Source organism: Pezoporus wallicus, unplaced genomic scaffold, assembly GCF_028554395.1.
Source record: "Pezoporus wallicus isolate ANWC-B61680 ecotype Strahan unplaced genomic scaffold, APGP_CSIRO_Pwel_v1 contig_787, whole genome shotgun sequence".
Taxonomy (NCBI): Eukaryota; Metazoa; Chordata; class Aves; order Psittaciformes; family Psittacidae; genus Pezoporus; species Pezoporus wallicus.
Genome location: NW_026641881.1, coordinates 1 through 122,085, shown reverse-complemented (window position 1 = coordinate 122,085; position 122,085 = coordinate 1). Strand labels below are relative to the sequence as shown.

The 122,085-nt window shown below is 41.1% G+C and overlaps 4 protein-coding genes across 10 annotated transcripts; 2 read left to right on the top strand and 2 right to left on the bottom strand.

Moving 5' to 3' along the window:
- The first annotated feature begins 3,005 nt into the window (after positions 1–3,005).
- Positions 3,006–22,130, top strand: PHF11 (PHD finger protein 11). 3 transcript variants are annotated; one of them, XR_008974442.1, is made up of 11 exons: positions 3,006–3,702; positions 4,748–4,883; positions 8,848–8,955; positions 9,699–9,832; positions 12,468–12,514; positions 15,256–15,314; positions 17,363–17,429; positions 18,428–18,550; positions 19,785–19,856; positions 20,111–20,331; positions 21,231–21,361. XR_008974442.1 is itself a non-coding variant. In XM_057425665.1 (10 exons), the coding sequence occupies exons 2-10, from the start codon at positions 4,776–4,778 to the stop codon at positions 21,368–21,370; spliced, it is 858 nt and encodes a 285-aa protein (XP_057281648.1). In that variant the 5' UTR covers positions 3,486–3,702; positions 4,748–4,775; the 3' UTR covers positions 21,371–22,130. The 3 variants fall into 3 exon arrangements, 2 of the variants coding, with proteins under 2 accessions (XP_057281648.1, XP_057281649.1); XM_057425665.1 differs by lacking the exon at positions 20,111–20,331 and having other exon boundaries at positions 3,486–3,702; positions 21,231–22,130; XM_057425666.1 differs by lacking the exon at positions 20,111–20,331 and having other exon boundaries at positions 3,590–3,707; positions 21,231–22,130.
- Positions 22,131–23,739: 1,609 nt separating this feature from the next.
- On the bottom strand, positions 23,740–49,472 carry LOC130608049 (RCC1 and BTB domain-containing protein 1). Of its 4 annotated transcripts, XM_057425656.1 has the most exons (12): positions 49,401–49,472; positions 43,649–43,819; positions 42,671–42,821; positions 42,026–42,192; positions 39,936–40,094; positions 38,871–38,978; positions 37,809–37,951; positions 31,682–31,872; positions 28,861–28,987; positions 28,224–28,375; positions 27,394–27,524; positions 23,740–24,683 (listed from the first exon to the last, which is right to left on the bottom strand). In XM_057425656.1, the coding sequence occupies exons 2-12, from the start codon at positions 43,790–43,792 to the stop codon at positions 24,543–24,545; spliced, it is 1,614 nt and encodes a 537-aa protein (XP_057281639.1). In that variant the 5' UTR covers positions 43,793–43,819; positions 49,401–49,472; the 3' UTR covers positions 23,740–24,542. The 4 variants fall into 4 exon arrangements, 2 of the variants coding, with proteins under 2 accessions (XP_057281639.1, XP_057281640.1); XR_008974441.1 differs by lacking the exon at positions 28,224–28,375 and having other exon boundaries at positions 24,546–24,683; XR_008974440.1 differs by lacking the exon at positions 23,740–24,683 and having other exon boundaries at positions 28,224–28,395.
- A 6,353-nt stretch (positions 49,473–55,825) lies between these two features.
- Positions 55,826–57,757, top strand: ARL11 (ADP ribosylation factor like GTPase 11). Its single transcript, XM_057425668.1, has one exon. The coding sequence runs from the start codon at positions 56,423–56,425 to the stop codon at positions 57,026–57,028; it is 606 nt and encodes a 201-aa protein (XP_057281651.1). The 5' UTR covers positions 55,826–56,422; the 3' UTR covers positions 57,029–57,757.
- A 10,929-nt stretch (positions 57,758–68,686) lies between these two features.
- Positions 68,687–122,079, bottom strand: KPNA3 (karyopherin subunit alpha 3). Of its 2 annotated transcripts, XM_057425658.1 has the most exons (17): positions 121,972–122,079; positions 102,263–102,307; positions 89,034–89,123; positions 88,496–88,525; positions 88,351–88,403; positions 88,166–88,261; positions 85,884–85,969; positions 82,953–83,039; positions 82,398–82,567; positions 81,261–81,305; positions 78,554–78,685; positions 77,140–77,268; positions 75,381–75,485; positions 75,174–75,245; positions 74,913–75,075; positions 73,922–74,016; positions 68,687–71,412 (listed from the first exon to the last, which is right to left on the bottom strand). In XM_057425658.1, the coding sequence occupies exons 1-17, from the start codon at positions 122,053–122,055 to the stop codon at positions 71,314–71,316; spliced, it is 1,581 nt and encodes a 526-aa protein (XP_057281641.1). In that variant the 5' UTR covers positions 122,056–122,079; the 3' UTR covers positions 68,687–71,313. The 2 variants fall into 2 exon arrangements, with proteins under 2 accessions (XP_057281641.1, XP_057281643.1); XM_057425660.1 differs by lacking the exon at positions 78,554–78,685.
- Between the last annotated feature and the right edge of the window lie 6 nt (positions 122,080–122,085).

Genomic DNA, 122,085 nt, shown 5'->3' with positions numbered 1-122,085 from the left:
TGCGCATGCTTGTCCCCGCCGTTCAGCACGCCCACTTCCGCGCGGCAGAGGGGCCGAGGTGGGGAAGCGATCTGGTGTGTGGAGGCCGGGCTGCGAGCTAGGAGCGGTGTGCATGGTTCTCGCCTCCCCGCGGTGAGTCTGCTGCGGGAGCGGGACGGGGGGACTGGAGAGCACGGTGGACGGTGCCCCCTCAGTGGCTTACCCATTTCCCGACGCGTGTCAGTGAATGGGCCCTGCTGGAGCTGGGGGAGAGCGGGACTGTGAGCGCGACCCCGGGTTTACCTCAGCGGCCGTGGATGTTGTCTTGGAGGTGCCCCACGCCTAGGCCTGGCCCGGCCCGGCCCGTCCATGAGTCTCCCGGGATGGGAAATATAATGAGCAGCAGCCCCGGGAGGCTCGGGCCCGGGGCAGGCCCGACTAGGTGACGCTGGAAGTGTTCAAGGCCAGGTTGGACGCGGCTTTTAGCAACCTGGTCTAGTAGGAGGTACCCCTGCCCGTGGCAGAGGGTTGGAACTGGATGAGCTTTAAGGTCTTTTCCAATCCAAGCCATGATTCTGTCATCTTGTGAAAAGGTAAGAGTTTGTATCTAATGAGGAACTCTTCAGTCACTCATCACTTGGATCAGATATGTTGACATATACCTTTCTGAAAAGTTATATATAATATTTAAAATACTTCCCCTTTAACAGGCAAAAGGCGATAACAAAGATTTCTTTGGTTTTGTTCTGACTAGTGACCATTGGCTATCTTGGTGTTGCAGCGAAGGTATAGTGTGACAAAAATACAGGAAGTTTTGTTATAGGTGCAACAGAAAGTCTGTAGGGCATGGGTTCCAGGATGTGGACCCCAGCCAAGGGAGTTTGCAGTCAGTGACAGGAACATCTGAATGCAATATGTTATACGAATAAGGAGTTTATGTGACTTCATTTCGAGACACAGCCATGTTATACTGTGGCTGATCGTGCCTCACTGATAGCTGAAACACTGTGAGACATGAAGGTTGTAGTGTGAGTGGGGGGTGTCTGGGGGTTATGGTGAGCACTTGAGAGGTGCCTACAGGGGGTTACAGTGAAGACCCCCTAACCGTCCCAGTTAAGGTGAAAATATATGGAAATGGGTAAGTGACTAGAATGACCGGTGAGTGACCACTAGTGACCGTTGGCTGTCTTGGTCTTGTAGTGACACTATAGTAAGTTCTGGAAGCCTTGCAAAACTGGGTGTGTTTGTGCTGCTAATCATTTAGGGAGAACAGGGAGAGGGCTTGTGTAGGTTATGACCTTCTGTGCTTCTGTTCCCACAAAATGCAAATGGAGAATGCAGTGAAGGTAAGGGGTGTGTGACTTCCTTTCTCCATACTCTGGTACATCAAATCCTCGACCACACTGGGGCGAAGAGGAGAGCAGAACAGGGCAGGAGATAGGGCAGTGGGTTTCAGTAGCATACTGGAAGCTGGAGGACGTGGGTTCTTTTCCTTACTCCAGGCATACTATGATATGCCAAGTGACATTCTGTGCCTTAGTTTCCTTCTGTGTAAAATGTATGTATTATGTACATAAATGCTTCCAGGATTGCTTCTGGAGCAGAAATACTTAGACAAACTGGTAATGTTTAGCAAGGTCTATTTGGAAGTGGCACAGTCCCTGCACACTTGGCAGTGATGGTTATGTCTCTTTTTACTTTCTGTTTCATTTCTTGTTCCATTTTGTCCTGGGTTCAAAGCAAAACCTAAACTCCTTCTAGGAAATGGCACAGTACCAGAGGAGCAGCCAGAAGCTGTGACTGGTTCTGTCCGTCAGCTGCTTCTCCTGTCTTCTGTTTTGCAGCTTCATTTGCTCGGTTGTTAGTGGGAGGTAGTGGAAGGGTCTCCACCTCTTGCATATGAATTAGTCTCCTTTGGTTCCCACAGTCTGCTTCTGTGTCAGTCAAAGCAGAAGCTGTTCTGAAGAGCTGCAGAAGGACTTTGTTACAGCCAGTGATTTGACTATTAAAATACCAGGTAATAATCCAGCACTGACAAGCGGAAAATGATGCAGGAGCAACAGTCATAACACTGGTGCCCTCCATACTATCTAATACCACTTAGGAAAGAGATCTGAAACGCTATATCTCTGCACAGAAAGAGATCTACACTGCTAAAGCATGAGCTCTGTGCTCAGAAACACAGTCTAAACTGTAAGAGAAAATGAAGATTTATTAAGAAGAGAATTGAAAAATACAGAATGCATTGTGACTTTATACTGCAAATGGTAGCCCACGATTTTTGAAGATTTTTTTTTTCCTCTTAGAGCATAGCAGGAGTAGAGAAGAGATTGGGAATGACAGGGGTGGAACCTCTTCTGTACAAGGAAAAACTAAGTAGTTTCAGATTCTTCAACTTGAAACAGAGACAGCAGGAGAAAGAATAAAAGAATAACAGATCTATGTTGTCACAAGCATTACTGGAGGAGCTCAATAAGGAACAGTTTCTCACCTTTTCAGACAGATCCTCAAATGAAAGGTCTCAAATAGAATTCAAGAGGAGACTTAAGACCTGCAAAAGAAGGGTGTTGTTTAGGCGAAATGTGGAGTGTGGAGCTGGAACCATGTGCTCTCCCTCCTCATTTGAGAGCAGCCAGCTGAATCCATTGCCCCATTTAGCTCCTGGTAACCTCTCCCTCTCTAGCAGAAAGCTGGGGAAGGGACAGGGCTAAAGCAGTGGTCCTGTGGGGGACATGACACTGAGCTCAGCAGGGCAGCATGTGAAGGCTGGCTGCTTCCTTAGTGAAGAATGGTCTTTCCACTGCCTCGGGATTCCTGCAGAGGTGATGGAGCCACCCCAAGGCTGACCTTGACTGAGCATGCTCTGTTCTGCAGCACCAGGATTTCTTCTGAGCCTGTGGGAGCACCAGAGACAGTAGACTCAACCTTCAGCCTCTTCTTCACGAAATTCCCGGTGCCTCTGGAGCTGGATCCTCTGACTGGGCCTGAGCAGGACCTATGTGTCTGCATGAATTTCAGGTATTAGCTTGCTTCAGAGAACAACTTCTGAGTTCTAGAGCATTCAAACTCTAGCTTGTTCCGCTTTCCAGTTTATTTCTGTCTTTGTTTTCTGTTCTGTTTCTAACATTTCTATACATTTCTGTTTATTTCTGTGGTATTTATTTTGTGCTTATGTTCTGAGACTGACGTGATGGGTATTGGAAATTGGCTGCTATCCTGCCTTGCATACAAAGGACAGGAGGACAAGGGAAAAAAAACAGATGTGTGTGGAGGCAAAGTCACTTGCTGTAACTTTAAGATTAAGCAAATTCTCGATGACAGAGTTAAAGGAAAAAACAAAACAAACCCAAACCCCCCCAAATAAATCCTCTTCTACTCTAATGTTCTTACTTGAGACTACCTTCTCTGTTTTATGGAAGGGAGATAGGAACTAATGAAAATAGTGGTTGGCTGTTAAAAGCCACAGAAAGGTTACGACATTTGTTGGACTTTGTCATTTCCTGCCTGTTTTGTACTTGGGCCTTGCTTCCTCTCTCACTAGAATAATTTAACTTCAAGTCTTCTTACTTTTTGAAAGTAAAAGCAAACTTTTCTTACGTTATCCTACAAGAGTTTGTGCTGTCAGAGGTGACGTCTCCAGCAAAGGGCAGGTTGGAGTATCGCACCTAGTAATAGTGGGAAGTTGTTGAAGATTTCTGCAGTGGACTTGCATAGAAACCACAGGTAAAGTAAAATTTTTGCTACTACTGAGTGACACTCAGCTTCTGGGGGAGGGGAGGGGGGAAGGAGTAAAGGCTTATTTAGAAGCAGTTAGGCTATTTTGTGAAATAAGTAGCTGGCCTTAACATTTTTCAGCAGCTGGTGGAAAAGAGAGGCTGTGTGAAGAAGAATTATTAAGATTTGGGTTGGTAGCGTTAAAGTCCAGGTTGGACAGAGCCTTGGGTGACATGGTCTAGAGTGAGGTGTCCCTGCCCATGGCAGGGGGGTTTGAACTAGATGATCTTAAGGTCCTTTTCAGCCTGAACTATTCTGTGATATGGCCAGGAAAAGAGAACAGATGTCCATGGGGGATATCCCAGCGCACAGAGAAAATGATGTGGCTCATGTGAGTCCTCATTGAGAGAGAATATTAAAATCTTCTGTTTCTGACTCTGTCTTCGGCCCTCTTTTACTTGCAAACCTCTCCATGCTTCTTTGCTACATCTATTTTTTCAGTAAGGAATTGGTGTTTACTTGTTTCCCTGGAGGACAGGAAGGAATTAGTGTTTCTTCCTTGTGAGTTCATGGAGGGCACTGGAGAAATTTGGGGACAGCTGTTTTTCTCTCCTCTGTTAACTTGCAGAGTCTCATGTAGCAGAACTAGCTTAAGGAAGACACTGCTATGAATGATTGTCCTCCCCCAAATAAAAAGGGTTTAACACGTAGGGTGTGACTTGCTGGCCCGCCCTTGAGCCTGTTGTTGGATCAGGTATTTGCTGAGCAACCTTGAAAATCCTTGTGTTACCCCTTATGACTTGTGTGTGGCTTTCCAAGAGGAAGTACGCTGGTTTTCCTCCTGCCTGTAACTGTTGAAGCTCCTGGGAGCTGGTTTCCATCCCACTGCTATTCCAAGAGCAGGCTTTGCCTTTTCTACTCATAGTTGTTGCTGGAGGAGCAAAGCACCAAGGTTCAGGGGATGCAGGTGAAGGAGCAGTTGGAGAACAAGTGCTAGCAAGCTCTGCTGTCCTCTGTCCTGCTTGGCCTCAGTTTGCTTTGTGTTTTGTCCCAGTTTTCCTGCTCCAGGTGTTTTGTGCATAATGGAGAAGATGGTGAGAAGAACATGTGCGTTTTGCTCAGATGGGGAGGCTGGTTCTGTGATGTATATTGCCAAAGAGCGAAATATTGCAGCTCATCAGGATTGTCTGGTGAGTGGCTTTGAGCTGGTTGGTACCTATGAGGAATGGAAAAGGACTAAAGTGGTAGTTTCCACTGCTTGTCCATTTTTAACTCTGCAGTGGTGTCTGAGTGAAAAAGTTGGTTATCCAAATCAGCAAGCTTGTATTAGATTGAAAGCAACAGGCTTGGCTGGAATGTTGGAGAGAGGGAGGACACTGCTGCATAGTGATTTGTGGCGTTTTCATGTGTGTCTGTTCCTGGTCAGTGTTTCTAGACACGCATCTAGTCTAGTGGTAGGAATAGGCCTTCTTGAGATACTTCTCAGCCCACAGAAAGTTGTGTGCTTACTTAAAGTCATGAGAAAGGGGAGATTTTCTCGATCCCTAGTGTTTGCTCTGTCAATCAGTGCTCCAGGAAAGCCAAGACCCTCATGCCCGACCAGTCTGTCAGCATCCCATTATAGTGACTCTTCACCTCTGATCCCGTCCTGCTGTGGATCAGAGGGTGATTCCACTGGCCTGTTGAGGACAATGCGCCAACAGCATCAGGGCAACCCCTCAGCGGGTCTGCCCATCTGAATGTGTTACCCACTGCCAGCGACTGCTGGCTCCCATGAAGGATTAACACTGACAATTTGCAAAATAACACTCTTGGTATCAAATCCTGACAAATTCAGGTTCATGGATTGCAGGTTATAATACCTGACTGCAAAAACAGATTTAAAGCATTACACAGACAAGCTCTAATCTCCAATAAAAGTGTTCAGTGGGCATGGAGTGTAAATCTTACCCAGTGGGTGTCCTTATGGGTGAGGAGATGGGTTCAGCCCATAGTCTCATCCCAGCAGTTATGTTGGAGTCTTCCCTGACTTTTCCTCCATCTTCAGCTTGCTTTTATATGATTTCTTTATGTTTAGATGTGATTCCAGTCATACATACTGTTGTTACCGATTGGTGTAAAATGCTTTTCACTTAAAGATACAGCCAATAAAAAATACAAAGCTCATGCTGAGTGAGGGGTGGTTGTACCTTGGAGGTGGGGAACTTTGGGATGGAAGTGTGCTTTGGTATTACAATGAGATATAATGAGCAAGATTTACCTAAGGCAAGTGATTTTTTTTTTTTTTTTTGCCACAGTTGCTGGCTCAGCAATGGACATCTCTGGTATTTCCCATTTGGCAGCTGCTATGCAGTTTATCATCTGTATGGTACCATCATGTTCCCAGTCCTGCTGGGAGCACAACAAAGCCTGGCCACAGTGTCTCCACTCCTCTCCACCCTCCCTTGCTCCTATAAGATAGCAGGTTGTGTTACCCAGGGAGCCATTGTGGAGCAGATTCCATGCATTACAACAGTCCTGAAAGTGGCAACTGTATTTTACACTAAAAAGTTTTCTGTATTACTGCAACTTCTGTTAGACCCCAGTTTTCTCTGTGTCCTGGGTTCAGCAGTAGTAGTCATTTTTCTCCTTCTTAGTAGCTGGTGCAGTGCTGTGTTTTTGACTTTCAGCCTGGGAACAGCACTGATAACACCGATGTTTTTAGTTGTTGCTCAGTAATGTTTAGTCTGACCAAGGACTTTCTGAGTCTCATGCTCTGCCAGGAAGGAGGGGAAGCTGGGAGGAAGCAGAGACAGGACACCCAGACTGGCCAAAGGGGTATTCCCTTCCACAGCACGTCATGCCCAGTATAGCAACCGGAGGCAGTTACCCAGAAGGCCTAGACTGCTGCTCGGGTTGTGCTAGGTATTGGTCGGTGAGTGGTGAGCGGTTGTGTTCTCTTCTCTTGTTATTTCCCTTATTATTATTGGTGGTAGCAGCAGTGATTTGTGTTATACCTTCGTTACTGGACTGCTCTTATCTCACCCGTGGGAATTATGTTCTTTCGATTCTCCTCCCCATGTCTCCAGGAGCAGGAGGAGGAAGAAGTGTGGGGAGTGAGCGAGCAGCTGCATGGTTCTGAGTTATCGGCTGGGCTTAAACCATGACACACTAGCTCCACCGCGTGCTCCACAAGTGATTTTCCCACACTTACACCTTTGCAGGAAAATACTCATATCACTTGATATACCTAGGTAAAAAACTTCCCAGTCTGTGCCTTATTTAAAATAAGGAATAAAAGTACCAGAAATTGATTGTATAAAAATAGCTGTCAAGCTCTAAGCATGCTGTGATCTGGAATGTGTTCATTCTTCTTGCAGCAAGTATGCCTCCCCTTTATTCCAGGGTCTCGGTGGGGCTGGTTCTTGTTGTGCAGAATCCGTTATAGATGCCATATTTTTCCTACTGTGGGAGCCACTCTGTGCAGGAGATGTGATTGCGGCTGCAACAGCTTTCTGGCTTTCCTCATTTTTCTACTACCCTTGTCTTGCTTTGGGTGTCTTTTTTTAGCAGAATGTTTTCGAACATTTGATACACTGTTTTACAGTGTTACTTGGATGTTTTCTTTGCAACAGGTTTAGTTAGGGCTATAATGTTGCTCCAGTATTGAAACATTTTCTTTCTGCCTTCTTCTCTTCCCCTCCCTCCCCCCACCCCAATTGTACCAATTTCTCTGCTTTAGGCTTCTCTGTGCTGTTTGGGATTTTGCAGTTAGCTATCACCTTCTGAGCAGACAGACTATGCCTGCCTGTTGATGTAAGGGCAGCTCAATTTTGTTTGGAATTAGCTCTACAATGCTAGAATACGTAAGGTATTGTCATGGTTTAAGCCCAGCTGGTAACTCTTGAGCCATGCGGCTGCTTGCTCACTGCCCCTTTTCTTCCCCCCCCGCTCCTGGAGGGATGGGGAGGAGAATTGAAAGAATGTAACTCCCAAAGTTGAGATAAGAACAGTCCAGTAACTAAGGTATAACACAAACCACTGCTGCTACCACCAATAATAATAATGATGAGGGATATAACAAGGGAAGAGAATACAACCGCTCACCACCTGCTGACCGATACCCAACCCAAGCAGCGATCTAGCCCTTCCAGGTAACTTCCTCCAGTTGCCATACTGGGCACAATGTGCTGTGACATGAAATATGTCTTTGGCTAGTTTGGTTCAGGTGTCCTGTCTCTGCTTCCTCCCAGCTTCCTGTGCCCCTCCTCCCTGGCAGAGCATGAGACTGAAAAATCCTTGGTCAGAGTAAACATTACTTAGCAACAACTATAAACATCAGTGTTATCAGCATTGTTCTCAGGCTAAAGTCAAAACCGCAGCACTGCGCCAGCTACAAAGAAGGAGAAAAATGACTGCTACAGCTGAAGCTGGGACAGATGTGTATATATATATATATATATCTCTCTATATATATCTCTCTCTCTCTATAATGGCGTAACGGTTGGACTTGATGACCTTAAAGGTCTTTTTCCAACCTAGCCTATTCTATGATTAGGAAAAACTTCCCTTGGAAAGGGAAAAGGAAAGGAAAATCTTGCTAAGAACTTTCCTTTCCTCTCTTACTGTCATGGCTCAGCACTTCTGTGGCAATGATAGTGGCCCAGATATACATGTATACATTTTCTGTGGGTTTCTCCCAGGCTTTATACAATGTTCCTAGGTTTCTCCTATAGTCAACTGTTGTCAGCATTGGACTGTATGAAAATCTTATTACAGAGCAATACTGCACCCAGCTGTAAGGTGAAGCAGCTGGGTAGACAACAAGATGTTCAAGGTGTGGAGGTCCGTCAGGTGACTAGCTTCTCCTTACTCTGGCCAGCCTGGACTTGCAGACTTCCTTCATTCACACTTTTTGCTAAGTTCACTTCCTCATCTTGTTATCTTTTCTTAGCTTGCTTTCAGTTCCTTTGAAATCTCCTATATGTACAGAAGAGCTACTTTTGACTAGTAAAAGGTTTAAGCACCTTGTTCAGTGTAGGTGAAGCCTTTTTAAACCAGAAAAATCAGCCTTGGTTAGGGCAAGTTCAAGAAGAAAAGATGTGCCCTTCCTCCCTTTTCTTCACTGGTGACTGAATCCCTCTTAAATTTTAATATAATCTCTTTTGTCTTTAGTTATTTTCTTCAGGATTTGTGGAATCTGAAGAATATAACCCAGATAACCTGGATCTAAGGTTTGATGTGGCATCAGTGTTGAAAGAACTCAAGAGAGGAAAGCGGCTGGTAAGGAGTTTCTCTCTACACTTAGTCCTGTCTCCAAGTACTGAAGGTTGTCTAGTCAGTTTATGTTTGAAAAAAAAAAAAATGCAGAAAAGTACTTACTTGGTCTACTAAAATTGGGGAAATCGCAGATTTAAGAGTTAGAAACATTGATTTGACATTGTATTTGGCAAAATTTAGTTAATTTTATATTAAATTTCTGTTGGATACCTGGCCTTCAAGTCCTTAGTCTAAGTTTCCTAAGAGATTTTGTAAAGGACTAAGGTAGTGCCTGAACTAAATTATGCAATCCATGAGTGTAAGGGGAAACACCTTCTGGTTTTAGCAGAAGGAAGGTTATTTATATGAGGTTTTCCTACTGGCTTTGTCTTCAGCTGTCCTCCTCCCTTACATCCTGGGTGGAAGTCTTTCCATTGCAAAGTTAGCCTGGAAAACATAAATACAGTAGCACACTGAAAGCACTAAAAACCTTGGGCAAGATTTAGGGGAAGGGGAAAATTGCCCAGTACAGTCACGTTTGCAGCGGTTTAGAAATTCATCAGTATGAAATAGAGATAAGATAGCAAAAAGGTGGTTGAAATAATGACCAGGATAGGAGGTTGCAGGAGTGAACTTGCATGAGTTACACAGAGGCGACTGCAATGAAAGATTTGATTTTTTTTCCCGCAGGATAGCATTTGCCTTGTGTGGCAAGATTATCAGGAGCTGTGTGCAATGCTTACCTGTGGAACCTCATCCTGTTCTAGGTGTGCAACTTCTGCCGCAAGAAAGGAGCCACTGTGGGCTGTGAGGAAAGAGCCTGTCGCAGAAGCTACCACTACTTCTGTGCACTCTGTGACGACGCAGCCATAGAAACAGATGAAGTAAATGGAGTCTACCGGTATTTAACCAAGTATTTTCTAACTAATGATTGTCAAGGGTTTGCTGGTGGTGTCAGGAGGAGAGACTTACAAATTGTGTTGTTTTAAAAGGAAATATGTTATCTTCCCTTGAAGTGATGCTTGATCCTCTGTTCACAAGCAATAGGGGAAATGTTTTCCTTTCAAAGGAAAACATCACAGTAGTGGGAGGGAATCTGTTCAGTGTTTGAGCCTGCAACACACCTGAATGATCAGTAGGCCAAAACTGAGGAAGGTCAGTCCTTACTGGCTAGCTAGCCAGTCTTCAAGGACCAAGATTTTTACTAATGTCACTCAAATTCTCAATTTCTGTTGGCTCAGAAGCTTAATTAAATGTGCTCTGAGCACAGAGCACTTCTTTGTTCACATTAGGAAAATTCTGATAGAGAATTTTGTATGCCCATCAAACACCACCTTCTGTTTCAAATACGTTGTTAGTATTAGCACAACTAATCAGACCTCGAGTAAATATTTTTATCCTGACCATGCGAGCCCTGGTCTCCGCTTCCCTTGCATTGCCTGTGTTGCTGTTAGATGGAACAAGTTGTTTGGAGGCTGTAGGTGAAGGGGTTGAGGAACCGGGACTTTGACTTTTTAAAGAGCTGAAGTTATAATAAAGTCTGAGGTAAAAAAACCAACACCCTAATGTCCGACTCTGTGCAAGGCAAGAGAGATCACAGGCCATGTTAGTCCTAGACTAATCTGGTAGACCATCTAATCAGTACTTGTTTCAGGAGGATGTGGACTAGTGCAGTCAGCAGCAGTGGAAGATGGGTCTTTTTGTGCTCCTGGCTGCTTCACTAGGGCTCTCAGTCCAAAATAAATAGGTCTTTCTGGTAAGCTGTAAGCCCAGCCTTAGAGAAGATTATATGGTTAGTTTATGCTTAAAGTCTTTGGGAGCCTGCAAAGCTCATGAAAGAGTATAGCTGGGGAGAGGGAAACTTCTGTGATCGCAAAGTAAATGCTGTCATCATGCAGCTTTAGAAAGGATGCCTCAGGCCAAAGAAGACTGAACTTCTTATGATGTTGAAAATGAATGGGGCTGATAACAGTCTAGATACTAACTGGTAAAGGAGTGGTTGAATACATGGTTTGGTCTGGTGGGTTTCTGAGCTGATAAAAAACATATCCAAAGAGAGAATTCCGTCGAGAGAGAGAGATGGTGGTTTTAAATTCTGAGTTGCTGTTGTTGTGATGAGCAGCAGTGATTATCAAAACCAGGAGGCATGCAGTGCTGTAGAAGTGGCTACTAAAACGAGAGGTGGGAAAGAACTGTAGTTTTTACTGCCATCCTGCAGAAATGGTAGTAGGGATGTGCTTCCAAGTAAAGTGGCCGGAGTACTAAAACATACTACCCTTCCAAAGATGTTCTTGTACTTAGGAAGACTGTTTTTAACTGAGAAGAATAGAGTTAAAGGGTGGGAGGAAAAAAAACAACCTCCAAAAGGCAATATTGGAAATTCAGCAATGTAAATAAGGCGTCTTCTATACTCAGCTCTCTGACTGAATTGTTAGGCATGCATAGATCTGGGCTTTTTTGTGCACCAGAATGAATTTAATGCCAAACAACTGGCCCCTCAAGGAATCAGGCTGCGTTTCTTAAGTCGCTGCTTCTGTTTTGTTAAAGGAATTACAATAATTAGAAATATCCTAGTAAAAGCAGTTTCCTTTAAAAACTGCTTCCAAGCACTTGAGCATTAGTCTGGGCAAATACATCTGTATTGAAGAGATCAGCTAAATCACACTATTGACAAAGCAGTTTTGCTTAAAAAATGATTTGGGATCCTTCTGTAAGAAAGGCATATTATAGAAGCTGGTTTATTATTGTATTCAGAAGATAAAGAATATTTCTAGCTGTATTTGTTGCATTTTGCCTCTTCAAAGGAGTTCACCTTGCTCTCCTAGAACCAGAAAAAAACATTCCCATCTCATATATTACCAAAGTCTTTAAGGAACAAATAGATTGATCAGTTTTAATCTACTGGATCTCAAACAGGGTGCCCTACTGCCTCAGGACTGGGGAGCACATCATAGGCAGGGGAAAGGGAATGGCACTGAGATCTCCAAGCGTGGCAGTGCCAGCATGTCATGCAGGGCTTACCAGTTCAAGCTGACTGGGAAGCAGATATATCTAAAGAGGTTCTGGACCTGGCCTGAGCCAGACAGGGCAAAGGGGCAGAACCGCAGTAGCTAAAATTGAGCAGTATCAGTACTATGGTATTTCATCTTGACAACATCCATCTCATTTTAATAAGGCATTTGAACAAGAGCACCTCAGACACATTTCACCTGGTGTGGCGATCGCTGTGGCAGACTCGGGATTGGAACACGGAGCAGGTCCACACAGAGTGGGATAATGGAACTGATGATTCAAAGCTTCAGTGCTCAGAGTCCACTGAGGTTCTAAAAGTACAAATACAAGCTTGTGCATGTGTGGGATTTCAAGGCAGGTGCTTTCCTAGGTGGGCAATGTGGAACAAAAATCCTGATCATTCTTTTTTAAGCATCTTTCAATGAAAAGAGGGGAAAATATCTGTTAAAATCAGTCAGCATGACTCTGTTTACATATTTATTAATACTTTTTCTCTTTTTCTTAAAATTAAACTTAAATTTTAGAGTGTTCTGCCCAAAACATGACCCAGGCAATAGGACCAATCACTATGGTGAGTTTCTTTAATGGCTTCATTGATTTAATTTGTTTTAAAAGTTTGCATCCTAAAGTCAATTACTTATTTGAACAAAATAAATGTTGTTCCACCTTTATATTGAATTATTCTGACTTGTTCGGGCAGGTAGGCTCAAGCAGCTTGTAAAATCCATGTGTGACATGAGAGTCACGCTGATGAATGATGCACAAGCTTGCACTTGATTAGCAAAGAGGGGCTGCTACAGGAGAGGTCACCTTGGGATTTTTAATGTGTATTTACATTCAGATATTCACATTTGCATCTTCTCTATTCACTGCAGTAGGTTTTTTAAATAGGGCCTTTCATTCTGAAGGATCCCAAACAGCTTTCTAAGTGTAACAAAAGGGTTATACAACCCCTGTTTAAGGATTGCTTCCTTTGCTACAGAAATGCCTCTGAATTGGGCAGTCCTGGTACTTGCTGATTCACAGGTAGTCGGGAATCTCAGTGAATTAACCAGCTGAAGTGGTGACTTTGTTAACTGAAAGCACACAGTCCTGCTCAAAATGGAGTGGGGTCCTAGCCTGGCCTTCACTTTGAAGATAAGCTCAGTCAAACTGGGAGCACCAATGCTAAGAGTGGGGTGCTCACACTGAAATGGAGCAGACTTTGGCTAATCATGATAAGACCTGGCTTCACCCTCATGCCACTCGGGGTGGGTTAGGTGATCGTCATTTAAACTTGTAGTCACAGGTCTGGGGCTGCTTTGCCAGCCATACAGTCCATTTAACACCTGACACTGCTGTGGCTCACTAACCAAATGCAGCTTTATTTCACTCAGTAGTTTTGCTTTTTATTTATCTGTAGTTCTGAGGCCTGACATTCCCTCCCTTTTTAAAATGAATTTGATTCCTTTGGGTTTAGGATTGTCACTCTGCTGGATCTGTCCAGGCTGGTCTCCTGCCTGACTACTGGACAGAGCCAGGATTGCTGCCTGTCCAGTGTAAGATGAGATCCAGGCATTAGGTCCAGCCCTGTTAGACCACCTCCTTCAGAAGGAAGGCATAAATCTCATGAAGTTGAAGGTCTTTGTGTCTGCAAGTGCCGTCTGTATAGTGCATGGGCTGTTCATTTGGAAGAGGGATCCTCTGGAGGAGATCTTCCAGAGGCACTTAATTTGGAGACCTTTTGTTTTATGAGGGGTAAATGGATTCTGCTGGTAGTAGCTGTCCTGGCTCATGTGTGAGCGCTGTGGCTCCATGATAGTGTATTGACTTTCAGGATCCAACTTGGGTGGAGCAGCTCAGACATTCCTCTGGGGGAGGGTTGTGTGGGAGCAGGAGCTGTACAAAAGGGCTGCCTCTCCAGGCTTGTTTTCCCTGGTAGCTTGGAGAAAATGGGGTGAGGGAACATCCCCTGGTTCTTGGTTCAGACACACATTTCTGTGCTGAAATGTTGAGGCGCTGCTGTGTAGTTGAAAGGGGACACGGTGCCTTAGTGGCTGAGAAGTTTCCTTGCATCTCTGTAGCAAGAATGGGAGGGCAATTTGGACTTTGAAACGGGCTCCAACTTCTGCTTAACTGGGAGTGTTGGATGTACCTAGAGTAAAGGCTGACAAAGGTGGAAGAGTGGAGAACACTGTGGGCATCAGGAGTTGGGCTGCTCTTTCGACTGTGCTCCTTTTGTTTTATAAGACATCCCTAAAGCAAACATCAGGAGAATCCTGCCACATGTCAACGATGTCATGCTATGCAGCAAGGAACACTTTGTGCCTGCACTAGCATCTCCTAGACCGCTCCAAAATAGTTCAGCTTTATTTTGGATGAAGCGAGAGGCAGATTTCCTTTCAGACCATGAAAAAAGCAAATGTACAGCACTAGTACCTAGAACCCAAACCTATTTCAACAGCCTTCCTGTACCAACTCCTCATGCCTCTTTTCCTGTTACAAATCAGGAACAGGAAAAAAAACCTAAGTGCTGCCCAAAGGATATAGTTAAATGGGAGAGGGGCATGTAAAACCTTCAAGTTTTGGTAGGTGGTTAAACCCTTCCTTCTTTGGCTTTCTCTGCTCCTGCCATATCTTCCTTGCAGTTACCTCTCTCTGCTTGTGATGCTGTAGCTGTTACTAGCAACTGCCAGCTAAGATGTTGGAGAGAGGCTGGTGCATGCTGACAGAAAGGGCAGAGTGAAAGCAGGTGGTTTTGCAGAGTTCTCATGCCACGTCACTGAAAACGCATTGTAGCATAAATACTACTAAACTGACAAGGCTTCTGGGAGAGTCATTATATCAGTGAGAAACTTAAGGCCATTTGCATGTCTTTGGGACACCTGAATTATTTATGTAGTCTCAGTTTTGAGGGTGTATAAACTTAAACAACAATTGACTGGGGAAAAAACGAGTAATCTTTAATAAATTTACCTGAAGTTTTTACCTCTTAGTGGTAGTGCTGCTGCGGCGTTCACTGTGCCACAATCGAAACTCGTATGTTAAAAACTGGGGTTTGCTTTATATTGAGTTTAAAAGGCAAAGTGATAACCTAATGCAACAGTACTGGCATTTCTCCTTAATGGTTCAGGCTTGTTATTTTTCTTACATAGAAATGATGTGAATTCCACTGAAAATGTTGGGTATTTGGGGAAGCTGAAGCATACTCTTGCCTTGCCACCTGAAGTGCCTGACTTCTGTAGCTTTTTGGGAAAAGAGAGAGTTTGAATGATGGGAAATCGTCAGTCTGAGGTTGACACGTTTGTTGCTTTGTTGTTTCTTGATTTCTAGATACAGCTAATAAGAGGAGAAGACATACACTGAAATCTTGCACCATGGCGGAACAAATGGTAATTCTGAATTTAAGTAGTTCTAAACCAGGAACCCGCTTTTGCTACAGCAAAGGGCTTCTTTAGTGAAGTGTTTTGACAGTGTGCTCAGAGACAGATGTCCTCACAGAAGCAGTAAATTTTCCTTTACAGCTGCCTTGTTCTCATGTTGTCATTCTGTCAAACAAACACATTTGCATTTTGAGCTGCTTCAGGCAGAGCCAGTGCTGCCCTCGGGTAACTTTGTGTAAATGCAGTAGAAGCCTCTGAACCAGGCTGGCTCTGTGGCTGTGGTCGTGAAGTGACTGGAGAGAGCTTCCCTTTGGGGGCTACTTTTCTTGGGAAGTACTGTGCCCCTCAGATGTGCTTAGAGCTTGACACAGTCTGCACGAACACCTGCATTTCATGAGACACTTGGCCTTTTGAACCAACATTTAGTGGTTTGTAAGCCTGTGCTCAGGGTAGCTAGAATGTTCTCAGTGCCCATCAGACTGTTCTCAGCTCTGCTGGTGAAGACAGCCCTCTATGGGTTCGGGAGCTGTGAAGCAGAGCATCTATCTGGTTGCAGGGATAGTTGTTTTAGAGGCTGTTGTTTGACCCGTCTCCACAGCAGTATGCATGGGGAACTCCATTGACTCTAGGGACTTTCTCCTTTCTAGAGGAATTGCTGTCAAGCTTTCCCTGGGGAAAAAAATGCCTTTCCCAGGGCTTGAGATTAAAGGGAGATTGTGTGAGGGGATGTGGGCAATCTTCACAACTTTTATATAGTACTCTCTTGAGGGTAGGTTATTTGTCTCCAAGAATTTCTCAGCTGTAAATCCACATACATTCCCAGTGGTATAACAGATCCATCTCACCAGTTGCCCACAGTAATGTGCTGTTTCTGCTGCTCTCCAGTGCTAGCAATCTCAGAAATCAATACAAACACTGCAAATAAGAAGCTTAGTGGCTTCAGGATTTATACCTGCAGGATATACTGTTTACCATTGTGTAAGCAGTGTATGTTTGCACTGGTGGAGTTCTGTGCAGAGCTTAAGGATTGTTTGTAGTCCTGCGATATGACATGAAACGACTGACAATGACTGCATCCTGTCCAAAAGAAGGAAAAATATTCCCCTTTTGTGAATTACAGAATCACAGACTGGTTTGAGTTGGAAGGGACCTTAAAAGATCATTTAGTTCCAACACCCCTGCCATGGCCAGGGACACCTTCCACTAGACCATGTTGCTGCCAAGCCCTGTCCAACCTGGCCTTGAACACTGCCAGGGATGGGCAGCCACAGCTTCTCTGGGCAACCTGTGCTAGGACTCCACCACCCTCACAGGGAAGAATTTTTTCTTAATATGTAATCTAAATCTCCCCTTTGTCAGTTTAAAGCCATTCCTCCTTGTCCTACTCTACATGACCTTCTAAGAAGTCCCTCTCCAGATATCTTGTAGGCCCTTTAGGCACTGGAAGCTGCTGTAACGTCTCTCCAGAGCCTTCCCTTCTCAGTGCTGAACAAGCACAACTCTCTCAGCCTATCTCGATAGGAGAGGTGCTCCAGCCCTCTCATCATCTTCATAGCCTCCTCTGGACTTGCTCCAACAGGTCCATGTCCCTCATATGTTGGGGGCCCCAGAGCTGAACACAGCACTGCAGGTGGGGGTCTCATGAGAGCAGAGGGGAAGAATCACCTTCTGACCTGCTGGTCATGCTGCTTTTGATGCAGCCCAGGGTATGGTTGCTGGTATTCCATTGGTTGAGGGAGCTAAACATTGTTTGCACCAGGAGGCAGCAGTAGGCATTTGCTCACGTCTGTGCTATTTGCCAATGCAATAATTCTGGGGACTGGTGTCCCAGGTGTTGGGCTTTTCTGAAAGAGATTTTGCTTTGAAGCAATTTTTGCTTTCCTTTTTAAAAACAATGTCTGGAGAGGAGTATCACCAGCTTTGCAGAGAAGCTGACTGCATTCACAGGTATATGGGCTGCTTTTTATCTCCCTGCCAATTGTAGAGGCAGGGTAATGAAAAACAAAGCAGTAAATGTCAGTATGATGTAAAAATATGTAATTTTGATTTTCTTGCAGAGCACACAAGAGACAGCAGAAGAAAACAGTTTACGAATACTAAAAAGAAAAAACAACAGGCATAAAGGTGTGACTTGCTTTATAGAACAACTTGGAGATACTGTGATGGGCTGTATTGTAGTTCAGAGCTTGGAGCTGGGTGATAGCAGCTATGCTGCAAAAGTATCTCCATTGCATGTTGGGATTATGCTGCTGGTTGGGAGGCTTCAGTGGAGATTGTTCACCTTCCCATGGCTGTGCTTAGTGCATGGGCATGTATTGGAACAGTACGTGCTGCCTCAGGTTTTGTTCTGAATCTTTATTACCCCCATAAAGAACAGGGAACATGTCAAGAATCCTGGAATACTTATGGGGCATCTGGTGTAAGTGAAATGATGTTTCTTTTCTCACAACAGTCTCCAATAAAATGTACCAGTCTAATAGAGACTGGCAGACTTCCCTGAGCTGTCCCACAGCACTTTCTGTTTGAACAGCCCATTGGATGGATCTTACCGAAACCTGTCCCTGACCTGCTGCTTTGAGATGAAGACAAAATAGGTGGTTATTTCCCTAACAATCCACATCTGACAAAGCAGGCCTCTAGAGTGGGCTGCGATAAATGAGTTTCATGCCTGGATCACCTGGAGTAGAAGTAGCCTCAATTTTCTTACCAAGTCTAAGACTGATTCACTTCTTGCATTGTTTTCTATCTATCTTTCAATCCACAGGGTGGTCCTGAGTGTTGGAAGGAAAAAAAAAAAGCAAGACAAATCACTTGGTTTCCTATACTGTGGATAGTGGGAAGCTTTGGGAATGGTGCCTGTAGGTCTGTGGAGATACTTGCTTTGGATGAACAAAGCTAAATCTGGTGCTTGCGAAATTTTACCTCCAGTGCAATGCTTGCATTTGTCTGACCGCATTTTTGTTCCCACTGGAAAAGGCTGAGTGGATAGATGAAGGAGCCAGAGATTTGCCAAAATGGTTGTTTCTGGGAGGGGGACTTTAGCCAAAGTTCTAGTTTCTGAAGTGAGCAAGTAAAAGCCACTATAGAGATCACTTCTGACGAGTGTTTTTGTGTTTCAACAGTGCGAATAGACTTTCTTAGGAAATGTAAGCAAGCTGGGCTCCTGGATGACATATTTGAAGAAATGCTGGACACACTTCACCTGGCACAGGAAAAACTGATGGATGACAACACTTCAGAAACAGGTATGGAGACCCAGGGGAGAATCTGCTCTCAGAGCAGAACTCCAGCCAGGCCCTGGGTCACCTTCCCAGGGATACTTCCACAGCATTAAATCATAATTCAGCATGCTCTAGCAAGGCCTTCCAACTTGAATTTTTGAAGCCACTTTTTGCCCATTGGCATAAGCATAGGGAGGTTTAGCCAGGCCACTTCTCCCAGGCACTTAGAAGTCCTGAGGAGAAACTGGAAGGTTTTCTTTGGGTTGTAAGTCTGTGTCGTTCTTACAGCTTCACGAGAGGCACCAGCTATCTGTTAATATCAGCACTTCCTTTTGAGAGAAAAATCCCCGAGTATGTACATTTTAAGTCTTTGAATGATTAGTTAGAACTTTATTGTCAACTCTTAATGTGTATTTCAGGGTTTCATCCTTTTAAGTATTAGCTGAATCCTCCAAGAACAATTAGCTCTTTGTTCTTGGAGGATTCCACTCCAGTGTTGCGCTGTCCACAACAGCTAAAAAGAACATTTGAAACCTTCCTTTCCTGTTGTCCTCCCAGCTTTACAAAGTTATGAATAATACCATTGGATAAAGAATGCTGATTAATGCAAAGTGCACGCATGTCTGAGCATTAGTCCTACCTGGCTAAATCTTCATCATGAGCAGCTTGTGTGTAACATGACAGCAGCTGCTGGAAGCAGCAGTGAGGTCCAGGACACGTTTAGGGGCTCACAGTCTTCACATTAAGAATGTCTTAATAGTCATGCAAACTCTGTAGGTGTTTTGTGTTGTGTTCTGATGAAAACCCCAGCTATGAAATGGAGGCATCATCCTGGGCTGTGTTTTAACACTGAGCAATGCTAGTGCTGTCCTGCATGTTGCACAGTCTGTCAGGAGGAGCTGGTGGGGGCAGCCCTGCGATTACTCATGCAGTCCTGAATGAAACATAACTGAAGTGTATACTTGTTGCTCATTTTTAAATGGACTGTTCAGATGGTGCAGACCCAAAAGGGAATTACAGGCAGGTCCCCTTTCCTATTCTCTGTATGGAAACTACACAAAAAAAGAAAAAAGAATTGACAAATTGATCCTTCTTTCTTAAGATGGATTATATGAGAAGGAAGAGATCTTAAAACCTTGAGCAGTCAGTATGAAGTAATTACTGTTTTGTGCTACACCTAACATAGGGCTCTGCATTAGCATGAGGGTTCTGTAAACCTTTACTTGATAATACTAAATCAAATTCTCTCTTTCCCTAGAGTATGAAGAGACAGTAATGTCACTCTTTGACTGTGGACTGTTTGAAAATATACTGACAAATATTCATTCGGGTACGTGAGCGCAGCTGTCAGAGCAGCACCAGTTGCTCTGGGGTTTGGCACTGAGGCTGGTTGTCTGGGTGTTTTGATAAAATGACCATTGAAAATGAAAATTCCAAGGAACTTTTTTCCGACATTTATCTAAACAACTGAAAAAAAGCCACTGGTACCGGAATCTTTAGAAGCAGTGCTAGAGGTGGCTGGCTGACCTGAAGGGGGAGGCAAGTCACAGTTCCAGAGCTCTCAAAGATCTCCCTCTCCTGCAGGGTGCTCACCCATCCTGCATCTACAGGTTATTGCCCTTCCTCCTCCACAGTTGTGTTAAACACAGTTCAGAGTGTTAAAACGCTTTGAGCAGAACTGATGTGGACCTGATGGCAGTTTTGACCGAGTGGTTGGAGTGAAATGAAAACAAGGGCAGGAGCAGTTGCTTGGGACCACCAGCGTAGAAGGGAACTCTGGGTTGTGGATTCTGCTCTCAGCTCTTGTAAGCACCAAGGTTAAAACTGTTTTTCAGATAGGCAAGTCAAGTCTCTTACTCAGTTTCCCTCTGACAGTTAGCAGCCTTCTTCTAACTTCTGCTTTAATTTATCTCTGTGAAAAGGGAAAGGGGCTTTAATGAGCTGAGGTTCAGTGCATGAAGGTGATGTTTGCAGTTTCACTTTCACTTGACTGGAAAAAGCCAGGCTCCTCTCTTGCCTCCTGTTCTCACATTTAAATTCCCCTTCTGGAAACAGGAGCAATCGGTGTTGCAGTTACTGGAGACAGAGTTCCACCAGTGCATCATCTGAGGGCATTAACACATCTCTGCTCAGAACTTCTTGTGTGATGCAGCTGTGGATGACATTTGGTTCTGTCACAGCTGCATCAATTATTTCATCCTTTTCTAAGCTTACAGGAGAAATTCTTGATATTGGCACCTACATACACACAACCCTGTGATTCTTGTGCATAAAAGTTGCCCCTCTCCAGTTCCCTGCTACATGAGTGGTTCAGTTCTTCCTGTACTTCACAATCTTCTTTTCTGATACTGCCAGCCTACTTTTAATTTGAAGGTCAAAAATGGAAACACACATCAAGTTGATTCCAAAACTGATCCAAGAAGAGCTCTTAAAATGAACCAGTGAGCTTACAGTATACGGGTGACAAAGTGGTGACTGTCCTGCTTTGTGTTTTCTTCTGACATACCGATACTTCAACTAGTCCTTGTGTACAGGACACAGTCCATCTTTTCGTGAAGAGACGAGGCATAGGGGGTGTTAGACTACAGCTTCTGCTGCAGAAAGACAGACTAAGCCTTTGAATGTTAATGCATATATAGCATGTATTTTGAATTAATAATAGTTACATACAAATGAAAGCTTTTAACACTCTTTTTTGTAATAGGAACAGAGGAAAAAATCCAGGAACTTCTGGAAAGCAGAAAAAAACTGGATACTAAGATTGAGCTACTGCAGGACTTGAAAGAAGTTGACCTTCTTACCCAAGAGAACACTGCGAGTACATCTAGTACAATGTCTGAATAACCCCCAAGTCTGTCTGTATTGGTGTTAATATTTAGGATTTTCTAATGGTAGAAACCATAGAGCCCATCTGGTCAGTGTCTGAGTAATTCCCTCTGGCCCTCACCCCTACCCCAAGATAGGGATACAGGCAAGAAGTGGGTGTTCTACTCATTTTTATACCTCATATAAATTTGCGGTAATTTTAAGTTGTCCCTTTCTTTAAATTTTCCCCTGCAGCAATGAGCATTACACACCAAATGTTAGCTTTTTCTAAAGCTCAGTGAAACCCTCCAGTGAAGACTTTGGTTTCCTCTCAGACAAGGGACCACCAGCTGCCACAGAACACTTGTTAAAAGTCACTTCAGCTGTGGGAGCCCTCTTCTGACTGTGCTGTAGCTGCTTCACTGTCTGCAGGACAGTGATGGTTTAAGGATCATGTTGCTGCTTCGGCTTTCCAAAGAAGATAAAATTAGCAGAACTTGCACTCAAAGAAGCCTTCTGAATTATAAACAGGAGTTTTTTTAATTCAGTGATTCTTGATTGACTGCTCAACATATAACCAGTTCTGTTGTAACAGTGTTTGCAAGCAGACCCAAAACAGTTGGGCATCATACTCTAAACAACATGTAAAATGGGTCAAGGAACAAACTGTGTCTTCCTTCCACTATTAAGAAAGGATACGACTTCCATCTGTTTTGTCTTTAAAAAAATGTTTTGAATACAAAAAAGCATTGTTTAGCTACAAAAGGGTAAGTTAACAAAATAAAATCTTTATAAGAAAGCTGTGTGTTTAGTCATACTCCCCTGCCCCACAGGACACACCAGAGGAAGGGGTGTGTTTTCTCACCATGGTTCAGCAGCACCTTGCCTCTCAGTCGCAGATCCAGAGTGAGCTGTTGGTTGTTAAACACTTATACTCTCTCTGTGACTGGTAAAAAGTCCTGCTCTGTATGAAGGTGGTGATGGAAAGTAACAACTTTCACAACTTAAGCTCCTGAAGTAGAACTATGAGGCCATGGCCCCAACAAAATACCAGTATTTTTACTTGCTTACACAGTCAGGCCTGCTGGCTGTGCAGGGCTAGAAATATAACCTTCTGCTTGCACCAAGGATTCACTAGCAACTCCCACCTACAGGAGTCTTATTAACATGGTGTCCTGAGTTCAGCAGTAGCAGTCGTTTTTCTTCTTAGTGGCTGGTGCAGTGCTGTGGTTTTGACTTTCAGCCTGGGAACAGTGCTGGTAACACCGATGTTTTTAGTTGTTGCTCAGTAATGTTTACTCTGACCAAGGACTTTGGGACTATCCGAATCTCATGCTCTGCCAGGGAGGAGGGGAAGCCTGGAGGAAGCAGAGTCAGGACACCTGACCCAAACTGACCAAAGAGGTATTCCATACCACAGCATGTCATGCCCACTATATAAATTGGGGGCAGTTACCCAGAAGGGTGAGTTCACTGCTCGGGTTGGGCTGGCTGTTGGTCGGCAGGTGGTGAGAGGTTGTATTCTCTTCCCTTGTTATTTCCCTTATCATTATTGGTGGTAACAGTAGCAGTTTGTGTTACTGGACTGTTCTTATCTCAACCTGTGGGAGTTAACATTCTTTCGACTCTCCTTCCTGTCCCTCCAGGAGTTGGTGGGGAGGACACAAGGGGAGTGAGAGAATGACTGCATGGTTCTGATTTATGGCTGGGCTTAAACCACAACACATGGAGCTTGGATTTATCTGCTGTTGGGGGGCAAAGATACAAATTTTTAGTAAAAGACTTAAAAGCTCACATGAGCTCTTTTTCACTATTTACTGATGAGCTTCTGAGCAGCTTAGAGGACAAGTCCTGGACTCTTGTGTTCCACCCCCTGCCAAGCTCAACCTTTAGCCTAGAATTTGCAATCCAAAACAAGTTGTTTATTGGAAACATTTCTGACACATTTTGAAGCATTCTGTCAGCCTGTCCTAGGCTGAACTCCATCATGCTGTAGAAGCTCCCTGGCCTCTCTCAACCACCCAAATTTCTAGGCTCTGCACAGTCACAACCCCAGACTTAGACCTGCAGTTAACCTCAACTTCAACTCTGACGTTCCAGATCCTCTGCTTTACTCTGTAGCACCTTAAAAGTATTCAGTAAAAATAGAAGGCTGTGTCCATACATATGTGCTGTAAGGTTGAAGTCACATATGGAAGAGCCATAGTTTGTCAGCACTGGTGTCTACAAATAAAGCTACCCTTTTCTGAAGTTGAGATTACAGGTATTTGTCAAGCACAGTGAAACTGGTAAGCCTCAGTCATTCATACCTAGGCTGTTCTTTCAGGTAAAGCAACTTCTATGCTGTAGGTAACACAAAAAGCTTGCCAGTTTCTTCAAAGGCTAAAGAAGTTCACGAGTGACAGGTATAAAAAAAAGTTAATTTTATTACATGTAGCTTACATTTAGACAACACTTAAATGCAAACCCCCTGCTTTCAGAAGATGCATCCCTTCCCTTTCAAGGGAACTGATGCAATCTGGAGTCATTCAAGAGGAAATTTTTTCCATTAGTCATTATAAATATTGCTTGAATGGATTATGTGAAGTATACATTGCAGCTTATATTAAGGTATACTCAAATACAGAGACTGACTTCTGATTAGATTTGCTAGTTACCCCTTTCTTCAAAGTCACTTGTGTAGGCTTTGCGGATGGATTATTTGTGCACACTTTTCTAAGCACCAGATGCTTGGTTAATTACACGCAGCAAATGGCAAAGTCATTCACAATCATGCAAATGCAGTACGAGATTTCCATGCCATTTGCTTCTCTATAATCCCAGGGAGTTAATTATTTAAGTGACAGTCAGACTAGTCTCCAACTCCCAAAGAAATTGGAAGTCTTGAGAGGCAGTGCTAGAACTCTTGATTTCCCAGGCTAAAGAGGCATCCTCAATGCTGGCTGGTAGCTTCTGCACACCACCATGTGTCCTCTCTCCAGCTGAAATCTTGAACTTGTTCCACTATCCAGGTTTGCTAAATGCAAGTGAATATTTTGCTTGACATTTTATAACAGTTCACTCTTGAGCATGGAAAATTTTTGTTTCCACTGTGGCTTTTCACATCTTCTGGTATGAGAGCCAGGCAACACTCAATTTTACCTGTACAGTTACAACATGCTGTTATAACTGCAGAAAATCCCTGCAAACAGCCATAACTTACAGCCTCATTTCAGTTCTTAAAGGCTCCACATTTACTGGCTTTAGCAATGAATTCCTTTAGCAGAGGACCATCCATTTGCCAAAACGCTGTGGTTTGTGTCACTTCTGTCAAGTGATTGACACAAAACTTAAAGCAGAATTCCTCTAAGTCCTAAGCAGAAAAAAGAAAAGAAGAAAAAAATCTCATTATCTTTACTTTCTCCAGCACAGAAAATGACATTTAGGCACAAACACCTGTATATGCTTTATTTTTACAGATGAGCCCAACACATTAACCCAGTGGCTCCCAATGCTTTTCCCCCAAACAGTCACTATGTAAATGCAACAGAAATAATAATTCTACCCATGTATCATGGTTACAAGGGGCACAGTAACCATAACTTGTTCTCACTATGTAGCTGCAGTCACAAAAATCAGCTGTTACGAGCAATATGTATTTTAAAAGTTTCCCCACTTTAAGAGTTTCACCTGCACTCACTGACATTTACTAAAACACAATACAAACAGGAGACCTCAGGGTAATGATATATAACCAAGACTGTGGATTTAGAAAATTCAGCTCTTTTGTTCCGTAACAAACTGAAATCTATCTATCTGTAAGGTTGCTTGGCTTCTTGCTTAGTTAAGGGCTTAACTAAAGCCTTGAAGTTACATGTCCCCCAGGATCACTGCAAGCATATACTAACTGGATAGTTTTAAAGCTAAGTTTAGGCAGAAGGCCTCTCTGTGCCTTAGAAACAGACTCTTGTTATAAGGAGAATTACAAAATAGCAACTCCCCACCCTGTTCTAATTCCTCTATTGTGTTTTAAGTTTGTAGAACTAGTACTTCACATGTGAGAACTCTCCCTTCCTCAGCTGCTCAGCACCTGGGGCGCTGCAGGAAGGCACAATACATTTGCAGAGCTCTTTAAGCCATTGATTAATATTCACAATACTGAACACTACAGCAACTGTGTGCCAGTGAGAGTTCTTGACACAACAACAATACAAAAATATATCCTGGCCTAAAACCAGGCATTCTGACGCTGCAGATCCTGGCTTGTGTGGCATCTGTGCAATGAAAAAAGACAAGCTTATTAGAACTGAACACCGATGGTTTTCTTGGTTTTAAAGAGCAGAATGAGCTAGCATTTGTAACAAAACTGCATCATACACATTACAATATTTTGCACTGCTTTATTTAAAAAAAATCATATTCCAAGTCAATGTAACAAAAGCATACAATAAACATATTGTAATAGTAGTAATTCTGGAATATTTAAAAGTTCTGTATTGAAAAAAAAGGCTGAATTTCATTTGCAGATGGATGCACTCCCAGCAAATTATCCTTGAAATATAGGCTTAAATGAGTAAAGGCACGAGGTACATCCAAGGATTATTTTAAGAGCTACTACAAACAGCCACACATGACGTAATTCTAGCCACTTCAACTCAGTCACCAAAAGAAAGTATAGGAGAGTTTTGTGTCATAGAGGTATTTCAAATTAGCAAAGCAGCTTCTTTTAACTGTGGTCTTCCAGATGCAGTTCCTTGAATGCACTACATCACCCAAGCAATTTCAAGCTCCCATCCAGCATTACTGCACGTAAAAACCACTTTTTGTTTAAAAAACAAACCCTAGGTGTCACCCATTCTCTCCTTGATGTACCATTTAAGCCTATGGTTCTAACTTCATTTTGCTAGTGAGGTACAGCCAAGGCACAGTAACTGGATTTCTCCTACACTTTAAAAGCAGAATCAATCACACACTGAACACCCATCCCTTAAACAATCTTTTGAGGCTAAAATGTGGAAATTTTCCTATTTTCCATGAAATCTCACCAAAGAAATTGTTATTCACAGTAGAACTGAAGCTACAATTCAGACACTAACACAGCCCTTTAGGTAAGGTGTTATCAAAAAAGCAACACACAAGGTTCTGAAATAAGTTAGGGCACTTTCACGCCAATCACTGGGTATTAAGTACAAGAAAACGCAATGAGCTGATACACTGAGTACCAAAACTGCTTTATAAGCATAAGTAGCAAGCCAACCAAAGTTGCAAACATGATGTACAGATACTACGCTGAACACAAATAACCACAGCAAGACCAGGAATACATCCTGGTTAGTCCACAAAGCAGCATGTTAGCGATGTAGTAATGAAGTCAGACATGGTGCAATAGAGAAGTTTCTCTAGCCTTCCCCCCTTTTCACACACTTGTTCTCTGTCCTCAACATTTATCAGGCCCACAAAGGAGTTCTTATCCTGCCATTTTGTCACACTGTGAAGACTGAAAGTGTATTTAATGGTAGCTAAAACAAAACAAGCCAACAAAAGAAACCTAAATGCACTCAGTCCCCAAACCCACCACCATATGGCAACACATACAACACATAACCTTACACCTTAGTAACTTCAGGCTTACAAGACTGCTTTTCTCAATGTTAGTGGTTTTGTTTTGTATTTAAACCCCTCCCCTGTTTCAGAGTTAGTGTTTCCGAATGTTTAGTGATCTTCATCTCCCCCCAAACAGTAATTCATGAAGTTTGGCACAGCATCATAACCCTTTACCATGAAATTACACAATGCAAACGTTTACAGATAATGAGTCTCAGCCTGGAACTTCAGTCATCTTTAGCTATCTGTGTACTAGTCCACCTTCTCAGTACTGGTTTATGGGGGTGGAGGAAGATACATCTCTCATGGCAAATACAGGGTTTTTTTAAGTTCAACATTCTCAAATTCTGACAATGGGAAACAGTATTATCTGAGATAGTAAAGGAACAAGCTTAATGAAAAAATAACTGGCAGCTTTTCTCCATAGTTTAAGTCAGAAAGCAGCCACCTATTTAAGAGACTGAAGTTTAGAAGTTTACCTCTGCATCATATCTGACAGCAGCAGAGAGCAACGAAAATGCATTTTCCACAGTAATTCCTCTCTTGATAATATGCTGACACAGTTTTTTCAGTCTATTTTCACAGTAAGAAGTAGCCAAATCCAAAAGCCCTGCAATTAAAACACCATTGTACATTAGTCCGTTGTAACGATCTCTGCTCTTTGAACAGCAGCTTATGTTCCTGGGCACAGACTGCATCTGCACTCTGTGTGCAATGTTCTATGGCTCTGAAAGATGCTTTTTGCAAGTGGGCCACTATCAGGAAAATGAATTTTACTGTTACACAAGAAGAAAGGCCTTTTATTCCCTCATGCCATAATCCTGTTAATCTCTCCAAATACACAAGCTGTTCTCCTGCTTTGCACACCTAACTGCTTATGAGAGTGGAAATATCACAGAACAAGCAGCACAACATGAGCAAAAAGCTACCATCACAAAAATCTGTGCCTGAATTACGGCTTGCTCTTTGCACTGCTGTCCAAGTTTCCTCTATGTTAGATCTACTGAGATTCTTTGATATTACCCTGAACAATAACTGACTCAATTTAGTAAAATATTCAAGTATTTTAACCCAAACAGTTTCTCTCCCAAATTTGAAAAAAATGCTCACAGATTATTTCTAAATATGCACCAGTTTTGCCACGGAACATTTGCTACAACAGTATTTTTAAGACAGGCTAATTAATCACCAGTAAAATGCATTATAGGCCAGACCAGACCAGAAGCTTGTATTAATATATATATACTGCATTCCCTGCCTCAGTTTTTCTGGATGCTGCTTTCTAACATAATTGGACCATAAGCAATACCTATTGCATCTTCAGGCGGAAGGTCCACACTGTCTGTATACAAGTACTCAAGAAAGGCACGATACACAGGATAAGAAAACTGGTCTATTTCTATCACTTCCTTCATATCCTCATTCCAGTATGACTGGAACATGGTTCTGAAGTGTTCACACCTAAGAGACAAAGACATAATCTGGAACACTATTACATGAACACATGAACATTACATTACAGTCCCCTGAAATACATATTTGGGGCACTCTGCAATATTCACAAATATTTTACCATACTCTATCACAGCCAGTGGTCCACATTTTGGTTCCTAATACTGTGGGCATTGTTATGCATCAAGATAAAACTCTTATTTGATTTATGATACAGAAATGTCTATGTATTCCTTGCAATGAGACCAACTTAACAGAATTCATTATCCTGGGAACAACAGATGGGCTTACTGAAAATTGACTATGGACCATTTTAAGACAAGAGTTTTGATTCAACTCTTTTCACAATCACTTCATTTAAAGTGATTATGAATACATAGATATTATATATTACAGGTTTAGGAGTCCCTCCCTATCCTTTACTTCCCCCCACCTTAGATGTGATACTAAGAGTTTATACAGAATAACCAAGAGCTGTGAAACATGACCACTACCTGATTTTCAGAACAGCTTTGTGGACATGGATGTACTTTCCATCCACACGGAACTTTAGGTCTGAGGTTTCTGGGCTGTCAAACTCTTTCTTCAGAGACTCTGCTACTGTTAAAAAGTCCTCATGCTCTACAGAAACAATTTGAAAACAAACAAAAACATGTTAAGCTTCTTAGAACATACACATCACTAACTAATGCTAGAAGCTCAACTAAGAGCATGTTAAGGAAAATAGGTCAGTATTAGAGCTCCACTGGCTTAAACGGTGAAATGGGAGGAATGAATTAATCCAGTACTATTTCCTGTTGGCAAGGGCTGCTACAAGCCAGCTACAGGCAGCAGGGGTCAGCAATTCCCGTTCCAGCTCATTGCACAGAGGTAGCAGAACACCATGGAAAGCACCTGGAGAACTTTCTCCTCCTGGGCACCACTCATGAGGTTGCCAGCCTCCTCACAGCGCACTGCTAGTGCTCATGCTAGTCAGCTCAGATCCACAACCTGCAAACTACCTCTGCAGTTGCACACTGCTCTTAATGGGAGTCTACAGCATCACCTGCAACTTGAGACACAGTGTACAGTACTTCTGCTGCATTGACATGGTGTGGCCTAAACAGTAAGAAAATGTGTTACCAGTTGCCACTTGTTTGTGCTGGCAGACCGGATATAGCCTGCAGGTTGTCTGTCAAGGTCTTTGCCAAGGCTCAAGAGCATGAATTATCACTGACACCATTATACTCAGGTTCTTAGTCAATTATGACAACACAAAACCTAACAGCAGTGCTGTTGAAGAAGAGTGACAGTAGATACTGTATGCTTGGTACAACCAAGGACATAGGACTTTGGCAATTTTGGAAGTGGATTAAAGCTCTCAGCTCTTTGACAGTCCTTCACATTAAGGCTCATGGCACTGGTCCCACAGGGGTCCCATTCTATGTCTCTAGAAATCATACAAGAGTTGCAGCATAAGATAGCTCAGACTTGTGGTTAAAACAAGATCTCTGAAGTTCTAGAAAAACTAATTTAAGCCACTATTTGAAGCTTACACTGATGCATCTTAAAAGTGTGTTTCAAAACATATGGCCTCTAAGAGGCAAAGTATGGAAAAGAAAAATAAGTGGATTTCCACTATAATGGGATGTGGTCTACCTCCTGTGTCCCACAGGACTGCAGATTATTCATCCATATACAATCCACAAATTACCTTTCACCATTCGGGACAGCTGAATTAGTTGTCATTTTGAAAGGAATACTGCTGTAACAAATTGCTGTAACAGACAAGTCATGTTTGTGCCACAAAGACCACACACTCCTACAATTTACATAGATCACCCACAGAACCTGCAGCTCACCAGGGCTAACTAAACCATGCTCCAATCCCTCTCCATTTGCTCATGTGATTTTTCTTCCCAGGTCATCAGCTTAGCTTAAGCTATGCAGCAGATCAACTTTCACTCCAAATATCTTAAGTTCATTCCTCAAAAAAGGCTGCAGATTTGTACTTCACCACAGCCAATCCTGAGTGACTGATTCATTTTTTTTGGCAGAGCAATCATAACTGGAAGCAGAACAACAACCTTTATGCAGAGTTAGCTCTCACTAACAAAAAACCCCCAAACATAGAAAGAAAAGAGGTTTTTTTTTAACTTGTATGAATAAAAAGGTGGGGAAGATGGAGATTAAAAATACACCCACAATTAATGCTTTTGGTTTAAATATTCAATAAGTAGGATTATCAGAATAAGAAGGGAATAACCCCCAACAGGCGAGAGGAGTTAAAAAGCAGACACAAAAGTTAAAACATGTTGTTATACTCAGTCTGGGAATACTTCATAAAAACCAAGAACTTGAAAGGTAGTGAAACTGGGGAGATTTATTCATTTAAACAGTCTTCACTATCAGCAACAGGCAACAGACTGGACAACCATCAGACCTCTACAGAGGACAAGACTAACACCTACCACAGAGGATTAGAAAATGAAGAAAGCAAGAGTAGGATAAAACAAGACTTGGATTTACCCAGAAGCAGATCACTCCAAGCTAATCTTTTCTCTCTAGTGAAACTATTCAGTTTTTCTCTATACACGAGATGCTGTTATCTGGACCTCTATGAATGTGATAACACGGCTAACTGAAAAGTTAGAAAAGGTAGAGAACCAGGGTTAGCACAAATCACATGCAAGGTTAAAGACTGAGACTGCAGAAAGGTCACTCAGGATGTGATCTGTCCACAAAAACAATTTTGTACAGGAACTAACAAAATTAGGATCTGTTGTCAATATGAAATCAGATTAGAGCTCCTAAATGATCTTAAGAACTGAAGCAGCAGGTCTAAAATGAAAACATCTTAACGTTTTGAGCATGAAGACGTCATGTTTTCAAGGAAGTGGAAAAACAAGCTAAGCACTTTATAGCATATTTGGGGTCAAAAAAGAATTAGCACAATGTGAATCAAAGATAATCAAGAAGAAAGGATTGGGCTTATCTGTTGGTCACAGAGACTGTATCCTAAAGTGCAATCCGAGGTAGCATAAAAAGAGAGTTCCGACAGAGGAAACTATTCGGGTCTTGTTTTAGAGGGACTTTTATTTATAAATCTGCCTGTCTTTGAATAAAAGTCAAATTAAACCATGTTGAGATAAATCATCTCAAAAAAAGAAAACCTGGAATTCTGTTACTTTACTTTCCTAACATGAAACATAAGAGAGAGATTCAATCCTTCATGGTGCCAGTTCTCCTTAAAACAGGAGTGGTATCCTGTACTAATCACTACTAATGTACACAAGAGATTACAGCACTGGCTGCCATGTTAGAGTTTATTCTCACCTACTGACAGAAGACGCCACATAACAGCCGGGGTAGCAAAGCAAGCAAACACATCATCAGTGCAGGCAAAGTGCGTGAGGTGGGGAAGGATCACGGACTGCCCACGGCACTGGCCCCACATGTACACTTGGCCACTCTGGGTCTTGGCAGCTGATGTGTGAGCAGAGTGGCAGGCAGCAATCTCCACAACCCTGTGAACAGAAGAACCCTTGTAAGATACTTACAGGTACAGAATCAAGTGACTTTCCAAATACCTCACCAAAATAACAGCCAACCAAACTATGCATCTAGACTCCTGTACTATCTCTTTCTTTGCCCTGCATGAATGTGATGATACTGTTAGAATAGATATTTTGAAACTGCAATGACATTTTCAGCTTGCTGGTAGATTTTACTATACTTATGTATTGCTTCAATGATGTCATTCTCATCATCTGACATTCCTCCTTTTCTTCCATAAAGATGGGAAAGAGACGAAAAAAAAACCAAGTTCTGGTTTCCCCTTTAAAACCAATGCACATCACTTTTTCTCAAAAAGAAATGCTTATGGAGCTGATGAAACTTCCAGTTCCGGAATAAGCAGAAAAGTTTTAGTACTAAGATTTTTACAGAACAATTTTCAGAACATCTCTCAAACAGATGTAAAAATCATCTCACATTAAGTTCTTTGGTGTTTTTCAATAAATGCTTTATTAAGAAACCCTTCTACCTCCCTCTTTTTAACCCCTCCCTTTTTTTTCTTTTTTTTTATTTAGACAGAGATGTGACCTACTGCTTGTATTTCTGCCTCCTTATTTTGCTGCTAGTTTCCTTTCCTCAACACTGAAGTTCAGCAGGGAACATGGACAATGCTTCATGTGAGGAGAGGTGAACACACACACACTTCATATTCTTGAGAGCTATGGCTGTTTTTCAAATGAAGTCTATATAGTATTTTCACCCACCTCACATAGTTCCTTAAAATAGTAGAGCTGCTGATGCACACTTATCTATTCTGTTCTCCCACTGCTCAGGCAATCCCTACCTTGCCATCTGAAACATTACAAGAACTGAGAAGAACCACACTTCCGTTAAAAAGGACTGCAAGGATGTTTCCAGTGTCTCTGTTTACACAACAAGCAAAAACCAGGGGAAGTTCCAGTGTTAGTTCAAAATAAAAGTTACACTTTCCTGGTTTTATTCCATGCTAAAACTGCATCAGAGGATTTCATGCTTTTGTGCCAGAAACAGATCAACTGGGACAAATAAATGTCTTTCCAAGCAATCTACGGATGTACATATCAAAATGTTTGTTCCTTTACAGAACAATAACATGGAGAGTTGGCTTTTTGGTGAAAAGGTTTTTTAGCACAAAGCCCTCATTTTAAGTGCAAAATCTTTTTCAAGATAAAACACAGGAAGAATCTCCAACAACTTTCAGTGTATGTATCAGTTATTTCTGGCAGATAACAGACTAACAGGTTATTTTAAACCATTATCAACTTCAGAACTTGTTTGCAACATTATGGTATTTCAGCATCTCTGCAAGAGACATCATAAAGCAATTATTTCAGGGACAACTTTTCATCTTAAGTGTCCACCTAAACTACTTCCTTCCCAAACTTTCTTCCCTTAGCAGAACAGATTCTTATTTCCAAGGCAAACTATGCTATACTTAAAAAGTATAGTAGAACATGTATTGTAACACATACATAGTACATGTACTGAATACTTACAGTACGTGCACAGGATAACATGTTAAGCAAACACTTCACATCAGAATTCAGGAAGCTGACCTTCATAACTGCTCCTCCAAGCTAACACAAAGTCTAAAAGTTCTTTACAAGCTATATGTGCAATATTCTTCGAGATAGCATCATATGCCACTTCCTAAGGAACTGTCACCAGCATTACATATAAATGACAAAAGAGTGCTATAAATGAAAAGACCAGGAGAAGCAGCAGTAACATGCTTCATGGGAAATGACAGCTCACCCACTTACAGCACTGTTTCCAAGGGAGCTGCATCAAGCAAGATGAGTAAGTTCAAGTGACTTACATCGCCCTTAGATGCCAAGCAGAAATTTTGTATTTTCTCCCTCCTTGAGTCCCTGAACAAATGCCAGCATTATTACAGTTCCATGCTTGAGTTCACATACACAACACTAAATGCAACAGTTCCCCTTAGTTCACTTGAGAAATAAACTGCCAAGAAAACAAAGCTGCTCTATTTGCAAACATACATATTTCTGTTTCAGTGCTTTTAAAAATAGTATTTCATTGGCTCCAGCCAATGAGCCGGCTTCATCTGGAGCTCGGCTCAGATGCCTCTATACAAACGCCCATAGCATGGGGAACAAAGAGGAATTAGAGATGTGTGCACATCTACGGAGGTATGATATAACAGGCATCACAGAAACATGGTGGGATGGCTCCTATGACTGGAGTGTTGGAATGGAAGGTTACAGGCTCTTTAGAAAAGACAGGCCTGGCAGGCGGGGAGGGGGAGTTGCCCTTTATGTTAGGGATAGGCTGGAGAGTATGGAACTCTGTCTGGGGACAGGTGAGCAGTCCACAGAGAGTTTGTGGGTCAGGGTTAAAGGGAATATAGCTATGGGAGACATTACTGTGGAGATCTGTTACAGACCACCTGATCAAGGAGAACCTGTGGATGAAGCACTCTATAGGCAGATAGGAAAAGCCTCACGCTCACAGGCCCTTGTTCTCATGGGTGACTTCAACCACCCTGACATCTGTTGGAAGGACGGTACAGACCAGCACAAGCAATCCAGGAAGTTCCTCAATTGTGTGGAAGACAACTTCCTTCTGCAAGTAACAGAGGAGCTGACAAGGAGAGGTGCCATGCTTGACCTCGTGCTCACCAACAGGGAAGGGCTGGTTGGAAATGTGACGCTCCAGGGCAGCCTTGGATGCAGCGATCATGAGATGCTCGAATTTGAGATCCTCAGGACAGTGAGAAGAGCATGGAGCAAGCTCACTGCCCTGGACTTCAAGAGAGCAGACTTTGGCCTCTTCAGGAACCTGCTTAGGAAGGTTCCATGGGATATAGCCCTAGAGGGCAGGGGGGCCCAAGACTGTTGGTTGATATTCAAGGATCACCTGCTGCAAGCTCAGGAGTGTTGCATCCCAACTAGAAGGAAGTGCAGCAGGAGGGCCAGGAGAACTCCTTGGACGGATAAGGAGCTCCTGAGGAAAATTCAAAGGAAAAAAGAGGCTTATAATAAGTGGAAGCAAGGACAGGCGGCCTGGGAAGAGTACAGGGATGTGGTCCGGGAAGCTAGGGACCAGGTTAGGAAAGCTAAGGCCCAGTCAGAATTAAACTTAGCTAGAGGTATTAAAGATAACAGGAAGGGATGCTACAGGTACATAGCAAATAAAAAACAGACTAGGGAGAACCCCTCAGGAAGCTCTCAGGAGAACTGGCTACCCAGGATTTGGAGAAGACTGAGGTTCTGAATGACTTCTTTGCCTCAGTCTTCACTGGCAAAGGCTCTGACCACACCACCCAAGTCTTGGAAGGCAGATGCAGGGACTGTGAGAATGAAGACCTTGGGCCCACTGTAGGAGAGGAACTGGATCAAGACCATCTTAAAAACCTCAACATGCACAAGTCCATGGGTCCTGATGAAATCCATCCGCGGGTCCTGAAGGAGCTGGCAAATGAAGTTGCTAAGCCACTGTCCATCTTATTTGAAAAATCATGGCAGTCAGGTGAAGTTCCCGACGACTGGAAAAAGGGAAATATAACCCCCATTTTCAAGAAGGGGAAAATGGATGACCTGGGGAATTACAGACCAGTCAGTCTCACCTCTGTGCCTGGCAAAATCTTGGAGCAGATTCTCCTGGAAGGCATGCTAAGGCACATGAAAATCAACAAGGTGCTTGGTGACAGCCAGCATGGCTTCACTAAGGGGAAATCCTCCCTGACCAATTTGGTGGCCTTCTATGATGGGCTACAGAACTGATGGACAGGGGTAGAGCAGTTGATGTCATCTACCTGGACTTGTGCAAAGCGTTTGACACTGTCCCACATGACATCCTTGTCTCTAAATTGGAGAGACATCAATTTGATGGATGGACCACTCGGTGGATAAAGAACTGGCTGGATGGCTGCACACAAAGAGTTGTGGTCAATGGCTCAATGTCCAGCTGGAGACCAGTAACGAGTGGTGTTCCTCAGGGATTGGTGTTGGGACTGGTCTTGTTTAACATCTTCGTCACTGACATGGACAGTGGGATTGAGTGCGCCCTCAGCAAGTTTGCCGATGACACCAAGCTGTGTGGTTCGGTTGATACGCTGGAGGGAAGGAATGCCATCCAGAGGGACCTTGACACGCTTGTGAGGTGGGCTGATGCCAACCTCATGAAGTTTAACCATGCCAAGTGCAAGGTCCTACACCTGGGTGGGAGCAATCCCAGGCACAGCTACAGGTTGGGCAGAGAAGAGATTCAGAACAGCCCTGTGGAGAAGGACTTGGGGGTGTTGGTTGATGAGAAAATGAACATGAGCCGGCTTCAGTGTGTGCTCGCAGCCCAGAAAGCCAACCGTATCCTGGGCTGCATCAAAAGGAGCATGACCAGCAGGTCAAAGGAGGTGATCCTGCCCCTCTACTCTGCTCTCGTGAGACCTCACCTGGAGTATTGTGTGCAGTTCTGGTGTCCTCAACATAAAAAGGACATGGAACTGTTGGAACAAGTCCAGAGGAGGGCCACGAGGATGATCAGGGGACTGGAGTACCTCCTGTATGAAGATAGGCTGAGAAAGTTGGGGCTGTTCAGCCTGGAGAAGAGAAGGCTGCGTGAAGACCTCATAGCAGCCTTCCAGTATCTGAATGGGACCTATAGGGATGCTGGGGAGGGAATCTTCATTAGGGACTGTAGTGATAGGAGAAGGGGTAACAGGTTAAAATTTAAACAGGGGAAGTTTAGATTGGATATAAGGAGGAAATTCTTTCCTGTGAGTTTGGTGAGGCACTGGAATGGGTTGCCCAGGGAGGTTGTGAATGCTCCATCCCTGGCAGTGTTCAAGACCAGGTTGGACGAGGCCTTGCGTGATATGATTTAGCGTAAGGTGTCCCTGCCCACGGCAGGGGGGTTGGAACTTGATGATCTTAAGGTTCCTTTCCAACCCTAATTATTCTATGATTCTATGATTCTATTTTGCTATGCTAGTGTCAGTTCCTTCACAGACAAGCCAGCCTAACGTCAGTAGTTTCTATTGCAATGGTTCCTTTCTTCTTTCTCACCTCCACCCCTTTTTAAGCTCTTAAACAATCTCAGTTCTGTGCAGCTTTTAATTTAAGTGTGAGAAACAGGAAAAATAGGAATGACTTCCCAGAAGGACAGTTCAGAAATGGAGGACAAAAACCAACCACAAATGCTTCTTAGTTAAGTGGAGATTACAAGTTAAGAGATTTACAGGTTAAGGAATTTATGGATTAAGAAGTTTCCAAATTGAGGTACATTAATCTATAGGTATACACATGGGCCCAGAGAATGGGATTGAGGTCCAAGCTTGTAGTGAACAAAAGCCATCCTAAATATGAGGATGACAAGGGTGCTGGAAGAAGGGGTACAAGGGTAAGGGCAATTCTTTTATGAGTCTAGAAAACTAAGAAACTATAAACTACTAACTGGTACCACTGATAAAAGTATTGTTATCAGTCCTTGGCTCTAGCAACCTTGCAAATTGAGTTGTGTTTACATGGTTTGTCAGCCTTTCAGAAAACTGTTTTTTCCTCATGTCACTTCTTACAAAGACAGTGCTTCTCCCCCCCCCCCCTTTTTATTTGTTAAACATAGGCCTCAATACAGCTTAAAAGCTTGGCTTGTTGATTTCATAACTGCATATTTTTAACCAAAGCAACCATATTTAGAATAGCCTAACAGTCATCCATTATCTTTCAGTATGAGGTAAATAAAAAGCATGTTTACTTTCAATAATCATTACAGATAGTAAAAAGCTTTCAGTCTATAGTAAACAACAAATTACCATTCTTTCCTATGCTTTTAACATTTGCCATAGAAAAACAATCAACCATGCCCTACACTAGCATGCTTCAAGTGCTAGAGTCTGCATAACACATGCTCAGATTTACCAATCCAGAAACAGCATCAGCAAGATTACCTTTCTTTTTCCATCATGATCTGCACCGGGCTTAGCTGGTTACTTTTATTGCCAGTTCCCAGCTGCCCATAAGTGTTAGCTCCCCAGGCATAGAGCAAGCCCTCATCTGTTAGTGCTAGTGTGTGCGCATAGCCACAGGCAATCTGTAAGTAAATATATAAGCATTACTACTAAAAAAAAAAAAAAAAAAATCAGAAATGAGAAATACAATTATAGCAAGCACTGCCTTTGTCTAGCTGATGTTAAATTTCTCAGGCATTCTTCATTTAGCGCTACTATGCATTATTTCTCGGTATTTAAAGCTAACAAAATACATTAACTGTAAATACCAGAAAAGTCCCAAATTCATTAATGCTCATTGGTTACTCATAAATTATTTACTACACTTTTGCAAAGTCTCCCTTTTACTTGCTTTTAGTTGCTTTCAGTTGCAGAATCGTCACACAAATGGTGAACTCTATCATTATGTCTTGTAACTCTGAAATATATTCAGAATTTGATATTTTTAATACAGTACAAACTATGAGAACTGCAGGTCAACAGCCAACAACCATTCAACCCAAGTTATCACAGGAGGCTCCACAGAACCTTACTAAAACCCTGGGAAGTCCCAAATTTTAGTTTAATTCTTTAGCTGGGGAAAACAAAAACAACTCACCGACAAACAACCAAACCCACACCACAACTCATTTTCCTTTTCCCTCTCACTTCTGAAGGACTAATTAGACTATTCATGTAGAATATAATTTGAATACCTTGCTCCCCTTCTTTTCTTGTCTTTGCCTAGTGCATTTTGTTCAGGTTTATAACAAAAATGCAATATATATCCATAGCATAATTTACTCATAGTTACACTAGCTAACTTTAAATCATTCAGAACACTTACAAAAGCAAGTATTTTACAGCTTACTTGCACTTTTCATAAGCCTAAAAAAATTCACAGGAGATAAAAAAAATCAGTATTTGAACTGTGATATCTAGAAGCAGGCATATGATTCCAAAAATACTGTTTTAGCAGATGCTAGTAACATGAATGCATTTTCATTCCCACATTAGACATACCTGGAGTATACATACACCATGTAACGCTGCCACTCTGCATGGTGTTAGTTGATTGCCGTTGTTTCCAAGACCTAGCTGACCATTACCATTGTAACCCCAGCCATACACCTGGTTGCAAAAGGAAAATGAAAAAATTAAATAAAGCCACTCCTCAGCAGAAGTACAGAACATTTAAGACTTAGTATCAAACACAAGTCAGAAAAGTACATCTTAGGAAAAAAAACACTGTACATTATTTCAAGAGCAGTATTGAGAAGGCTGAAAGACATTAAATATACTACGATTGACTGCACTCAACTTTTCCATCCTGTGTTTAAAATATATTTGTCATTAAAGCACTAGAAATTTTGCAGTACACCAAAGTCTCTGCCATAGCGTCAACATTTCAGTGGACTTCTACACCTTCCTTTCTCATTATTACTTTCTTTTTTAAATAAGAAAAGAAATTAGTTACTCTGATCAGCTGGTTAGCTACTGGATTAGTTTAAACTGAAGTTCCCAGCTTGGCTCTGTTTTTTACTTAGTTTTGTTACAGTGGACATATCAAGACAAAAATATGTACAATGAAAGCTTATCTCAACCACAGGACTTTTACAGTCCCTCCAGCCATAAAGAAATGCTACACTCCAAGTTTGATGAAATGTAGTAAGATTGAGGTTACAGTTCATACCTAGAAGCAAGATAGTGCCATAAACCTTTGTGAAACAGAACAGTTGCAGAATACTAGGGCAATGTGCAAACGCTGGGTTCAGTTTTATTGCTGGCAGTCAAGCCATGTGCTTAAGAATCAGGATATATCAATGTATTCTTGTAGCAAGATTAACTATTTAACTCTGCACACTTTCAAAAATCAACGTAATTAAGACATCTGTTAAAGAATCTGTTGAAGACAGTATTTCCAGTTAATAGCAGAATTTTCCTTAAATTTATCTCACAGAAGTTATCAATATAACTCTATCAATACAACTCTGTAACTTCAGCACTCCATGTCAGCATCTCTCCATGTTCAAAGGTTAACCTTGTAAGTTCAGGTAACAGAGACCATGAGAACACAGCAATGCTTACCTCGCCATTGTTTACTATAGCCATGGAGGAGGTCTGACCACAAGCAATGCCAACTATCACTTTACCCTGTAAACAGTTTGAAACTCTACGAGGAGTTGGCTGATTTGCTGTAGATCCAGATCCAACTTGACCACAGTTATTATAGCCCCAAGCATACAGCTGTCCATAAAAAACAAACAAAAAATGCAATTTAAGCCGTAATGATAGTAATAAATTATAATCTTACTGTAGTTATTATCAGACAGAGTAAATTATCCTACTGAACAAGCTAAAATGCTTAAAATCAAATTTCAACAGCTGAAAATTATAAACAGCAATATGACTGAGCTAGCAAATATGAACATAGGACTTTTTTCAGCTTCTTGCTACAGAACTGGAGTATCTGACTACAACAGGAAAACAAAGGAACATATTTCTGTATTAAACATATGTCAGATTACAAGACAGAGAACATAGTTAGTGGACTGTCCCCATAACAGCTACTATGAACAAGGAAGCATAAGGAAGACATTCTTTACTGTAGACACTGGAACAGGTTGCCCAAAGAAGAGATAAATGCTCCATCCCTGGCAGTGTTCAAGGCCAGGCTGGACAGAGCCTTCAGTGACACAGTCTAGGGTGAGGTGCTCTTGCCCATGGCAGAGGAGTTGGTACTAAATGATTTGAAGGTCCTTTCCAACCCTAACCATTCTATGATTCTATAATAAAAAATTAATTCCATCCCAGTCAAAACCAGCACATTATGACAAGTATTCCCATGAATACTTACAACTTCAATGACCCTCCAGATGTACCAAGACACAAGGGCTTCTGCAGCCAAATCTTTCTATAAGTAAAACTCTACTTAACATATTTTGCTGCTTTCTGTACAATCAGTTCTGGTAGAGATTAAACCTCAGAGCACAAACAAACTAAACTACTGCAAGGTATGCTAAGGACAGTTTTATAGCACATTAGCTAGCCACAATGGCAAGCAAGCTGTAAATCCCAACTCCATGGTAAATACAAAGAAACTTCCCCGCTTCCACAGACATTTCAAGCATCTGACATTCATTACAAGAGACAGCATGGCCACCACAGCAGCCACTTACAGTAGCTGGCACCACTAGTTTAATTAATGCATGAACACCCTCTCCCTCTTGCACACACACCAGATTTTATGGTTTAACCAAGTTAAACGTGATGGCATGAAGATCTCCCCTAAGAATAGGCTCTCCTTCCAAATACAACACTTAAATTAACTCAACACATCTTTCCTACCCTCAAATACTGATTTGCTACTTTGTATTACTGTTACATTATGACTCTACTGAACCATAATAGAGGCATGCTCAGATTACCAGGATGAAAAAAACTTGTAGTTTACATTTTCATTTTTAGGAAGATTTTAAAATTAGAACTCTTCTTTTGCTAAAGCAGAGCTGAAACGAGGCTTTCCGCTGTGCAGTAACATGCAACTCAAATCAGATATGCACAGATTGCTCAAATCTGACTAACTGGAAACTAATTTTATGTGTTTCCTGTGACATCTAGCCTTAAGCCATGTAAACGAATAGAACAAAGCAAACCTGGTTATAAACCAGGTTCTCTTTCATTAGCTACACACAAAGGTATTCAGAGGTGTGTAGCACAATATTCTTTCACAGTAAAAACCTGGAAATCATGAAGACTACAAGAAACAGACCAAAGTAAGCAGTGAATACAAACAACACAATAATACCTCTTAAACAACAGAACAGCAAGTAAATCAGTGTTACATTATGCACTTTATAAACTATTATTTCACCTGTGACACAGCTTTCTGGTCTTGTCCCTGTAGGACACACCACAAATGCAAGACACAATAGTTTATTAAGCTTTTATCCCATTTTTTTTTGTGGTTGGACAGGTTTTTTTTGTTGGGGTTTGTGGGTGGGTGTTTCTTTGAGTTGTTTTCAAATCTGGTCTGAAGAGAAGGACACCCTAGTTTAAGACAGTAGAAAAAAAAGTTATGTTGTAACTACACTACAGAGAAAATGTCAGACTGCAAGGTCCCTTGCACTACTCACATCAAGAAGGAGATTAAGAGATTTGAACAGGTTTCAACTTACATCCCCATCAAATGACAGAGCCATGGAATGATGAGAGCCACAAGCTACTTCCACCACTTTCTTTACTAACAGATTTGTGCAAACTTGAACAGGAGTAATGCCCTGATTAGTTGTGCCATTCCCGAGTTGGCTGTAACCATTATGTCCCCAAGCATATACTTCACCATCTGCAAAAATATTGACATTTATGATAAAAACCACCAAAAATTCCAAGGAAATTGAGATAGACAGAATTCTAAGAGATTAAAAACATCAACAAGAAAGTGAAAGGGTATTAACAAAGAGCAAAGCTATTGCAAAAATCATCTTTATACTAAAAAACTATATACTTCATATGCAACTATTTTATACACATATCACAAAATAAACCTCTAGGTTTATTGTGGAAACACATGGAAGTGCACAGGTAAGACTAAGTACGTCATAAATGATAAGAGTAAAGCTTTATAGTTGCAACATAATGGAAATGGAAACTTGCTTTACCTATTCCTGAGTACCTTTAGCTCCACTTAAGAACAATAAGAAACCCTTAGTGTGCATTACCTAATTAACAAAATACAATTACACGTTAACCCACTCTTGTTAAATGCAAGTGGAACTTAAAATCCATAACTGATGTTTCAATACTAAATGTTAATTTTCTACCTTCAGTGCAAAGTACAACATGGGGTCCACTTCCATAACTGAGACTGGAAATCTTCTTTCCACATAAGGCTTCTAATTTCTTTGGTACTATTGTGCTCTGATTATCTCCAGTTCCCAAACAATTACTGCAATTCAGTCCAAAAACAAATACCTGAAAAAAAACAGAGGAATACTGATTTCAAGTGATTTATACTCAGGTATGGACAGATGTGGCAATCTCCAGTTCTTCATGAAACTATGGACTCTCGAGGGCTAGAGACTTCACTCACGGAAGTTAACAAGCTCAAGAGCCAGCATGGAGACACTTTGGAAGTTAAATGATGAAATTAAATTCTTCACATCCATGAAGGCCTCTCATCTGTGGGAACTGTACTATAAGAAGTATTACACTGTGAAAGTGGAAGACAGACCCTTCTTTTAAAAGCAATTTGCAAAGAGCAGCCACAGTTGTACTGTGAGAGGCTCATCCTTCAGGCAGCTTTGACAGGACTTAGGGGAAAAAAAAATGAAGTCCTACTCTACCCAGTCTTACAAGAAACCTTCCCATTAATACACCCCAAAACACCTGGCTTGTTCTCTTTCAGCAGCACAATGCTAACTCGCATTGTTTCAGAATCATTAAAATCCACAGATAATCTTCTGCTGTACTGTTATTTAGCAAGCCATAACCTAATTACGTATCTTCATACCTGGAGCGCTTGCACTTAATTTCAAGCTACAACAACTTCTTTTGAATTCTGACTGTCTTCAAAAGTGCACGTAATCCATCCTGGCCTTTGCCATTTGCAAGTTTTCTAAATACTCCATCTATATTGTCCCCATACAGGACTAAAAAAGAAATTAAAAGTTACATCCAACATATTTTGAAATACACAATTTTCACACAATGCTTTTGATAAGCTATTAATTTACAAGTATTCAGTGGACTATGAAAACAACTAATTGTAGGGTATATGTTCCAGTCTATCACAGCCTTACCTCATCATTGTGCGTTACGTATATAGCTTCATTGGCTGATGTACCAAATACACACGCTTTCCGAATAGATGCTATTTCTTGAGGTGACAGTAAGGTAAATATTGGCCACTTGCTTACATCCACCATGATGCTGCTGTGTGTCATAATGTTTCTACAAGTAAGATGACACTGCTGTAATAAAAACAGAAACTTATTAGAAAGTGTATTCTGCGCTTCAATCAGCAGGCAGTAAGAAAACTTCCTTTAAGTGGGAGAAAACACGTGTTGCAGCTTTGAAAGTATAACATTCTGTTCTGCAAGAAATAGGTAATCATGTATGAATGAAGGTGGACAAATAGCAAGTCACTGGTAGGATGCTGGAAGAACAGGCCTTTTCTTAACAGAATAAGTAAATTGTAATTGATACAACTGAACATCTGCTGTTCTACAATCAAACATACAAACTTTGTGACACCCCCTGTGGCAGAGGGGACTTCTGAGGGAATTTTCAGAGAGCATTTCAGCTGGGATTCCTATTTATAAAATTTTCACTCACGAATTTTATTGTAGTCTTACAACTTATATATGCCATATAAGCGAGCTGTTGATGTGTATGTCAAATCTGCAAATAAAAATAAAGCAGCTGTTGAGCACATGACATAAATCTGCCATCTCTTGCATAATCAAAATCTTTTCTTATGATCAAAAACTATTTGTGAGAGCACAAAAGCATGAGATAAACTCACAAGTTTGTACAATTAAGCAGTGACAGAGAGAACTGATCAAGTAAAATTGTCATAATCTGTTAAAAACAGACTGACAACATGAAAAGCTGGAAATATGAACTGGGTATAGACATTATCTGTCAATGAACACAGACTACACAAACCATCCTTCCACAATGCTCCATCTTCCCAGTCTCCCTAGGACAATTGCACCAGGTCAAGAACAAAGCTGACAGTCAACACAAGCACACAGAGCTTATCTAGGTTTTCAATCCTGCACATAAAAACTGTAACATTGCTCATAACCTGAAGGGATTCTGCCACTGCCAACCTATGATCCATGCTCAAGAGTATCAGCAAATTTTGTGAGATCTTAAAAGCACTAGATAGAGAATGCCACAGAATGTCAGTGACATGAAAGAAATTACAGTAAATCATAAAAAAAAAAGATAAATCATTTGGTTCTGATGATTTTCAAAACTGCTGAAACCAAGACACGGCTTCAGAAAGCTATTCAAAACCAGCAGTCAATCCCAAAGCACAGGTCTTTCAGTGCAGATGTTTAGTGGAAGGAGGGGGCTTGTTATATTTTTAAGAAGTTTGAGAAACACTGGGGTCACATTGGAAATTTGTATGCAAAAAGAAACCAACACAAACAAAACCCAGACTTGTCTCCTGATTAGGTTTTGTAACCTTGCTCCAACAAACCCAGCTCTACTCTACAGGCACTTCTCCCACTAAGAGCCTGCCTTCATGCTACATTTCAGATTTGAAGCAGGTCTTGAAAACACCTGAAGTCTCCAGATGGCACATTCATACTAATTATATTTGTAGAACAGCTTTTAAAAGTCTATGTGATATCGAGACCACAGCACGTTCTGCGCAGCTAAACAGATCTCAATGCGCTTAAGCCTTCTTAATTTCTAGTCACGTTACAAACTCAGGCCGCCAGGTGCCAAGATCTGTTACCTTGCTTTGGCAAATCTCTTAACATGACACTGTCAATCAGTTAAAAGGAGACAGTGCTGACTTGCTCATTTGCGCAGACCAAGTAATTGTTCCTTCTGACTTTCCCTATTTATTTTGCCTTGTATAATGTACAATTAGCAATGCACAAGACTGTTATAAATTGGATATTACAAAACACTATTTTCTTCACAGAAGTTCTTTTCAACATATCCTATCAATTTAAGATACGAAGACAAAAATCTTATTTTGATGGAGAATGTCCTAGTAAATTAACAACTTCTAAAGCACCCTGAGAATATATTCTATCCTTAATATCCAGTTTAAAATGTGCTCCTCTTAATGATCTCTGCACTAGGTCTTTAATCGGCTTGGCTTATTTTCCACTACTGTACGACTCAGTTAATCACTCCTCTTCAACAAAACATTTCCAAGCACTTCTCAAACCTGTCCAAGTCACACTGCATTTTTTATGCCTCAAAGCTGAACTGGGTATCTTGTCAGACAAATTAATACCCGTAGATAAAAGAAAAGCTTTCAAGCACACAAGAATTTCCAGATTGAAGACATGAGCAATGAACTCCATCCACAGATGTTCATCCACAGAAGTTCATTCTGACTTATGTAATACTGCTTTATCTAAAACAGTGCTGTATATTTCCAATTTCAACTATTACTACAACCCTACAAAGTTATTTCAAAGGTTTTCCTTAAAAGGCTTTTAATGGCAACTCATCTGTCACTGCCAAGCTAGTTTCTTTAATAGATCTCAAGCCTAAAACCTCTCCAACTTTAGCACAAAAATCTTTAAACAAACAGAAGACATCTCTTGGTTTTTATATAATACGCACTGTTTCTCCTAAACACAGACCCTTTTCCCTTCCTCTACAACTATTAAATGTTGCCCTTACATGCTGCCATTTGTTGGAGTACCTGTCATTATTCAGTTGCAACATTTTTACACTAGGAACAGCAGCTATTTTTGTTCCTGCTTATATCTAAATGAGTGAAATTACACATAAACCTGAAAGTTCTGGGACTTACTGTTCCTGAGCTTTAACTCTGCATGGAATACTGCTTTAACTACTTATTCTCCATTTCCACAAAAAGTAAGTGCCCAACCTAGGCATAAGCACCACCAAAACAGAAATCTAATTAATTGTAGCATCCTCTAAGACATACTGCATGCTTTCTAAAAGGGCAGACACTCTGCAATACAGTGATTAACTTCTCACACCAATCACACTCAAACTCCACCCTTGCACAACGTTTGCCTAGATACAAGGGGAAAGGTGTGTGCAGAGTTTCTTCTGGGCAAACGTTTGCTATGAAGGGCTGATCTAGGAGACTTCAGTCAGGTCATTGCAAGCAGTGGCACAAAGAAACACAGCATCCTTCACTCACCATTTGTGTACTGCATCAGTAAGAGAGCTAAGGTTATTATTTACGTCTCCTGATAATCACATAGAGGCCTGGACCCTGCCACATTACATATAATGCACTGTCTGCATCCTAACTGAAAGTTTGTATGTGCAAATGTAGTAGCAAATGCACTAGATTTAGTCCAAAGTAATGGTTATTTTAAACTGTAAGCAAATAGCTGTTTCAATGTATTAACTCTCAAGCTATTGTTCAGATTCCATATGCAACACGGCAGCAGCAGCAGCTCTGAGGCATACCTGTCACACATCAACATCTAGATTTTAAGTTAACTGCAGTTGAAAGCCTTATGAGTATAAAACTCAAAAGCTTAAATTTGGTGCTCTGGTAGTTAGCTGCTTTCAGAAATACTGTATGTCACTGCCTTTAACTGTCTTTTCATTTCTACTGCATGATCCAGTGATAAACAACTATACACCATGTACCTTTACTCTAATGCAGAGCTAACCAGCAGAGGGCACTTATATCAGCAATCCCTCTTCTAACTACTTTGACATCTTTAAAATTATCCAACAATCTTGGTATACAAACAGGAACAGAAACAAAGATGATTGTTTGAATTTCAGTGAGGCTAAAAAAAAAGCAAGAAAGGATGACTTGTTGAGAAGGAAACTGAACTGGCTGTACAGTGGGATAAAAAGAAATTGAACTCAGAGCAGTCAACAAGGTTAGGGAAAAAAAAAATCTAGATTTGCTCGAGATTTAAAAAACCCACATGGTTTCAGACACATAAGCCCTTCAAAAATTTGGTATTAAATTGCTTCCTATGCATTCAACTTCTCACTAGTTTGCCTTTTAAAGAAAAGGCATTCAGGCTGATTCTCAACAATACATTCAGGCAAACATGCATCCCTGCCTTAAAGAAAAAAAAAAAAACAACACGAAACAAAACTAGAAAACCCACCAGTAGTTACAAAATGTTTTGTTAAATGATTTTACACGAAGTTTTATAGAGTTTATATTCAGCTACACAAATCCACGCTGAAGATAACAACAGCCTACCACAATATCCTACTAGGAAAACAGTACCCATTGTCATTGCAACAAAAAAAACTATAATTAACTCCTCAAAGATTATCCCCTAATTTGTAAAGACTATTTCAACACAATTGCATGTTTGTTTGCCTCACTCTTTCCTCAGCCCCTCCAGTGCTGCAGTTTATTCTGGCTGGGCAGATTCTCTCCAGTACAGAAAGAAACTGCAGGGTCAGGCCTTCATTTCTCCTAATTGTCTACAGGAATTATAAACAGAAGTGAGAACACAAAAGCTGGGATATCTGGCTTTAGATCAACACGAAAGAACTGGCACACTTGACCTTTTTAAGTACACATCAACCAAGAAAGAGTAAAATCCTAGATGTAACACTAATCTTCTCCATGTTTTCTCCAGTTTATGTCTGGTGTTTTAATCTCATATTTCAGTATTGAGACAGAATTTGGAAAGAATACATACGACTGACATTAATTAGATGTGTGACCCAAGTCATATTATTGAGGTTTTCTCCCTACTGACACAAGGATATTGCACTCCCTGAAATCACATGCCTCAGCTTACTTTCCTTAGACCTTACATAAGGCAAGATTTCTATGACAAAATCTGTGTGTTCAAACCTCTGCACGATTTATTTTTGGATGCCTCTTATGAGCAAGCAAGGGAACGAAAAACCTTCTGATCTGACAAGTAAACCTCCTATTTGTTTTGAGTAACCATCTGAAAGAGATACAAGTAAAAAACACTATGCAAATAAATACTACTGAACATAAGACTGTTCTAGCCATAGGAAAAAACCCTTAGTAAGATAGCAATCATCCACACACCATAAAAAAACTGTAGTTACAATCACAATGTGCCTTCTTTTCATTTTTTTTTTTTTTTTAAGCTGAGCCATCACTGCAACTTACTGAACTATTCACTCAGGACAAGACATCTTCTAAAGCAATACCTGTATTCCGAACCAATGCATAGAGAGAGCATTCAAAGGAAAACATTCACATTAAGGCTCTAAAGAACTACTTCATCTTCCAAACGCTGTTTTTCCTAAAAACCTTCGTGTTTCAAACACATTTCCATTTATTTTTCTCATAAGCCCACCCCTAGTTTAAATGACTCAATACGATTTTACCTTTCATCAGTAGATGACAACATGCTTTCCGAAAGAGGTCAGTTAAACTTTGTACATCAGAACTCGGAATGTTCCTTTTATAAAGTAAATATTAATTCAATATTAAATTTAGAAGAACCGTATTAATAACTGAAGAAACACTATTCGTGTTTTTTCACGAGCCCAGCGAGGGGGAGAAGATGTTGAGCCTTCAGGAAGCAGACAACAAAGGGAAGGATAAACTGAAACACCACGAAACAGAAAAAAACAAAACAAAACAAACCAAAACATACTGTGAGCACATATTGTGAGCTATGTCAAGCAGGAAGAGAGCCTTTCAGACGGCTGTGCGGGAGAAGTCACAGGCGGACCGAGGGCAAGCTTCGCCAAGTCACTCGCATGATGACCCCCAACCGAGTCCTGTTTACGTAAGCGGGACCCTTTCCTCCTCCAGACGGGTTCCACGGGCCCTGCCGCCCCTCACCGAGGACCCACCGCGCCCGCCCAGCCGCGGCCCTCACAGCGCCCAGCGCTTCTCACCCGGTCCCTGCGGCATTCCCCGGCGGGCTCCCCGCGGCCGCTCCCGCTGCCTCTGAGGCGCCCCCGCCAGAACCGCTGTGCTACCGGCCGTTGGAACCGTTACGGCCGTTCGGCGCCAGCCCCAGCGCGAGCTAAGCGGGCACGACTGGGGGCGCAGCGTGGGAGCCTGCACCGCGCACGTGACAGCGGCGGGGCGGGCTGGGGCCGAGTGCGACTGGGGGGCGTGTCACGTGACGGCAAGCCTCGGGAGGGACCCCTCCCGCTTGACCGTTCGCGCTCGCCGTCACGTGTCCGACGATGAGCAGTTCCTCCCTCCTCTCACCGCCTATTGGACGCGGTAAGCGCGACCACGTGACGTCTCCGCTCAACCTCCGCGGGTTTGGCTGTCACTGTTCGGGGCCTGCCCCTGGCTGTCCCGTCCTGTCCTCTCGGTACCTCAGCTGTGGCTCCTGGCCTGGCCTGGCCGGTATCCCCCCCTGCGCAGGCATCGCTCTGAGGGCGCCCATGAGGGCCCAGGAGCTTGTCTTTGCTCTCGGTAGCTGGGTCCGCGGCAGGGGCAGGCCGGCGGGCACGACCACCGCTCCCTTTAGCGGTAAGGCTGAATGGCATCTTTCTGCCTCCACACCTTCACTGGCGTGAGGGTGAGGAGAGAATGAGATGAAGTCGCAAGCAGCCCAGGCCTCCTTCCGCGGACAGAGCCGAGCAGGGCTGTGATGGGGTATGTGCTGGTTCTGCTGCAGGTCTGTAGTGTCTGAAACCAGCTGCATCCCATAGACTGTGTTGACTGTCTTCTGACCCAGGCACTTAAAGGCTTGTCTCCATTCAAAGATACTTAGCCAGTACATAAGTGCCTGTTACAACTTAGCATTGACATAAAACAAGGGGTAATGGGTTAAAGCTTAAATAGGAGAGATTCAGGTTAGATGTAAGGAAGAAGCTATTTTCAGTGAGTGTTGGTGAGACACTGGCACTGGTTGCCCAGAGAAGCTATGGATGCTTCATCCCTGGAAGTGTTCAAGGCCAGGTTGGATGGGGCTTGGAGCAACCTGGTGTAGTGGAAGGTGTCCTTGCCCATGGCAGAGGGGTTGGAACTAGATGATCTCGAGGTCCTTTCCAACCCTGACTATTCTATGATTCTGTAATTTTGTCTTGTTACAGTTCTGTGTCTACACCTGTGGATCAAGTAGGAGACAAAGCTGGGGGAGTATCCAGGAAAGGGAAGATTGGAGACTAGCCATCCCAAGAAAGCTCTTTTGCTACACAAAGTTGTTACCAGGAAATGCCTTCCACTTTTCTCAAGATTTCTTTATTTTCCTGACAGTGCACAGGGTCAGGAGGCAGCTGGAGTTTGCAGCAGGAGAGGAACTGATCAGTCTGAAACATAAAGCAGTAGGGCAGGGCCCACTGGAAGTATCAGTTTAGGGCTGGTCAGATTAGGAGGAAACTGTTTAAAGAAGAAATTATGATTTAAAAAGGGGAAAAGAAAAATCAAGTTCACTACCCAGGAATCAAGTTTGGATGGATCCCTCTGAGAGGAAGTCAGTGATGCTGAGGAAATTCTGCCCTGGAATATGAAGCGAGGAAAGCACAGCAGTAGGTCTGGGGCAAAAAGAGATGTTCCCTGCTAAGTTCCTGCTTGCTGTGCTCTTGTGTGACCTTAGCTGGCATCAGCAAAGCAGTGCTGAATTGGCTGTGCAAATTCTGGAGCAACAGAAAGAGAAGGCATAAATAAGGAGATATGTTGAAAAGTGTCATCAGAGCCTCCACAGGAAGCCCTAGAAGAGCCAGAATGGGAACATACACAATGCTTATTTTCAGCTTGTGTTTGTAGCTCCACAGAGGAATCATCGATCAAGAACAGCTGCCTTTCCTGACAGTGCTAGGGAGTGGTGTTGTAGGTGGAGCTCTGTAAACAGAACTTTGATCCTATTTAGTACCTGTAGAACAGACCTGCTTAGTTACGATACACAAGAAACCTGGTTGTTCTAGCAAGTACTGGAACACAAACCTCCAGTCAGGTTTTTTTATTCATGTGGGTTTAAGTTTGTTGTTATTAATTATCACTAGTCAGTTTTTACTCTGTGCAGTAGGTCCTTAAACAGTGATTGTTGACAGTTTATACTGTGCCAGAACTTTACAATTGGCTGAAACAGCTAAAAAAATTGCTCTGTATGGAGCAGAAGTAATTTTATAATCTCTCAAATAACTAGTTTCAGTTCTTTGTCTTTCAGTTTGGCTTTTTTTAAAAGCCAATGATAACAAAAAGCAACCATCCCCCAACCATTTTTTCTTAAAGGAAAGGGATATGAAACCTTATATCCGTCTTGGAAAAGTTATGACAAACTGGAAATGTTATGAAAGCATTAAATACGCCAACTAGACAAAACCATGATATTCAGAGACAAGTTTTGTGGAATAAAAGGAAATATTGCTAAAGACAGTATACAGACAATGTGTGTAACTCTTGCTGACTTTGGTGGGTCAGCTGAGACGCTGGCCTTACCCTCTCTCTTATATTGATAGTCTCAGCTAACATCTCCCTTGGTAACAGTAGCAGGTGACTTTGATGTGCTTTTCTCAAGTGACCAAACTGGGAACACTGGAGATTGAAAATGGACAATAGCACAGCATGGAATTACACCCCAAACCTTAATGCACCTTAAATCAGTAGTTTCATTCCTAACTATCCATTGTCCAGACTGAATATCACAAAAGTGTGTGTAGTCATAGATAAATCCAAGTTTAGGAGGATTTATAATCTTGTCAGTTGTAGATTAAAAGCTCTGCTCTGTATCTGCAGCTCTATAAGTGACCACAATGAAGAGTGATGATGGCAACTGTCAGTGATCCGTTGAAGGATATTGGAAGAAGAACATTATTCAAAGTGTTTCTCTCATTCAGCATTATTTTTTCCACCAGTTGATTAACTGTTTTCACTCAAACTGCAGAGCCCTAGGGTATGGTGCCAGCTAAATCTCATATATAAGCTATCTGGAGCTAAATGTCACCTGCATGGAGCTGGCATCTTAATCCAACTCTGTTCTGCAGTCCTCACCATCAACTTTCTGTGGTTGTGTAAGAACAGGTACCCAAGCTACCCGAACAGGTACCCAAGCTACCCAAACAGCTGTTATTCAGCAAAACCTCTTTCAAAGTGATACTGCTGCAAAACGGTGCCAAAGGCGTCAGGGCTCTTAAGTTCTCCCCTAATCAAAAGAGGGACTCTGGCATCTGCCATTTGGGAGGAGTTGATTCCACTGATAGGCTCTCCATTGAGAAATGTGTGGGGTAACATTGACACTCTGTGGCCAGCCAGATAAAATGCAGTCTCTGGATTTTCACAGGTTTTTTTTGCTTTCATCCATTTCACCATGTAGTAAAAATCAGTTTGTAGCTTTCATTCTTGTTGATAATTTCCAGTATCTTTTCAATAACTTTCCTTTATTATTATAAAAATGTCCTAAACATGTAAGCTAAGATAAAAACTAGAAACAAATGATTAAACCTTGTATCCGGAATCCCTGAGTCTGAGGAGCACTCAGTGAGACTCCACTGTTGTTTTGGAACTTAGCAAGTTGTAGGAAGTACATTTTCAGGTCCATGCTTACATCACTGTCATTTTAATCACATATTTTGTTTTCCTGTGGAACTGGAATGAAGGAAGGCCCCTTAAGGGGAGCTGGATTTGTATATTGCAATTTCCTCCTGTCTAATCTGGAGAGGGGAGCTTTGTCAGTATACCTCCAAGCTATAATTTTTACTTCCCGTAGAAGTAACAGATATTACCTGTATTATACATAGTGCAGGTAGGCAGTGTGGTTAAGCACCATTCAATAGCCCCTGTAGGTGTTCTTCTTGATTGCAACTGAAGGAATAGTAAAAGAAAATGAAAAAAAAAAAAAACAGTCGTTGGTTCATAGCTCTTACATTCAACAGGTGGAGGAGCGAATACTAAGATATGTGAGAGGATGGTTTTGGCACACATAACTTTTGTAGATGTACCCATTTTTTGCTCTTATTTTGCTTTTCAACTAGAAACATTAAGAATAATGGTAGAATTGTAATTAAGGCATTTCAAGCTAGTCAGAGCTGTATCTTAACTAGTTTATAATGTGAAAACAGCATGTATGCAGTATTGAGCATAGTTCCAACCCCCTGCCACGGGCAGGGACACCTCCCACTAGACCAGGTTGCTCAAAGCCCCATCCAACCTGGCCTTGAACACTGCCAGGGATGGGACAGCCACAGCTTCTGTGGGCAACCTGTGCCAGGGCCTCACCGTCTTCATAATAAAACATGTCTTCTTTATATCCAGTAGAAACTTCTCACAGTTTAAAGTCTCTTCCTTTCTCCCGTCTGTGCCTCTGGTGTGAGGGCAGAGTGCTTTGACAATGAATATAGTGATCAAGACAAAATTCCAGTTACTGGAATAATTAGGGCATGAGGAGGAGGGGGATTCAGTACTAGTCCTGGTTATTGCTGTTTGTGATGAGTATCGAGGATACAGGGGGATGCATGCCTAACAAACAGAAACAAATAAATTGCCTGTAATTCTATGAAACTGTGAACGTTAGCGACCACTGGCTTTGCTCCTGTAAATTCAGAGACATGAAACATGAGGCAAGAACATTAGTTCCACCCATGTAAGACATTGCTAGGGTAGGGGCTGTCCTCGTCTCTGAACACAGTTTCTGAATTATTTAGCATATGGTCTTTCTGCTCCAGCAAGAGACTCACTCAGAGCTCATCTTGGCTGCTTTTAGTTTCTTTTCTTTTGTTCTTTCTTAAACAGACTTGTAATTGCTCCTGTGTATTATTTACTGGAAGTACTATACTTTTATAACATAGCTGTGAGTGGAGCAGAGTCTATAGGCACAAATTGCACCCGATATTCAGGATAATTTTCAGGAAGAAAGAAAATAGGCTGCAATTCAACACATGGAGTATGAGAATGTAAAAAAACTCAAAGACTATAGAGTTGCCTCTATTTTCCCATGAATTTCTCTATTCCGTGCCATAGAAAACCTAAAAGCAAATTTCAGTAAAACTGTACCCTGGTTGCAATCTTTATTCTGTCTTTATTTCTTCTTTATATTTTATATCTTTTTAACAGAAGCAGCATGCTTCTGTAGCCTGTTAGAGAATGATGCAATAAAGACTCCATCACATCATATTTCAAATACTCAATTATTCATCACATGGTAGAATCTCCAACCTTGCTTCCTGTATCTATGTTTTAGTTTACATAAAAGAAATTACGGTGCTAAGAATGTTGGGTCAGGTGTAACACTGGTTACACAGCCACCTGTCAAGCCTCAGAGAAGATGAGAAGTAGCAAAGGCAGGAGAAACATGAAAAGATCAAGAGACAATTCACTTGGCCTATTGGTACATAAAAAATACTAACTGTGTTAACCTTATAGTACAATGCAGTATGGGCAGGCAGGTTTTCCCAGAATGGAGAACAAGCAGGTTAAGGAGCCAGACAATGTAACTTAATGTAAAAAATGAAGAACACGGACAAGTGGGTAACCCTTGAGCAGAAGCACACACTTCAGAATATACAAGGAGTCCTCTGAAGGGCTACGATGTGCTATGTGCTGCAGTTATTGTTTTTTACTCCTATTTAGAGAGTCTCCTGCCCTTTTTGCACTTATAGACTGGTTTTAGAAAAAATCACACGCAGACGAACAGTGCGTGATGTATCACATGTGTGGTGGTGCATTTATGCTGTTAGCTTACTTTGCAACAACTGCTGTAAATAAACATTAGCTTTTGAACTAACCAAAAGCCTGACAATGGGAACATAAGTGATGTGAGTGATAGGATCAAATGAACCCTGATGAAGTTTGCCAGTGATCACAAGACCATGTTGGATGGGGCTTTGAGCAATCTGGTGTAGTGGAAGTGTCTCTGCCTGTGGCAGAGGGGTTTGAACTATGTGAGCTTTAAGTTCCCTTTCAGCTGAATCCATTCTAACTCGAGGTCCTTTCAAAGGAGGCTGGAGAACAGCTCTGTGTTAACGCTATGACATGAGATCTGCAGCTGCTTTCAGTTCTGCATGACTCTGAGCAGCCTTTTAGGAACAAACCCCAACCAATAGAGAAGGTAAATACCAGCTTTGCTGGGACTCTGCCTGGTGCTGCTCTTGCAGAAGTGACTCTGGGAGCCGTTTCAGCAGCACATTTTTGCTTCTGGCATGTAAAGTTCAAGTGTGCTGCCTTGTTAAAACATTTTTTCCTTATTTTAAAGAATTCTTTTACCCCCTCAGCCACTGACTGACATGGCTTCACTTACAAAAGTTAAAATGTAGTAAAAACCTTGTAGATTTTCACCTCAAGGAAGGCGTTTTTACTGGTTGTATTTCAATGAGACGTTAAAAAACATGCTTGTGTGCATTTTTTAAATTGCTGTCATTTCTCTCTGCACAACAGGCAGCAAAAGCTGATGCTGCAGAGGTTGATATTGTACTTTTTAACACGAGACTGACAGAAAAATGGTAAGTTCTCTTGTTGCTCATGTTTAAATCCACACCCATAAGCTGTGATTCAGCAAATTCCCAGAGTAACACTGGTTTGAAACCCGGGTTCCTCCTTGTCCTGTCCTGCCGGGGGTGGATTTCCTCTTGAGAAGCCAATGAACAAAAGCTTATTTATTTCTGGACGTGGTGAAGGGGAAACTTGCTCCAGCATCTCTCCACCTCTTCCTGCAGAGTGCTAGCTCTCTTTTGCACTGATCAGGTCATGAATGAAAATGGAAGTGAGTAGCAGCAGAGCTGGGGTATAAAAACTGTTTCAAACGGTGCTCCCTGGCTCTGTTCTACACTTCATAAATAATAGCTCTCACCTCATTTTAGCTACGAAGACAAGCAAAAGCAAGCTGCCTGTGTCTTTCTTCAGCAAACCTAAGTGCTCTCTCAGAGAGGCAGGACTGAGCACTCTTATTAACTGACATTATCGAGGAAATTCGCTTGCTTGCTTCTTTTGGCTGCAATTTTTGTGCTACAGTTGTGGCAGCATCTTGATGGGGAAGCTGATCTCTAAAGACCGGCGCAAAAGAGATGCTCGAGTTGTCATGCTGGGGCTCGACTTGGCTGGCAAATCCACCCTTCTGTACAAACTCAAGAGCGGCCAGGCTGTGGAGACCTGCCCAACGGTTGGCTTCAACGTGGAGTCTCTGCAGACACCCTGTGGTGTATCCTTCACCCTCTGGGACATTGGCGGACAAGACAGCCTGCGGGCAAGCTGGCCTGACTACCTGGAGGACACCAACACCCTCATCTTCGTGCTCGACAGCACAGACACAGCGCGGCTGCCTGAGGCGGCGGCAGCGCTGGAGGATGCCCTGAGCCACCCCAGCATGGCTGGCATCCCCGTCCTCCTGCTGGCCAACAAGCAGGATGTGCCGGGAGTGCTGGCTCCGGCCGAGCTGGAGGAGAAGCTGTGCTGGGGGCAGCTGGCCAGGCGCCGCTGGGTGCTCCAGGGATGCAGTGCCCACACTGGGCAGGGCCTGCAGGAAGTCCTGACCATCCTGGGATTGCTGCTGCGGGGTCTGGAGCAGAGCTTACCGTCCCAAGAGCAGCCCTTCACAGGGCCAGTGGGGAGCAGGCAAGCTCCAGAGCAAATCTGAACCTCGGAACCATCTTTCCCAATCATGGAGGATCCCAGCCGCTGGATACCCCCTAACCTGAGCAGATCTGCAGCTGGTACACACCATGGAACGCCCAGCCACTCACCACTGAAACCCACCAAGACAACCTCTGAGCAGAACTCCCATCATGGAGCATTCTTGGCCCCGTCGCTTGGACTCTCATCACCGGCTGCAGTTTGTCTGCTTTTGCCAGGCTCTGTTCATCCACTGTGTGCATGTCCAGTGCTTCAGTGGGGATGCTTTTTGTCAGATTGATATAAACTATAACAGAGATGTGCACAACAGACAGAAGAAGTTTTATTCTTTCTGTGGCTCCCAGCCCAGATGCAGATATCCTGATGGGGTGATCCCCACAGGGGGGTGTTTGAATGTGTCCCACGCTGCTTCTGTCTTTGCTTGAATCACATGTTCATTGGCTGGAAAAGCAAACAGCCTCTAAAAGACATGGCTAAATGGGAGCAGCAGAAGTGCAGGACTTGAAATGTTAAGCTAATTGATGTTAGTGCAGCATCTGCAGGTATAAACTTCAAGGCATGGAAGCAAGTAAGGATTTGATGGTGTAATGCAGTTTGAGGATGTGTATGTAATTTCTGCGTTTCTTGTTCTGGGTCTTTCTTTTCTACTCGCTACTTTTATCCAAACCGATTTAATGAAAATGGTACCTCATCTTCCTTGTATTTTATTTAAATATGAAGAAATTAAACCTGACTTCCAGATGTTGGAAACACATCTGCATGGCCCATCAACCTTTAAATATCCTCATGGTGGTCTGAACAGCCAAGATGAAATCCCATCTCTCAGACTTTTTGAACTGGACAAGACCACTCTACATGCAATGACTGATAACCATGGGCATTTATGGGCACAGGCAGGTTGGCAACCAAAGGGACCTCCACACGCAGCTGCATCAGGGTAGCTGAAATGCCCCTGGCAGCTCACAGTGGGGCTAGGTGGGTCCCTTACTGCAGTAGTGGTCTTTGTCCAACCCTGCTCAGCCTGCATAGAATACGCGCCTGAGGCCTCCCTGTACCCAAAATGCTGGTTTTCATTTTTTAATTAAGAAATGTCACAGTATTCCCTACTTCATTATGAAATGAATGGAAGGGGGGGGGGGGGGAAGACGAGAAAGGACACAACGTTTTCAGACAGCAGAAGTCATCTTCTTTCAAGGAAGAACATATTCAACCTAGAAACACCAAGGAGAAATACACACAAAATCTTCTGTTCTTACCAGAGCATTCTACAGTTGTTAAGGAGTTAATCACCCAGCTGTTACTGCTGCTGTTATTAGCCTCATTTTGTAGAAGGCAGCAGCTGGAATAAGAGAGCTTAAATGGTCATGAAGAAATAGAATCTGACATTTATAGGATGATCTCAATAAAAGTAATCCTTTCCAATGGAAAAAGTCTTGGGTTTTTTTTTAACTGTATTAATGTAGAACTAGTATATGCTATAAAATAGTGCTCCTATATTGATCTGGCCAAAGTGATCATGGTTATGAGTATACTTAGCACTGAATCATATAATTCATTATATGACAAACCTGTGTGCATGCTAAGGACAAAATCACGTCTTTAAATCTTTGCAGTTAACATCAGCAGGTTGATCTGCCTTTGGCTTGCTGGAGGTGCTCATTTGTAACGCACAAGTCTCCAACGCACATGTTGAGCATTTGACTGTCAGAGCCAGACCAAGCAGTTTTTGTGAGACAAACCAAGTGGTAATACCTATACATAGATGAACAAACTCAGGTCATCTGTGCAGCCTGGTTGCTGGTACATGAAAAAGCCACATCTTCTTGGTGGCCCATCTGGCTATTTTGAACACCAGTCCCAGAGGCACAAGCCAAAATACTCTTTGTGTTGCATTGCCATGCCAAAAAGAAATCTTGCTGAATTCATGGTATTTTGGTCTTGTGTCTCACTGGTACAAGGCAGAGTATTGTGCATTAGCATGGGGGATCAGCAATAGTTTAAACTCAGACTGAGTTGTCCTGATGATGTTTTACTCTTAATGAGGTTTGACCATTTGACTCTACAGGACTGTCTGATGGTGATTTAAAAAGGCACTGAAGCCTTCCCATTATCCCATGAGTGTTTTTTAAGCCCTTTAAAGAGAAAAAATAGGGCCTTCTAGCAGCTAATAGAGGTAACCACCAGTCTTTGGTAGACACCACCAATTAAAAATCAAAATAACAAGGTAGGAGGTGGGGAAGAAGGGGTTGTTCTTGGCACTGGAACCCTGAATGCCTGAAACTGATGAAGGAACATCCTGGTTACTGAAAATGGTCACTTCCCCTGAAACAGTAATTTGGCAAAATATGCCATCTCATGGGGCGTCATGTGATTTACCATCCTTGTTTTCTGGAATGAGGCTTTTCTGGACACCCGGTCTCATTACTCAGTTCATTTATGCCATTGTTGGAGACTGTCAAAACGATGATGGGTCATAATATCTGAAACAGCAACGCAGAGTTTATTTCTAATTATTTTCTTTTTTCTCCTGCGTTGAAAGCATGTTAAAACAAGTCAATCTAATGAGCCCTGCACTGCTCTAATCAACAGCTTGTGGGACGCTCTGCAGCAGTACTTAAATGCTTCAGTTTCAAATACCGCTGCCTGGTTCAAAGGGAGCAGCATGGAGATTTGCAGGAAGAAGCCATCTCTGGGGAGGGACGTTTGTTACCCCTTTTTCCTGGTAATTCTGCAGGAGAACCTCTGCCACACAGAGCAGTATTAATCCCTTAAACATCTGTGCTTACAGACCCCAGCCAGGAGGGCACCCTTAGACTTACAGTCTCCATCTTCCATGTGATAGATGTCATAGCTTCTGCGCTAGTTTCCAAAATAACACAGTTTCTCTCTTAGTAGCAGGAAAAGAAAAATCCTTCAGAGACTTCCTTGTTTCAGGTTCCACACAAATTTGAAGCATCCTTTGGGTTATTGGCCCCAGAACCCACTCTGGTTGCTCAGGATCTCCCTTTAGTGGCTTTTCTGGATGCTAACTACATCCACTTGCTATCCCTGATGTTGGCTGTTTCAAAGCCAAAGGGAGACATTTAGAAAAGCAGCCTGCTTCTCTTTTATTTCCTTCTATTTTTCCTTCTGTTTTTTGTTCTTTTGGCCCCACCACCCCAGCAACAAGTATTTGCTTGGGAATAGTTTCACTGCTGTTTCCCCCCCACCCCCTTGTTGTAACTGACATCCCACCTCCAGACTCTGCTAGTAGCTTCCTACAGCTGCATCAGCTCTCTTTAATGGAGCTGGTCAGTTTTTAGTGTTAATGTGGTCTGCTTTTCTGTGATCATGAACCTGGTGGCTATGAGCTAAATGTATTGGCAAAATGGCCAGCTCCCAAGATAGCAAGGTCTGGAAAAAACATCTGGTCCAAAGCCCTGCTTAAATCAGGTTACCTGATTTAAGTGCCTGGTGCAGTGGTCTTCAATGTCTCCAAGGACAGAGGCTCAACAACCCAACACTTTCAGAGGCACTTTGGTATATATTAACCTTTACAGTAACATAACTGGAATCCATAACTGCATTACTCTTTCCAGCCATCACTCCACTGAGAAGAGCCATACTGGAAAGTATCTGCCTTTCTTTGGAGCTCTCAGAGCAGTCTCCATTGCCCAGGCCCATCAGCTCCTCTAGTCCTGGGACCTCCCATCCTTCTTCTGTGTTGTGGGGATCACTGCAGTGGGAGCTGCCGTTGTGTCCTGCTGCCTCTTTGAAGGAAGACACTTCAGCCATCTTTCACACTGTTTATGGACACATACAACCCCAGACTGGCTTGGGTTGGGAGGCACCTTAAAGCTCATCCAGTTCTCAACCCCCTGCCATGGGCAGGGACACCACACACTAGACCAGGTTGCTCCAAGCCCTGTCCAGCTCGGCCTCGAACATTGCCAGGAACGGGGCAGCTGCAGCTTCTCCTGTGAAAGGGCATAGCTAATTACCCACTGATTTACTAGCCTTTCTGAGGAGCTGCTTTTCAAAGCAGCTTCAACAAACCCTTGTCATGACTATAAAGCCAGCACAGATTTCTGTTTGAATTTTTGGCAAGAAGTTTTCCATTTGCTCCCAGAGAGAAGGAGACAGCAAGCTGGAAAAAAACCCAACAAAACAACAACCAGTGTTAAAACCAGCACAGGAAGGACAATTCACCTCTTCCCCTTCCCTTCACCAGTACAGGAAGGATGATTCACCTTTCCCCTCTTCACAACTTCCGTGTTTTAGCTATTCTATGACACGAAGCGGTTTCTTTTTGCACATTAGCTGATTTCTGCTCTTGGCACCATTTCTTTGTTCGTGGATGGACCTACCTGCCACCTGACCTTCACTTACTGATGGAGCTTCTCTGATGGGTTTCACCGTGGTCTTGCAGAGGGGTCTGAGATCAGAGGGGAGCCACTTGATGCCAGGGCTGCAGGGCGAAGGCACAAATGGGTGACAGTGAGCTCTTTAAAGAGGGAACAGGCAGTGAGAGTGAGCTGTGACCTGCTGTAATGCTGGGAAAAGAGTGCTAGGGCAGCAGACAGAGACCTGGGAAACAGCTGTGGAAGAAAGGGCAATAAGAACTTAAAGAAAAACCCTAAGAAGTGCTCTCTTTTCAAACACAACATGAAAAAGATTGAAAATACAAACCTTTAGTTAGGGGTCAGGCTGTACAATGCAGTGGAATGTCTTAATTATCGCTTTAGTGCACCTAACAGCTGTAAATTAATTTCCTCCTCTTAGAGAAACCCTGAAATACCACCTATAACATGTAACTCACTAAGAAAAAACAAGGAGCAAAGCCACATGTGACACCACATCTTAAATAACATTATTAGTGTTGTCAAATGGTATTAAAAACCAGTCATGTGATTATGACTATGACAAATGATGAACTGTTTGAGACACTGCACCCTTCCAAAGGTCAATTAACCGGCCTTCATCTAAACTTTCCAACACTTGATTTTCTCATGGTGCACTTGCTTGACTTACGCCCCGGAAGTATTGTTAAAAACACCAGGTGAAGGCTGATGTCTGGGCGAGGACCTCAGCGATGTGTGTGTGGCTGGGAGCATGTCATCCCCACACCTCGTACTTCACACAAAAGGGAAGAAGAAAGCTAAATCAGCCAACTGCTGTGAAAGGTGACGCCAGCCTGATGGTTCGTTGGAACCATCTCTAAGGTCCCAGCTAACCCAAACCATTCTGTGGTTCTATGATATCAGCCTAAATTTAACAGAAGAAAGATTTGCCTTAAAGATAGGAGAGAAATTTGAAAATGTGAATCCTACAGGTTTAGAAATGGAAGTTTGTTAAACTCTATGATTCTTCTTGATGGAACCTGGGGACTGCTTCTCATGTTACAGGTGTTCCTCAGAGCCCTTGAGCCTATCAGTTTTTGGCTCTTAACCTCAACCCCAATCACCTAAACAAGGAGAAACGCTGTAAGCATCGAAGTGTTAACACTGAGGACTTGGGGGCTCTTTTATTCTCCCCTCTCAGAAACCATCAGAAGAACCGGTTGCTGTACTGCATCAATGTCAGTGGTCCTTCCAAGCTAAGTTTGTGTGAGAGCTAAGCATGGCTGCAGAGAGGCAAAAGTTCCTCGCTGGGCAGGTTTCACTGCCAGCTGCATTGGGCTGACATCCCAGGTCAGGCTATTCACCTCTGTTACACCCGAGAAACTTAGTGTGTGCGTAACTTCCTCCTGACTTACTCAGAGTGTGGTTGCTCGGGGTTGTGAAGTGGGTGGCTGCATGGAGCACTGATCGTTTCCATTACTGGGAAAATCTTTGTCCTGAAGCTACAGCGTGGAACATGTACTGCTATATTGGCTGCAGCTTATTTCCAAGCACTGTATGTGCTGGGTTCAGTTGCTGAATACAGAGATGTGCAGTGCTGGGAATGCATAATGCTAGTTATACTAAGTATAAATAAACCTAAATCCAGGCAGGACATGATGAAACCAAACAGTCTGACACCAACTTCCTCTTTTTCTTGAGTCAGTAGTTGATGACTTGAATGAGGAAGCCTGATTTGGGTCTAGCTTTAATTTTAAGCTGAAACTTCCTGCACTGCCCTTGGTTTATGTGGTCTGGAGGGGTTGCTTGGCTGGGCTTTTTTTTTTTTTTTTTTTACAGGTGTGTTATTTGCATTGCTCTTTACTTTTTTCCCCCTTTTTAAAAGGTTGACATGACTTTCAGTGCAGGGCTTGTACCAGCAGCATGGGTACAACGTGCTGATGTGAAATTCACAGTAAGTTATGTTCTCAAAAGCTCCTTCCTTGTGCCTGTTTTCTTTCCTGGGGGACGTCACCTTCAAGAAAATGGCAAGAAGCTCCATTACGTTCCAGCACCAAAATGAACCTCCCATGAGGAAGACGACAGGGGCTGTGTGGAACACTGGTGGCCATGAACTGGGTGGCAGGAGGACCCAATCTCACAGACTGCTGCTCGCTGGTGATGAGATCAAAGTGACAGGCAGAAGCAAGGCAAGCCAGAGCAGCCCTGAGGACACATAGGGTGTAGCCTGCCATAAGCCAATCTGTGGCATTTTTGGCTTGTCCCTCTGGCCAAGGCCCTGATCTTTCCCAAAGAGTTAAGACTCTAAGGTCCTGTTCCTCAACAATTTTCCTGCATTAGTATTTTCTTGTCAGCAGCAGCACATGAGCTGCCATGCAGTGGTAGAGGTGCCTAATGGGATCTTAAGCTCTGCAAGGGGAGGGAACAGCAAGGTCATTTGTTACTTCTGCTGATGGTGCTGGGGGGATAAATAGCAATGCGAGGCATTTTTTTTTTACTGTGGGATGAAGGTAGAGCACAGAAAAGAGCAACAAAAACATTGAGGCTGTTTTCTATATTGAAGACAGAGCAGCATCTGATAGAAGGGAGTCACAAGTGCTTCATCCAGGGTGAAGATTCAGGAGAATAAAGGTCTCTCTAAGGGGGAAAGCTCAGAAGAAAACAAAGGACTGAAACAGCACCCTCCTGCCAGGCTGTGGTGCCTGTATTGCCCAAAGCCCTAGTGTTGCATGCAGCCATCTCCACCAGTTCATGTCCCCAACCCTCCCAGTCATTCCCATGCGCAGTCTTTGAAGAGATTTTTCCTCAGGGGCAGAGTGGATATTGTTCCCATCCCTCCTTGGGCAGCTCTGGAGGCTCAGGACCACTTTCCTGCTCTTCTCTGCTGAGCTTCCCTTGCTTTGCCAGTGACAGGTCCATGCTATCTTGCAAAAATAATGCAGCATCCTTGAGAATGCTCTGTCATATTTTGCCTTGGTATTGACCTTCCCCCAGGGAGAGGGGGAAGCTACTTTTGCATCCTTGTGAAAGCTCCACCCTGAGGTGTGCCATGCAGGTACCTTACAGCTGGTGCAGTGCTGGACTCCTGCTCCATCCCTGTACTAACCCAAACCTCTGGAACTACTGCCTGTGTTGGGGGATGGACTTTTAGCATTGGTCTTCATTTACACTGTTACCAAAGAAAATGACTACTGTTAAGTACTGTCAAAAGCCAGAAAATAATGAGGTGTAAAGTGCGTGTCCTTACAAGGAGAATAGACCCTCTCCTGATCCTATGTCCCTGGAAAATGAGGGCCCCAGCTCTGCTCTCAGCTGGTATTTTTGTTAATGAGGAAACCTCCAGTTTGTTCTTTCCAAGTCTTTTCCCTCCATTTTCAAACCTCACATGGGTCTGTATGAGCTTGTCCGCTCACTGCAGAACCCAGTGGTTTGGTTAAGCAGCACACATTGCTCCTACTTCCAAGGCAAAGAAGTGGAGCATTACTGCAGAGGCGCCAACTGCCAAGCGGTTTTTGTCTGTGTAAGTGGTTGTGGCCTATTGAAAACAGCTATATTGCCACATCCAAATGTGGTTAGCCAGCACAGGCAAAAAAAATAAGTAATGAAAATCCAAGGCCTAAGGGGAAATGTAAGAACACTTCATCCACTCTGGGAGCGATTGTTCCTCACGGCAACAAGTAGACAGGACATTGATGCTACCAGACTGATTTAAAGCATTAGAGCTTTGGAGGTGACAAGTGTCAGACTGGGTTGGAGCAGAGATTTATGCTTCTGGTCCAACTATAGAAAGGCAGGCAGGGGTGCAGGCAGAGGAGAATATGCCGGTCAGGTCTGGAGGTTCACCTTCCACTAGACCAGGTTGCTTAAAGCCCCGTCCAACCTGGCCTTGAACGCTGCCAAGGATGAGGCAGCCACAGCTTCTCTCGGCAACCTGTGCCAGTGCCGCCACACCCTCACAGTGAAGAATTTTTTCTCAATATCTAACCTAAATCTACCCTGTTTCAGTCTAAAGCCAATACTCTTTGTCCTGTTACTACATGCCCTTGTCCCTCTACAGCTTTTTTAGTAGGCTTCCTTCAGGTATTGGATGACTGTTCTAAGGTCTCCCCAGAGCCTCTTCTTGTGACAATCTTCCAATATCTACAGGAGGCTTACAAGAGATCTACAAATATACAGAAATACATATAGGATAAATATATATATATTTATAAATATGCAACTGCTTCAGTCAGGAAAACTCCTAAGAGCTCAGATGTTAACTAAAATACCAAATACAGAAAAAACAGTGACTATTACAAGCAGTGATTTCCCCCCTTTCCATCAGTTTTTAGTATTTCAAGCACAGATCTCTGACTGAGCTCCCCTAAGCCACCTCCCTGGATAGCAATAGCCATGCAGAGCTCAGTGCAGACACTTGGCTCTGTGCTGCTGACAGGGAGGTCAGGTTTAAAACCCCAGCAGTTTGATCTACAGGGTGGCCAGGAACATGCCCCTGCTGCAGAAGCAAGATGCCACCTCACTACATACTCCCCTTGGACTGTGTCCTTTTCTCAGCAAAGGGTTAAACATTTCAGCACAGAGCCCTGAAACGCTGAGATTACAGAGCTGGAAGTGAGTGTTATTGCTACGTGTCCAACCATGTCTGCACATCCAGCTTCTTGTAAGTGTTCACAAACGAGCTCTTTGGACAGAAATTATTCCATGTGAGACGCAGGCATCAGCTTGTGTTTTAGCAGCAGTTGAAACCATTTTTGTTTGCTTCCAAACATGCAGAAAAAAGATAGGTTTCTAACCTCTTATTTTTGAATATTTATTCTAAAGCAGTAAAGGCAACGGCTCAGAGGTGTGGAACATGACAGAGATTGAGGGATGCAAAAACCTTTCTTGATGAAACTACACGCTTTTTGGGAATTTTGTATATATTTTATTTAAACATGAGAATTTGACAAGTCCAAAGACAACTCCTGCCCACATTTCATCCACATATTTCCTGCGTGCTGCTGGGCTTACAGTGACAAAGCCTGAGACCATGCAAACCATTCCCAGAGAGCTAATGTCAAATACTCTCACAATTACAGGAATGGGGCCTGACCTCACTGCAGTCCTTCCCTTGTAACCTAAGGTCACCATGGCAAGGAGAACAGAAGGACTTTATCTCTTAGTTTCAATGTAGGCAGTATATTATTTAACCCTAATCCTAGGGCAAGAGGTACCAGCTTCCGTAAGTATTTCCCTGCACAAACCTAGAACTGAACTTGCTGAAGCCACTGGCAAATATTTCAATTTCACCCTCCCTTTTCCTGTACAGAATCTGTGTGAGGGATCATGTATCTTCATGAGGTAGGGTTAAAAAAAAACACCAAAAGGGAAAAAAAAAACCCACTGCAGGTGATCACCTTGCAAATAACCAAGATGCAGGCATGAGCTCCTCATGCTCCATTTCTGCACATTACAAAAACCCAACATCAGTTTTCCTCAGGACTCCATCTAGCAAAGAGGACAGCTAATTCATCCTCTGCATCTTCATGCATCCTTAGCCCTGATTAATGCACATAGAGCAGACTGAAGGCTAACCTCCTCCTCCTGCAGCTTCCTTGCTGTGTCCAGGGTAGAGCCTTCCTACAGGGTGTCTTAATCCTCCATGAATCTTGCCGTTTCTCCTGAGCTTGCATAGTGACATTGACCCTATTTTACTGCTGCAGGTGAAGGCAGAGAGCCGTGAAGACTTTAGCCTTCATTTTAAAACATAAGAATCATGGGGTTAGTATTTTTAGGTGTAATACACAAGGCTGTAATGTCCCCAACACGTATTTTAAAAACTGAGAAAAGTAACTCCTATGCTCCTTTATAAAATTGATGCTGCTCAAGCAAGCTGTATCATGAATGCGTTAAAAAAGGAAGCTGCTGGTGCTGCAACAACAGCTGGACACCTCTGGGTCGAGGCCAGCAGCATGGATCATTATCTGCCCATTACTGCTTCTGCAGCACAAAGCACAATCAGGGCAGTGCAAAGCTGCTCTAGTTTGTAACCCACATCTTAACACGAGGTAGTTTTCCTGAGCAGTCTGAACTAACGCACCACCCAAAGCAGACCTGGGCAGCTCAGGCAGTCCCAGCTCAACCCTACCCATGCTGCTGTCGAGTTGATGGTGGCAATCGTCACAAATCCCTGCAGCAAAATCTCCCAAGGCTTTGCCTGCTGGAGCCCAGAGTTTTCTATTCTTTTTCCTTTTCATCATGAAAAGTGCTTTCTAACAGCTTGGCATAATTTGTTGTCCTATATATGCTTGAAGCATAATTATGACACAAAAGGGAGTACTTTTTACACCGTAAAGTAGACGTTTGAACACAAGGCAACTAGGCTGCTTTGGTAGAAATAACTGGTTTGAAACACCCTCAGAATCTAGAGGGAGTAATGGTTCAGATTAGAGTGACAAAATGGGCCTGAACTATCATTCAGTCCACTGATAATTTTAAAGGTTTTTAAACAATACGCCTATCAGTGGACATGAGATGTCTCTTAAAATTCTTTATTCCAAGGTAGTGCCTGTCAAGCCATCTAGGTGGATTAACTGGATGATTAACAGGTTGCCAAAAACCATGACCATTCATTTTGTCAGCTGAAAGCTGATGGAAAATGGAAGAGATTGAACTGCTTTTGGAAATGGGAGTTGGGTTCTTCTGAAATCTTTATCCTTTATACACCCCTGGAAGACCATTTGCAAAGATTTAAATACAGCCCTGGAAGCTCATCTCCACCATCAACGTACCCATGGAGAGAGGGTGATTCACACGACTGACACACAGCAAGGATGGCAAAGCCATAGCTGCAGAATCACAGGCACCCACCTTCAAGCAGTTCAAGAGGTTTTCTTCCAGTGCAGCTCTCATATAATTAAAGCAGTACTAATTAGGGGGCTGCTGGACAGTGCAAGGCTGAAACCTCTGATCTGTCTCTGAGCATCCCCCTTTATGGGGTCACTCATGCCTGAGGTGAGGGATGTTGTCCATCCCTTCCAGCTATGGAGTACCATGGAAGACCAGTCTCCTGCCTAAGGCTGTTCTTGATGCACACCTCCCAATGCACGCTGAGCAGGAGTTGGGCTTGCTTGTACACCATCCTGAGCTTAAAATCAGTGTTGAATCAGCACTGGGAGCCTGGAAAGGACATTTCTGGAGGTAGAAAAGGACTGTGAAAGCTTTAAAGTGAAGTTGCTATTTAATAGTTACACGAATCAGCTGCAGCCCACTTACCACAGCCTTGTATATGTGATTGGGAAACGTCTCCTTAAAAAGTATGAAACTCCATACTGGAACAGTATCCAAAGTTTCAGAGATGACTACATTAGTGTACTTTATTCATTCTTGTATAACATACTTCAAACTTTGATGCGGAGTTCTGCTAACTAATATCTAGTCAAAGACAAAAACTCCTAAGTCAATCTGTGAAGACTACGCAGTTTCAGAATCTTCAAAATAAGTTCTTGAATTTTTTATAGTATTTGATAGCAGCTTTTTATTGGTTACAAAACCTAAGCCCATATACAAAATTAGGAACACATTTAGATGCCTCTTTGAAAGAACGTTTTAGTCTATTTTAACTGATAGTTTAAAAAAATAATAAAAACAATGCAATTTTAAACACTGTTCTGAAAACGTAAAAGTGCAGCAATATACTTTGTTTCCTTTATTAACTATGAAATGGTGCAATCCCAATCAAAAGCTGATAAGGTCACAACAGAAAGAACTGAGCAAATGCTTTGTCCTGCCTTACCCAGTTCTCTGATGTTCACTTTTAATGTAATGCATTGAGTGCAAGAAAAGGATCAAATCTTCACAGTAGTGGAAAACTGTTGTTTCAGTATCAATTTGTATGTCATCTCCAGGATAATAAGCTAGTGCAGGCGGAACAGGGTATCCGTCAGTCTATATGGCATACAGGGAGACTAAATTGAATTAGAAGGGGGGAAATATTTGTTCATGTTAACAACTGCTGGAACTCTAATTTCACAAAAACTTTGTGACCTTACCTAACTTTGACTTTTTATTGTTTAGTTTTTTAGCGAACACCACACAGTTTCAAGATTTTTAGACTATAGTGTGTGAATAGGATGCAGTTACCATATGAAGCTTCAACTCAACTTTTGGGAAAAGAAAAAAGGCACAATGAACTTCAACTCAATTTTATGTGCACAAGAGTTGAAAAATCTGAGCCACCTTAAAGAGAAATTGATTCTAAAATTTATAAAACCTATAAATAATCAGAGGCCAAACCACTATATTAAAACAGATTATCTAGCAAGTAAAAATCTTGCAGTTTAAACATACGCTTGTATCCAGTTGAGATACAAGACAACTCACTCTTTAAAGTGGCTCCACCTTGGCAGATATATATTTAATGAATGCACACCTGCTATGCGTTGTTCATCAGTGGAAAAACAGCTGATCCACAAAGCTCTGATGGCATCTGTCCTTATCTTCATCACAGTAAATACAACCCACATCCAATAACTAAATTAGTTTAGATTTTTCTATCCCTTCACATCAATGCATTGGGAAATTACACCCAGTAAACAACAGCAACAAAACCAGTTTGTGTGACAGCTTACAGAATTTCAAAGTTATCAATCTTCACCCCAGCAATACCAAAATCCCTTTGAAAATGACTGGGTCAGACAATTTTCCAAAAGCAATGACCTTACATACCTTATGTAAAGTTATTTAATGTGCGCTGCACATCAGGTTGATGCTGAATAGCGGCAGCTTCCATACAGCCTCACACGTCAACCAGTTTGTATCTTTTTCTAATCATGTGAATAAGATTTGAGACTAACTTCTGAATTACTCTTCCAATACTCCAAGAATGAAGCTTTTATGACGCTTCTAAGTAGTTGCTGGTTTGTTGCCAACCACATCATCATAAGCACTGATTACTAAGTAAAAAATAGTTTAAGACTAAATTACAGTAAACATGAAAGCTCCACAGTTTAAACCCAATAAAAATCAACCATATCCAATTATCAATTTAAAACAAAATATACTGACTACTGAAAGTTGAAAGCAAGATTCTTTTTAACTAATACATTTTTGGACAGTATTTTTTTCTTTTTCTACAGTCTGGGACTCTTGCTTTCAGCTTAAACAGAAGTTCAAGTCCATAACAGGTTGTAACTCAGGTAAAATACCATGCACAGCATTTGATTACTTCAAAACAGCAGGAACACACAGGCTGAAGTGAGTGGTCAAATAGGGCTCGCTGTTCTCAAAAATTAGGTATAATGGCAAAAGCTTTACCAGTCCAAATCTACAGTTCATTCTCCAACCCTGGTTTCTGAGGCAGTTAATGAACACACATCAATTACTGATAGCTGAAGTAGTTTTTTTGTTTTAAACTTAAGTGTTTAATCAATTGCCAAGTGTTTGTTTTTGTTTAAGTTACTTTTATTTCAGTTTCACCAATGAAATTCATTTGGCTTGCATTTTTGAATCTATTCTTCCACATAAAGTATATGAAAATATGTTTGTGGAGGACAATGATGGAGGCTCAGAGAAACTGGGCCCCTGTAAAGTCTTCCAAAATGTATGCATCATACCAAAGTGTCTTGATCCACAGCGCACCGTTTTCCAAAGAAGCTACTTTTCCGTGGAAAGCCAATGTGCCACCACTATGGAATATTCTTAACAAAACTGCAGATTGCGGTTTTCAGCATGTGGCACCAGGAGAAAGGCAAAAAAAGGTGGTTGGGACTGTTAAAAAGAATTCTGGAACAGTTTAAGAGATCATGCATATGCATTTACAGTCCACGTGATAGTGATGTTTGGCAACTGCAAAGTGACCGATACATGGCTTGCTTTAGAAGCATCAAAACGAAGAGGCATGTGTGTCTTGGAGCCTTTTGTTTCTTCACTTGGTAGCCATCTGGTGGTGCTTCATTCTGGTGTGGGACAGAGAAGCTGCACTTTTTTCGACTTAAAAATTAAATTCTTTTGTTTGAAGGTTGGCTGTTGGGTCAAAGTTGTAAGTACCTCCTTGAGTGGCTTCAGGAATGAGACTCGGATCTTCGTCGATCTATAAAATACAACAACAAAAACACATGAGAGGCCAATTCCCTGCACAGTTCAGTACGTGTAGAAGAGATTCACAAATGCCAAACTTTTTTTTTCTTTTTTTAATATTATTGCAATAAAATTAGATCAGTTTTTCAAATCCCATTTCTCAGGTATGTTGAAAAAGAACAACACATCAAATCTGTTCTAATATTATTAGGGAAACAAAAAATTGTAATGGTTAGAGACTAGGTTGCTGCTTGGTCAAAACAGTTACTATTTTAGCTGTGAGAGTCAATTTTCAATGCCAATTTTTAGTACTTCTGGAGTTGGCTGATCACTGGTTGTGAATTCCAAAATCGGTTTTGTACCTTCTCCCGTTATTTTTTTTTCAACATGAAGATAATCTCTATCAGCACCTGACAGAAATACTTGCATAAAGCTTAAAAGAGTACTCAGTATCTCCTGTAAGAATCTGATGGATTCTTACACATTTCAGAGAAGTTTTATATAGCCAATCTGATTTTTTTAGAATCCAAAAGTACATCATTACTCTATGCATACAGAATGAAAGGCATCAGTATCCAACTTCACCCAACTTCCTCAGAGCTGTTAGAATGCAGGTATTTACCACCTCTAGAACAGCAAATAACATGATCAGTATTATCAATATGCAGGACTTAAAACGCTACCCATCCTCCTCCAATCACCAGCTGCATCTACCCTCCAAACATGCCACCTCTACAAACCAGGCTGCAGGAACCACTTGTGTATCATTCTGAAGAAGGTTAAGAGCCTTTTTGTGGGGGGGGCCACACTTTCTGAGATCTGACCTTGTAGCAGTCCAGAGTCAGAAACGACTCATCTAAAATCTTTGTTTCTCTTTATTTTGGGAGACAATACCTAAATTGGAGAGTGAAATTAAGGCCTTTGGTGACAGCAACAATCTGCATGAGCAAGGGTGGGGCATGTCATGCCCAAAGGAAGATCAAATCTGGTTTCAGAATGCTTTGCAAAATGTTTGCCAGTTGATAAACCAGCACTTCTGCCTTCTGCAGGAGTACTACAAAATAACCTAAATTCACAGGCCTTTAACACAATAAACTGAAGTCAGGAAGCCATTATTGCTGGTCCTTTAAGAAGCTGTGCACTTTACAGGGCTCAGCAAAGGAGCAGATGAGATTAAAAGTGAAGGGATATCGAGTAGCCAGCAAAATCTCATGAGAATACAGAAGATCCCGAAGTGACAGAAGGCAGGAATTCTCATGGGCAGTCAATCTTGACACTGTCAAGCAGGATAACATAACCAGGCTCTTACCACCAATTTGGATTTTCTTTTTTTTTTCCCTTGTCTTTTCACTAATCCTCAAATGAGATGGGTTATTTTCCTACTTGTAATTACCACCTGAAAATTTGTCTGGTTTTATGTTTGAACTCCTATCTTCCAGTCATGGAATTTCTACCATTTTAAGTTTTAAAAGCCAACACGGTAGAAGTATAAGCAATAATCTGAAGTAAAGTCCTGCTCCTGAGTAAAGGAGCTAAATTCAGCAGATCAAGCACAAACTAAATTGCATTTAAGTAAGAAGGAAATGCACAAAAGGGAGCACTAACTCCCTTTAGTGTTTAAAAGAGATATTTTTTGACCCTCCCCACTAGACTCTTTGGTTTTAGCTACAGAAGTCTTGGAGTTATTCTGGAGACTATTAGACACTGCTCACAGAATCATTACAAGCATAGGGAGCTTTTCGCATATCTCAGCTTCTGGTGACTAACTTTGCAATCCCATGGTGGGCCCAAGAATTGAAAATTAACAAGTCCTAAAGTTAGAGCTGGTATCTGGAGAGTTCAATTTAAGAGGAACTGAAGGCATAGCTCTGCTAGGCTGCAGAACAACAGACACCCTGGAAGGCCTTTATAATTATTATCTGTCTTCAAATTGCTTGTTGAAATGCTTCTGAGGCACTCACAGACAGCCAGTGGCAGAGAGAGCTAGAACCCAAAGCCTCAAAATACCTAACCAGGGTGCAACAAAATATCAGATGGTCTAGATCAATCAGTTGCAGAAAGTGTTAACAGTTTTGTTAACAGTTTTGATGACTCTTTTCAATGCAGAAACCAGACTGAACAATTACAGACATGAAATACACTAATCTACCTGAAACTGAGGATCTGCCCCTCCCTCCAGACTGATGTATGAGAAAGTAAAAAAGAGAGCCAAAGAACTGTTTAGATTCTAATCTCAAGAAATTACATGTAAATTTATATGTCAGTGTGACAAAATTAGGACAGTGTCAATCGATTTATTAGGCAAAACCAGAGCAGTCATCTTGATGTTGTTAAAGAAAATTCTTGGTATCGAGAAACTTCAAAGACTTGCAATTAAGGGAAGCTGTACTGAAAAAGGAGCAGGAAAACTGACTTCCCAGACGTTCCCTATGTTCACAGCAATCGGAACTGAGGAACAATGACAATGTACTTACTAAGCTAACAGCACAGCGCATAAACTCGTCAGTCTTTAGCATACTTACATCATCACCAGAGAAATACTGATCTATGATTTCAAATGCTAGTTTATAAATGTCTTCATTCTCATGCTGTTGCAAGGCTTCGATTTTCTCTAACCCTGAATAAAAAGAAAATGGAAAAGAGTTTTATAAGTTTAAACTGGAGTTACTGACTACTTTGAAAAAAAATAAGAAAAATAATAAAACATTACTACTGAAACATACTAGAAAATATGTAGGTCAGTTTGCAAATACTATCTACAAAGTAGCTATCTTTACCTCTTAAGAGAAAAGAGAAGTAGTTTGGGAACTTTTGTATACCATGGAATATCCCATTTTATGAAGAAGGGATAATGGAATCTTCTCTCTTGTCAGGTAAAACTCTCCGTATTTAAGACTCATGCATACTACATAGCTTTTGTTTCAGTCATTGTGCTTTCTGTATACCATCAAAAGAAAATGGCTACTTTTGTGTGTTGCATAAGAGTTTAAAGCAGCAAGGTAACAAAACCCCAAACTAAGAGCAAATTAAAACACTAGTCCCATTCTCAAACAGGATATGGAACAATACAAGGGAAAAACTTCCAGTGCAGAAAGTTCTTCAATATCCCTTTACTGTTATCTTACTGTAATACATTAATTATCATGTGCTAAAACCTGGATTGCAGTATCTAGATGACTCCTCATCCTGATTTGGTTTGTAATAAAATGATCCTAACAACAGCTTCCAAGGCAGTGAACTAGAGAGAGAATTGTGTTTTACCACAGGACAAAAGTATACGCAATAATCAAATTAAAAGAAGTACAATTCTCATTTAAACCTAAAGAATACTCAAGCTACAGAAAGCTCCTTCAACAATTCTTCCAACATGATCGTCTCTAAACCAAACCAGCCTCACTTACTTGTTCAAATAGCCATGGTAAAAAAATGCTGCAGTAAACGTGACCAGCAGCAAAGGGAAGACAGAATAACATCCACCAAATTAAATTTTTTGAAAGCCTAATAAGTACTAACCTCCACACTCTTCTATAATTTCAGCTATTGTGCTGGCCTCATCACCAGCCATTATCAGGATGTTTTTCAGACCATCCAGCACCACCTGTACCACTTGAGAATCCTTTACTGAGAGTAGATTGCAGAATGGTGGGATTACATTTTGCTGTACAAGGTATTCAACCTAAATAATAAACAAAAAAGTACTTTCAACATTGTGTTTCTTACAAATGGCTGCATGTGCAATGTTTTAGTGACAATTCGGAATCCTACTACACATACCTGATCTTTTCTCCCACTTATTGTCAAATTGCTAATTGCCCAAGCAGCCTCCTTTTGTGTTCCAAAGTCCCCCTGAAAAATAAAATTAATAGCTCATTAAAATCAGCATGGAAACATCTGTCAAGTTTATTATTAAAAACCACAGACTCCTCGTGTCAGATTTATAAAAAGAGGATGACAACTTGCATAGCTGATAGTTTGACTGACCTTAGCCAGCTGGTGTATGATCATAGGGATTAGCCCAGCATCTATTACAGCCTGAACTTGTTGCTGGTTTCCTGCTGTGATATTGGAAAGGAACCAAACTGCTTCCTACAATTGGGCAAAACAAAAAACAAAACACTTTTAGAAACTAGTCAACAGATTAAAAAAAAAAAAACAACATACCAAAAAGCCCAAACCCAACCAAACTATACAAAACAACCTTAAAACCTAAAACCATACCATGACCAATCACTGAACTGAACCTACAGGTTTCCTCCTCAAATAGCATTTCTAGCACACAAACTTTTATTGCACTGTGAAAACCAAACATGCAGAGGATTAATCTAAAATAGACATGATTAATTTATGGGGCCAGATTATTACTTACAAGGAGTGCCTTCATACATCAAAAGCAATACTGACTTCAGCCTTACATCCACTTTGCACTGCTGGAGTCACAGCCATGTTTTAAACTTTCGGTCAGTTTTGCAAAGGAAGCAGGAAAACTGGTAAAACCTCACATAAAAAGGTCAGTAGTAACAGCTCAGTAGTAACTTTCTGTGCTGATACAAAGACCACCAAATCCAACTACCATTTTCTTCCTGAAACACAAAGGGGAGCTCACAAAGCTCATTCAAGTATCAGAGAGGACGCTCAGTCCTGAGACTTCACCCAGCAGTTATCTCCTTCAGGTGGTTCATCAATAATGCTAGTATCTATCTAACAGCAGCTCCAAACTCCTGGCTACAAAGGGGGATACCTGTCAAAACAATCCAGAACATCTTAAAAAGGCTCCAATCTTAAATAAAAAACAACCAGACATGGCAAATAGCCAATTATGAAAAAAACATAATGGGTTCCAATTTTTAGGGATGTGCATCCTGCTTTTATTTGTATTTGCACCTCACAACAAACTTAAAATTTCTAGACTCCCCTTATACAAAAGTAATTCTTTGGCACTCAAAAGAGTTCTTCATCCTTCTTTTGTGAGAGCTACAAGGGCAGGCAGAAACAAATCACAGCAGTTTGAACTTTCAAAGATAAATTCTTTAGGTCTCCTGACACTTGACAGGGCCTGAAGAAACGAATTCCTTACAAACAGATTTACCCTCAATGGTACCCTAAGCGGAGGAATCAACATGAGCTAAACAAAACCAGCCTCCTCCTCAGCCAGCCCCATCTGTGCAGTGGAAGATGGCACAATGAAAAATAAACAAATGCAAGTAACACAAACTACAGCTCTGGAAAAGAGGGCACTCATCATTTTCTTTCCTCAAATTCCCCCTATTCCATCCAGTCCCTGCACAGCAGTGAAGTTACCTCCGCCAAAAGGAAGGAAAGGAAATGCAGGGAGAGCTTCAGAAAAGCACACCCTACTTCCTTGAATGTGAACATGGACAAGAGAACAAACTCCACTATGAAATGGTAGTGGAAAACCTGGATCGGTCTTATTAAACTGGATTCAACCAAAAGTAACACATTTAGTTATGAAAAACTATGATGCAACTATAATACAAAAAAAGTATCACACTTCAAAGCAAAAAAACATCAGTCCTCTCAGAAAGCATTAGGCATCAACACTAATGCATGGATGCTCACTATGGCTGTTTGGCTTTAGTCCTAATGAAGCACCTGGCTCAAAGGCTGTGCCTTTACACAAAATAGTTCACTGCTGGAAATAACAGCTGTAAGAAATCCTTCTGTAATTCTACAGTTTTATTTCTTAAACAGAAAGATCAAGGTAGGAAGAAACAAATCATACCTTGTTTATCTTCTCTTTTGGATGCGTCAGGAGATTTGGGAAATAAGACAAAACATCACAATTGAGAACAACTTGTGTCTGTTCATCAGTACCAGTTACTATGTTGCCTACTGCTCTCAGTGCTGCTGTCTGAATATCCAAAGTGGGAAGGAAAAAAAATTGCATGTTAAAGACATTGCTGTTAACTTATGCCAAAACAAAGATCATTTGAAGACGTCTCTATAAAAACACTTTGCAAGATACAATTTAGCACTTCGTCCTCTGAGCTACATCCCCAAAATGAGTACTGTTTCATCAAAACAGAAGTACACAGTATAGCACTTTACTGAATAGATGCACTGCAGCTCAACTCAACAAGTGTAAACATTATAAATTAAAAGGATATTAAACCATTAGGAAAGTTAATTCATCATGTATTTGATCTGATTTACAATTACATGAACTGCTTCTATGCTTTGACTATGTCTGCTAAGGTTGCTTACTTCTCCACTCAGCTCTCCACTACAAATGAAAAACCCCACAACTACTTTTCTTCTTATTGACTCTCAGCTGTCTTTCAGAAATGGACTGTATATAGAATCACAGAACAGTTAGGGTTGGAAAGGACCTTAAGATCACCTAGTTCCAACACCTCACACTAGGTCACGCTGCCCAAAGCTCTGTCCAACCTTGCCTTGAACACTGCCAGGGAAATGCTTTACACGTGACAGAATAGTGGAGAGACTCCTTTTCATTGAGTGAACTCTGGTCTGACATATTTCAAGACAGCTAAGTCTCATCCAGAGTGCAAACTAAACAAATGTGACAAATGCACAGATACATACCCCCCCCCAATTGCAACTGTTCATTTATAAAAAGCAAGCACACATTTTTTGTTTCCCTTTGTCTTTGAAATCAATCAAATGAGCTCAGTTAAGCTACCTTTTACAGCTAATTAGAAATTTACCTTACTAAAAGGACTCAGCACCTGCCAACATTCCACAGGTCCCAAAATACTGATTTCTATGAGCTCTTCAGACAAGAGTATGCACAACCATGTGTGCAGCAACAGAAAAGAGCACATGTGACTTAATTCTGGAAAATGCAAAATCTGTTGTTGCTAAATATCTCAGGACTAAAAAAGCAAGGCACCCTTGATAGTCACACACTGCAAGTTAATGTTTAACTTGTCACTTCACTAAAATGAGACTATGTTATTAAAATACTCACTATATTAGAACTGTTTTGCTCAAGTTGTCTTTCATTTTAATAATGTTTTTTCCCTAGTGTAGGTAACTCTTTTTGTTCAGTTTTACCTGTAACAGATATAGCTATAAATGTTCATCTCAGTACTTCACTAACAGATACTTTAAGGCACGCTTTCTTAGAAAATACCTTACAGAAGACTACTGAATAGCAACTGAACCAGACTTACTTGAACTTTAACCTCCTGATGACTCAGAAGAGGAACTAGAAAAGGTACAACTCCTGAATCAATCACCATTTGTATCTGTTCATTTCCACCATCTGTTAAGTAGGACAAAGCCCAAACAGTGTCCACAAGAATCTACAGATTGGAAAGACCATGGTTTGTTTACACATTGAACAGTAAAATCCACATAATGAAGGCTTAATTCAGTGACAAACATTCTACATGGGGGGGGGGGGGGGGGGAGGGGGAAGAGCATGCAATTTATTTACAGCAAAACCTCAAACATGATTACGATGAGACCTAACTTGTAAAATGTTAGATTATGTACCATTATGAAAACAGGGGCCATTTGTTCCATAATTTATATATGTCCTCCCAATTTTTTTTAATTCAGTACCACATTTTGGTGCATAAAGTGACAGCATACATCATCTCACAAAGGTAAACTGTTGGGCTTGATTTGCATTCCAAAGATAGACAGCCAGCTCAGGTAAGCAGTCATGCTAGTAACTTTCTGAAGAAAATACTAACCCAGCCTCTTAGCATTACTATAATTTGTTACTGTGTGCTTTTGATTACAGAATACCTAAATACTCTTAGTCCTTAATCCATCTATCTACACGTTAGTATTTCTGATCCATAGTGCAGCTCTGCAGGGAAACTGCAAACTGTTCTGGATGCATGCCTTTTCCTGCCTTCGTACTAACATTAAAATCCACAGCAAAGGAAAAGAGCTCTTATCTCAGCTAAAAGACTAGCAGCTACTGTAAGGTGACAACTGTTCAAGCAAAGCAAAAACCCACAGAGAAATGACTATCATGCAGGGCAATCTTGGTATATAAAAAAAAAAAAAAAAGACTAAGTCACTGATGGCTTGATAAGGATGATTTGAGAGCCCTCAAAAAGAAGAAAGGTACAAAAGGTGCAGTAACTGAAAGGTAGTCTCAGATGCAGAAACAAAGCCAGCAGAAAGAGAGATATCAAATCACTTAGAGATGATGTTAGGAACTGCAGGAAGAGAAATCTGAACCCCACTGAGGACATCACCTGTTGAGGTACCTAGATCTACTCTACTTTTAAAACAAGACACCCATTTAAAATTCCCAGCTATTAAGACAGCTAAATACCATAGTGCTGAAATGCAGGAAGGACTTTCAAGTCCTGACCCACAGGCTGCTTCCACCCAGCTCATTGGACCAGACTGTACAGACCTAATGCTTTCTTAACACAGCCTGCTGCTGCCCTCACCTGCTAATGCCACAGGAACAGCAGAATGTGCTGCAGTGGAGCCAGTATCACAGCAGAAGCAGTGAGAGATGGTGCCTCACCAATTTGCTGCCCCACAGCCCTGCTGGTGACAAGAGCAGCAGCCGCAAGAAGCACTCACAGGACTGTTGGCTGACCTACCTGCATCACTGACTCATCTCCAAAGATAGGTTTGCTGCTCCAGTACAGAGAGGCTGGGACCAGACTGGTACCTCCAAACTAGCACCTGACTCTCAGGATCAGAAAGATGGGCACCCTAATTGAGATTAGTCAAAACCTGGCATCACATGGTCTCTTATCTACTTCAAAAAGTTCTCATACAATCATTGCTTGCAAAAGCTTTCAAATTTGGCCGGGAAAAAAAGCATATAGGTTAGATGTATGTTTGGTTTTGCTATGAATTTCCATTCAAGTTTGTCCAAATTATGAATTGGAAAGTCACCATTTGCTATCTCCCACTCGCATTACACTGGGAAAACCCTGGCAAAATTCCAGATTAAACTGTTTGCAAATATTTTGTGGAGCCAAGCCCACTTCAGCATTAAAAGAGCAGCAGAAACACCACTACCACAGCATGGAAGTAACGAAAGACCTTTCCACCAATCTTATGCTTTATCCCCAGACCTGCCACAAGGATTCAATCCTGCTTCTCTAAGTTGAAGGATCATTATCAGGAGCAAGAGTCAAAGACATTACAAAGTCCTGACAGGAGGAGGATGACGAGAAGAGCAGCTCAGTATCCCTTATTTACACAGATCTTTGCTCCTGAACTCCCAATATAAGACTTTCGGAGGTAAGTCCACCCCTCTAGGACTTTACTCAGAAAATGTATGTAAACTCATGGATCAGAAATGTAGGAAGTAGTGAAGGTTTAGTATTAAAACCCTGAAAAGTTGTCAAAGGTGCCAAAACCAACAGTTTATTGCTGTTTATTGAAGTATATTTTCCTATGCGATTTCCTTAGCCAAACAGGTTGCAAAGTCAGGCACCCAACAGGTTACAAAAGTCAGATTTATCTGTATGATCACAATGTTTGATTGGACTGTTAAATGGAATAATATATATTCTTTTCTACACATGCATTACATACTGTCTACGTAAAATTATAAAATGGGTCAGAACTGAAGTGAAGCTGATGGTAAAGCTGGCACTTTAAATTTTTTGTGCTCAATTCCACAAAACAGGGGCTCTTAAAATGTAGTTGCTAGTGTAAAGGATAAAAAAAAACACTTTTAGAAAAGATGTTTCAGAAATTATATTTGCATTTTCCTTTTCATGCTCTGAATGACTACAATTATATTATTCTTCATATTAAATTGTGCATTTACTACTTAATTATACATTAACACAAAAACCCAAGTTTGCCACTTAAACGCAATCTTGCAGAATTCTCTCTCTAGAGAAATGAAGAATCTAGATAGCTAAAACTTTGAAAATTACTTACATTTATATCTGTATGGTAAATGAGAACACACAATGCTGGCAAAATCTGAAAAGAAGTTCATCAGTCATTATAGTAGAATAAAACTGGCTGTACAATCATACATGCGAGTACTGCAGTCACAAAGCTTAGCTTGAGACTGCATTACCATACTGCATTCACAAACTTTCAGCAGGTCATTTCATTTCCTCAAAGTATGTATAAAAATATACATATATATAATACTTAAAATTTGTAAAAATACAATACAGTATTGTATTTCATAGACACAGAGGGAAAAGAAACAAAGAATAGAGATAAGACATCCCCTGCTATTTTAAAAGCTTTGTTACCATAGAATATAATGAAAATCATTACCCTTATATCAATAAATAAGACCCTCTTGGACTAAAGTAAAATTTTATTTTTGTATTCATGTTTGGAGAAAACATAAAACTGAGACATGGTAAGACTGCTTAGAACAGGGGTTTCTATTTGGTGAAACTTGTAAAAGTTTCCCTGCTTAATTTCTAAAAATTCATTGAATTTTAGTTGCTAACAATAGTATAGTTCACATGGCTTCATGAACTGTACCTACACATTGGAATTTATCTGAAAAAGAAGAACTTCATGTACATTACAACTCTAGTTCTAGTCGAATAGCATCACTTTACTAGCTGTGTCTGCTCTATAAACACTGCATTTGCTCTGTTCACCAGTTTAAAAGAACTTTCAGATGCTTCTCTTCTCAACTGGGGACTTGACACTGGCTGCACGTTCACAGCTAGTCAAAACACAAACTGTACACTACATTCACTAATTTATTTTCAGTAAGAATATTTCTATGAACAGAATCACATGTAGCCTTTTTATGATAAAAACATGAAATGCTGAGTAACACGCTTTCTAGTGTGTTAATTTTTTTGTTGTGTCCATTTTAATATATGGCTTATCAGTCTTTAGTCTTACTGTTTCAGATGTTACAAATACCTTTGTTACAGCCTTAGTAAAAAGCATTAAATTGGTCAGATTACTTCCTTTAACAATTGGTAAATGGCACAAAACACTTGAAAAAAACATGCATAAATTTACAGTATGACAATGTAAAACATTTGCCTCTAGTCCAGAGTATAAAAAATTATCTGTCCCATAATTCTTTACCTCCTGAACTGTCTCCATAGGCGGTGGGGGGTCCTTATTTCTGCAGAGATTTACAATGACCCATGTGACGTTCCGAAGGAAGGTGATGGGAATGGAGGGATTGATGAAGGACAGAAGAGGTTTGACAACTCCCAGTGATATGACATAATCTCTACACTGAGGACCATCACCTACAGAAATGAAAATTGTTGTAAAATAAATTACATTAAAAATGGAAAATCTTGAAATGTATGCAATGACATGTTGGGATACTGAAATTCTATGTTTCCTCACCAGTCGTCTACTACTAAAAGGTCATGTTCAATTACATATACATAGGTATAGATACGTATGTATATTTTACAAGATATAAACTTTATTCTGTTAATATTTGTGTAGCAAGTGATATTCTTTAGAAAAATACATGTACATGAGTAATTCTCGCCACATGAAAGATTATATTAAGCCACAGAATTTAGAGGAAACATAGTCTCATATGATAATGCCCATGTTCAAAAGTCAAATTATGAAAAGAAACGCTCCCTGAATTCAAATCACTATAATGACAAAAGTTACCTATAATATTTCCAAGAGCCCAGACAGCTTGCTCGCAAACATTCTGGTGTGGTGAATGAAGTAGTCTCAAGAAGAGGGGTACTGCGTCTGCAGAATGCAAAGATTGGATTTGTTTTTACTGCAACATGGTATATGCGCAATACTTTCACTGATTAACAAAAACCACTTTCCTTACCATGCTTTATACATGTTTCTATTATGAAGAGCATACAAAACCTCAGTTAAACATTTCTATCAGATCTATAGAGAGGGAAAAAAAGACTTGAGAACAAGCCACTATTAAACAATGCTCTCCACATTTAAAGATTTTCACATATTTCTCAGTGATAGGCAAGAGCCTCAGGGATGTAGGTGATAGGTTTCATGTCCTGGTAATTCAGATTTCCTAGTTAACCTGATATCACAATACATACGTAAAAGAATGACAGGCCTGCTTGTGCAAATGTGCTTGACTTTTAGAAAATAGCTTCCTCCCAGGAGGTGGCTATAGTTAGTTTCCATATGCAGTGAAGATTTACATCCATCTGCCAGTCCTAAGACAAGTTTTAATTTGCTCTTATATAATGCAGGCAACATACCAGATTAAGGAAGTGTTACTGATTTTAAATATCAGCCTCTGCTAAATTAAATACATTTAATAGAGCTAAGAAACCATCCCGCTACTATTCCCATTGACTACTTCCCTTCAAACAAGCCATACTGCTTGCAAGACACCCATTCTTGCAGCAATTTTTAAACTTTATTTATGATCATACTTGTCCTATAGTCTTTCTGAGTGAAGTAAACAGATCAATTTATATACTACTGAATGGAAATAAGTTCTTCTTGTACGAAGAGCTTCACAAGTTTTAAGAAACTGTAACACAATTTGTGAGCAACTGTGAATCAATATCCTGTTGGAAATGTAAGTGAAAATAAGCCAAAAACTCCTCATGTATTTTCCTGAAAAACAGAGTAATGAATAAAGGTAACCTGAAATTCCTCCCTTAGCCTAGATAAGTAATTCAGCTATTGCCTGTAACTGACAAGTTAGGAGGGACAGCAGCACACTGTTGCTCAAGAACACTCTCTGTTCTTTCAACAATCATCCTGCTTCCATTAGCTCAAGTGGAATATTCCAGCTTCTTTTTTAGTGATTATCAAGATTATACTTCAGTCATATGTGCATTCAACATATTTCAGAGAAGAGGGTCAAGTATGTAGCTTTTATTAGATTGCAAACCTGGTATGCTTTCAAAAGCAGGAATGAAATTATTTCATATCAGCACTCAGGCAGGAGGGCAGTCTGAGAAAGCAGGAGCTGCAGGTTATCTGATCTACTGCTCTCTTAAAATTAATTACTTCTGCTCCAAACTGTCTTCTGATGAGATCTATTCTGTGTACACAGTATTTTTCTTTTGCTGGGCCTTCCAACTGCCATCTGTCCCTCTTGATTGCACGAGGGCACCTTCTTTTGTATTTAGGCTGCACTAGCCTCTTCTATAGCTGCAAGGGTCTATTGCTTTGTTTCATCAATCCATCCCTTACCTAATGGCAGCTGGAAAGGCTGTTTCCCTTAGTAATCTCCTAGCCAAAGCAGCAACTTTTAGACTAAACTTCTTCCATTTTCTCTTCAGAAGTAAAGCTGGCAAAATACTTTTTGCTTCTTTAAAGTCATTTTATCCATTTTCTTATTTTCAAGCACTAGCTAAACAGAATTTGGGAGAGAGCTGTCTCAGCCTGAACTTTAAGCAATTGTTCAGGTGACAGCAATGCTCTTTTTCATTCTAATTTGAGTTTTTACTATTTTTTCTAGATTTTTTTCTGCAAAGCTAAGCCTCTAAACAGCCTTTTCATTAGATTCATTCATTTAAATATAATAACATTGGAAGGAAACAATGAACAGGTAGGGAAGGATGAAAAAATTTGGGATTAGATTTTCAAAGACATTTAGATGCCAGAAAAGCAATCTAAAACCAGGTGCGCAAATCACATCAGGACTTTTTAAAATAAATTTTAGATGTTATTTTTTTTTAAAGGCTTTGGATTTTAACCAAAGTGCATTTTGATAAGCATTCTTATTGCTCCAATAGCTTAACTATACAGAATCTTAAAATTAGTGAGATATTAGCAATTAAAATATAGAAAACAGCATTTTGATTTGAAACACAAGTTCATATACCTAAAAAAAAGTACAATAATCAAGTCACCATTTTCCTATATAAAACCACCAAATATTAATGAGCCAAGACAATTAATATATTTGCTTATCTATTGTGTCACTGTTTAATGACAAAACGTTGTATTTAGCATATAGGTGACTGTTTTAAGATTAGGATGCTGATACATAAAAGCTACATACATAATCCTGAAAAATTAATCTGAGTAATTTATCTTTCATTAACTTCAGAATTTCTTTCTTATCTCTTTTCATAATGGAAGTCTCACTGGCTGGTTAAACAAGAAACAAAGACAGCGCAACAAACTCAGTGTGTACAAGAGATACTAATCATATGGTCAAGCACAGGATGGAAATTTTAACTTACATAATCTTACATAACGATACGTGTTTAACATCTTCATTAAGGTTTACGAATATATCTTTGAGGTAGAAAGCATTACTTTGCAGCATAATCCCATAGGGGATTTAACGGTACACGATTTCAGAAATCAACACAAGAATTAGAAAGGACTGTCGTTTTTTGTCATAATACAATATAACCTGTCATTCTCTATTTTCTTTATTGGAAAATGAGGTCTGGGACCCTTACTATTAACTGTAAGTGACAAACAGATTAATCTTTAAAAGCAAATGCAGAAATTTTTTGAGAAAGAGGACAGACATGCATTTATTATTTTAATGATTAACAAATGGCATTTGTTATCCAACTATCCCATTCCCCCTTTTCTCCACAACATCCACCACCCCTCAAAACAAACTGTAATACTTACTAGACTGTACAACAGCTTGAGTCTGCGCAGAAGTGCCTGATGCTATGTTAGTCAATGCCCATGCAGCTTCAAATTGTAATGAAGGACTGTAATGAAACAATTTTATAGTAATAAATTGAAACACGATCTGCAAATTATTTCATGGTTCATTTCAGATTACTAGCTGTATCCACTCTGAGACAGACACTCTACAGTTAAGCAGTGCCACTGGGCTAAAAGTTAAAGAAAAATCTAAACCTGGATATTGCAGGGAAAAAGCTGTAAGAATAAAAAGCCAACCAATTATCTCCTGTATGAAAGGTTTTTAGCACCCCTCATCATAAAATTTATTTATGCCTCTCTATTGGGTAACAGAGCTCTTCACATCCAACTGATCCAAACAACATTCATATTTAGTGAAGTGCAACTGCCTTGCTGCCATTAGTTCTCAATACATTAACCATGCCTGACCACAACTAATAAAAACTTGGCCCTTCTAACATTACAACCCAGATCAAGTGTAAGCTGGTATACTGGGATAAAGACATTTTCCTGCTCCATCACAGACAGGGGAAAGATCTAGTATCAGTATCAAATGACAGCATCATACCTGTATTAGAACTGACTTATTAAATGCAGATAAAATTAGTTGCTAGTATTATGAAAGCTGGGGGAACATCTCTTCTAAGACGTCCATTAGCTGTTGTTTACGCAAACAGCAGTTTAGTAAAACAGTTTGCATGAAAACTGTTGTTCAAGCAAATGTTAATGGTTCAGGGTTCTAGAAGCTATAAAAGAATTTACAACTTACGGTGGTTAACATAACAGTAAAGTGGCTTTGGGAGGAGCAGAGAATATTTACTGGTTGATGACTTTTTCATTTCCATGCTTTCCTGGGTCTCTTATCAATTATGTTTTATATAGTGTCATAGCACCTGCTTCCTTTTAGTTTTTTCTGTGTATTTTAAGGTTTTATTAGGGATGGGATTGGGAAAGAATTTGATAGGAGGGCCCAAGATGTGTAAATACAATGTGTAAAAACATAGTACCAGTCAGCAGCTATCTATAAACCTTTACATTCTAGGATCAAACACATTGAAATTCTAGTTTTAGGTCAGTCCTACTTTTCTTCCCCTTCTGATAAGCATTCAGGTATAACATGAACAATAGCTTTAACAATCTGTTATAGAAAGTCTTTGCAGCGTTTACCTCTGCTAAATATTATATAATAATCACAATTAAAAGAACTGATTAAGAAAATATTTGAGTTCAATTCTGAAAGGCCTATTAAACATTTACAAAGATACATCACACAAAAACTAGACAAAATATTAAAATTAGAAGAAATTTCACAGCACTAAACATCCTATGTCTAGAGCAGACAGGCATTCATGATCCATTTTAAAATGCTATCTGGTTTGAACATCATTGCCAGTTGCCTTCTAAGCAACTGCTTTATTAGACAAGCTAGAAACAAAGATACTCATGCTTCATTTTTTTGCAACCACCAAATTATACCCAATATGCCAATTTGCAATTTTGAAGCTTCCAGCCTTTGTGGCTGCAGAAATAACCTTGAAAACTAAATACTGCAAATATATTTATAGCTGGCTGAGACCAAAGATAGGCTAAAACATTTACTTCAAATGTGCTAATCCCCATTTATCTGAAGAAGAGGCTCATGGACTGTAGAACATGGCATTTTTACTACATGCCATTAAATCCGTGCAACTACATGCTCAATGTTCTCTACCTCCTTTACTAAAGCTCTTGTTTTCCAACAAAGAATCATAACAGACAGCATTCTCATTTCTACCATCACATGAGGGAGCACAGAGCCAGATGGAAACCCAATTTGCAGTGAGCACAAAAGAAGCTGGAAACTTAAGCTAATGACCTTAATGAAAAAGATTACACGTGCATTCTGGCAAAGAGAAGAGCTCTCTTCACAACCAGGCATATTCTCAGCCTTCACACAAATACACACAATATGTCTGAGACAAGTTTCTTAAAAACAGTTAACAAGAAAGTCCAAAATATTAAAAACAAATGAGAAATGTAATAAATAGAAATCTAGTTATTTCCCCATTAGTTGGATATGCTCATGCAAGCTCTAAAAATTAAACTGACATTTCAGTGGCAGAATAAACACTCCTGGACAATTTATGGTTTATCATCATGGAATGTGACTGACTATGTCAGATTACATGGTGCTATGAACCCACAGTTTAATTTGAAGTAATGAGATGTGGTTTTGGATGTAAATTTTTGGTAAAGGTGAGCGTTTGTAAAAGTATACTTACTTATCATCCCTTTCTAGGCATTTTACCAGGATTGGTAAAATTCCTGATTTTATTAAGTCATCGATAGGTGGATTTCTGTCACTGGATAGGAGTTTTCTGTGAAATTAGATGTAAAAGTAAAGTAAGTAACTTTCATCATGAGAAGTGCATGGGAAATACATTTCTGTGCCTTTATTTATTTTTACCTTGCAGCTTGGACAGCACTCAGTTGGATCACTGGGTTGTCACTTGTGGCGTTCTGGAAAAAAACACCACAGTAAACCCAAAAAATGCACTGAACATGCACTTCTAATCCAAAAAAAAGGAAAAAAAAGGTTAAAGGTAACATACCTGCAGGATAGCTTCTAGTGTTACATTTTGCTTGAAAAGAAAAAAAAAAGAAAAGTTTTAGCAATTTTGTTGCTATAGTCTTTTTAAACATTGAATCCAATCAAACTAATTTTAACAATGTATAAATTCCTAACCTTGTATAGCAGCCTTCCAGTATCTGAAGGGGGCCTACAAGGACGCTGGAGAGGGACTCTTCACTAGGGACTGCAGTGATAGGACAAGGGGTAACAGGTTAAAACTTAAACAGGGGAAGTTCTTTACTGTAAGGGTGTTGAGGCACTGGAATGGGTTGCCCAGGGAAGTTGTGAATGCTCCATCCCTGGTGGTGTTCAAGGCCAGGTGGGTGCCATGGTTTAGTGGGAGGTGTCCCTGCCCATGGCAGGGGGGGTTGGAACTTGATAATCTTAAGATCCTTTCCAACCCTAACTATTCTATGATTCTATAACTGCAAGAATTTCAGTGTTAAAGTAAAACCAGAACACACTGTTCTGAGACACCACCAAAGTTTTTAAAATAAGTCAAGAATCAAAGAACTTACTGCTTTGAAGTCAGCATCAACATCAGAATCTTCTAAACTTTCTTCTTGGGGAACATTTCTTTTTTTCAAAAGATGCTCATCTCTTTTGTTCTGGAAAGGCATAACAAAAGATAAAGATACTTAACGCTTATTCGTACAGGATGATGGTATAATGGCCCCTTTCTAAATAACAGTTTATATAAAATTGCTTTTTTTTTTTTTTAAGGCATTTGTAAATGCAAATAGAATTTGCAGTATTTCACAGCTGTAAAAAATTAACAGCTTGCTAATCATAGACAGAACTATGACAATCCATGACATCTGAATGAATTAAAACTTGCAGTTTGGGGATCAATTTTCTAACAGACATTTACATTACACAAAGATCTTTCTTGACATTAACATTTACTCATACATAACAAATTATTTTCCAGTGTAAAGTTAGTTTTCAGCTAAACCTGCTTCAAAGTTACCCAGTTACATGTATTTTCATCTTGTGTGTAAAGCAGCATGCTCCATGCACACACAGACATGGAGTATTTCCCACTCACACTGTGAGCCTTAGCCTAATTTCAGAATAAAAACAAAGCAACCTCCAGCCCTAGCTCCTTTAAGGAATACCTTTTCACTGGCAAAATACCTATTTAACATTTCTAGCTTGATAATTAGAACATTCGAACATCCAAAGCCCTAATTTAGAAAGAAAGGAATAAAATCGTCAATTGTAACCGTACCCAGATGCATCTTTTGACAAATTTAAATTCTAAAAGCCACTAAAAGTATTCCAAAAATATTAAATGGTCTTTTCTAAATTTTAGACTATCTTTTGTTTGGTATGTCTAGAGGTACAACAAAAAGCAGTAAGGGCAATGAAACATGATGATGCAGCATACATAGCTGAAGAACTTCCTGTGTTTTTTGTCTGATTGGTTATTTTTGTTTGTTTTAATAAGCACATTAAGATTTCAATAGTTAATGAAGCAAAACACTGAAAAGATGTAACAAACAGCTACACCACCTAAAATAAATCTATTACACAACCAAGGAAAGGCAGGCTTTTCAGTCTTCAAACAATTATCTGATAACCAAGCATTACTGACTACAGAGATTGTGTTATATCATGCCCTGCTTACAATATACAAAAAAGCCTCTAAACAGAATCAAATTTTGAAGAAGTCCCCAATATTTCATGTTAGAAAAAACAGAAACCTCAGCTCCAAAATTTCTGGGACTTCCATATGTTCCTTAGACATTTTAAAAAGAATTCAAAACACCTTTTCCAGTTTGAAAGGCTCCCAAGCAATATGTTATTTTTTTTTCCAGATAAGAGGATGCTAAACAATATAAAAGCACCAAAATAACCCTTTGTTGTGGTTTAAGCCCAGCTGGTAGCTCAGAACCATGGAGCCGCTCGATCACCCCCTCACTTCTTCCTCTCCCCACTCCCAGAGGGATGGGGAGGAGAACTGAAAGAATGTAACTCCCATGGGTTGAGATAAGAGCAGTCCAGTAACTAAGGTATAACACAAACCGCTACTGCTACCATTAATAATAATAATGGTAAGAGAAATAACAAGGGAAGAGAATACAACCGCTCACCACCTGCTGACTGATACCCAGCCCGACCCGAACAGCGATTCAGCCCTTCCACGTAACTGCCCCCAGTTTATACACTGGGCATGACGTGCTGTGGTATGGAATACCCCTTTGGCTAGTTTGGGTCAGGTGTCCTGTCTCTGCTTCCTCCTAGCTTCCCCTCCTTCCTGGCAGAGCATGAGACTCAGAAAGTCCTTGGTCAGACTAAACATTACTGAGCAATAACTAAAAACATCGGTGTTATCAGATTTGTTCCCAGGTTGAAAGTCAAAAACACAGCACTGCACCAGCTACTAAGTAGGAGAAAAATGATTGCTACTGCTGAACCCAGGACACCCTTGAATGCAGAAGATGACATTCCACAAACAGCATAGTTTAATTTTTGTCAAGTCTTAAGTACAGAAACTAAATCCTCAAAGAGTGCCCAAGATCACCTGGATCAGCTATGGCAGCCTTTCCTGAGCTGTGCAGTAATAGCAGCATACTCAGAGCACATCATACAGACAAGCGCTAAAGAGGTATTTTGTTGTCAAGTGTTTTGGAGATAAGGAAGACAGAAATGAGCAGGCAGTTAAGCACTGAGAAATTAGTGTTATGCAGACAAATTGGATCAGGCAGGTACATTCTGACAGCTGGGTTCACTGTACAGACCTATGTAATGTATTTCCCTTATTTTTCCACACCATGTCCTTGGCACTAAGCAAAGAACAAAAAACATCCAACCCCAGTCAATCTGGTTTTGCTCAAGTACAATTCCTTTTCCTACTGTTTGTCTAAACCATAGCCTGTATTTTGGCAACTGTAGGGACTGGACCCAGTTTCCAGAGGGACCCTCTCCATGATTACGTTGGCTTTTCTCCCTAGTGAAGCTACTACACACATCCATCTGCAGAGGAAGCAGTTCCTTCCTGCCTTGGATGAACGGCTCCTCTGGATCAGTTGAGCTGTTATGGTAAAAGCCAATACTGGGAGAAGGAACTGAAGATGGAGGAAGGTCCTGATGTCCTCAGCACACCGTCCTCCTCCTACCCTGAGGTGTCATCACAGAGCATGGTTATGAGCAAGTCATATGCATGTACAGGGAGACATATTCAGTTATAAGGGCAGCAGACACTGGTCCAGCAGATATTCCCTGACTTCAGACAAGATGCACCCTGAAGGAATCAGGGTCTTTGTGCAGAACTGTTGCCACTGTCTGCTGAAGCAAGTTAAATGTTTCAAATCAAATCATTTACTGGGAAGAGTAAAGTTTCCTTGTCACTAGTGGCAAACTACTGTGCTACAAGGCAAGGTTTTTCCAATTCTGTTCCTTCTAAAGTATCTGGTTGGATTTTCTACCATGCTCAGAAAATTCAGGGAGTTTTTTTCTAAAACATCTTTGATGGAAGAATTGTTGTCCACACCAATCCACCTGGTGATATCTACTTGTTTTTCAAAAAAGTGATTCAGTATCAGTGGCATTCAAGTATGTGTTCTGCAACATCCTGCAATAAGGACAGGTGATCTTTACTTATAAATTTAGGTAAAAATGCTTTTTAGATGCAGGCCTCTTGCAGATCCTTTGATTTAAAAAAAAGATGAAATACCTAGAATAGTCAAGAATCTAGCAAACAAACAATTTTTATTGCACTTACTGAAAAGAAAATTCTAGTTAGGAAATGTCACATTACCTCACTTGTTATTTTTGAAGTTTCTTCTGACAGTAAAAATGATAACGCTTTTTAAGAGCTCAAACAGTAGATTCTCCCATTTAAGTGATTCACACCCCTGTACTAGCAGATTCCCCCACCATTGAATCCTCTGACCTTTAAGAACTAGCCTGGTATTTCGGAAGAGAAACTGGTACACTGCCAGTCCTCACTGCTCCCCACTATGGGCTATGGTATCCAATTATTCTTGAAAGCAAGAATTAAGATGTATCTTGAGATCCTCTATCAAACCTCCTGAAACATCAGCATGGCAGAGGCTGGAATACAGCAGCGAATCACAGAATAGTCTGATCTGGAAATGATCTTTAAAGTTCATCTAGTCTAACCCCCCAGTACAATGCAGAATATGTAGCTGGAACAAAGCAAGGGTCCCACAGTGGGTGACTGAACAGCATAATCACAGAATGACAGGAATGAGCTGCACAGCCTTCAGCAGGCGAACAGCTGGAAGAATCACCTTCCACAAACACCAGGCAGTAAGTCTAGAGCATGCCAGTGGACAAAGCACTGGATTATTCCATGCCGCTTCACCCGAAGAACGTTACAAAGACTACCTGCCTGTAACCCTTATTCAATTCACACTTCATGGTGAGTGCGCTTCTATAAAAGTACCATTAGCTGAAATAATTTGCTTGAATAGTATTTAGAGGAGCATGCACAAATTCTCTCTGCTTGTGGTCACAGAATTGATGATGAACACTTTTAAGTTCTTCTAATTCCCCATAAATACTGCTGGGACTTGGCCAAAAAGGAAAGGAGGGCAGGTGGTATATAAACACATAGTTAGAAAGAACAGTAACAAAGCAGTGATTTGTTTCTCTCCTAAAGCAATTGTCCATGCATACATCAATGCAGTGGGTACCTCCAAAAACTCCATTTACCTGGAGAAGAGTCCCATGAATCCCTAGATGAACAGACACAGAAGGACTGTTCTAATGCTGACAGCATGCCCAGAGGTAAAATTAAATATAACTCCAACTAACTGTACTGCAGCTACCAGGAGTGGAGATATCCCACTGGGAGGCCACTGATGGAGAAGATGGTTACAAAAGAACATCCTTTCAAGTTCTAGCTCATCATACATACATAATCTAGGTTTAAGTTCAACTGTAGGACAGGGTCTCTTGACAGAAGCAAAACTAAATCAGACTAATTAGAAATCTTAGTATGGTAAGACTGAGAAACAATGAAAAGCCTTCCACTTGTAGCTACGTGTTAAAGAAGGCCACAATATACACCACAATTAAGCTAACCAAGAGCCTAGTTCTCTCCCATTCCAGCATGCAAGTTAATAGCTCCTTAGAGAGCTTTTTATACCTGCACATAACTATGCAATTCCTTCAGCAACATGAATATGCCTAAGAGAATGCTTCCTAACGTTACAGTTAACCAAAATAAGTATGAGTAAGCTTGTATACATTAATGCTGAGAAATTCTACCTTCCTTAAGACAGAGAGCTGAACTTCATAGGTCATAACTGACCGCAGGCTGATGCTACAGTTTTCTGCGAATGCTGAAATTGCTCCAGTCATATGGTGCAAGAGGCTCCAGGGAAAATTACCTTAGCCAGGAAAAGTAAGAGAAAGCAAGAATGCTCCTGTAGCTACTCACTGTTTACAGATGGTTGGGCTGAAAAACTGTTAAGAACATATACAGAGGAGCTTCCACAGCAGCCTGAAGCAGAGAGGCTAATACTGAGAAGCACTAACAATTTCTTAGTAAGGAAAAGCTATTCTTACTAGCATTTCTTATGAAGTCAAAAGTGTTTACGAAACCTTCCAGTCCTAAAAAATGGCTCTAAGACTATTTGAAACAGCTCTGTCCATTGGCAAAAGCTTCTAATTCCTAGACAGCTAAACCACTGTAAACAGTAATTTGATAGACCAATAACTCTCTGCATAAGGTAAAAAGAACATGATTTGCAGCTTGGCATGACCTTAAAATGTCTGCATTTTGTCCTACTGTGACAAACTGAAAAGTTTTTGCCTAAATCGTAGCACCAGCCTCTTCTGCAAGCTCCTGTGGTGAAAATGAAGAAAAATAAGCATACCTGTATACAGCTATCCTGTTCAAAGCTTGGTGGAGTGCCCTTTCAAAGGCTGGAATCCCTGATGAAAGGTAAGACCTTGCCACCAACGAAACTAAGCACATCTTCAAAAGGGAGGATCCTTAACCACTGCCTGAACCATGTGTACTATGTACAGTAAGGCCTGATAGTTTATAAACAGCAGCTATCCACTGGTTTCAAGCATGTCAACATTCTGACAGGGATCCCACTATAACCGATGCCCATTGTTTGCTTCACTGACAGAGGGAAGGTCAGACTGCATGAACAGTAAATATGCAAATCCTGCAGATCCTGGTCATTCTTGGTTACCTTCTTAGAAGATAGCCACAGGATTAAAAAAAAAAAAAAAAAAAAAAAGGAAAAACTATCAATGCAAACAAGTTCCAAAGACAGCATGACAGACAGCAGAAGAATTCTTGTGGGCAAAGAGGATGTCCCTAACACTCTGTGCTGCATTACACCTAGTACTATATGACATGGCCAATAGGATACTCCAATGGAGCTGTGAAAGGTGCTGAATATAAATTCATACATGCTTCTCAGCATTTGACACACGGGAGAATTCTGTGAAAACTCTCAACTCTGTTGGGAAGCTTCAAGGTCAACAGGGAAAAGAAATAAACAAGAAAATCTTTGCCCTCAGGTAACAAACATCATTATGAACTGTTTCTTCAGGTTAGGGAAAGTTTTAGGAACTCAGCAGCTAGTAGAAATAAGTTCTTTTGGCATGAAAGTTAAGATATTTATGTTTGAGTCCTCTGGGGACAGAGAGCAGAATGTCAAGAACATCTCAACATTAGGAACTGGAGTGGTGGCTGGCATTAGCTATACTCACACAACAACATCAGCTTTCCTCTGCTCTTATATCCTACAAAAGACTAACGGGTCAGGCCAGTGTTGGAGACAGATTCAGGTCACTTGGATGTCCCTTTTAAGATACCACTGCTGTAACAGACTGAGCTGAACTTCTAGGTTTCACTTACATGTAATCTCCAATTTTGGTTTTGGGGGGTGAAGGCACCTGCCACAGTCCATCATGAAGAAAATGTCTACCACTCCAACCTCATCATGTTCAAGGGAACCTCTGAAAACCTCTACTTAATATCCTCTTAATGGAAGTTTCCTTAAGAGGACTACCTAGCCTGAATGGATTTCTAATAACAGCTCTTAAATATGAACCTGGGAAAGATTTAATTTCTTTAATGGTTGAGAAAGGACTATTAGTTGGCTCTACTCACTGTCTCAGAACTCACTAACACCTAGACAGATTTAAGGAAAACTCCTGTAAACATGTAAAAAGGTTGAACAGGTCAACTGATGATCCTGCAATTACAGATATCAAAATTATATCCTACAAGCTTAGTGAACTAGGTCTCCTGCACCCAAAGGCAGTCAAACAGATTCCAAGGCTGTTCTTCAGATATACAGCATAGCTAAATATGCAGTTAGAAGACAAACTTTTCTGCCTTTGAGTTGCGCTAACTCACCTTTCTAACAACAAGCAGCAGTGTGCCAGCTGCACACATCCTGATGGGAGGACCACCGAGCCCCCATTCTTGATAATAAATACATCTGCTGACTCTGGTCTCTGAAGAAATATAAAAATACATCTGCTAGGTCTAACAGATATCTGCTGACTTTGGTCTGGCTCAGGTAACCACAAAATCTGCTGATTTTGGTCACAACAGGGTTGCACAACTTGCTATTCCTAGACCCACACTTTGGTCAAACGCCAAGAACCCTCAGACCATATTTCTGATCACAGATCAGATTTGACCAGAATATAAATGGGGTCCTGCCAAAGGGCAAGAGCTTGGGTCAGTCCTCCTCAGAGGAGCAGGTCTGCAACCAAGGACTCTTGAGTTGGGATACTGTCCGAGGTAATTCCTCGAGGCCAGGAGCCCTCATCGGGACTGGGAAACCATTTTGGGTTGCCTCTGAAATTTAAGCTTAAGTTGGTTGTGTAGTATTTGATTCTGCCTGGTATCTAGAAACTGTACTTTTCTGACGTTATCAGAGTATTAAATGATTTTTTATTAAATAGATTTCCTCTGGGGCTTGTAACCTACCTAAGTCAGTTTTGTGGGCCTTTGCAATAGCGATTAAATAGCATGCTAAACTCTGAGATCTTGACTAAGTGATATAAAAGTCTGATTGTGCATATATATGTATGCCTATAGACAAAAATTTTTAACTGAATCTGGGACTAGGAGTAGATACAGTAACACCTAAACTCCCCTCTGAGAAGGAGTTTAGAAAGCAAGGGGGTCCTCTCTGAATCTCATGACTCAACTGGAGGGTCTACCTGACACTTCTATCTAACCTTGTCCTCTATGCAGTAAAAAAAAAAAAAAGTGAACGTTGCCAACAAATCACATTAAGCCACTGCCACATTTACCACTGAATTTTGTTGTATCCATTTATTGTTGCTTCTGTCTCACAAGCAAAGTGCCTGACTCCTCTGCCACATGCAATCACAATGTTCCCGTTTGGTTAGTGCACATCTTTTTCAGAAGATGAGCAAGCTGACTGAAAAATAAGTAGACATGTACGTGTACACCAAGTGAGTGGCCCAACAGCCCCAAGCACAGAGTGCAAAGACTGAGGCCTGTTAAGTTAGGCTCTTAGTAATATGGATTCAAGCAAGCCTCCAAGGAATTTCTTCATAGCCCTTTTCATCTAGGTTGCCAGAAGAATACATTAGGAATACAATTTTCCTCCTAGAATGCGTTGGGTTTTTTTTTGTTTGATCCATCAAAAAAAGATGGATCTGTCAAGACAGTAAAATGCAAGTTCTGTCCCAAAAATCTGCACTACTAACACTGGATTGGGAAGCCTCTGGAAGAACATGCTAATGGTGCCTTCAGTCTCCCTGTGGTTGTAGCTACTTCTTGGAAGCTGGTAGATTTACGCATGAGAAATAAACTTCAGAGTGAATGAAAAGCTATACAATAACACTGAACTTGGAAACATGTGAAACGGTAAGCGAGTTTATGTGGATTTTTTTTGTTGTTTTCTTTTGCATTCTCAGACTTCTTGAGAATCAGAAAAAGGTTCTTCCCCACTTTAGCTCTCCCAGCAACATAAACACAGACTCCTTTCTTCAAGACTCACTACTTTATTTAGGAGCTATTATGAGCATAAGCAATCTTATTTAAGAAAGATCAGAGTAAGGACAGGTACAGTATGCCAGAGAAACAGGTAAAAAAGATATATGCCCATGGCTTTTGAATCCACTACTTGTTTTGCTCTGCCTGGCATCAAACTTAATTGGCAATTAGAGCTTTCATGAGCTCTCAGAGGCAGCTGAGTTTGCCAAGGAAGTCAAAAATAAACCCTGTGAGAAATCCTGGAAGTTCTTAGGATTCCAGTTAGTTATCAGGCTTTAAAGGTGGACAGAATCTTCCGTTTCTGCTGGGGTCAGGAGTATGAAAGCTTCCTTTGAAGGGTGACATCTAACTCAATGACCATAGCACTGACCTGGCAAAGGACTACCTTTCTTAAAGCAGAAGCTTCACTCTGATATGAAACCTTAAACTGAATCCTAACCATTACCCATCCACCTCACTACCCTTTAAAGCAAGATTTATCAGCCAAATTAGCCAGTTAATTCCAGGGTCCCTATTGCTAACACATCAGACTTTGGGTTTCTGTGATGCTGAAATTTAGTGATAAACGTTCTAAACCAGGCTTTGTCAAGATACTACATCAAGACCTTTAAATTCTAAATCCTAAGTCTCCATCACCAAAAATTGCATTATCTTGTCTCTCTAGAACGAAAGATGCCTACTTTTTAAGCTCTTAGAACCTCTGCTGTACTAACAATACAGCCAGAGACAAAGACCATCTTCCAGAAATGTAGTAGGTCCTTTCCCAAAACACATAAAACACATGTTCAGCAAGGCCAATATGGAATCAGAAAAGGGCACCTGACCATCAGGAATGTCATCTGACTGGCTCACAGTGCCAACCCATGTCTCAGCCAGAATTATGCCAGATGACTGCTACCCTTTTATGTCACAGATAGCTTTATTAGCTCAAATGCTAAACAAGTAAGTGATTGGGAAAAGAAAAGGGGGGGGGGGGGGGGGGGTGTCAGTAAAGAAGTAAATTTTTCTCTGAGTAAAAGATGCGATGTGAAGACAGTGAATCTTCACATCACAGTGAAGATGCGAAAATAAAAAGAAATAAAAATATTTCTATTGCAAATAAAAGAATATTTGCAATACATTTTTGAAACACGGAATGTGTTGCAAATGCACCTTGATGTCTAATCTCAAAGGAATAAACACCTCACACTAATGCATGCGGAAATTGTTTACTACTGTTCAAAGCCGCGATTTTATTTATTCCATCTTGCAAAAGAGATGTAAGCAACTTCATCAGATCCATTCATTTAATATTTATACACATGATGATTCAAAAGACAATCCCATGACTATGTAGTGCTTCAACTGTACAGATCAAAAATATGCTCAATTTGCTCATTTTCTTCAAAAGCCAGGTGTACACTTAGCCTGTAAATAGCTGGGAAAAGGGGAAGATACCCCTACCCCTTTGTTTTGAAGAGGCACTGGTGGATTACTGGGGTCATGCCACACATATTTCCTGAATTTGGCATACTCATGCTAGAATAGCAGTGTTAGCTACAGAGATGAAGACAGAAGCAATGATACTACAGCTTACCCTTTCCACTGCTGGAGCTTAGTAAAATATATCCCTTTATATTTCAGTCCCAATTCCATACCAGAAGCAATGGTCTCACAGCTGCCACAGAGTTCTCACAGCAAACCAGCTGCCTACCAGCATCAGTTCAGTTGCTGCAAACCACCAACTCAGACACATGCTGAATCTCTCATTATAGCAGGTTTCTTCTGGTCTCTGCAGTAGACAGTGTTCGGCAAATGCTCCAGAAGAACACAACTTCCGGCACTTAAGAGTTCTGCAGCTGCTGATCACTCTTGATCCAGAGCTCAGGCTCCTCTAAATATGTAACTGACCTTTGCATGTGCAGTTTTCAGTGAAAAGTCAACTAGGAGCTCACAGGCTTCCTCTTCCTCATTTTCACCCATGCATTACTGGCACATATAAGATTCCTTCCACACTGAACAATCCATTGCCTTATGTGTATGACCCACTGCCCACCATGCTTCTTTAATAAAATGGCCTTGAAACTGTGACCTGTTATAGAATCATATTAAGATCATCAAGTTCCAACCCCCCTGCCAGGATGCCAGGATGCCTGCCAGGATGTGGGAAGGGATGCCTCACACTAGGCATGTCACCCAAGGCTCTGTCCAACCTGGCCTTGAACACTGCCAGGGATGGAGCATTTACCACGTCTTTGGGTAACCTGTTCCAATGCCTCACTACTCTCACAGTAAAGAACTTCTTCCTTATATCTAACCTGAATCTCCCCTGTTTTAGTTTAAACCCACCCTATTACTACAGTTCCTGCTGAAGAGTCCCTCTCCAGCATCCTTGTAGGCCTCCCTTCAGATAATGGAAGGCTGCTGTAAAGTCTCCATGCAGCCTTCTCTTTGAAAGGCTGAACAGGCCCAACTTTTTCAGCCTGTCTTCATATAGGAGGTGCTCCAGCCCTTGACTATCCTCAATGATAAAAAAAATAAAAAATGGCCTTTATAAAAATTATATGGCCTTTACAAAACCCAATTAAATTGAGAATTAAAGTTAAAATCTTCACTTTGCACTGCAAAACTCTCTCCAAAGACTGCACTGGAATGCTCGTGTGTGTTTTCAATTTAATTAGATGAATGAGGATATGCTGCATTAGCTAAGCCATATTTTACAGCATTGCTTTGCTAGCTGGCATAGCCTAAGTGTTATGAATGACTCTTCCCAGGACAGATTTCAGTTACATAGAGTTTTACAGAGTCAACACACTAGTTCTGAACAGAAAGGGCCTCTAACATGTCAGCATTATCTTCAACTGCTGATAATTCAGTTATCAAAATTCATTACCTGAATCTCATTTTAAGCAAAAACTGGCCAATTTCATTTTTCACTTGGTACCTGTCACTGTATGCAAAAGTAGGTTTCTCCACACCCCAGGCATCTGCCAGTACTGATGAGGCCATAACCAACTTAACCTACTCAACACATTCAGACATCTTCAGCTAGTTTGATTAGGAAAATATGAAAGCATTGAACAATTTTTAGGTGACACATCATGCTCATGTAAGAACTAAGATATTTTTTTTTTTCAGTCATCTGGGTCCAATTAGGTTTCTTTAACCAATTCTTACAGTCTCAGGATGAAGCTTACTAATACTTATTTTTTATATTGTAATGAGTTAACTGAAGTTTTTCTGGAAGAACTGGGAAAAAAATCCCAAAACCAACACAAAACCGAAAAAGTCTCTTTTTTAAAGAACAGAAGGATCCCTGGAAAATACTAGCACAAGATTTTTGGTAGCTCCTACACATTCATGTGATAAGTGCAGACAACATTTCTCAAAGTCAAGTTGAGCTAATTTCTATCAACATAACTTGTATTTACAATCCTTCACCTTGATTTTAGCAAGGCTTCTGTCTTCTCTCTGTTTACAAATAATGGAAAAAAAAATGAGATGAAATTGGGTGGGTATGCATTTCTAAGCAAGAACCACTCAGACTGTCCATGATCCAACTGGCAAACTGGAAATGTGCATCAAATAGGAGACCCAAAGGAGGCTGGCCTATATCTAGAATGTCAAAAGCAAGCACTTCCATTCAGTCATTAATGAAAATATTAAAAAACATGGGTGATACCAAGCTGAGGAGCCCTTGAAGCATACTGGGGAACATAATGGGAATTCAACTTAGGAAAGCTTGGGAAAAGCAGATGCAATTTAAAAGACAAGAAGCAATCATGTTTAAAACTTCTGCATTTATTTAACTATGCAAATGGAGAACATAAACAACTACCATTGCTTTGTGGTACTGTGGGAAGTATCCAAACGATATAACAGGATAGAATGTTGTTGTGTCTGTTAATGTACTCAATATAAATAGGAATACTGTGTTAAGAACTGGTTTTCACTGTCCCACTTAAACCTCAGCTGTGGCCTGCATCCTTCCAGACTTTCATGCTTCCAGAAAGATACAGGCAATTTGGATCCGAGGAGAAGCAACAAATCTAATTTAGGAAAACAGAATGTTCAAGGAAAGGATAAAGAACTGTATTTGTCTCAATGTGATAAAACTGAAGGGGCCAGTATCAGTTCTCAAATATAATGAAGATACCCAAAGGCAGATAAAAGTTTACTCCTCTTCACATAAACCGCCAAGAGTAGTTTAGCTTGTGAACATGTCCTCCAACAGCAAGCCTTTAAGGTGCCTAGAAAGGCTGTTGGAAAAGTTATGAATGATGAGGGTGCAACAAATGCTGTATTTAGGTGGAGCACTGAACTAGATCACCTCTCATGCTCATGATCTTCCCAGCTATACTGGTATTTACCCAATATAACCAAAATCCGACCCTAAAATTAACTCCCTCTATAGCACAGAAGGAGTAATTTCCAGAAAACAAAAGAACATCCACTTTTTCTAAATGCTAAGCCCCCCCCCTTTTTCCCATTTGGAGACTTTAAACATTTGAACAGCTGACAGCTCCACTGTAATAATATGAGAATTGGTACAGAAACTGAATATGGATTATTTCCAAGAGATTCACTGGAGTAAAGCAGTACTGTTCTGCTGTACTGAGCTTAATGAGTTGGAGATTAAAACTAACATTAGAATCCACAATTAGCAATCTGCAAATTTACAACTTTTCTGTGTAAGTTTGGGGCCATAAGGCTTATGGCAAAAGATTTTGCTAATAATCCCTGGTGTCTTAGCTAAGTAACACAGCTGATAAATAAAAGCAGACTCACCTTCCGCAATTCAATTGTAACTTCATTTCTGTGTCTTCTCATAGTCTGTAAATAAAAAATAAAAATTACTTGTATGTAATGAAAGTACTATTTTGTTTTGGAATCAGTTGTTTCTAGGTCAAAAGTGCAGTTATTCATCAAAAGATAAGAAAAGATAAGGAAAACTGTGCATAATTTATAACTCAATCTTTCCTGGCTAGATGCACAAGTTGGGTTTTTGTAGGTTGGTTGTTTTTTGTCGGTTTGGTTGTTGTTTTGGTTTTTTTTTTTTGAAGACTGTCTATTTTACAAAAAGCTTTGTTATAACCACAGTAAGTATCCCAAAGGCAGAAAACATTGACTTCCACATGGAGTTTCACCGGAATGACTCTCCAGCTGTTGATACGTGCACATCAAAAGAAGCAGTAAATAGAGGTTAGATAGTCTCATATTCACATATGATCATATTCATAACCTAAACATATAACCTATGCCAGTTATCTGGCCAAAATCAACCACGAGTGACAGAAGATGACTGAGCTGAATGCAAACAAGATCAGGCTTGTGGCAAAAGGAAACAGAGTAGTAGAGTGGCACCGAGTCTATTTAGGACCTACAGCCTGAACATTGTAAAGGAAAATCAGCCCATAAACACCTCAGCTCCTTAAAGATACAGGGCACTCAGGACACATTCCCTACAATGCTGCTATGCCTCTTAGTTAAGAGAGGTTTCAAGGTTTAACACAGAACAATTTTAGCCTACTGAAGGCAATCTTCCTTGGTTCATTTTACAGTCAGTGGAAAAGACATGCACCATCAGAATGCAATTCAGAGGAAATCAGGACTGGATGACCACTGGCAGCCTAGAAAGGTCACCCACACCAACTAAAATTAGCCTTTTAAAATACTTTCTATGTCCTATCCTTGCTACCAACCTATCATGTTCCTTCTGAGTTCGGGCAAATAACATCCCTGAGCTAAAAAGTATCAGTGAAGACCAGCGGTACACAGAAAACACCAGCACTCCCCATAAGCCATCAAAGGAAATACTGAACATGCTGAAGCTCAAACACAGGTAAATGAAATGAGCAGACTTCACACCATGAATCTATAGAGAGGGCACAGTTCCAGTGCTTAGAACATTACCTTAGCTTCACTGTTCTCAACCAGTTTGCTTAGCAGTATTTATTTAATTACCTTAGGTTGATTTGAGAGTAAGGAAGGCTTGGTTCACCATCCACTGCTTGATTAACCAATTCACTCAAGTAAGCAGAGACACAAATATCCTCCTTTTATTTCTACGAGCACGAGATACTCTACCTTAAACAAAGCAAGTCCTCATCACAGCAAGAGGACACTAGCACCACAGCATCTACCAGAACTACACTTCTTCCCCCAGTTCCATTATTTTGCTAAATCATTTGGTTCTTGTGTCCTTCTGAGCCTGCTGCAAAAGCTCAGTATGACAGGACTGGATTGCTGGGGAATGGGAAGGCACTGGGTAGGCAGGGAATGAACAGATGAAGAACCTGAGCAGACACTGCAACTAACAAGACCAGTCATTCAAGCTTTCCATTCTATTAGAATTTAATATTTTAATAATCTTAACAGTGTCAAATTTAAGGGCACTAAATATGCCCTTAAATAGGCTAAAAATGTTTTTCAATACTTCCTCCCTATAATAACTGCATTTCAATGGAAGAAAGACAAGGCTGCCTTACATTTCTGCTGTAATACCTCCTTTTCTTGATCATTCTGAATGGGCTAGACACTGATGTTCTTTACAGGACCTTCCACTAGTAACACCACCCCCTTAAATTTAATCTTTTATCCTACTTATCTTTAATCCTACTTATCTTAAACTTTAAGAGGTACTCCATTGCGTTACAAAGCAGTTAACCCAAGTGTCCATTAGCGTTTTCTCCTTAACATCCAGTATAGTACATGCCAGATTTGGCATCCCAGTGACTTAATTGATGCAAAGCATAACTTACTTTTAAATTTACTCTCTAGTTACAATATACCCCTATGTTTTTTCATTTATTGATGTGATGGGACTCTAGGATATTTTCTGTTGAGCAGAAACATCACACTGTATGTGGAGCTTCTTGGGGGTCAACCATAACATTCGCCACCTAGTATTCTTCTGGAAGCAAGGCAGATTAAAGTATGACCATATTTTGTGTTCAACAGTTCAAAAGTTTAGTATTTTTGGCTTAGGAAAAAAACAAATACAGTTCAGTCCCAGGCAAGACATTACTATTCTTTTCATCAATTCACTCTAAAACCTTCTCTAACAATGCTTTGACTAAAGACAGTTACTCAGAGACATCCATCTATAAGGGGTCTACTGGGAAGACTAAGCTTCTTTCTTAAGGCTAACAATTCATTCAGGTTTTCAACTAGGAGTTTATCTTTGTTTCATACTTCCATTATTTCAGCCCCACTGAACCTACCCTATTACAGTTCTGTCTCAATATTTTTTTTACTAGTTTTTCTGCTTTTATCAAGCTGATCTTCAAAATACGACTACTCCATTATGGTTTTACATTTGATGTATAAGAACCTTCCCCTCCTTTAGAGAGCTACCACTCTTTGGAGGTTGTCAAAAAAGGTTGTCAACTACATGGACATTTTTGCTGACTTGTAGCAAACATTTTCTGAACTTTAATACTCTTAAGGCATCCTCCGTACTACCTGGGGTTTACCCTTTCAGCTGTTCTTTTAGATTTTCTTTTAAACTTAATATATGTAGTTTCTCTTTCAAGACAACTGTGGTACATTTTCTTTTTCCTTCCTCCTTCAAAAGGCAGAATAGGCAGTACTCACCACTAAGTCCAGAGCTGCTTCTCCATTCACAGACCAAGTAGATTGACAACTAGGGATATCATTTAGCCTTCACAGAACTGATGAGTGTTATCTGGCCACCACTGAACTAAGGGCTCAGAGTCTTGCAGAGTCTCCTGCTGACACAGCATCTTTAAAAATTCAGCCTATGCTGGTGTCACCAGGATCATCCAAGAATCAGTAATAGTTAGAACTAGAATCTTCCTACAAGTATATGGGACTGAAGTTCCCAAAAGAGCCTATGGTGCATTCTGGCAGTTAAACTTGGTTGCCATGGTCTCATAACGACCAGTGCTCTTAGCTAGACGTATGCTAACGTTATTTCTAACCTGACACTTTATGCCCCCAATATGAGAGGATACATTTACAGCTTATGTTTCAGATGAAACATTTTAGAAATATAGCAGATTATCAGTGCCTTCCTAAAGCTTCAGAAGCAGTAAACATATTATAAGCCAAAAGCATTTAAAAGAAGCAGTTTATGTATCACTACAAGCCTTCCTTTAAGGAAACATTGTAAGCAGAATACCACGCTTCTAAACTACCTGTAAGCCCCAGCCTGCAGGGAATCAATAGGCATTTACAAGAGATTTATACAATAGTAGAAAGGTTGAACATTTTTCCCAGTTAATATAGGTCAGCTAAAACAGAGAGAAAAGACAAAATTTTTCTGCAATTTAACCCCACAGATTCATTACCAGCTTTCAAGCTGGGAGGACAACCACCTGCTAAAGTCTGCATCCGCAACAACAGTTGAAGCCTGGTGAGATGTTACCAATGGATCTAGTACACTGTTTTACACCTACAGCATTTGACTGGTCACTTCTTATCTTAATGTACTCAAGCTTAAGTAACTTCATAACATACTGAAACAGCTCATCTCAAAACCACCCCTAACACAAATTTGAACTGTTTCACTGAATTAAAAAAAAAAAAAAATCATTCCCAATCTCTGAAAAGGAAAACTCGGCATAGGCAAAATCCTATAAATGATGGCAACTTATTTCTGCAGAACCTGAACTGTGAGGCTTCTCATAAACATAAAGGTAGGAAGTAAAAAAGAGTAACAGTCAGCATGTACTATTATGACACAAGAACACAGAACACTTACGAAGTTCTGCTACAACACTACATCTCAATTGTTACACAATACTCCAGTCGAACTCAGGTTCCCAAGGCTTTTGTAACAAGGCATTTCTTCTCCCTCATTCACCATCTCTGAAGAACAATTACTTAACAGTGTGTTTGACAGGCTGTGCATAACCACAGTAATGCACCACATACATTAAGTTGTTACAATTTAAAAGTAGATGTTCAGAAGTATGTCTAAGTTCAAGTTCCTCAGCATTTCGTTATTTTAGAAAATAAACCAGGAAAGAAACCCAAAAGATCTACGAGATGCTGTTAAATAAACTAGTGTTCTCACTTCTACCCTGAATTTCTGAATCCTTTTCCAAAGCCAGTTACAAAGTGTTACATGCCAAGAACCTCTCCCTAACACCCTTCACTTGAAAGAAAAATACTCCCAAGTTCCCTCAAAGTTAAACACCAAAATTAATTTCAAATGCCAATAAAGAAGATCATCACACACATTAGGGCTGTCATGCTACCAGCACCAAAGGAACCTTCTTTCCTGGTGATACACACAAATGTAAACACGCAAATGCTAATTTTACAGAAGACGGTATTTAAGAGACACCAGACCTTGAAAACAAAGCAAAGCCCCAAGTTAATGCCCAAAGTAAGGCTTCAAAAATGCCACAGTCCCTAAAAATGCATTTGACACATGCAATGGACAGATGCAACATGGAATACAGCCATCCTCATCAGATCAGTGTTTCTGGCACTTCTGGCACCTCTCTTTCAACAAGAAGTTGACAAGAAACTTAAAGATAAGTTCAGAGCCACCTGTGGAAAGGGAAATGCTTTCCTGATTTCTCAGTTCGTATTTGGTATATGACAAAGCACAAAAATGTACACAAACCTCTTGATATCAAACAGCAAAGGCTAAAGATAACCCCGTGAAATTCTTAATTATCAGCATAACAGTAGCCACCAGCTACTTAAAGAACTATTTTAAGTGACTTGACATTTGGGACCCTCTGGCTCAACCACACATACTTCACAAGAACCATTTGTGAAATCCTGTACAAAGGCACACAAAATGCTCGCTACATGTTAAAGAGCGAGTATCACTGCTTTAACACTACCACCTGATGTCTTAAGACAGCCCATGTGCACCTTCCTGGCAAACAAACAACAACAAAAGATTACCTTGAAGTTTTGAATAGCACTGAGATTCTAAGGAGAGAGTTAAGCCTAGCAAGTTTCTCTGGCTCTTGAGCCTTTAACATAAGAAGACCCATTTAACTGCATAATACATTAAACTACCTGAAAAGGCAACTCATATAGCTTCTGTAAAAGAAAAATAAATAAATAAATTTCAAAGAATCCCAAACCCAATCATATCTAATGTACATAAGAACAAGACAACACTTTCCAAAATCCTCTGTAACAAATACAGAATATAGTGTTTTTTTGCCGGGATGAAGAAAACCAAACCAAACCAACCAACCAAACCCATCAAAACCTTACCAAAGTTTATACAAGACTACAACAAGAAAATTCAGGCTAACTGAAAAGGACAAAACCAAATCTGAAACAAAGTGTTCAAAATAGTCCTTCTGTCTACGAAAGAAAGATCTAAACATTGGTACCACCTGATGCAAATCAGATCTCATTCACAATGAAATAGCAGAACTAGTCTTAAGGTTTCTATTAATTTGAAATTTTTACTCCGTATCTAAAAATCAATCTTAATGGATTATAAGCAATTTAAACTCCCTTAAGTGTATCACTTTCAGAGGCAAGAAATTCTGGATACTTGATAAGATTACTTCATTCCCAGTTACAGTACAAATCAGAAACCACAAACTATCTAAATGTGTGAATGATACAACTAGTGAGAAGCTCAAGTTATTCCATTCAATTTGTTATGCTAGGATAAAATCTTCTTAAATGAAATTAAAAACTAAGTTTCACGTACAAGGTGTTTAATAATGTACATTCTCTGTACAGAAAAAAATAGTCAAATATTGCAAGAGTAAGTGGTATTAATCTTAACCATTTTTAGCTATAGCAACCCTGTCAGAGGGAAGATTAAAGCATAATCATCATTTAACAACTAAAATTCCATTTATTCTAACAACAGGATCTGGATCTCAGTGTGGTGCTCACCCAGACTAGCCACCTCATTAAGTGCGATACCTGAAGAGTGTCATCTCCTAATCAACACATTTACACCACTTCCACTGCAACAGGAGCAAGTCCAGAAAACATCACAGATAGAGAAGCAGGAAACAGATGTGTTTATGCCAGCCAGCATATCGACACTGCCAGCATGGCTGGCCTGCCAGCTGCTCCAAAAGCAGCTAGCTGGCTGCCCCTGCTCTCCTGCAGCCAACCAGCATCCATCAGTCTCCAGCTAGCCCACTGAAGTGGAGAAGCCAGGCTCACCTCGACAAGATGAACACCACACACCAATGCCAGTTTTGGCTATTCTGTGGATATAAAAAGATACATTTTCAGGAACTTTAGTATGATGTGCATTTAGTTGCTTTTGAAAATCCAGCTATTAAAGGAAAAGACAGAACAAGTTCACTGATTCTAACTTCTCTGCATCTACAAAACTTTATTAATAACTGTCATTTAAATTCTTTATTTCTGCCCTTGTGTCTCAACACTACAGGAACCAGTCTGAGAAAACCAGAAGACATATGCTTACAGGAAAAGAGCTACCCTGAATACATAGCTGGTATAGCAAAGTAGTTTGATTAAACATAAAGAGTACCTGAAGAGCTTTGGCATTTGCAATCCAATTCCAGACTATTTCCACCTGCCTAACTGAAAGAAAAAAAAAATCTGGCCCAGTTCCAACAGCTGGACTGGATTTAAATAATACTTCCTCTCTTGTATATGAACATACTCAAGAGTACAGTTTAAATAATTTACAACATAGGCATAGGTATAGTACAGTGAAAGAAGAAGGTGCTTGCACTGGTGAAGTAAATGCTTCTCTTCCTTAGAAACCACTTTACTGGGCTTTTTTCCTTATTCTTTCTCTGACAACTTTTAAAAAACATGAAACACTGCAATGCACAGGAAAACGCTGAAGCCTCGGGAACTGGGCTGGTTGTGGGCAGAAAAAGTACTTGTTTGTATACAATAATAGAGATTATTAAGGTCATCAGCTGCCCATCTTTGGTTGACATTCAAAGTTGAATATTCCATATTTGCACAGGAATATAATTTGTTAGTATATATAAAGTTGAAGCTTAGGCTGATAATATTGTTCTACTTGTTCTGGTACAGCTGGCCTCAGCCAAAACCTACAAGAGACAAAGGGACACTGACAGAAGGTTATACTGATGTTCTACCTGTTCACACTTTCAAAGCGCATACAGCTTACTCCAAGAATTGCAAGCAAATCACAATACAGGAAGGAAAAATTCTGGGACTACTGAACTGAAATTCTGGGACAGCATCACAATGGTCTGAATGCAATGACTTAATCACAACTGAAAGAACAAAACCAAACAACACTGTACACTGATCCCCTCTATTTCTTTTGGGCATGCAAAAAAGATTTTACATCCAGGTGAAACCAATTTAGCCAAAATTAACCTTTCTTGCTAGGTTTATTCCTTTAGTTACACCATGGATTATTACCCAGCCTTCCCCCTCGCATCCCCATTTATGGTCTAGGCAGACTCTTCTTCCCCACACCGAATTTTAAGCTTTACCCAATTCCAAAACTTTATTCCCAACAAAGCTCCAAACTGTCTAGGAAAAACTGATTTCCCCATCCCCAGTCGTATAGACTACAAAGTTAGAACAACTTCACCTCCAGCTTTGTTATCAAAGTTCCATATTAAATGATGCTGACCCAGTTGGAAATGCAGGCAGAGGGCATGAATTCCACAGTACAAGCAACAGATCTACCAAAGCATCCCAATACGCTGACAATATGCCTGTACCCTGACCTAAAACTCCAAGGGAGTTTTACTCTGTTTGATTAATATTTGACCTGAAACGTATTTGCTCCTCTTTTAGGGAAATATTCTATTATTTTGCAGAAAGTATCAGAACTTGGTCCAGACTCTTTGTGTGCTGCAGAACATCAATACTATAAAGTTCCTTTCTGGCTTTATGTAGGAGCAGAGCACAGTATTTACGCTACTATATTTTACTGCCATAATCTGTCTGGGACTCATGTTCCTCAGGGTTAATAAAGGCCACTGAAAGAAAACTTTAGTAGAGCTGCCACACCATTTTATTTTTCTTTAACCCCCAGTTTGGGGCCCCTAAAATGAATACCAGCTGCTTTTTGTTAGCCAGTCTGTGGCAAGATAATTCAACTATCTGAACCTGGCTACTCTCAGCAAACTGGATGCATGAGACTGCATCCAGGAACTCCCTTAGTTTGCGATGGGTAATGACTCGCTGAAGGCAGACATGCATGCCAATGTGGAAAGCCACAAGCCTCCAACCACTGTTGCTCATGGTGCTGACTCACCTGAAAGTTCTATGGAAGCACACAAAGCTGCCCATCCACATTATATACTTCTACTGCTCCATAAGATCTTGGCAGAAAAGCAATTGCTAAGTTTTTTTTCTTAGCAGCTGTTCCATAATCATATACTTCGAGGTCTCAATATCCACTCTGCATTTGTTTTTGTTTAACCTGCAGACTGAGCTACCACCAGCAAGGGAACAAGATGTGATCACTCATGTTTTAATTTCCATATACCAATTACCCAGTTTACAAGTACAGACATATCAAACAACCCTCAGGAGACTGGACCTGAAGCAATTTAGCTGGCTGCATTCAACACAAATTGAACCAATACTGAAGGACACAAAGCAGTCCAGAATACAATCAACATGTTATCTGCCGATTTAAAACAATATAAAAGAGCTGGAATTCTCTTCCTATATTAAAACTCAAATGGGGGAAGGAAGGAAGGCAGAATCTAGTAGATTTCCAATTACTGCTCTTGCATTAAGGACTCTATACCTTGTCAAAAGTTTTACAGCATTTCTATTCAGATGTAGATCTTAACACTGTTAATCACACCTTTACTGACATCAGACCAAAGACCATAATGCAGTCACATGGGCTCCACTTGAAGTCAAACTTAAGTTCCCAGGTAATCCCACAGCACCCCAAGCTAACTCATCACAGTGCAACAGTTGGTCTGTGCAGACCAACAGGCAGGCAACAATGATCACCAACTAAAGTACTCTTTTTGTCCTATGGTCCTAACACAGCAAGGAACCTGCCCATGTAGTATTCCAAAGAGTAGTGGCAATGCAGCTACTGCTACCCCAGTCTGACAAGGGCCCACCTTGAACTTAATGGTGGAGTGTGATCATTTATGCTACAGACCAAAAGAAGCTACTGGTCTGAAGGATACCTGTATCAAGTCTGTCTTCTTTCCCCGCACTTTTTGAAAACAGAAGGGCATACTGAATTTTACAATGATGCCAGCTCTGCCTTACCTGAATAGTGCGATATGCCAAATAAGCACCAAAACCACTGGATAACCAAGACAGCCTAATTACAAGTGATTCCTATTCACACTTTTTAAGTTAGAAGATTAAGGCTTCTTGACACACTCTAAACACATATAAGGATTTGAAATTTGGTTTAGTTTTATGTTACAGTAATCTGCTTTTGCCAGTACATAAATTTCTATTCAGATGTGTGAACACTAAAAAGATACTTGTTATTTTCCTGTATGTCATGCGCAGTGCAGCGGATGATTTAGAATCTCCTAGAAATAAAAGTTTATCCTTTGTTTGAGGGACAACAAGCAAATCACCTATGTGACTGCTTGATCTCTTCCGACACAACTCTGTCCTCTCCTAGAATTTCTAAGCATCCCTCCCATTCCCTTACCCAGCAGGGCAAGTACACCGACCTATCTAGAGAAGCAGAACAGAACAGTTGGATTGCTATTGCAAAAGAGCAGGAGTCCCATTCCTATTCTATAGCCTAGAAGACCCCAATTCAGAGGTATAGGTTCAGGTTTTTTTTCTAATAGATGTACCAGAAAGCAAATCCACCACCTTTAATGCTACCTGGAGGCCTGGGAAGAATACAGGGACACTGTCTGGGAAGCTAGGGATCAGGTCAGGAAAGCTAAAGCCCAGTTAGAATTGAGTCTGGACAGGGAGATCATCAATAACAGGAAGGACTTATATAGGTATGTTGCAAAGAAAGACAGACAGATAATATGGGCTCTTCCCAGAAGGAAATGGGAGAACTGGCTACCCCATACATGAAGAAGGTGGAGGTTCTCAATGACTTCTTTGCCTCAGTCTTCACTGGCAAATGCTATGACCACGCCACCCAAGTCCTGGAAGGCAAATATGCAGGGACTGAGAATGAAGACCTCAGGCCCACTGTAGAAGAGGATCAGGTTTGAGATCATCTTAGGAGCCTGAATGTGCACAAATGTATGGGACCTGATGAAACCCACCTGTGGTCCTGAAGGAGCCGGCAAAAGAAGTATTGTCTACACTTGCGTATCAAATTCAGAGGTATAAGTTCAGATTTTTTCTAATAGATGTTACCAGAAAACAAATCCACCACTTTTAATGTCATACTTCACAGCCAAAATACTGTCTTCACTTCGTACAAGACATGAAATCAGAAAACAGAACAAAATGAAGATGACTGCTCACGGTAACTCAGTGCATACATCAGACTAAAATTTTGATCTCTGGATCAGCATAAAGACTTGTGTCCTCTTTTTTTTTTTTTGTTAATGTAAAAGCTTTTATAGATTGTAGATAACAACTTTCAAGAATCTACTTACAAAATGAAGTGTTTGGTCAGAAAGGCCTCAGACTTCTGGGGCAAATGCCACACAAGACCAGACATTCTTCAGTTTGCTGAATATTTATACTAGTTTCCCCTAGGAAGAAAAAAAAAAACCCAAAAAACAAAACCCAAGAAAACCTACTAGGCTAAACAGTAGCCAGATACCTTCTTGTGAAATCTATGTTTGAACAAAGACACTCCCTTTCCAAATACTTAAACAGTCTTCAACTGTCATATCAAAGTCTCAGACATTCTACGATTCCAAGATGTATTGTTATAACCATCTCCCTGTGAAGTGAGGAAAAAAAATCCCATTGCAATTTGCATACATTCACAGGGTGGCATGAAAAAACCACCCCAACAAATCAAGTCCCTAGAGAGCTAGTCTGTGTTCAACCACAGCAAGTTTTTTTTGTATAGTATTACATGGCCCAAATGAAATCAGATTTTTTCTGGTTTTTGAAAAATATAATCAAAAGGCAAAAAAAAAGATTAAACATGCGCTAGCTGCCTAATTAAACCTATGAAGAGATCATTCTGCTTAAGATGCAAGAGAAAACAATAAACCCAGCTGACAACCCAGGAAGAAGATGGAACATCAGGAATTAGAAAATACACTCCAGCAACATCCCACAGTATTTTATGAACCCAGTCATGTTAGCAACCTTCCTGATTTAATCATTCCAGTATCATGAATTTTAGATTCCTCTACCTCACTTTCATAATGTGACATAAGCCTTAATTCCATGTTTCTGTCGTTTGAACATTTTCGGTATCATACATCTCTCCTTGAGGATACCTTCAGTTTCTCAGAATTCCTATTTATGCATCCTTTCATAAGAATGGTATCAGCTAGTCCTAAGAAGTTGCTTAGACTACAAAAAGTGGTCTGATTTTAATAAACAAGGACCAGTACAAAACTCCTTCGAACCTCACAGCTACAGGGTCCACCAAAATACAGATTACTCTGAGTACAGAAATAAAGTGAGCCATACCCCTATCATCAATGCGCATGGCAAGAGGGTACTGCCAGACTTTCAACTGCTAAAAGACACCCTCACATTGACTGCATGTGTCAGAGCTCCTTAAACACCTCTTCTTGTCTGGAATGTTGCTCTTCACTGCTGTTTGTTCAGTATTATGAACATTACCTGCTACAAGCCTACGCTCTTCTTGCATTCCTGATGAACGAACAGCAGTAAACAGGATCCTGCTGACTCCTAGCAGGGCTCTCTCATTTCAAGATTCTTTCTTGGTGTGGAAACACTTCTTTATCTGGCTGCAAGTCAGATTTTTGGTGCAGAGAAATCACTACCACTGACTTTGCATCTAACATTTGTGGGCATGAAAAGAAGCAAGACCCTGATGTGAAAAAGCTGCATGCAAAGACCGTATCTGCTGGTTAGGGTGACCTCTGCTTACCTGAGAGGGACACACAATGTCTCTCTGCATAATTTCAACTTTGACTTACAATGCAGTTGACTAAGAAAAAGGACTGGGATGTTCTGAGAACTGCACCTGGCCAGGAATCCCTTACTACATCTCTGAAAGCCTGGCCACAAGTCACCCTAGCACCCTGTCTGACTGCCTTCCAACCACTTTCTCCTCATGCAGACAAGCTTTGACTATGTTCCACACCAGCGAGTTCACAATGGGGTTTGAGCACACATTAAAATACATCGCCATCAAGGCTAACAAGTCAAACTATGAGGAAGCCACTCCTCCAGTTCTGCTAATCACCTATCACCACCTCCATCACAACATCCATCTGCTAATAAATCTGACAAAACCAAGGTTAAAAATGCACCAGAGATCCTCAGCTGGTCAGACATGGCAGAATATGAGGGAAATGAATCATTCAATAAGTGTTTGAATGTGGAAGATACGAATTTTGTCTCCTGTTCCACAGCCATTCATACAATATATATTCCTATTTTTAGTTGCTGTACTTACTAAACACACAAAAAAACAAGTTTAAAACTGACTGTAACATTTGCTTAACCTGAGAAAGGAGAAAAGTGTCAGCTGGCCCATAAGAAATGATATAGAGCTTCCCCAGCAGATTTAATTGTGTCAATCTGACTGGGAAGGGATAACAATCCAGCAGTTAAGTATCACTGGATAAGGTATACCTTCTCTCCTTCACATTGACCTCTTTGAGCCGCCACTAGTCTTCTCCAGATCTGAAGGGCTGGCTCAGCAAGCTAAGGGAGTAGTAAAATAAAGAAGTAAATAGCTTTGCAACTAGTTCAGTCTAAGGCACAGACAGTTTGGATGCAGGACTAATTTTTTGGAAGAAACAAGCTCTTCTGACTACCCATGTCAAATGTTATGAAGTGGAATGCAAAGCTCACAGCTTCTACTATTACAGAAGTAATCAGAAATATAAATTCAGTATCAAAGTTTCACAGTGCTGGGTATTTTGATAGACAATTGACAGACTATTCTTGGAAAATCTATGCATTTTACATTTCTCTTTCATTTCAAGTCAGTTCACTCATAATTTGTCTTTACTCCTTGATGACACACCCCACCAGCTTCAACCAGTTCATTGCTTCTTCTAGCCTAATCTTATAAATTAGATGCCTAATTTCACTTCCAATCCCACAATAAATACAAACCTGATCACTCATAGCTGGTATAGCCTCCTAATCACTGTCTTTTCAGATAACACAGTTTTAGGGAACAGAATGTCCTGCTTAGATTTGTGCTGGAACTGCACAAATATTAGGAAAGCCTCAAAAAACTTATGTAAAAATAGTTAAAGAGCTCTTAAAGCTAGTATGCTAATGCTACAACTTAGACCAGACTTCAACAATTTGTGAGTTCAAAAATCAATTGTTTAATAGAAGAAGCTTTAGCGATACCAATCTCTAAAGTAGTGTAAGAACCAGTAACTCTTAGTTACTTGTAGTGTTGGAGATACACAAGAACGAAGGAAAACAAATCCTGTAATTACAGGGAGATTAGCAAAGGCTTGGTATATCACAAAAACAAACAGCAATAATTTGGCCTCAGTACAGCAAGCACAGATCCCAATCAGCTTATGAAGATTATGTTTATCATGAGATGTCATCTCCAAATTGTTTTCTCCACAGGTATTGCCAAAACGAACAATAACCTCTTAAGGTGTGTGTGTCTTTAAGCATTTTAAAATGCAATGCATTCAACTGATTTTGAACCTGACAGGGAAAATCTAAGACAGTATATCTAAATGGATATACTGGCAAGAGTCACAAACATTTCACAGCATGTTTACTTGCAAACTAAACTTTGGAGCATTCTGCAGCAATAGTAACAGAGGCGGCTTCCCACATTACCTTCTTCTTCCTACCCATGTAATTCTTTCCAAAGTACAAACATATACACCTGTATTCTCCCAAGAGTATATATACTGGCTTTAAAGGGTAATAAAGCTGCAGGAGTCAGAGCTTAGAAACAATGCATGAGAGTACTGGATCATATATTAAATCCAGTTCTCAACAGGAACCTACCTGACACCCGTGTTTTCACTTAACCTACTGAGATTCAGGAAGCCAGTGAGGCTATTGAGACAGCAGGTCCACAGGACCTTAAACGAACCTAAATCAGCTGTTGCAGCCCTACTGCCTCCCAGGCATCCTTTTGTGGGTATACATTCCTGTGCCAGCAAAGTGAAAGGCAGAAAGCTGATCAATCTGCAAAACTCAGCTCCTGAAAGAAACTGGATTTTTCCAAAGTAGCTGGGAGTAACAGGCTTTCTGGGACTGCTACAAGCTTTATTTGTTTCAGGTAATGTCTGAAGGGAAGTACAGGAAGGCAGCAAACAGACTTGTCAGTGCACCTAAAAGAATCAAGAAATGAGCTGGTAGCAGCATGTCTGCTCATTTGTTAGCACTGTGCAGCTATTGTACCTCCACTGCAATAAGCTTTTGACACGTGACAGGAACATGGGTTTAAGTCAGCCTATACCTTTCTTAGATGCCCAGAGACTGTACAGATTTGATCTCCACAGAATATTCCTCAGCTTGCAAAAAAATTCGTAGCAGCATGACAAAAAAAAATGTGAGTAAATTCAAGCAACCTCAAGAATCAGATCCACATTGTTAGCAAAGAAGCAACAGTAATTACACTGAACCTGACATAACGGATGATGGAGATCTGGGATAAGCTCAGGTTCCTCCTGTGCCTCTGCTGCAGTTGGGGTCCTGAAGGCACAGAATAAAAATAATCCTTGAAAGTTCCTGGACCCACAGGCGATACAGAGCAAAAGGTGATAGAATTGCCCCAAAAGAAACTGTAAACTCAGGAAAAGACATCAGTGGCCAAGACCTCTGAAGCTTAAAATCAAATAGAGCAGGAGTAGGTGAAGGATGACAGAGTGGTCATGTCTCCTTTTGGTAAATAGCCTCCAACAAATTTAGGAGGTTAATCCTATGGTCTAAGCAACGCAGTTCAAGGATTTGTGTTCTTCTGACTTGTGATTAGGGTATGACAAGTAAACAAAAAACTGAAATTTTAATCCCAGTCATTAATCCCAGTTTTGACAAACAGTTATAACACACTAACTCCTCACTAGTTTGATGGTGAGGTTTTTGTTTCAGTATTCTTTTTCTAAATGAATGCACATGGAGCTCTACTTTTGATCCAGTAAGCATTTTGCTAATTACATGACCACAGTCACACTGTACCACACCACCCCCCCACCCCTCCAAGTAAAGCATGCAGACAGCACTACAAATCACAGCATCTCCATTCATCAAGAATTTTCCCTCAGTTTTAGAGAGGGATGCTAACTAATTACAAAAATAAATAGGCTGAATTGTCTGATCTGTCACTTTAAACATCAGACCAGTGAGTTAACATATGGGTACCTGCTACTGTAATAAAAAACAGGTAACACTTCTAGTCCAGGAAGTTACAGGAGTCGAAACGTTTAAGGGTGTTACTAGGCTGAAGAACTGCAAACAGAAAAAATCAGAAGGTTCAAATTAGGTTTTCTAAAAGCTAGGCTATCTTAGATGTCAAGATAAACAAACAGACGGAGTAGTTACAAGGGGCATAACAAATTGACTGCACCTATTTAATCTTGTCCTATAAAGCTTTAATTGTATTGGAATAATCAGTACCATACATTTAGAAGAAACCCACAGAGACTTACGAAGACTGCATGCCTATGAGGAACACTGGAAAGCCTTCTCTTCAATATATGGGAGGAACTAAAAAGCCTTTTCACACCCCTGGAGAATAGAAAATTGAGAAGGTTGTGAGGAGAAACTGTTCTGGCAGTTGTTTGTCCAGATGAAGCCACTAGTGTCTTGGCTCCTTATCGCTCAGCTCTGCAGGTTCAGGTTAGCTCTGTCTGCTGCTAATCACATGTCAGTACCTATAAAAATAGAAGAGTCTCACTAATAAAAGCAAGAGTAAAAACTCACATTAAGGGATTAACAATTAGCTTCTGGCATTTGATTTTGCTATCATCCCTTTTGGGGGCTAAATACTTTATGAAGTATTAATATGTCAAAAATCAGAATTCCAGTTCTATATCCCCAACACTGCCTCCTTAACAGAGGAAGCCAACAAAAAACCAAGAAAATTCTACCCAAATCTGAAACTAGGAAACGTAGGGTGAGGCTATGCAGGTCAAGGATTCAGAAGCTTTCACTTCTGCTCTACAGACCCATTTTTTTGCTCTTAGAAAAAGCACAGCGAGAAGCTGCATGTGGCACTGAGGTCTGTCTTAACATAAATCTAAAGTACTTACTCACCTTTCGCTTCCCTTAAAGTTGCACTAACCAAAAGCAAAGATAATTATATGGCCCAGCAAACCCAGTAATAAAATATGAGTTAACTACAAATTAAAGGAGCAAGTATTTTGGTCTGCCAGAAGAGTATGCACCCAGAGGGGATCAATAATAACTCACCAGTATTTATTAGAAGCCAAAGCAAGATTACTAAAGAATGTATTCAAGCCTAATGTCTTCAAAGGCAGTGACTGTTTCCAGGCAGAAGGTGACTCAAATGCCACTGTTTTCAAACTTACGGCTTCAATATTCTGGACTTTCCAAAGAATATAATCTAGATTTCAGACCATGATTTATTGCTCCATCTTACCAACCATTTGTTTCTCTTTGGTGGAATTTGACAAAATGTGTAGATGCAGATCAATGCCAATGATGGCACTGATGATGCCTCCTGGTTTCCAAAGTTAGGTACAGAAAATTGGAGGCAGGATCTTTACAGAAAACTCCTTATGATAGCACAGAGACCAAACCAAGTGTATGTTATTGCTCACAGTTGGGAATTACATATAATATTTGATTTAGAAAAGAAACATTTTGTGGAGAACCGATAACCTCCACTAAACAAACTGTCCAATCAGCAGGTCAGTCTGTGTACCACTATCTCAAAGAGAGGCACAGTAAGTAATGCATCTATAGCATTGCTATGCCCTTCCGTTCTCCACCACAGAATCACACTGGTTTGGACTGGAAGGAACCTTAAAGATCATATGGTTCCAACCTCCCTGCCATGGGCAGGGACACCTTCCACCAGACCAGACTGCTCAAAGCCATGTCCAACCTGGCCTTGAACATTGCTAAGAAGGGGCAGACACAGCTTCTCTGAGGAACCTGCTCCAGTGCCTCAACACCCTCACAGTGAAGAATTTCTTCCTAATATCTAATCTAAATCTAACCTCTTTCAGTTACCTTACATTGTTTTACTTCTAGAGACTAGCTACAGTTTACTTAGAAGGGTACTTCTAAAACAAACTTTTAAAGAAATACCATGATCAGAAGAGTCAAAAACATGTAAGAGAAAAATTCAAATATTTGATATGAATAGTTTTAAAAGATGCTGACACATTTCAAATACTTTACAATCCTTTTAATGAATCTACATTTCATTACAGGATGTTTCCATAGGTGTCCAACTTCAATATATTTCTGTGTTTCATCTCTTTGCTGCTCACAAAAGAAAGATGCTTCTTAGATTTTAACCATTTTCAAAAGCAAGGGTGAAAGCTTTAACCACATTAACATGCTGGAACTACCTACCTACCAGTTTTAGGCTCAGCCACAAAAGGAAGTCAGTCAGCACACTGGAAGAAAACCCCAGAGGACACAGTCCTCTGTAACAGCAAATACCCTATTCCAAAATAATTGCTCCTCCTCAGGAGGAAATGAGAGCTAAGCTACCTTAGCTGGTCTTGTATAACTAATTTCGGTCCAGCTTAGGTAGTCAATTTCCTTCTTCCCTGCCTCCAGAGAGGCGGATATTTAATTCCCCTAGTCTCGGGCATGCTATAATATAAGCAAGTATGGATGACAGATCGGTTCGCACTAGGCAAGAACATACCTAACCTTTCCCTGTTTAGAGCTCTGATGGATTCAGGCCAATGACTGAGAAAGCAGCAACAAAGCTAGTAACCAATACAGGGAGATGAGACAAGGACAAAATGAATGAGGAACAGCAGGAAGAGTCTCACTGGATGAGAAGGGGAGAAAGAGACCCGCCACGCCTCCTCCTTACCCTGAAAAGCAACTGCTAAACAGAAGGATGGGTAATTTTTAGTTCCTTTCTAACATTTACTAATGTTAGCCCGAAGTGTTGAAGTTGCCATACTCTTTACATACAATATTTTCTGTGAGAAAGATTAACTGTCACCAAGTTAAGCAAGATAAAGGTTATTTTACGCTGTGAATGTCATCTTAAAGACACTGCTGCTGCTAAGCCTGACCTGCATAAAATTGTCCCCACCCAAACAATAGCAGTAGAGGTGTGAATTCTGCTATATTACAAAACATACTTTCAAAGGACTAAAATTCCGGTCCTGCTGATTACAGAAGTGAATTTAAGTGATAAGATCAACAGAAGCATGGAAAACACCCTGGGGTGAAGTCAAACTAATCCAACACGTATTTAGGTTTTCAGTCTAGCAAATCCTAATCCGATTCCAATCCTAGTCTGATTTCAGAACAACTCCCTCCTCCTTTTTTTTCCTCTTACAGAAACCTAAACATAAGATTTGGGATTTCCTCCCTTTTCAATTGCGACTAGAACTGAAGATGTCCCCGCGAATGACACACAGATTCAGAAGACCTTTGGAATACCTCCAGGGAATAAGCTTCTAACCACTTAGCATCTCTCAAATTTGAAGGAGTAACCTACTACCCTATTAGCCTTAGTAAGCACCGCACTCCTTCCCGATTTAGATGGAGATACCCAGCACACCATCACTGATGTGCCTACCAGCATTTAAAAAACAGAGAGGAGGAAAAAAAAAGAAGGGTTGATCTAAGGCAGTGCAGGAAGCAGAATGGGCCAGCCCAGTGCACTCTGTGAAGGCCGATCGGAGAGCGAGAGCGGCTCCCACCACCAGCACAGGCCCCCGTCCGCGGCAGCAGCTCAGCGAGGCACGGCCGGGCGGTCAGGGAAGCCCCTCGCCCCGGCGGAAGCGCTGTTACCGCCCAGAGGGACTGGCACAAAAGGCAGCCGGCACCATTGTCCTCCCCATCCGAGCCCCGATCCCGCCGAGCACCGGGAAGGGGGCGGAAGGACGGCAGGGAAGGAAGGCGGCAGCCGGGAGCTGGGGGGTGCTCACGGGGGTGCATCCCGCCGGCCCGGCCCAGGCACGGCGGCCGGCGAGAGGCCCACCGGCCCCCCCCGCATCCCGGCGAGCCGTGGAGGGGGCGCGGCGAGGCCTGCACGCCGCTCGCCGGGACCGCGCTCGGCCCGGCAGCGCCAACCCTTCCCCCCGCCACCGCCTCCTCCACCCCCCGCCGGCCGCGCCCGCATGACGGAGGGAAAAAAAAAAAAAGAAAAAAAGGGGAAAAAAATCCCCGCGGCGGCTCCCCCTCCGCCGCCGGCCCCGGCGGCCGCTCCCCGCCTTCCCGCCGCCCGCCGGCGGCGACCTGAGCGCTGCCAGGCCCCGGCCCCGGCCCCGGCCCCTCCTCCCGCGCTCGCCGGAGGCGGAGGCCGGGACCAGCCGGGTCCCCGCCGGCCCCGCACCTACCTCCACGTCGCGGCCCTTGTTCTTGAAGCTCTTGATGCGGTGGTTCTCCAGGCCGGCGGCAGCGGCGGCGGCGTTCTCGGCCATGGCGGCGGCAGCAGCTCCCGGCGACGGCTC

What these genes read in the sequence shown, in the direction of transcription:
- PHF11 (XM_057425665.1), top strand. Translation starts at nt 4,776, where the DNA reads ATGGAGAAGATGGTGAGAAGAACATGTGCGTTTTGCTCAGATGGGGAG. An exon ending in GCACCATGGCGGAACAAATG is followed by an intron (nt 15,315 to 17,362) that starts GTAATTCTGAAT and finishes ATTTTCTTGCAG; the next exon opens with AGCACACAAGAGACAGCAGA. An exon ending in TGACAACACTTCAGAAACAG is followed by an intron (nt 18,551 to 19,784) that starts GTATGGAGACCC and finishes CTCTTTCCCTAG; the next exon opens with AGTATGAAGAGACAGTAATG.
- LOC130608049 (XM_057425656.1), bottom strand. Translation starts at nt 43,792, where the DNA reads ATGACACACAGCAGCATCATGGTGGATGTAAGCAAGTGGCCAATATTT. An exon ending in CTCTGTCATTTGATGGGGAT is followed by an intron (nt 40,095 to 42,025) that starts GTAAGTTGAAAC and finishes TTTTATGGACAG; the next exon opens with CTGTATGCTTGGGGCTATAA. An exon ending in AAAGCTGTTCTGAAAATCAG is followed by an intron (nt 28,376 to 28,860) that starts GTAGTGGTCATG and finishes TTTGTCTCTTAG; the next exon opens with GTGTGAACACTTCAGAACCA.
- ARL11 (XM_057425668.1), top strand. Translation starts at nt 56,423, where the DNA reads ATGGGGAAGCTGATCTCTAAAGACCGGCGCAAAAGAGATGCTCGAGTT.
- KPNA3 (XM_057425658.1), bottom strand. Translation starts at nt 122,055, where the DNA reads ATGGCCGAGAACGCCGCCGCCGCTGCCGCCGGCCTGGAGAACCACCGC. An exon ending in TCAAGCTGTTGTACAGTCTA is followed by an intron (nt 83,040 to 85,883) that starts GTAAGTATTACA and finishes TGCATTCTGCAG; the next exon opens with ACGCAGTACCCCTCTTCTTG. An exon ending in GGCTCTTGGAAATATTATAG is followed by an intron (nt 82,568 to 82,952) that starts GTAACTTTTGTC and finishes TCATTTCTGTAG; the next exon opens with GTGATGGTCCTCAGTGTAGA.